Source organism: Wyeomyia smithii, chromosome 1, assembly GCF_029784165.1.
Source record: "Wyeomyia smithii strain HCP4-BCI-WySm-NY-G18 chromosome 1, ASM2978416v1, whole genome shotgun sequence".
NCBI classification, from domain to species: Eukaryota; Metazoa; Arthropoda; class Insecta; order Diptera; family Culicidae; genus Wyeomyia; species Wyeomyia smithii.
Window position 1 is genome coordinate 20706808 of NC_073694.1, and position 124788 is coordinate 20831595.

The 124788-nt window shown below is 38.0% G+C and overlaps 3 protein-coding genes across 10 annotated transcripts; 2 read left to right on the top strand and 1 right to left on the bottom strand.

Moving 5' to 3' along the window:
* The first annotated feature begins 8392 nt into the window (after positions 1–8392).
* Positions 8393–11854, top strand: LOC129722307 (transmembrane channel-like protein 5). Its single transcript, XM_055675655.1, has 6 exons — positions 8393–9026; positions 9091–9193; positions 9298–9851; positions 10010–10563; positions 10629–11626; positions 11690–11854. The coding sequence occupies exons 1-6, from the start codon at positions 8559–8561 to the stop codon at positions 11740–11742; spliced, it is 2730 nt and encodes a 909-aa protein (XP_055531630.1). The 5' UTR covers positions 8393–8558; the 3' UTR covers positions 11743–11854.
* A 14641-nt stretch (positions 11855–26495) lies between these two features.
* Positions 26496–111132, top strand: LOC129719169 (AMP deaminase 2). Of its 8 annotated transcripts, none has more exons than XM_055670635.1 (8): positions 57544–57702; positions 59216–59426; positions 80814–81021; positions 108088–108383; positions 108848–109682; positions 109745–110196; positions 110258–110391; positions 110451–111132. In XM_055670635.1, exons 2-8 carry the CDS (start codon positions 59303–59305, stop codon positions 110733–110735), a joined length of 2334 nt encoding a protein of 777 aa, XP_055526610.1. In that variant the 5' UTR covers positions 57544–57702; positions 59216–59302; the 3' UTR covers positions 110736–111132. The 8 variants fall into 8 exon arrangements, with proteins under 8 accessions (XP_055526613.1, XP_055526610.1, XP_055526609.1 ...); XM_055670634.1 differs by having other exon boundaries at positions 57557–57942; XM_055670636.1 differs by having other exon boundaries at positions 57557–57942; positions 59220–59426.
* Positions 30062–31818, bottom strand: LOC129719171 (uncharacterized). The gene is made up of 7 exons (XM_055670640.1): positions 31695–31818; positions 31420–31565; positions 31260–31350; positions 30947–31135; positions 30720–30881; positions 30419–30664; positions 30062–30355 (listed from the first exon to the last, which is right to left on the bottom strand). The coding sequence occupies exons 2-7, from the start codon at positions 31512–31514 to the stop codon at positions 30083–30085; spliced, it is 1056 nt and encodes a 351-aa protein (XP_055526615.1). The 5' UTR covers positions 31515–31565; positions 31695–31818; the 3' UTR covers positions 30062–30082.
* Positions 111133–124788: the final 13656 nt, after the last annotated feature.

The window sequence follows — 124788 nt, forward strand, 5'->3', positions numbered from 1 at the left end:
CGAAGAGATAGCTGACTGAAGGTAAAAAAAATATTAGGGGCTTAATTATTGCAATTCTTAAGATTTATAGCATTTAGAAACTTTAAACGCATTTTTCTCAAAACCATGTTTTCAAAATCGGCGAGCAGTAGAACTGAAAAAGTTTACTTCCGATTGACTTGAAATTTTAACTGTAGCTTCTTCATTAGATTATTTAGTGAAGTACACACGATTTTAGCGAATGATTAACAACAACAAAAGTTATAAACAATTAAAGTCGTTTTTTTTGTCAAAAAGCATTTTTCTCTAAACCGTTGCCATTTTGCGAAGAAAAATGCCAAAAATATAATCATGTGTACTTCACTAGCGATACTTATGTAGATAATGATTTTTTTTTTTTGTTTTAGGTATAGGTGTAGTTGGGCACGACTTCTACTGCTCGCCACGGAAGAACTTTTAAAAATAGCGGTTTACGGCAATCGCTGCACAGCCGCCATTTTTTTAAATTAGTGGCAATGATTTTTTTTTCTATTCTCCACGAGTTGCCTAATCCAACGATACATAATTTATATACTTTACATCTCAAATGTCCTAAAAAAATACATGAAAAAAAAACTTGTTTTTTGAGAATTTGATGGATATTACCCCTTAAGGCAAAAAACATGAATTCGAAGAGACAACCCAGTAAAGAATTCAAAGGCCAGAAACAATTCCAAGCTGAGCTCAGAACAGCAAAAAACACTTCAAAAACTAGAAAAGAGAAACAAAGAAAGAGACCCCACATTGATTATGAAGTTGCGCAAAACATGCTTCACTAGATTAGAAAAGTTAACGAAACAACCCCAAATTATCATCGAAGAATACCTCAATAGAACAAAAACAGAAACCAAATCTGATGAGGTAAAACCTGTTTATGAAAGTAAAAAAGGCGAAAATAAATTCCATAAAAGATAAGTTGAACTCAAATGGAAATAAAATATTTCCAAAAACCAGACGTGGTGAAAATATGGTGATTTCAGAAAGTTATTAAAAACAAAAAAAATTAAAAAAAAAAAACAAATTGAACAAAAAAAATACTCTTCGAGGCTGAAAAATAAAATCGCTCAAATTGAGAAAACAAAAAAACACCTAACATCTCTGGCTAAAGCCGAAAATATAAAATGATTTCAGATCAACATGTGAACAGTGAAAGACTGTTTTGACAACCCTGAATAGACTACAGAGACAGACGAAAATAATCCAAAATTGAAATTGAAATGGCAAAAACTCGCATTCACAAACCAGAGAAGGCTAAATCCGAAAACGATCGAAAATTGAGTTCAGAATCGATGAAAACTCCCCCTGAGATTAAAACAGTCAAGTTACTATCTCCAATTTAGTCCAGAATAAAGCATTTCTCAAGACCAAAAATAAAACAAAATGATTAAGATTAAGACCCAAACAGTGAACAAAATAGTTTCTAAGCCCCGAAAAGACTGGAGCCATAAATGGTTCTAATTTGAATTCAAAACGGAAACTGAGGAAAAAATATGAAAGAAAATCACGAGTTCAGGAAAAAAATATGAGGAAAATGATCTCAAATTGAAGTTAGGATAGCTGAAAAACGCTTCATATAGAATCAAAAAAGGTTAGAAGAGAAATCAATGAGCAATTCTCGCTGAAACCGTCCCACTGGTGACATGAGGTCTATCAAAAAGGATATTTTTATGTCTAAATGATTGAAAATAGCGAAAAATGAGAAAACCGCTTTGGTTAGTTCATATTGATGGACCCCTCGGGCACAATTCGGTTAAACGGTTTTTACAAAAAAATATTTTTGAGCAATTCTTGACCTTTTTATTGATTTATTTCTCTTGAATTTGTCATTGAACCTCCTGCAACCAACACATCGTTTTCAAGAGGAATGATAGAGCTTTCATTTGAAGTAGAAAAAAAATTGGCCGCCATCTTGGATTTAATCAGAAAAACGTGTTTTTGAGCAAGTTCGCAATCACCGATTATGAACTTGAAATCACCATTGGAAAGCTGCGAAAAAATGCATCAAGATACATTCAATATATTAGGTGAGCATTGAGGTTATCTTGTCATTCTGGTCACTTTTCAAAATCGAGCTCCAAACAGTTCAACACATGACTCGCGTCCAATATCAAATCAACGCAATATACTGAGCCTGTGGTGTGCGTATGCTGTGGACAGTCAGTATTCCTAGTTCACAGGTTAAGTGCACCCACGCACCGTAATTTTTGTATAGCCTTTTCGCTACTTTAAATCATTTAGACATAAAAATATCCTTTTTGAAAGACCTCATGTCACCAGTGGGACGGTTTCAGCGAGAATTGCTCAAATCCAAAATTGGACTTGAAATGGCAGATAAACACCTCTCAAAGCTGACAAAGGTAGAAAAATAAATTCTAATTGAGTTCACATTGTCGAAAACTTACTAATAAACAACAAAAACACCGAACCAATAATGAAATGGAGTAAAACGCTTCTAAGGACGAGAAAAGTCCACTAATATTAATTTCAAATTGAAATCAGAAAGGCGTTAAACCTTTAACGACCGAAACTGAGTTGAGTCTAATGAGGCCAAAAAACGCTTTTACGACGAACACAAATAACGGAACACCAAACATCTAGATTCCAGACCAAACCCAGTCATTTAAAATAGCTGAAAACGGCGAAAATTGCTTCTAAGAGCCAGAAAAAGCAAAAATTATGTTCCCTATAAAGTTCAAACTGGAGAAAGGTCTGGTTGATTTTCGAATTCTAAGTTTCTTTTCAATGATTCAATTCAGGGGTTCTAAGAACGAGCTCTCCAGATCTTTTGCTCGGCGGAGTACTTTGTTGAACCAAAATATTTAGCAAATTACCCAATGAAAAAAACCTTCTAAACTGACTCATCAATTCAAAAATGCAGGCTTGAAAAAATGCTCTCTCGAGCGAAAAATCTAATTGTTTTGAATTATAGTTGAAGGTGCAAAAAAGGCAAGATTCTGACCGAATTCTAACGAAATTGTACAAGAATTGTATTAAATGTAAGAGGTAAAAGCTAAATGGAAACAAATTTTTATTGACTATAAAACCAAGACTAAAAACAAGATTCTTGCAACAAAATTTGGACACATTGAACAAAATTTGAATACTTACATGCACACTCAATTCATCTCAACAAAATATTAAGTCCTTAAATACTCCTTACCAATAGTCTTGAAACTGTTGCTTTGTAGAATATTTCACCTAATTGTCAAAGTTTGCGGAAATCAAATTTAAGCGGTCAAAATTTTATTTCTCAAAATAACGAAAAAAATATTTCACTTTGTCTAAACAAGCAGCTGCTTTAGAACATTCTCCCAAATTTTCATAGAGATTCGAGCAGTGTTAATCAACCTATTTGGCATTCCAATTTCAATCAAATTAAATGTTTGACGGTACCGAAAATGCCAATGCATATTAGGTCCTGCAAGAACTCTCGACAAAGACATTCGCAATGACTAATCAGTACGCAATGAGAAACTAAGTCACCTTCAAACAACAGCTCCGAGGCATATCTAATCTTATCTCCGGGATAGCTTGGATGCATCGTTTATTGTCGTCCATACACAAATTGGGGCTGAGTGAAAGGTCCCGCCAATAATGCGCGCATCAACTTCCACGCTCCAGAAGATAATCGACAGCGGATCGTTTTGACGGTGTTTTGTGTGGTGAAGTGATTAGTGCTTGCTTACGATGGATAATTTTGGTAATTTGTGTTAATAATAAGATAGTGTTTCTATCTAACTACAGGCGAAAAGCAATTGATTTGTTAACGTAGTTCAGGTCGTGGGCCCACTGTTGAGTACAGACACGAACCATTTGAAGGAAATGCAGCTAAAAGTTCGATTCTCGACTAAGCAAATGTTTACACGCTTAATAAAATGTACCTAGAATGAACATTGACACTACACATGTTAGTGATTTTGTGAATGAATTGCTACAGGAAATTATTGTGATTCTCAAGAAATTTCAGCATAGTGATGATTTACTCTTCTGCCATTGAGTTGTGCGCAAGGGTATGAGATGTATAGTTGAACATACATTCAAATATTTTAAGCGCATTTATTTTACTGTTAGACAGGTAGATCTGTTAAAATTTATTTATTATTACACTACACGATTGCTTTTAACATAAAAAAAATTGTTTTACAAACCCAAACATTTTTATCATGAAAGTTAAAAAAAACTAGCATGGGCAATAATACGCTTGTGCAAGAAGCGGAATTTATATTTTGACGTAGGACTACGTCTAACCGCACTATATCGAGATACATTCCCCGAAAACTAAAACCAAGATGTAACACTGGAATGAAAGATTTCAAACGGTTATACTGATGTAACCACATGATGGATCACAATAATCAATATGTCGTTGGATTGATAAAATGATGGACAATTTTGTGATTCTTCAATTCTCATTATCACCTCATTGTTAAACAGTGAAAATTAAATAAAAGTTTCAAGGTCGAATTTTCACCAACAATGTACCAATCATATGCGAGCACGCCTGGCACAGACTTCATGAATAGACACCAACTGCCTGCTGTGATATTCTGTATAGCAGTGGCAAAAAAAAATGACAAATCTTCCCGTCCCAATAGGTCAACTAATATTAGCTTCCATGAGCCTAGACTATTTTGATGTCTTGAAGGTGAAGCTTTTTCGGAAAGTTCGTAACCACCTCCATCCCGCGGTGGCGGTATAGAGGAAAACCAATTACATTTCATCTTGATATTAGAGTTCCGACATTAGTATTCGTATTTTTCAATTGAAAATTTGTTTGAATTAGCATTTGCAAGAAAATATTACTTTCCATAACCTTACTTGTAATTGAACAACGCTATGCAAACATTAATTGCTGAGGCTAATGTTGTGCATCACTCTAGCCCAGTTTTTTTTTCGAAGATAACAGGCATATAACTTTCAAATATGGTTTCTTCGTTGTTCTTTGGTATCTTGAAAGTGATCAAATTTTTTCTGATTGATTCTGTATACTGATAAAATGTTTAAATTGACCTGAATTGAATGTTAACATGTTCATAAAATTCTATGTCAATTTCAAATTTTCTATGAATATTCATTTTCTACTAAAACTATAGCTCTATAGCAATATTTTAGGGTGACCAAAATTTTCGATGCTATCAAGTACAGTCGTCGTTCGATAACTGCAACATGTTTACATTGCAGTTATCGAGTGCCGTTCGATAACAGCAACACTTGACACATGCCAAAATTTAAAGGGGGGTCCATCACTACCATTTCTGTTTTCAATTATGTCGATATGTATTTTTTTATTGAAATAGTGGCAAAAAGGGCAGAAAACATAAATAGACAAGCTATTCGATTAATCAATTTGATATTCAATTTCCGCATCATAATTTATTGCGTTTTAGTAACTTTACGTAACCAATATGTAGGCGAAGATGAAGTTCATCACTACAATAGACCATTTCACGAGATATTTCTGAACTCAATTCATGAATGAAATTTTGACAGAAAGCTCGGAACCGCTGACATAACGCAAGTAAAAGTAACATCAATGTCAGCAGGATCCGTGACACCTGTCAGTTCCTAAAATGGTCTTTATAACGCTGGGTCACAAAGTATTGTTTGTGATCTACTATGCACTGCCTCGCTGAGTAGTGAAAGCTAGCCAAACAATGCACAAAAGATTTTTTTTCTCTTATAATATTTATGAAAAGTGAACTACATAACATGGTGATTTTGCTTCATTGATTAATAGTGGAGATCGATAATCTCCCATCTAGAATGAAGCGACAACAAGTAAACGAAATCGAAAAAAATCCAAAGAAATGATAAAGAGTCCTTTTGAAATGTTTCTAGAGATTCAACAATTTTCATTTTCGAATGCATTTATAATCCCCCCCGCGAGATTTGCCACTTCAATGTCAAATATGGCTTTGACATCAGATTTGACTAATTGCGGTCCGATAACTGCAAAGTTGTTGCAGTTATCGGTCTTGCAGTTAAAAAGCGTTGCAGTTAAAAGTCTTGCAGTTATCGAACGGCGGCTGTATTTAAATTTTTTAGTTTTGTAGATAGAAAACCTTGTTTCTGGACCATTGTGAATGTTAAAGAGAATATTTTTTCTTCTAAGATAGAGTGCTGCAAAGAAATAATCAAAATACAGACCCCGTTTGATTTTGGCAACACGCCAGAATTTTTTCTGTTGCCAAAATCGAACCATGCCAAAAATGAACGGTTCTTTTTTAATGACGTTTTTGACTTTTTATGTGGTCAAAAACGACCCTAAAAGTAGAAATGGCCACCAATGAACTAATTTTAGTTCCATGTAGTTTGAAGTGTCGCTTGATGAATTTGGGCTGACGACCTAGACACTTGATATTACCACAGAGAACAGACGTTCATCTTCTTTTCAAAAGATGTGTAAAAACTTGCAACCGTCATTTACCACTAAGTGGTAATGCTCCCGCTATGTGGCGCTTTTGTCACATGCAAACCAAGCACTGATATCGATAAAATATCGATACAGCAATATTTATGCAGTGCAACTGGGACACCACAAGACAGATGTCGTTAGTGTATTAACGTATTTTGATTCAAATTTTTACACACGATTTTCAAATTTCTTTATATTAACATGAATGTCTGTTCTCTGTGACATTACCACCCGAACCAAAATACTTTCCTTTTGGAAGAAGTTGAGCTTAAATTGGTTAAAATAAATCAAGCAAACTTCGAAAGTAAAACGAGCTCAAATCAAACATAACTTCAAAATAAAAATATAAAATTATTGTAGTCCTACGTCAACTATGCGCTCGTGTCTTGGATATTACCCTCCTACTATTTTGTACGGTGTAAGTTTTAAATCCTTGCGCAGAAGCAGGCGGATTGATTCTCGGTTCATTTTAAGGTTCCTGGCCAGCTTCCGTGCAGATTGGGCGGGATTCCAGCGAATCCGGTCTCGTATATAATCTTTTTCAGCCTCGGAGTTCTCACAGACCTTGGTCGTCCAGATCGTGCCTTGTCCTCGGTGCCTCCGGTCTCTAGGTACCGATTCGAATTTCCGGTTGATTCCGAGCGGGTTTAGGTGTTTAAATATGTGTCCGGGTTTGTACCCTTTCACATATTCAGCGATAACAGCTGCTCTTAACTCTGCCATGGCTCACAACTCAATGTAAACAAACTGCACAGAAACGAAACCCTGCCACTTTGGGCAGCAAAGTTAACCCTTTCATTTGACATATAGATGGCACCAGAGAGATGCAACGTGTAGGCAAAAAATGTTTTAGTCAAAAAATGTTTCTTGGGTCGTAACAAACTGACATATAGTTTCGTTAGATCAGCATATTTTGGAGGATTTCTGCATTAAGTCACGAATATTTCTGTGAAATCTTACCGAGAAGTTATTGAAGTTTGACAGGTATTCAACTTCTGATTTCACACAACCACGTTTTTTTCGATATATTACCGAGGTTTTTACCAGGATCTCAGCTTATAAAATCTCGGTAATTCAATTTACCATACACGAGGATGGTATCTAAGTTTTATGTAATTCAGCTTGATGTTCAGCATTCTTTATTGTTGAAATAAGACTAAACAAAAGTCTAATGATGTGAACAAAATATTTTGAGCCAAGAAAGAGAAGCCGGTTCTCATAAACCTGCAAATATGGTTGATACCTCTGATTACCCTGGCAGAACCTTCCTTCTAATAGCTATAACCGCACCAGCAGCGTGTATCATAGTTCATGAATTTGTGGAAGAAAATGATGCAGTTTGCAAATAGGTCAAATTATTTTTTACAAGAAAAAAAATTGATTTTTTCTCATAGGCTTACAATCTACATAAAAAAACTAAATATTTGAAATTCTCCAATTATTTATTTATTATTTCGCATGAAAATCCGCGGAAAAGCGCATGAATTCTGAAATACTTTACTTGTAACAGGTATTTAAAAGTATTTTCCACATACTTAAAAAATATAAAACGTGCCTAACATCTGCTCCGGAATATGATCTCGACTGTAATCATATGGACTATCATCCGTTCATAGTTATTGGTTATGCGTCCCGCTTATTACTTTCGAAAAAAAAACCAATAGAGTTGACATTATCTTCGAATCAAGCGAAATAAAAATCGAGAGAAAATAAAAATAGATCAGGTATTTGTAAATTTTTAAATTTGACACTAATAAATTTATTGGAAACCAGCAAGAACCCGCTGAAATTTTCGAATCCGCATGAAAGAAAGAGTATTCGAGAACCTCTTGTCCGTATTCTAATTGAAAATCGTAAGATAAAAAATATCTCACTGCCCTATTCGGAAAATTGCTGTGAACATAGAAGCATCAACTTTCCTTCTGGCAACGCTGCCATGTTGTGATCTGATTAGAAATGTCAAAATATTTTCACCATCAACTCGACACGGAAGTTTTTTTTTGTCAATGTAAACTAGTTTAAAGTTAGTTTTCTCCTCATTTTTTTTTGTTGAAAAATGATCAAAAAAGTGAAATTCTGAAAGTCGAGGGACAAATTTTACCCAACAGACAATCGCCACCGCAGGATGGCCCGCAACCACCGTCGCACGATGAGCGACGTATTCAACATCGAAGTAGCATCCACGGAGGGCGGATTACGACCGAAGGATGCAACAACAGCGGATCCGCAGCAGCGGCAGAATGTAAACTTTGCGGATATAGCCAAATGTTCACCGTCGTCTTCGTCGAGTGACTTTCAGAGCACGAGTGACAGTAACTTTCTGCTCCGAGCGGATGGCGCCTATCGGAGACAGTACTCCTACGACGACGGCAGTGTTGACAACAAACAGCTGGTGAACGGTGGGGTGGAACTGGATGAGGAGCTTCAACAGGTGCAAAAGCAGCAGCAGCAACAACGCCACAACAAGAAGGAAGAGGAGGATGATGACAATGATAAAGACGAGGAGGATGGAATACAGGAGTACGCAAGCAGACAGGGCAGTCAGTTTGAGTCGAGTGCCGACTGTGGCAGAGCAAGTCGAGTGGCTGTCGATGTAAGTATTTACTTCCTTATATAGGCCTGAAGTGGACGCAGTGATTTCTGCTCTATTTTTTCAGAGCTTTCGAAGATGGTCAGCTAATTTCGGTAAAAGTATCAAGAACAATAAACGGAACATGTACAACAAAACGATCCGCTTCATGCCGTCGCGGCTGCAGAAAAGTGAGTTGTTCTCCCAAGGGTTAGATTCACATGATGATAAACGACCGGAGTTAGACATTTGTTTGCAGTGAGGCGTGGAACTGTAAATTGATTTTTATTTTTAGCTCTCTCCATCGATGGGGATCTCATCACGTCGACGGCGACGGATGTGGAGCATATCACGATGGAGTTGGAACAACGGGAGCAGCTCATGGAGGACAATCCGCTGTCGGAGCAGTTGCGTATTGAAGCGATCAAATCGATGGCCCAGACTTTGTCGATCAAGCGACAGATTCGAGCCAATCTTACGCACACCGTGAACCGCCGATCCGTTAGCCGTTCCAAATCGGTTGGCTTCCTGCGGAAGTGCAAGTACAGGGGCAAAATGTACCTCAGCCGATCGATAAAGTTCGCTAAACAGGCGATCACGAATTTTGAGCTGTTTTACGGTAGCATGAAGGAAATTGAGGGACACTTTGGCAGTCGGATTAGCGCGTATTTTAAGTTTCTGCGTTGGCTGATGGTGTTGAACTTGCTGGTTGTTGTGTTTGTCTTCTGGTTCTTCACCTTTCCCCAGATTCTCTATGCTGGACTGCAGGAAGGGTCACACAGTACTGAGGGAAAGGTACTGCAAAATGCGCGGCCAGAATTTCAGTTTACGGATGTATTTACTGGAGAGGTAAGTTTTCATTCGAAAATGTATTAAAGTAACATTGGACAATTAAATTAGAATTTTATTACGTTTACCGCAAGCTAACAAGGCTTAAAAATAGTGGTTTGTATAGACCTTCTACCAATAGGAAAATAATCTAATTAAAAAAACTTTTCTCTTTTTAGGGTTATTTTACAGAATCTATCATGTTCTACGGCTCCTACAGCAATTCCTCCTTCACACTGCTGCCGGGCACCTCGGAGTACAGTCTTCCTCACGCATACTTCCTAACGGTCATCATAATGTACCTGGCCACATTTGCTTTCGTATCGATCAGCATGGCCCGTTCGTACCGGGTTAGCTTCATCGAGTCCAGCGGAGCAGTTCACAACATTCTGACGCATAAGATTTTCTGCTCGTGGGATTTCGGCATAGCGAATGAAAAAGCCGCCCAGTTAAAGCATGCCAGCATCTTCCAGGAGCTTCGGGAACATTTAACCGTGCTGAACCGCCCCGAGGTACCTTCCGGCAAGTGGTACAAACTGCGAAGCACAACCTTCCACTTGACGGCTCATCTAACGGTGCTACTGATGATCACCGCCGTCGGCTATGGAACTTGGATGCTACTACTGAACTTTGGCGAAACAGAGCACTTCAGCACCTGGTCGGCGTTGTACGTGTCCATCGCTACCAACATCACGATGCTCGGCTTTCAATACGTCTTTCGATTCATTTCCGAGTAAATATTATCTACCCTTACAATCCCCTTACATAAGTTAAACAATTTTTCTCCTTCCACAACAGAAAGGAAGACTACCGCCGCGCATCAACCGCTCTCAACATCAACCTTTTGCGCAACTTTCTGCTCCAGCTGTGCATCGTAGGTGTACTGCTGTTCTACTGGTTGACCCGCACCTACGACACCTGCTGGGAGACGCGCATTGGCCAGGAAATCTACCGCTTGGTGGTAGTCGACTTCATCATCTCCGTATTGTTTCTAGCCTTCCTACAAGCCACCCGATACGCGCTAAACCGCTTCTACTGCCGAACGATTTCCCTACCGGAGTTCTGCCTCACCAACAACAGCCTGGGACTGGTCTACAACCAAACGCTGCTTTGGTTTGGATTACTATTCGCCCCCTTACTGTGCCTAATCGTTGTCGCCAAACTGCTGCTCATTTTTTACGTCAAAAAATTCAGTCTGATTTACTTTTGCAAAACACCGGACAAATTGTGGCGCTCCAGTCAAACCCACACCCTCTTTCTGGTGTTGGTTTTTGTTTCGCTGTTTGGCGTTATCGTAACGCACGGATACATTATGACGCAGGTCGCGGTCAGCAGCGAGTGTGGACCCTTCCGAGGGAACAGCTACATGTATCAGCTGTTCATGCAGGGAATCCTGAAACTTCGCGAGGAGCATATCTTCTGGAAGGTGTTCATCTACATCACCAAACCGGCGATGATTGGCGGACTGCTGCTGGCCATGGCTGTGGTTGCTTATTATTTGCGAGCCAAATCGAAGGCGCAAATCGCTAAGGTTCGACTGCTGAAGGAGATGCTCTGTATGGAGGCTAAAGACAAGGAATTTTTGTTGGCTAATATAAGTAAGATTACGCGCGGTAAGGAGTGGGATTTCGATAAAGAACTGCTTAGTGGACGAAAGAACGGTGCGGACAAGTATTACAGCGATCCGAGTGGGACCTGGCGGTATGCGGAGAGTCCTCGTAAGATTAGTGGGAATCCGATTATTATTGGAGAGGATAACGACGAGGGTCCAAACAGCGGTGTTTCCGGATACCAACGTGAGTAGCAGGTTTTGTTTTCATTTGGGTCAGGTGTAAACCTTGAACGTTCGATTTTTTTAGGAATTGATGAGTTAGGCGAAGAACGGGTTCGAATTTTTACATACAGCCACTAAGTGGAGCTTAGTGTGATATATTTATTTATTATTCTATGTAATAAACGTTTTTTGATTACAAAAGTTTCGGATGCGTTTTATAGAAAAAACATGCAGTTTTTTTTCTTTCGTCAATTGAATTAAAATAAAATTTGTACCAATTAGGAATTAAAGAATTTACGTTTGTTCATGGAGCCTGAATTTGAGATATAACTATAACATACCTTAACCGAATTCCAAGCATGTTCAAGGTAACATAGAAAATAGTTTAAAAACATGACGAACGCGTCCCGAAAAAGCATGAAAATCCCGAATCCCTCAACAACAACGGTACCACATAAAAAAAGAAGAATTTAAATTTGCTTAATGGTAGTAACGATGATAGTGCTCTGAGAGACAGGATCGGAGGAGGTACGGCAATTATGATCAATGAATCGATTTACTCGGAGAACTGCTTCAGAAAAAGCCTACATCATTCTCCTACATCTGCACGGTCCTCGAAAACCACATGCTGATAATCTCTACATATGTGAGGAGCGCAGAAGTCCGCATAAATAATGAGTACACTACACCAACGAATTATGTTGTGCGCCTGTCCAAAAGCCTAAAAAACTACTGGACAACTATATGGAACTGAAGAAAAAAGTTTTCAACAAGTCTCCAACCCCAAGATAAGTAACCCAAATGGAGTAGAGGATTATAGGAGAATCTTCTATGTAATGTTGCCCATAAAATATCATACCAAATGGTTTTCCAGGAAGGCCGGAGTGCAGCCGACCAAATATTCGTTCTTAGAAAATATCCTAGATGAACGCTGGAGAAAAGTTCGCCTGACAATACCTTTCTCTGTAGACCTCAAACAGGCGTTCGACACCACGAATATCTAAATATTAGGCCCAATACTATTCAACATAGTGGTTCATTAACAGAATTATTGAAGCCTGTCCGGAGGAAAGGACATTTTTGCAATGGTTTGAGATATTCATCCTGATCCTGGTTTTTTTCCGGCACAATTTTCTTCATGGTCGTTAGTACATGAATAACGACCATGAAGTAAATTGTGTCGGAAAAAAACTCAACGCACTGGGGAAACCATGTATTAGCCACATAACATCCACTACCCTAATCCAGAGAACACTGGAAAATTCGGAAAGCATGAGCTTATAATCACGCAAAAGCTTCGATACCTTCGATAGCCTATTTGACTAGCAATTAAACGCGAAAAGACATTACAGCCGAACGAATAAAAAAAGCTAAAAGAGCATTCTATGTTTTATGCTCTATCCTGAAAAAATATAAACTGAATTGGGAGTTGGTCAAGCGTCTATACCATACACTGATTACACCACACGAAGCGATTCGCCTTGCCGTGGGTTAATGTACAGCCCTAAGCAGAGCTGTACATTTAACCACAGCAATTGCGAATACTTCATCTATTTGTTTATTTCCAGGTAGCGTACGATTCTGTGAAGAAAAATAAAAGACTCAAGCTAATAGGGCTTTTTATAGGGACATCAATCATGGACGCTAGAAGAAGCAGACCGACGCTAAGCTATAATGGATTGTATAAAAATGCTGACATTGGGATGTTGATCAGACGCGTACGGCTGCATACGAAGCGGGAATGTCAGAGGAAAAATCTGAGTAAATAATGGTACTTATTACGGGAGTCACTTCACGGTGAAATATAGTTTAACTTACACGCTCACAATATATTTCACTTACACGCTCACAAATCAATCGATTTTTAAACTTTCCTTTCTTCGTGAAATCATTTCACCGTTGAAAATGGTCGTGAAATAATTCCACGCGAAACGTCAATGTGCAGACTACTTACTCGTCAATAGAGTGATTTATGAGAAAGATACAACGCAAAGATGCTCCAAGTTCAGTGGCCACACTCCCGAGAAGGACGGTATACTGATTGAACTCCTAAAGTGGGGAGTTTAATCGGTATCGAGCACTTTTTATTAGCACTCCACCTAGTCGAGCAGGAACTCGCACACTCTTACAGTCGCTGAGTAGCAAAACAAAAGAGTTTTTGCGTGCCGGTGCAGCAGACGTAGCTACTCCGGCGGGTACATGAAGAATAAAGAGTATCTCAAAAGCGTATGTGCATAAGACTTGAGAAGCGTAGCATATACCTATCTCGTTCTCAAGCAGAAAAGAGGAGAAAGGTTTTGCTTCTCGCTCACTTCGCAACGCTGTACACCGGATTCTTTTAGGAATCAGGGACGACTCGTCCATTGGCCCATGGGAACGCCAGACAAAATATAAATTTGAAATCCAAACTTATATTTATTCATACTTTATTTCTTTACTAGCTGACCCGGCAAACTTCGTACCGCCACCTTGAGTTTTATTGACTGCTGTATTGCAAAAACTGAAACATCTAACTGCTGCTAAAAAAAAACCTACGATATGTTTTGGCTCTGATTTGTTTTTAGTTTTTTTTTTTCAATCCTGCGCTCGTAAAATTCTACGTTTTTATTTCATTGAACATCATGAAGCCCCTTCCAACCATAATCAAATCATTTCAATACATTTCTGAAAATAAACAGTCATTCTTTTAAATATTCTGAAGGAAATTATTACATTATTTTTTCAATTATTCAAAACTTGGCTTAATGCAAATATAGTAATACCTTTCTGCCTGGCCAATCTCACTGGAACAGATTTTATAAAAAAAAACTTCAGAATCCTAAATAATTCAAGCTTAAAATTCCAAATTAAAAGCTCCAAATTCTATATATTCCACAATGTCGGGGTCAGGGTCACGTGAACATGCGACATAGAGCTGTCCATGTGAGAAGCATGAATACTCGGAGTTTATGCCACAAATTTTCAGTGACTGTCCTTGGGTTTTATCAATAGTCATCGCGAATGCGCGACGCACGGGAAATTGCAGGCGTTTCAAATTTAACGGCAAATCGGTAGGAGTAATCGAGATACGCGGGCTTGTTACGACTTCTCCTTTGTAGTTTCCCGTCAGAATTGTCGCTTCAAGGACATTTGCCATCGGGTAGTGGCAGCAGTGCATCTGTTAGGTGGTAAATTTGACCTTGAATCTATAAAGTAATGGTATTTGAAAATATTTGATTAACATTTTTCTCTCAATTGAGTGTTTAAGTTATTATACTTTATTTTTCTTTTGTTCAAGACTCGTTTAAAGACTATGGAAACTAAGTGTGTAACTGTTGGTAAATTTCCAGTATCGGTGCGCTGATGAACTTTTCGCCCATCTATAACCACATACTCTTTACTAGTGAACAAAGAAGGTCCCGTGTCGACCTGTCATATTTTTTCTCTTTCTTTTGTGCAACAATACGAATAAAACACGTTTTCACAGCAAAGTATATTTTTAAGGTTTTCTAACGCGGATTACAATTCCCTGCGATTATATTTCTCTGCATTGGCCAGGGATCGGCCGACAGGTTTTGGTCCCAGTATCAGACCGTGAGAATTGTAGCGTTTTTGTCGCGAAATTCGGAAAAGTTTTTTCGGTCGACGGCGTTAGGTGTTTTGTTCGGTTCGTGCGTGTTGTGTGGTGGCAAAATGGCGGACCTAGGAAAGTTTTCGTTAGTTAAACTTAACAACACGAACTACGCTACATGGAAATTTCAAATGGAAATGTTTCTTGTGCGAGAGAACCTTTGGCATGTCGTTGCACAACCAAAACCGGAACCGGAGACATCGGTATGGCAAAAAGCTGATAGAAAAGCTCGCGCTACGATCGGCTTGTGTCTTGAGCAGACTCAGTACACCATAATAAAAGATTGTGCTAGTGCTGTTGCGGTATGGAATGCTTTGAAAGCATACCATGAGAAGTCGTCGACAACTTCACAGTTGTCACTATTGAACCGGCTGTGTGACACCAAGCTTCCGGAGGGCGTTGACGTCGAAAAACACTTGCTTGAGATGGACTCAGTGTTTGAGCGGCTTCAGAATTGCGGACTGAATCTGGATGAAAAAATAAAAATTGCGATGATGTTGCGCAGTATGCCCGATTCGTACCATAGTTTTGCATCGGCGTTAGAGGCACGACCCGATGAAGAAATAAAGTTGGAATTTGTCCGGTCAAAGCTGGTGGATCAGTATCAGAAGCGATTGCAAAGAGAAGGGAAACAAGTTGTTGGCGAACAGGTACTGAAAACGCAAAAGGTAAACAGAGACATTGTTTGCTTCTTTTGCAAAAAGCCCGGTCATTTCAAGAAGAATTGTCGGAAGTGGCAAGCGGCAAAAGATAAGCAACCGGTACCAGGGCCTTCTGGAAACAACGCAGGCAACTCGGGTCGGAGCAATAATCAGCCAGTGAAAGCGAAACAGGCTAACTCGAACACGGAAGCCGTGAGTTTTTTCGTGCAGGAGGAGACTCATGTTATTCGTTCGGCAGTGAAGCAAAATCATTTCTGGACGGTGGATAGTGGTGCTTCGTGCCACATGACTAGCTGCGACAGTTTTTTCGAAACCCTGGACGATTCGTCGACTGTGCAGGTTATGTTGGCGAACGGGAAGTGTACTAAATCCGGTGGGCATGGCGCTGGTACCGTGTCAGGTTTCAATGGTTCGGGAAAGCAGGTGAATATCCGTCTCGATAATGTCCTGTACGTACCGGAACTTGATAGTGGACTCCTGTCGGTGAGTAAAATTGCCGATAAAGGCTTTAATGTTATATTTAAGCAAAATTGCGTTGAGATCCATGATGAGTCCGACAAGATCGTCGCTGTGGGTGAACGTAATGGTGGATTATATGTGTTGAAAAATTCGGAGCATGTTGCAGTAGCTGCAGGTGGTAGTCACACTATGCACTGCCAGCATACGTGGCATAGACGATTCGGTCATCAGGATCCAACGATTATAGACCGAATACAGAAGGAAAACTCAGCTACAGGTATGAAATTAGTGAGCTGCGATATGAAAGTCGTGTGTGAACATTACTTGGAAGGGAAGATGGCGCGCTTGCCGTTCCCACAGCAAGCAGAACATAGAGCGAGTCAACCACTAGAGCTCATTCATACAGACCTCTGCGGGCCAATAAGTAACGTTACACCTGGGGGGAACAAGTATTTTATGGTGCTCATAGCTGATTTCAGTCGCTATCTTGTTTTGTATTTGTTGAAAGATAAGGCGGAAGCAAAGGAGTGTATTAAAAGCTTTGTCAGGTTTGTTGAAAATAAATTCCAGCAGAAACCATGAATAATTCGTTCTGATCGTGGTGCAGAATTTGTTAACAAGGAGCTACAACAATTTTATCGCGAAGAGGGTATTCAAATGTAGCTGACTGCTGGCTATTCCCCGCAGCAGAATGGCGTCGCTGAACGTCGGAATATATACTTGCAGGAAATGGCAGTATGTATGCTGCTGGATGCAGAACTGGGAAAGCAGTACTGGGGTGAAGCAATTGCGGCGGCAGCTTACATTCAAAATCGCTTGCCTTCGCGGGTTGTACAGAAAACGCCAATGGAGTTATGGTGTGGAGAGAAGCCTAACTTGAGTGAGCTAAAGGTTTTCGGGTGTGAGGCGTACGTTTATGTGCCTGATGTTAAACGTAGCAAGTTGCAGAGCAGAGCCGAAAAGTTGACCTTCGTAGGGTATGCTTGTGGATCGAAAGCGTACAGATTTCTCAACAAGCGTACGGGAAAAATTACCATAAGTCGTGATGCGAGGTTTCTCGAGCTCGGCGTGAAGGTGCAGGAGGAGCCAAGCAATAGCTCAAGGCAGAGAGCTGAAGTGAGTGATGGAGGTTCAATGAAGAATCGGGAAAGTGGTGATGTGCAATGTGGAGAAAATGGCGATAATCATGATTTAGTGAGTGACTCTTCCTCGGACATGAATTCGTCAGATGAAGAATACCATGATATTGATGACAAATAGAACGAGGCTGGTAGTGCTAGTGATGAATTGCAAGGGAGAAGATCACAACGGGCGAATGCCGGAGCTATACCGAAACGGTTTGATGATTACGTGGTAGGTGTTGCGAAGATTCAGGAGTGTGAACCAAAGAATTTTAAGGATGCAATGAAAAGCGTGAATAAAGAAGAGTGGGTAAAGGCAATGAACGAAGAATACCAGTCGTTAATATCGAATGGCACGTGGACTCTCGTTCCATTACCACCCGGTCGTCACGCGATTGGATCGAAGTGGGTATATAAAGAAAAGAAGGATCCAACGTGGCAAACAATTCGTTTTAAGGCACGCATGGTTGCTCAAGGTTATGCGCAACGATTTGGTGAAGACTTCAGTGAAGTGCATGCACCGGTAGCACTGCAACAGACATTCAGGGTATTGTTAACTGTTGCAGGACACCAAGGCCTTAAAGTGCGGCATGTTGACGTTAAAAACGCGTACTTAAACGGAGTGTTGCAAGAAGAAATTTTCATGCGTCAACCTCCGGGTTATTCGGTAACGGGCAAAGAAGAACTAGTGTGCAAATTGAACAGAAGCCTCTACGGACTCAAGCAAGCCGCAAGAGTCTGGAACTCAACCGTTAAGGAAGTGTTGGTCGGCCTCGGTTTTCGTCAATCGGAGTCAGACGCTTGTTTGTTTACCAAGCAACTAGCTGATGGCGTGTGGATCTATCTATTAATTTACGTGGACGACATGATTGTTGTTTATAAGGATTAAGACCAAATTAAGCGACTGGAGAGGCAACTACAACAGAGTTTTGACATTTCATCTCTCGGTGAGGTGAGCCATTTTCTTGGCATCGAAGTGACAAAAGATTCGGATGGGTTCTACGCAATCAATCAACAGTGTTTTATACGAGAGATTGCGGATCGGTTTGGGCTTATCGGTGCGAAAACATCTAGATATCCGCTAGACCCCGGATATTTCAGACAGCAAGAAGGAGAAGCACTGGCAGATAACGTTCAGTATCATAGTCTGGTTGGTGCGCTGTTGTACGTAGCGACTAACTCAAGACCAGACATAGCAGCATCCGTGTCAATCCTCAGCAGAAAAACTAAACAACCAATGCAGCGAGACTGGGTGGAACTAAAGCGAGTAGTACGTTATTTAATGGCTACGCAGGATTGCCAGCTGAAATTTAGCAGTGATGCAACGAAGAACTTGGAACTGATCGGGTACAGTGATACGGACTGGGCTGGGGACACAACCGATAGGAAGTCCACCAGCGGCTTTGTGTATCAGATTGGTAAAGCAAGCGTAAGTTGGGCAAGCCGCAAACAGGGATGTGTGACAACATCTACCATGGAAGCTGAGTATGTAGCTCTCTCGGAAGCTGCACAGTAAGCGGTTTGGATGCGAAGACTATTATTGGAGTTGGGACACAAACAACAATCTCCTACAGTGGTCAATGAAGACAATCGTAGCTGTATCGATTTTGTGTCGCTTGAGAGGCAGAATAAAAGAAGTAAGCATATCGATACGAAATACCATCATGCCAAGAGCCTAGTTTCTAGTAAGACGATTCAACTGTGCTATTGCTCGACGGAAAATATGGTGGCTGATATTTTTCCCAAGCCACTAGGATCAGTGAAGATGCAGCATTTCAGGCAAATGCTTGGGCTACGTCAGAAGAGAGAAGAAAAGTAATCAGCGAGGAGCAGTGTTGGTAAATTTCCAGTATCGGTGCGCTAATGAACTTTTCGCCCATCTATAACCACATACTCTTTACTAGTGAACAAAGAAGGTCCCGTGTCGACCTGTCATATTTTTTCTCTTTCTTTTGTGCAACAATACGAATAAAACACGTTTTCACAGCAAAGTATATTTTTCACGTTTTCTAACGCGGATTACAATCCCTGCGATTATATTTCTCTGCATTGGCCAGGGATTGGCCGACAGTAACTGACGATTTTGAGATATATGGGGTGTCGAACGTCGTGCATTTTGAGCTCGTCTTGTTCTTAACCGATTGACTCGTATATTTCCTGACTTTTTAATATTCTATCTTCAGTGTTGCGGAGCCTGACACTTTTATTGACCTGCCACTACTCGTGTCTTAACTCGCAAAACTGAAACAAAAACAACGAATTTAATTTCAATTCAACGGCATGTTAAGTATTTGAACATTCCACTTACAACAACTTCATCTAAACAAAAAACATTTCGACCACAGCAGAAATTTGTCAAAGTCAACTGGAAGATATGCAAGAATCAGTTTGCTCATGTAGATTAGGGAACATTCCTTTTATAAAATACCCTTAGCGGCATCTTCGTTAGGAAGCATTCCCACTACATGTGGAAGAAAATTACTCGAAACCAACTGAAACCAGCATGAATACTCCTCAGAATTCTTGCAAAAACACATTAGGGGCCATCCACATACCACGTGGACAACTTTGAGGGAGGGGGGGGAGGGTTGGCTAATGTCCACGGTCCATACAATTTTTTTTTAAGAATTTATATGGACAGTTGTCCACGGAGAGGGGAGGGGGGGGAGGTCGAAATCGTTAAAAATCTGTCCACGTGGTATGTGGATGGCCCCTTATTATTTTTAATCTATTATGTTTATTACGTACCGACAGTGTTTTCTTCTTTCTTGAAAAACAGTCACAGCACAAATTAACAGAAACCGACGTTGAATTTAAGTGGCATCACCAGAAACCAATACGATTCCGCGTCGAACACTCGACAGAAACGGACGTGCAAAGTGGTCGTTCTATTACAATCCGGTCCATGTGTACGAATAGCCAAACAAAAGAGTGTATTATTCTTTCGAGTTCAAGCCCATCAGTTGACAGTCGAGTCCGTGTCGCTGTGCTGAGTGATCTCACACCCGGCTCACTGTTGGTGGCTGTATTGGTGCTGCTGTACTGGTGCTGCTGGCTGCTTTGGGTGCAGCTTCGAACGATCGGACAACCACTGCTGGAAGGAAGAAGTAAAGAGGTACGTGTTCTTGTCGGCGCTAGTGCGCTACATTTAGCGCGATGGATATAGATCCCTCGCCTCCCGTGCCACCATCCCCGAACCCTCCTGACCCTAAACCTTCTGTTACCCCCTCCCCTGTTCATTCTCCAGTCCCCCCTCGCCCCAGGCTTTACCCGGACGGATCTCAACAGGGCAGCTATACTGTTTATTTTCGTCCAAAGGCAGGAGTGAATTCAAAGCGTTTAAACATACTGCAAATTGCTAAAGACCTGACGAAGGGGTACAAGGCCGTGACCGAAATTTCCAAGGTCCGACCTAACAAGCTCCGTGTCGTGGTCAGTGATCTGGCACAGGCCAATGCTATCGCTTGCTCTGAGCTCTTCACACGCGAGTATCGCGTCTACATACCCGCACGAGACGTGGAGATCGACGGTGTCATAACCGATTCGAGTCTGTCTGTTGAGTGTATCCTAAAAAGCGCAACCGGTTGCTTCAAAAATACCGAAACACAGGCGAAGATTTTGGATTGTAAGCAATTGCGGTCCATGTCTCTCGTCGGCGGTAAAAAAGTTTACACTCCGTCAGACTCGTTTCGCGTTACGTTTGCCGGATCTGCACTCCCTAGCCACGTCTCGATCGACCGGGTTCGTCTGCCTGTGCGATTGTATGTACCCCGTGTTATGAATTGCACCAATTGCAAGCAGTTAGGCCACCCAGCCGCCTACTGCTGCAATAAGGCACGATGTAGCAAGTGTGGGGAGACTCATGCGGAAGATTCTTGCAGTGTTAATGCTGGAAAATGTATTCACTGTGGGGAAAACCAGCATGAGCTCTCCACATGCCCGGTGTACATGCAGCGCAGAGATAAAATCAAGCGGTTACTTAAGGAGCGTTCAAAGCGTTCTTACGCTGAGATGCTGAAGAAGACCGTGACCACTTCTACCATAACATCGAACCCCTTTGATCTGTTGCCCTCTGATGAAACCGATTCTGACGATTCATCAGCGGGAACATCTTATGCCAATCCTGGGGAGTCTAGGAAGAGGAAAAATGTTTCTTCTCCTAAACTTCCCCGTAAAGGTCCTAAGATTTCCCAAAGTGTAATGAAAAGTACGAACAAACCAAACAGTGCTGCGGAAAAACCGAAGCAAACTCCTCCTGGGCTTGCAAATTTAAAGTCCCAGAAGGAGTTCCCAGCACTGCCAGGAACATCTAAAACCCCAGTGGTTCCTTTTGCACATCCAGTTGATGAAACAAACTCTGGATTAGTGAAATTTTCTGACATTGTGGACTGGATTTTTGAAAATTTCAATGTACCCGATCCAATTAAAATTTTTCTTACAGCATTCCTCCCAACAGTTAGATCATTTTTGAAGCAGTTGACTGCCCAATGGCCCCTCCTTGCAGCGATTGTATCTTTCGATGCCCAATTCAACTGCGTATATGAAGGATTCTATCTCTGTCTTACAGTGGAATTGTAGAAGTATTTTACCAAAAATTGATTCGTTTAAAGTTTTGATAAATAAAAACAAATGCGATGCATTTTCCCTTTGTGAAACTTGGCTTACTTCAAATGTTGATCTCAACTTCCATGATTTTAATATTATTCGCCTTGATCGAGACACCCCATATGGAGGAGTACTTTTAGGGATTAAAAAGTGATATTATTTCTATCGTATTAACCTCCCCTCGATTCCAGGCATCGAAGTTGTCGCATGTCAAATGACAATACAAGGTAAAGAGCTTTGTATTGCCTCAATATACATTCCTCCCAGAGCACAGGTTGGGCAACGGCTGCTCTTTGATTTAATAGAACTTCTTCCCTCGCCACGTTTGATTTAGGGAGACTTCAACTCTCATGGTGTGGCTTGGGGTTCCCCTTACAATGATAACCGCGATGACTTCGACATGACTATTTTAAACAACGGTGAAATGACACGTATCCCGAAACCTCCAGCGCGCCCAAGCGCTTTAGATCTATCCTTATGTTCGACGTCGCTACGGTTGGATTGCACATGGAAGGTAATCCTCGATCCTCACGGTAGCGACCATCTGCCTATTCATATTTCAATTACTAATGGTTCAACTCGCATGCGACCAATTGACATTCCGTATGACCTCACACGGAATGCCGATTGGAAGTTATACGAGGAAATGATTTCAAAAGCGGTCGAGTCGATTCAACATCACCCACCACTTGAAGAATACAACCTCCTCGCGGGCTTGATTCTCGACGCCGCGTTGCAAGCCCAAACGAAGAAATATCCCGGCGTAACGATCAAAGAGCGGCCTCCAACTCCGTGGTGGGACAAAGAGTGCTCCGATGTCTACACGCAAAGATCCGACGCGTTTTTGGCCTTCCAGAAGGGAGGTATACCCGACGACTATATACGGTATTCGAAGCTTAATACCAAGCTTAAAAGCCTGGCTAAAGCAAAGAAACGCGGATATTGGCATCGGTTCGTGAACAGGACGTCGAGGGAGACACCGATGAGCACTCTTTGGAACACAGCCCGAAGAATGCGGAATCGCGTAACGGTCAACGAAAGCGAGGAGTCTTCAAGTCGGTGGATCGGATTTGATTTTGCCAGGAAAGTATGTCCGGACTCTGTTCCTGAGCAAAACATTGTTCGCGATGCGTTTCCGGGCCACGACGCGATAGAATCACCTTTTACGATGGCAGAATTTTCAGTTGCCCTCCTGTCCTGTAACAATAACGCGCCTGGGTTAGATAGAATCAAATTCAACTTGTTGAAGAATCTACCCGGCAATGCCAAGAGGCGCTTGTTGAACTTGTTCAATAAGTTCCTGGAGCAAAACATTGTACCGCAGGATTGGAGGCAAGTGAAGGTGATCGCCATCCAAAAACCAGGGAAACCAGCTTATGATCACAACTCTTATAGGCCGATTGCAATGCTATCCTGTATCCGGAAATTGATGGAGAAAATGATACTCCGTCGTTTAGACCATTGGGTCGAATCAAATGGTCTACTATCAGATACTCAATTTGGCTTCCGCCGTGCCAAAGGGACGAATGATTGTCTTGCGTTGCTTTCAACAGATATTCAGCTGGCGTATGCTCGCAAAGAACAAATGGCGTCTGCGTTCTTGGACATTAAGGGGGCTTTTGATTCCGTTTCTATTGACATTCTTTCGGGCAAACTTCACCGACAAGGATTTTCTCCAATTTTGAACAATTTTTTGCACAATTTGTTGTCCGAAAAGCACATGCATTTTACGCACGGCGATCTGGCAACTTTTCGCATTAGCTACATGGGTCTTCCCCAGGGCTCATGTTTAAGCCCCCTTCTTTACAACTTTTATGTAAATGACATCGACGAATGTCTGGCAAATTCATGCACGATAAGACAACTTGCAGACGACAGTGTAATCTCTGTTACAGGAGCCAAAGCTGCCGATTTGCAAGGACCATTGCAAGATACCTTGGACAATTTGTCTGCTTGGGTTTTACAGCTAGGTATCGAATTCTCTCCGGAGAAGACTGAGATAGTAGTTTTTTCTAGGAAGCATGAACCTGCTCAGCTTCAAACACAATTAATGGGTAAAACGATTTCTCAGGTTTTGGTACACAAACATCTTGGTGTCTGGTTCGACTCTAAAGGCACCTGGGGTTGTCACGTGAGGTATCTGATGAAAAAATGTCAACAAAGAGTTAATTTTCTTCGTACAATAACCGGACAATGGTGGGGAGCCCATCCAGGAGACCTTATAAGGCTTTACCAAACAACGATATTGTCTGTTATTGAGTACGGGTGTTTCTGCTTCCGCTCCGCAGCAAACACAGATTTGATCAAACTGGAGCGAATACAATATCGTTGTTTGCGTATCGCCTTAGGTTGCATGCAGTCGACCCATACGATGAGTTTGGAGGTCTTAGCTGGAGTACTACCATTGAAAAACCGCTTCTGGAGCCTGTCTTCTCGTATTCTTATCAAATGTGAGGTCTTGAACCGTCCTGTGATTGAAAATTTTGAAAGGTTAATCAAACTTAATTCTCAAACCCGTTTTATGACATTGTATTTCAATCACATGTCCCAAAATATTAACCCTCCTTCGAATATTCCGAATCGTGTCGACTTATCAAATACTTCTGATTCTACTGTGTTTTTCGATACATCCATGATAGAAGAAACTCGTGTAATCCCGGATCATTTACGCGTGCAGCAGATCCCTAAAAATTTTTCCAATAAATATCGAAACATCAACTGCGACAATATGTACTACACTGACGGATAACTTCTTGATGGGTCCACTGGCTTCGGTATCTTCAATAACAATTTAACCGTCTCCCATAAGCTCGATAATCCTGCTTCTGTTTACGTCGCAGAATTAGCTGCAATTCAGTACACCCTAGGGACTATCGAAAAAATGCCCACGGACCATTATTTCATCTTTACGGACAGTCTCAGTTCCATTGAGGCTCTCCGATCGATGAAAGATGTTAAGCACTCTCCGTATTTCCTTGGGAAAATACGGGAACATCTGAGTGCTTTATCCGAAGCGGACTCTTTGGCTAAGGTGGGCGCAACAAACGGTGATATTTATGAAAGACCAATTGCCTTTAATGATTTTTTCGCATTTGTACGTCAGAATACGATCATCAGTTGGCAAAATTCTTGGACCAAGGGGGAACTGGGAAGGTGGTTACATTCCATAATCCTCAAGGTATCGACGAACCCGTGGTTCACGGGGTTGGATGTAGGTCGGGATTTCATTTGCGTGATGTCCCGGCTTATGTCCAATCACTATAGATTTGACGAGCATCTCCGTCGTGTTGGGCTCGGGGAAAATGGTATCTGTGCCTGTGGTGAGGGTTATCACGACATAGAGCATGTGGTTTGGTCATGCCCTGTACACCGTGACGCCAGGTCTAAATTAATAGCTTCCCTGCAGGCCGATGGTAGGCAGTCGGCTGTTCCTGTTCGTGATGTCTTGGCGAGCCGTGACCTATTCTACATGTCCCTTATATACGTTTTTCTGAAATCCATCCACGCCCCAGTTTAATCCTATTCCCATCCGCCTACATCCAACCAAACGACAAGAACACGTTAAGACCCCGGAACAGCAACTAGACCCGCACGATACTCTCAGGCCCCGAGGGAGACAACCCAATATGCCAGTCCGTAATATCTTGGCCCAGCAGCGGAACATATTCAATATGCTACTTACCTATGGCGATGGAAAACCATCAAACAACAAATCAGTGCTTTTAATGCAAAACATTCTAGCTTTAAGTTAGATTTAGTTTCAGCTCGTAGTCGGCAGCGAGGATAAAAAATTTGCTTTTAGTTATTAAGATACTTTAGAAAGTAAGCTACCAGATATAATTGGCGCCGTTGAACATTGAATTGTATTTGTGCCGTGTCAAATAAATTATAGATGAAGAAAAAAAAAGCTCAAAGAAACGAAAAACGGGTAAAGCTGAAAAACGTTGGAAATTTAAGATAAAAAAAACAAAACAACTAAAATGCACCCGAAATTCTGAAAATATATGAAAAAATCCCCACAGGGTTTAGAATAACAGTAGAACGTTTCCTAAGACTAGAAGACGATAAAAACAGGATCTCGAATATATATTTGACTCGGCAAATAAACAGAAAATGTGATTTTTTTTGTAAGTAGACATGTTTAGCTGCCCATCATCTATAATTTGCTGTTTTAAGCTACAAAACATATTTTGATGATTGGTAAACATACCATAAATTGTTTCCCTTATAATACCCACACTCGACACTCCGCGATGTTGACGACGGCGACGCCGTCTCCGACGCTGCTCACATATACACGCATACAACCAACATTCCTCGCCCCGTGTAGTCGCAGTAGCCGTCGTCGTCGCGTGCTCGCAATGTTGGTGTGAGTTAGCAGTATCATCATTCCTCGCGAATCGCCGCGGCGACGAATCAATTTCGCGTCATTCTCATCATTATGCTGCTGCCTTTGCCTCTCTGCTGTTGCTGTTGCTGTTTGTGTAGTGCGTCTTCAGGCAAGACTGCTTCTGTCTATCCCCGACTCGTTCAGTTCTCAGTCTCGCTGGGTGAAAAGTAGTAGTTAGAATTCACCGCACGGAGAACAGCTGAGCTGTTCTTCTTTTTTTGTTAACTGCGCAAGCAAAACAATAATAGTGAAACCTAAGCAGACAACTTGGTAGCATTAAAAGTAGCACACCGAAAGCTCTCACACGATAGCTGAAGGGAGAAAAGAAGCAAAAACTTTCAAAGGTGTCAGCGAAAAGTGTTGTGGTTGTGACTCTAGTTTTGCGAAACTTATTTTCGAGTCACCATCGCTGTTGCTGCTGTCTAATCCAGTCGATGTTGTCGCACAAAGTGGTTGCTCGCGGGCCCAGACACTCTGGACTGGATTTTATCTAGTGACTGCAGCTATTTGATTTGGAGAGGACGTGTCGCAATTCGCTGATTTAGTGTGAGGAGTGGAAAAATTTGTTGATTTGGTGCTAGTGAAGGAAGAGTTTCATTGAAAACAAGAACAAATTGCGTGTTTTGATGTAATTCATTGAGTGAAGTTTTGTTTATGGTAGCTAGTAAAACCCTTCGGTAATAATCATAACAAATACAAGACACGCAAGTCTGTCGAGTGTGTGAAAGTTTGCCAAGTGAGTCATTTTTTCGAGCCGGAGAAGAAGAAAAGTGCGCCGTCAAGTGAAGAGGCGTCGTGGAAATCGATAATTTTCTCGCCGAAACTTTGTGTCACCAACAGCACCACCCTTCTCCATTGCCACCCGTTTAGGACTTACTACAGGGCAACGGAGCTGGCTGGCGACATGAACGTCTACAATTCCGGCAAAGTGTTTGCCTTCGATGTGGACATGGAGAACGACGTCGATCTGCTGCCCGAGATGAAGGCTGGTAAGTGTACCTACCTAACTAGCAAGATTGTTGCTGGAAATTTTGCACGTTTCCGTTTAGCTCATCGAAATGTGCGTCATAAATAGCTGAAGATTACTAAATGCGTTCGAGCGTGAGTGCGAACGAGTGAAAGAGTGAAACGATTCGGTTTTGGGGCTGATTTATTTTTAAGCTGGAATGCTGGAAAAATTATTGCACCTCGCAATTTGCTGCGTCGAATTGGATTTGTTTCAAACTAGCAAAATTTTACGAGCAATTTATTAGAACTCAGTGGCACCGATCTACTTCTACTTGTTGATATTATTAGATGGTTGTTGTTTTTTGTGTATTGCCGGAGCAGGGGACCGCTTATCAATAGGTCACTTTCAATGTGATCTAGAAGAATTCTGGAAGAACTTTCAATCTGGAAGAATTCAATTTATTTGCGATGCATCTATCAAATTTTCCAATCCTTCAAATATACTCGAAATCGAATCGAAAAAAAAAATACTGCAAGGCGTACAGTCCTAGAGGTTGTATAAAATTGTGACGTAGGACTAACCAGTGTAATTATAGGTCCATTTGTCCAATAACATGTAAATGTTTATTCTTAGGATTTTCTTAAATCTCTCCTTCATGACACATTATCCAACAACTGACTTCTGCAACTTGGACTAATCAAGTCGAATACTTAGGAATGAGTCTTGCTCTGAAAACTATTTTGAACCCTCCACATGGGCACATGGGCTCCACATGGGCCGCTCTCCAAACATCTTCCACTGCGCACATCCACCGAGTGCGAGGCCTACCACAATGTCGATGGCCTCTTCCTGGTTCTCTGCTGAATATAGTCTGGCAGCTCTCTCATCGAGCATTCATGTCCAGCCCACTGAAGTCTGTCCTGTTGTATTACATTCAATATATTAGCATGTTTATATGTACAGCATGTTGCTCAAGTAAACTGAGCAGTCGTCAATCAGCTTCCTTGAGTGTCCATGCTTCATGTCCGTAAAGGACAACCGGGAGGATCAGCATTCTATACAGTGCTAGTTTTGTGCGAGTTTGCAAACTCAGAACCTCCGTACAAAGCTCTGTTCGCAGCTGCAACTCGTTGTTTCACATCACGGCTCATATCGTTGTCACATGTCACAAGCGTACCAAGATAAACGAGTTCTTTAGACTCTTTAAATCGTTCCCTATCAATCTGGGGCATAACGCCCCAGTCCATTTTTTCGGAAACACACAAAAAATAAGACATGAGACTATTGGGAATCCGTAGCGGGTCATAGGACCAACCTTCTGTGCAAGTCTGATAATTGTCACTAGCAGCAAAAAATAAACAAAAATCAATTTTGATTTGAGCTGCTTCAGATCTAATTTCTAGTAGCGTTTCCGTAACGTTTTTTCACTAATGTATAAAGTTTATTACCTGGTTTTTGTACTTATAGAGTAACGAGGGTATTTTGGCCAGCTTTAGGATGTGGTTGTGCAATTTACTGGAAAAACCTTTCTTTTTTCACAACGAATAACGGTTTAATCATACCACTGTATATTACTGAATGTCTGTTTTGAAATAAATCGTTCAACACTGCAATTTATTGAAAAATAACCTGAAATTATCAAAATTTCTACGGAGTGTTAAAAACATATTTCGGGCCACCAAGTCTTTATTTGGCCAGCCAACAAAACTGATTTTGGCCCACCTCTTTGTTTTGAACCGTGGGAGGAAAAGTATTTTATATTATATTAATTTTCATTCTAGATCATGAAACAATCATAATTTAAATTTAACAAATTATAGCAAAGCAAAAGCAAAGCCTTGGGTGCTACGTTCCGATTCGGAACTTGACCTTCTGTTTATTATACACAGACTTCGCTGCCAACTGTTTGATGTACACGACAATTGCGGGGCTAGCGCTACGATCCTACTGACACTAACAGTCTCTCCCGAGCCGAGACTCGAACCTACGACGTCTGGCTTGTTAGGCCAACATCGTACCTCGAGACCAACTGGAAGGTATTTAACAAATTATAACAGTATTTAAATTCAGTTTCTTATTTCCTCGTTGCTGTTTTTGCTTATCTGTTCTTTTATTCTTAAATTTCCGTGCGCTTTTACATTCGCGTTTTCTCTTTCGTTCATCAGCCTTCCTCTGCTTCTCTTCAGCTGCTTTTTTTTCTCCTCTTGAAGTGCCTTATGATATTGAAGTCGTCGACGAGAGGTCAGAACAACACACACTTAATTTTTGTAGCCGAATCTCGGCAAAATGCATGCCGAGATTTGGACAGCTGGCTGCTCGGCAGCCATCTCGGTTTAATTTATTTTTGCCGAAAATTTCGGTAGACCCAAACTTGACAAACTTCATTTTATGCCGAACATCTCGGCTCAAATTTAACCTACCTCTCGGCAAAAAAAGCTGACCGTCAGTAATACAGTTTAACGATCGCTCGGCAATCCTTACATTAAGCTGAATAATTCGGCATAGTAAGAAGCTGGTTGTTCGGCGAATGCTCGCCGATATCGGCAAACAATTTGCCGAGATTTCAGTTTTTTTTCTTTCGAATTAAAAACTGAATGAAATTTCCTTTTTTATTTAACATTTATTTTTTAACATGAAAATTATATTTTATGCTTATCATTAAAACAATCAACTCAGAGGTATTCATAAAAGGTTGATGAACTTAGCTGCAGTTGTGCTCAAATGCTCAACCTTATAGCATGCAGCAGCAAAAAAACTATAAAAAAGTTTATCCGAAGCCGCACATTTCACGTTGAAGACGGTGAATGCTTTGCACAGAATATCGAAAGCAGTCAAAATGTCTGCTCCTGTCGGAATTACAATATCTTTCCAGACCACCGAGCAATCGCCATCGTGGAATTCTGGCCCAACGATGATAACTTGTGGAATTTCTGGAACAGGCATTGTTTGTCCATCCTGAAAAAGAAAACAGACGAGTAAATCAAATAAATAACTGCACCTCACAAATAAATAGCTTACTTCGATCCATTGAACCACACCATGAAGGGGATTAGTCTTTAGAAAGTCCTCTTCATTCTGATCCCGCAAACGTTTAGATCCACGGGTTGGGTTTTTTACCCGTATTATGGCTACCGCTCTGATGAAGTTGTTTTTAATGTAACGAAACATCTCGTGATGACGCTCCAGTACTCGTAATTGCAAACTGTCCCAAGTTTCTACGAACGCAGACGCTCCAGGTTTCATCAACTGATAATCTTCGGAAATCTGAAATACATATACAATAAACTAATGTTGCTGATCGCAAAAATCATACTCATACCAATAAACCACAAAAAGCTGAAGCTACCGGGAAATCAGTCATGAACATCAAAAGTGTTCCTTCTTTTCGCAAATCCTGTCGAAATTTTGCAGTACGTCTCCATAGGCTTATAATATAACCTTTTGTTTGATCGGTTGGAACAGAAAATTTCAGTTCCTTAACCTACAGATTTAAAGTAATGAAAATGATAAAATGTCCAAATAGTGAAATCATATTATAATTCATACCAGATCATCTATGTTGACTTCAACATCTTCATCGAGATGTTCAATTTCATACAACTCTTGCAGACCATCCTTGTTACGATGACGATGAAAAACTCTTGTGGAAGACAGCTTGGCTAGACGCTCCATTCTGTAATGAATTTTGCCTGCGTGCCGACCGCTGCCACGACCGTGTCTATGAAACCACAACGCCTAAGAAAACAGGAGTAAAAACCGAAACAGAATGTTGGAGTACAACTTGCATGCTTGAAATTTGACGGTAGCTGTTGAACTCAAGAAGTAAGGTGAAACATTAAATAAAAATAACTTCACGTACATAGGGTTGTTCGGAAACAGTCGAGCCTAAGATAGGATACGTTTTGACAAGAGATTTTGCTATCATTTCCTTATGATCCGTTGAGGGTCTCCTACAATGCAAAACAATGTTTGTATGAGTCATGACTCAAAATATATTTTAAAATATTTAGTTGACTTACTCTCCATATACGGCCAATAAACAATCACACAAAACATGAGTTATCTGCGAAAGCATTTTTCCGTCAGGTTTTTTACCTTCTAGTAACAGATCCATTATATTTCTACCAGTTGGGGTTTGAGAGAAAACTGTGTTGATGTCAATTACCTATGAAACAGAAATATTAATAATGTCACAAGGGATGTAAAAAGATAACCGCTGGAGTAAACGCGTGAGCAATAATTTTACATCGAATATTTACTGATTGTCACGAATCAAGAAACCAACTGTACTAACCAGCAATTAAAAGTAACTCGATAATCAGCTGGTGTGGGGAATTTCATTTGTGGAAGCGTTTGTTGTTTTTTTTTTTTCAACAAAATCGATCGTTTTTCTGCCTCGCTCATTTTACAAATTTCACTGGATCATAAAAACATGGGTACACATTAAAACGTTCCTATTCATACACAAAATCCAAAAGTTCTCCTGTTTATTGTAGGACTTTATCACTTTCTAACAGTAGTTACTAAACAACACCAAACAAAAGCATGTATGGTATTTTTACTCTGTTTCTCATGTCAGTAACATCATAGACTTCCAAAAAATCATATACAGGCATGGCTAAAGCAGGTATATATTTGTTTAGTAGTGAAAAATATGTAAGTAACCTGGTATTCGGGGTGGGGGGGAGGGTAACGATGAATGTCTGTTCTATGAAACATATAGCCAAAACTTCGTAATATTTTATTCAGCGATACGTCACATTTGCGCGAAGCCACCATGTAAAATTGCGTTACATGGGGGTGGGGGAGTATTAAGAATAGCCAAATATTACGTAAAATATACGAATGTTCGATAATACCAACAACCGTTATCTTCTTCCACACCTATATAAATTCAGTTCAATGTCACTTTGTTACTCTCTGAGCAAAATCGTTAACGATAACATGGACAATTTCCGAGCTCATATCGATATTGATTATAAATTATCGATTGGATTTAAATTTAAAATCAAACTAATCTGACTCAGGCAAGAGGATAAGCTTTTCTGGAGTCAGTAGAGAAACAGTAGTTGGTCAGTTAAGATAACGTCTATTAATAATCTTCTGCATGTGCAAGAATTAATTCGTATGCTTTGTTCCATCTAGGGTGTATCGATTATTATCGACATAATTATTTTAAGCTATTATCGATATTAACGATAATTATCGACAATTTTCTTATCATTATTTTCTTTGGTAATTGTTAGGGATGGGCGATACCTACAAAAGAATCGATACTTTGGTATCACGATACTTCAATGAGCTTCAATACCTGGTATCGAAGTATCGTATCGATTATCGATGCTTCGATAGCATCGGTATCAGACCTACAATTTTTTTTTTCAAATATCGTTTAGAAAGTATCGATACCGGTACTCATTTCTCGCGGTGAGTATCGATGCCAAAATACTCGATGCCGCGACCCTTAGTATCGATACCGCTGGTATCGATTCTAGTATCGCCCATCCCTAGTAATTGTCAATTTGCAATAGCTAAACGTTCGTGTGTTGATATGACGAAATCAGTTGATAAATATTCCGTGGCCTAGATCCCTATCAATGATATGATTTTATTCTTTAAAATAAAACAGAGTTGTTGAGTTTGTGTATTGTTCTCTAGTTCTTAAATGCACTCAGCCAAATAAGAATCGCTTGCGACGCAAAGTAAGTATTACTTGTTTACTCTGTCCGTACTTTTCAATGGTTTCAACAAAGACCATTTATTTACAGGATTTTGGATGAACAATCAAGTTCCAACCTGGGATTTGAGATCGTGTGATCCAGATTGTTACATGAATGAAACTTAACTCAAGTAATACAGAGTCCAACATCAATTCGGAAACATGTTTTGCCCGATATATGTATCATGTTAACTATTTGAAACCATGTTTCCGGTCCGCGCTACCAATGTGATAAAGAGTGTTTAAAATTTGTTCAAGGATGTAAATATTTTGATAACATAGCATGAGATGGAATTAAATCGCAACTGATAAAAATAAGCCCTAATTTCCGTATATAAGATAAATTACCTTATCAAGGCTGATGGACCGATAGCTGTTCTGTGGTGGTGTGTTTATGTTGTCAGTTATGTTATCGTCTTCACTCATTGGTTCGTTTTCCAGCCTTTCTTCAACGATGAGGTCATCTGAGCATTGTCTTTGAATTTGTTGAATGGTTTTAACCATTTTTGTAGTTAATTGTAATCGTGTGTAATCATTGTTATCCAATTCCATGAACGTATCAATATCGGTAATCTCTTGTTCGTCTGAAAAAGTCAATTTGAAAAGAAAGAAAAAAGTGATTTCGTTGCTGAGTTTTGTATAAGCATATTTTGCAGTACAAAGCTTCAATAATCCCGATGATAACTCCTTCTCGAAATATATTTCTTTCTGCATCCGAAAGGGCTCCAAAAGGCGAAAGTTGTGTGTAGATGAATATTTTCGGACTCAAACAGTTGCTCATTAGTGTCAACTGTTACTTCATATGCTTGAAGGAAATCTTTGTACGACGAAGTGTTGCACAATTTAAGAAGAAAGTTTATCTTGATTTTTACAACGACTATCTCAATGATGACTCCGTAGGATGGGTAATACTCATCGCGAAAGTTTCTGATGCAAACCACAATGTTAGGACGGAATTCGATTCCATTTATGGTTACTCTTTTAGGAATGAATGTATAAATCGTTGTGTCATCTAGAAATTGTTTGCTTCGACAGTTTTGCGAGGACACCATGTTCCCTGGGCCGAAATAGATTTTATCAGTAAACGGATTGTCTAGGATATCCGTCACCATTTTAAATGTTTGCCGTTTTGCCAAGCTTAGGCAAATATTTTTGAAATTTCTGCATGTCGCTGATTGATTCTTCAGGGGCTTATTCTTTTGTTCAAATACCAAGCAGTTGAATTGCATCATATTGCCACTTTGTTTGATACAGTGTACGTAATGATCGAGATGGTGATTTTTATTAATTCGTCGTTTGAACTTCGCATAGAACAGTTCTTCATATAATCGAATATGTTCTTCGAGAGATGCTAGCATGTGATCCGAAACAACTGAGGACATCAATATCCGAGTTATATTGATCAGATGTCCTATTATGCACATGTATTCACAATTTTCTGGCACAATATGACCAAACAAAAATGGTAGAGCTCTCAACAACAAGACGTTTTGAGAAGCTGTTTGCTTTAAACGAAAACTGGCAGGTTTGGAGAGCATTTCATTGGTAAAATTTGCACATGGTCGATTCTTTTTATCAATGTACCCATAAGCAAACAAATGTATATGCTGGTTTATAACGTCTGTGGTCATTCCTAGCTCTTTTTGCTTATAATAATGGCTTAGTACCAGTTGAATTGTAGTCGGAATGAGCCCTTCAGCGATGTCATGCATTGTGTCCAGCGCAAAGTTTTCACATACATGAAAGTTCTCGAGATTATTTAAAATACATCCATCTAGCTTCAAACCACATTCAGAAAAAGTGATTTCTCCACTTCTCACTTTACTTAAGCTCTCTTGATACCATTCCTTAGTTCTCATAGGAAATGTTTGGAATGGATCTTTGTGAAATTCTGGTCTAGAAATTGTACAGATTCTGCAAAAGTGGCTAGCCATAGGGCCAAGCAGCCCAAAAACCTCGTGAATCGCAAGTGTGTCGCCGCAGAAAACCGTCACAACTGCTCTCAACTCGTATTTTTCGGTTCCGTAGTACACAGTTACTCCTTTTTCAAGTTTTTAAGGTCATTTACCAATGGCTCAAGAATTCTGTTATAACCATACTTTTTGGCATCAACACTAGTACAATAAAGAAGGGGGAAAACACTTCGTGGCGAACTATTTTACTCCTCTGGAAAATTTTGAATTTTGAAATCGAATACAGAGACTTTGTTAATACCTGCTCTGGAACTTAAAGCGTTTCCGAGCTCTACATCGTCTTGGTATAAGCTTAACCTTATTGCGTTTGGGTGTTTATCGAAAAACGGGTTGTTTTGGTAAGATTGTCCTGTGCGATATGTGCTATATTCTTTGATAGATGGATTTTCTAGTTTGCGGTCATTTAACAATTTTCTGTTTCCTGGATTTCGAAAGATGAGTTTCAGGGTTTCGATGATGGGTATGTACATGAAGGTCTCATTTATTTTGGCTTTCTTTGGTATTCCATCAATATGTCTGACATCATTACGCGTTTGAAGCATTTTTGCGGTTGGTGCTGGAATATCTACGGCTATTTTTTTAAGAATTTCGATTGTTTTGAAAGAGTTGAAACGGTAGAAAACAAATCTGGTATACAGAAGCAGTTGAGGAAGGCCAAGGTTTCTGCTGAGGTCTGATCAATGTCCTTTTTTGTTAGGAACTGAACAGCTTGAAACTGGTAATATTCTGTAAGCATTTGCACGATCAGTCTACATACATCAATCATTTCTCCTATTTTCACTTGAGGAAGCGACACATCTTTTGACAAACGACAAATGGCAAGAGAAATAGATTCCTTGATTCGGGCTAAACAAGAAGTAAACATCGCGAATTCCTGAACCGAAACGGTAGCTTGAGAAGTACTCTCATTTATTTTATCTGTATCTGTTTTTGAGTTGGGTGCGCTATCAATAACCGAGTAATATGTAGGTAGCGTGTGCTGCTGTTCTGCATCTAAATTGGAGGCGACGGTTTGGTTGACCGGATGCTGTTGAAGAATGTGACGCTTCAAAGACCGGAAGAGATTATATCGCAATCTGCACTTGGGAAAAGACAGTCATAAAAAATACGGTCAGGAGAAAAATGCTTGTTCCGGATATGAGTATTTATATGTCGTTGGAGCTCAACAACGTAACCAAAAACAGTTTCCTTACAAAAAAAAAAACAAACAATCGAAGGACTTTCGTTCTGAAAATAAAAGAGAACTAATACCATACTTACGGAATATATTAAATAATCTCACATCCTCCTGTTCAAGTTTCTGCAGAATCGTGTCCATTGCGTTGCTTTACTATTCTTATTTTTTAACCTTCACTTTCGCACGAGTTTATAATCTTTTCTACGCTTTCTGTGTGTTTGCACAAATTTGAAAAAGAAAATGGCGACAGGCAAGTTAACGTGAGTTACCAGTGTTGCCGAAGCTCGGTTATTGAAACCGATATTCCGGCAATGTTTTAACTGATCTCGGTATAAAATATGTTTGACGATAAATTCAGCTAAAAATTTTGCCGAAAATCGCTAACTTGACTTTTCTTGACGAGATCTCAGTGGAATGGTTTGACGTGTGTCGGTAAACGACTTATTTGTGCTGAAATATCAGTAAAATCGCAGTTTACCGAGTAAACTCGGTATTGGATTTTGCCGAGCTCAAGAACCAGTTTTAAGTGTGCAGGGCTTCTACGTTTGTATTTTATGTTGACTTTTCGATGTGGTGTTTCCGGAGACTCCAAAAACTCGGAGAGCAGGCTACTGTGATGCTGAAAATCATCGTGCGAATGACGAACATAATCAATCGGTACAGAGTTGGTGTCCTTGGCGTAGAATTCGGCTAACTTTTCATCATTTGGTTGATTTGAACCTTCCGCAGCTGTATCGATTTGGTTTTGATGGAATGAGGAACTCAGAGGCTCAAGCAGCTTAAAAACCCGAGAAAGTATCAAGTCATACTGCGAATCAAAATCGACATCATGGGTTCTATACCTCTCTCGACGATTGGGCCCCATCAAATGTAGAACTTCTTCAGCTTTCAAACGGAATACCTGAATTGTTTCTACCAAATTAGAAACAGCTGATGGTTTCACATCGGAATGGTCGTTGGATGTAGATAGCTGACCGTTTCCATCCGTGGTTTCATCTACCGAATTTACAGCTGCATTTCCAACATCAGGCGGAGACTGGTGACAGCTTTCATTAGCTGAATTTAAAACTCTCATGGATTCCACGACCAAGACATTTAGAATAATCGACCCCGTTCTCATCAAATAGAAACAAACCGCAGCATTCGAATCCGTTTTCTATTACCTTTTTGTCGACGTCTCTCAGTGCCTCCTGAAGGATCAGGGAAAAATTTTCGGTCTTCAAACATTTGTTGGGGTTAGACATTTTCCATGAGTCAACAACACGTATCCACGCAGCCTTCAGCGGCTTAAAAACCGCTACGTCGAGAGGCTGGAGAATTCTTGTACTGTTCGCGTACAGACAGACGAGATGGATTCCGAGTATTCGGCATCCGCGTCATCCATCCCGAGTCTGTTTTTCCTATAGCTCAATCTGCGGGTACGCTCCGAATAACATCCAAGGGAAGTTTCTTGTACGGTAAAACTACCATTGGCGGATACATCTTTCCAGCAGCAGAGCAGGTAAACATAACTGTTATGTTTTATTAGCAGGACCTTGATCAACTCTGTACACATTCCTTTACCCTCGCAAGGCGATCACCTTATCTGCAGATGGGTCATCCTAGAAACTAGATTCATCGCCTTCCAGCACACACTTTGCCTTTCGTAGAAGATGATCAATACTATCCTCCACAGCCATTCCATAAACTTCCCGGAACCAATTCCTCAAATCCTGCGCAACAACATTGGCACTTGCGCTGGTGACACTTTCCGCCTTCCGAATTGCAAGATCTTTGTGCCGCTTCATAACACTTCTAAACCACGAATCACCTGGACAGAAATGAAATAAGTAAGAATCATAAAAAATGGAAAAATTGTTGAATTCGGTCAACTTACTTGGCTTACCGGTTTTGAAGTTGCCCTTTTCGGTATTCTGTTCCATATAGTTTAAAACTCTGCTCATTACACGGTACTTTGTAACCGAAAATCCTTTCCGGGCCATTTTTTTGATCCAAACTACCAGCTCCTGCTCTGCATCCGCTTTTTAAGTAGTAGGTGGTCCTGTTTTTCCTCTGTTTTTATATTTTTGTCTCATGCGAAACCTAATCGTCGATCGAGGGACTCGGTTCCGATAGCAAGCGCTACCGACGAAGGCTCCTTGATCAATTTCGTGTAAACACCTGTTCACGTCGACCTCAGAATACCTCTTCTGCTGTGAAGGTTTTACAACTTTAGGCATCTGAAATTAAAAGGATCAGGCTTAAAGCAGTTTTGTAGACATTTGTAGCAAGTTTCATAGCGTTCATAAGCAATAAAATTAAAAATAATTACCTGTAAATGATTACCAGCTGCTGCTTTGTCCAACACGAACCGACCGTATGGTAAACAAAAAGCTGTCAATGCTGGCATCAATGGAAAATATACTGGTACGGAAAAAACGGTTGAGTTGTGCTAGTGTAGTGCGAAATTCTGTCGGATTGATTTCGGAGGGTTTTTATGCCTTTATGAAAGGTTCAAGTAACCCGCATGTAAAAAAAATTGTTATCACTCGCTTGTTTATGGACATCTACTGCACAACCCAAAACCATGTGTTGTTTGCATATATTTCACTGCTTAACAGCTATATATATATTTTTTTGCCGTGCCTGTATATATTTAAATAATTTTTTTCGCTTGTAAGAGTGTACAAACTATTTCTGTAGTATCTTATTGATGTTATTACAACATTCAATTGTTTGAAAAGTATACATAAAGATTACATTAGCTTGAATTTTACCGCTTTCTCTTGACTTTGGATCGAATCAGGTATGAATGTTTATATGTGTGATTTAATTTAGAAATTAATACTATCTGGAGACAATGTTTTCTGAAAAGAATGATAAAAAAATGCTTCTAAGGTAACTTATTTCAATGTTGCACACAAAGATTCCCAATTTTCATCGAATTTATCATAAAAAAATGGGAAAATTGTTTCCAGGTGGGCCAAAATACCCCCGTTACCCTATATCTCAAATGAACCTATAAGCAGCTGTATCTAGTGAAGAAACGATAAAAATTGTATATTTTGCTTAAGTATTCAATGCTTTATGCTACACTACAGCTCCCGGGCAATATGCCCCACCGCTAGCCCGACTGATTTGTTCATTGCCTTTGCGTTTGCTTCTGAGACTTCAAGCGCTGAGCTGGCATATGAAGCTACTGCATGGGGCATATTATACTGCATCTGGGGCGTTTTGCCCTGGTAGATTGGAAAACATGCAATTTTGTCATATTTTTTAATAAAATTATGGCGTTTTTGTGTAACAGTAATTACAAAACAAAATAATAGCAGTGCATTACCACCTAATTAGTGTATCCAACTGCATGAAAGGTTTGTTGTTTGTGATAAACATAGCTACAATATTGACGATGTTCCTTAGGGGGGGGCGTATTATACCTGTTTACCCTAAGTCCCTCCAGCGTCATACGACTCAGCCTAATTAGTTTTGTCGAGAAACCGTTTTCCAGCATTATCTGCCACGGCTCGTTTGCTATCGAGGAACTGTCGCAGGGTGAGATCTGAGCCAGTTTATCGGAAGAACCAGTTTTTTCGAGAGTGAAAGATTTCGTTTTTTTAAAGAACTGATTCTGATCAGCTCGCGAGCGGTTTGCTTGCATCTATGGATTCAAAAGATCAGTGAACCAGTTCTATCGCTCTTTTCGTTCCACTTTTGGCTGTCATCTATTCGTGTGCGCACTCGGCTTTAACCAGCCCATGTGCCTGCCTGTGTGCAAATTGTGGTAAACTATTTTTTTTTGCTATCGGGGCTGGTGAATGGTTATGCATAGGAGAGCAGACAGCCGTTGGTAGTTGGTTGCTGGGAGTTCTATTGCAGCTTTGCGGATTGGTATCAGGGATGTAAAGCTTTCACATGGCTTTCACTTGCGGTGTTAGATAATGAGCTTTACTGGTAATTATGTAGAATGGAAAGAGCGAGTGAGCAGTTACAAAGAACTAGTCCACCTTCACTCTGATCCACTCACTGTAAAAAAAACCATTTTTCCTCTAGGGCAGGCTTCTCGATGTGTCTTCCCAAATATTCAAACAAGGAAAATAGGAGCTATATCTGACCATTCCTCTGGCAGCGCCAAAGTTTATCAGGCTCAGGCTTTTTCAACGAAAAAACGATAATAGGCTATGCCTTTCAATGACTGGGTGGAAGAATTCCTCCTTCCCAACCTGTGCGTTTGCATCTCCGATGATGACTTTTACGTCGTGTTTTGGGCATCGAATCTATCGTTTGTCGATGCATAAGTTGAGTAAACTGTAGTTGAAAAATTTGTCCTTAATCCTCAATACGCATTTGTGGTCATCAACGGGCCTCCGCCGAATGACTCTTGTTTTCTGAATTTCCAACTCTACGAAAGCGATGCCACGTTCCGCTGCTTTGCCGCCTTTGGCGTTGTAGTAAATGTGGCACTCGAAAGAAGGTCTACCTCACGGAGTTCCCTTTCTCCGGAATTTGGCCATCGAACCTCCTGAATCGCTGAGATTTTGACTCCTTGCCTCTGAAGCAAATACCCAATCTCCAATCGTTTACTGTTTTCTGTTTCCGTGTTCGTAGCCTAGATTTTTGCCGATTGTTCCTACCTCGTGATACCTACATCCTGCACGCTGCCCCTAGCAAAAGTAGTTCGGGTTGGTTACCCGCTCTTCGCTAAGGTTACTCGTATCCCGGTCGGCACCTCGTGCAGGCCTAGATTAGGCATTGAGGTCTTAAGGTACACCATTTAGCAACCAGGTTGTTATCATCCAGCTTATTTTTATAAAATTTATGAAAAGACATAGAAGGACTCTTTCTGTTACTTTGGTTCCTACGTGTATTTATTTTAAGCCAAAAAAAAATGCAAATTCATTAAATGAAAATTCACTTTGTTTGGCAAAGTTGTAGCACATTCTGTAAAAAACAACTTTGTCAAAGACTACTCCTATTCAAATGGACTTTTGTGGGGTTTTCTACAGATTGCTACTAAAAATCTTTTTTTTTTTTTCAATATAACATTTAGTAGTGATTCTCTACAATTTTTGAATGTTCTACAATATTGTTTGCTATAATAAAACGAACAATTTCTTCACAGAAAGTTTATTTTTATCTCTTATATTTCTTTGGTTATAGACGATATTTATTTGAACAATGCACTACTTTACCAACAGATATCTTCATAATCTGCAAATATCTGCAGACAAAACCCTTTTCGTAATAAAATAAAAGTAGAACATCATTCAATCCAGTTATGGGCATTTGTCTCTCGTTGTCTCCTGTGTAGATATCTGAAGGTAAATTAGAGCAACAATTAAATAAAAATCGTCAATATCTAAATAAATATTAGAGATAAAAATAGACTTTTTGCGGTTGTTAACTTATGTGTTTCATTATAGTAAACAATATTGTAGAATATTGGAAAATTTTAGAGAATCACAACAAAAAGTTACATACAAAAAAAAAAATTTTTAGGGGCGTTCTCAAGACATCATCACAAGAGTTCATTCAAATGGGTTAATAGAAGGCATCGTACTTAGACAAAGTTGTTTCTTACAAAATGTATAACAACTTTACTCAGCAAAGTGGACTTTTATACGCTCCAAAATCACTTTTTTAGTAAAACGTAATTAGTGTGAAGAAATATGTGAGATGAAAATAAACTGCAAACAATATTATAGAACATTGAAAAATTGTAGAAAACCACTAAAAAAAGTTAGGGGCTCGACACTATTGATATATTGCGAAATATTTCCAATATTCAATATTAAAAAGTATTTATCGTTGCATTTTTGGGCACCCCTCCATCTATATCATAGCTCATTGACGTTACATCAAGCGTTACATTATCGTTAGAGGATGTCAATTGACAGATAAACGATAAATATCAAAATATATCAACCAATATCATGTAATATTATCAGAATATTTTGCATGAAAATGAAGGTGTCTAGCCCCTAGAAAAAAAAGTTAAATTGAAAACATTTGATTTTAGGAGTGATATGAAGAAAACTACACAAAATTCCATTTGAATAGGTAGATAGAATTGTGATGTCTTCAACAAAGTTGTTTCTTTTAAAATGAGCTACAACTTGGCTGACAAAGTGGATTTTTTATTCCAAAATGAGAAAAATAAAATTCGTTTCTCACTGTTAAGTGGACTAATCACAAAATTGCAACTTCTGTAACATGGAAAATAATTGATGGAACAACTTTGCTGAAGACACTGTGGCTCTGAAATCAATTGTTTTTCGATCAAAATAATTTTGATCACGTTTTTGCAGTTTTGGAAACAGTGTGCACAGGCCAGTTTCTCATAACACTGGACAACACAGATGCACTCCAAAAGCTGAAACCGAAAAAAAATTAAAGACAGTAGCTATTCAACCATTCTTGTGAATTTTGGTGTCCCTAGCGACTAACTTTTTTAGAGATTTAAATTAGTTTTCTCGTAAACATAACGTTGAAGCGATGAACCGGGTGAGCAATTACAAGCGAACTCTCACGTAAATTGACGCGTTTTGGTAATGGTTAGAGACACCAAAATTTATAGGAATGCTTGAATAGCTATAATCTCATTTTGTCCGGTTCGAGCTTTTGGAATGCATATCTTTTATTTTGTCGGCCAGTGATATACTCAAAAAGTTTATTCGATAAAGACTTTTTCGAGATTTCATCCATTCACTTGGTTCTCGCTCACATTTCCTCCTCTACCTGTCAAACGCCAAGGAGAAATAGATTTTCTCCCACACAGAGTGAGTAACTAACCACATTTAGTCGTAGAATATTTCAGTCGCAAATTTTAGTGGGTGACAACTAACAATGTGGAATTTTCTTGATACTCTCTCGCTTTACAAGAAACACACACAGAGAGAAATGAGAGTATGTATATGTGAGGTCTCTCTCTCTCTCGCTCTCTCTCTCTCTCTCTCTCTCTCTCTCTCTCTCTCTCTCTCTCTCCTTTTTATGCCAGTATTTTTTGTTCTGTTTATGCATCCGTTCAAATTGGAGTCGAAATAAGGAGTATTCCCTAAGTGTTACAGTGTTACTCATAAACAGCATGCAACACCTCAAGTGAGGTTCTCGTTACTACCGATACCACGCGCTGGAGTATTCTCCATTCAAGCTATTTTTCGTTCTTTCTCGCTGTTTTCCTTGCTTGCCTCCGAGATCATATGCACAATTGTACACACACGCGCCTACTCTCATACTCGCGTATACCCCCTACTCGTAAGCACAACCAGCCAAAGACAATGTTTCAAAATCAGAGGCGTCTCGTCCACCTGTTCAACCTGTTCATAGGACAGGTAGACAATCTCAGAAAAAAGGGATTTTTTCACATCTGTAGAGTGGATGAAAAATCATCGAAGGTAATTTATTTGTAATTTCAATGTTATCCCGAACATCCTTATTTTATTTTCTACATAGTGGAAATTCATGCACCGTGAAGAATGTAACCTGATGGGCTACACTTCAGACTACGCCATACAACTCACACGCAACGCAACCCACACGGCCACACGCAATAATGACTACCGTTTGTTCAGACCATTCCCATGAACTAACCGTCGTTCAACACTTCTCTGCACCTTCAAGTGCGGCAGGGTAGACGCAGTCATTTATGCTCACCACTACTAATGCGACGCCTCGCGTAAAAATGACATTTTTGGTTCAAACTTTCTGCTGAACAAAACCGATGTCAGCGAGAGAAAACATTCATTACACACCACCTCTCTTTAGTGTCTGGTAATCTGTTTCGTTGTGCCTTTCTGTTTCTTCTCTCGACGTCATTGAAATTTGAGAGACCACGTGGCCGCGAGAGTTCGCAGATCCATCTTCAGAGCTTTCGTAGTGCAAATGAAAAACGAGCAAATTCATTCATTATTTCTGTCAATGAGGTGAAATTCTTCCGTCGATGTATAGTTTCATTCAAACCTCTACACCCATTTTGTTCATTCGAAAACTTGAACCTCGCATAGGCCGCATAGTATACGTTTGTGTTCTTACGCGCTGCTTTCTTTTTAGTTTAAAATTTTAACATCGTCAAAGGAAACGCTTTAGCATTGAACTAAGATTTGATAAACAAAGATAGAAAAGCTTAGAGGCAAAAAGATCATAAACATAATTTTAATTATCGTTGGACAAAACCTGAACGATACTGACATTGCATATCACAACGCCATCCGTCGAGCGAACTTTTCTAGTTCTTCGACGGATTAAGAGTTATTTACGACTAAAACCGATCATTGAGAAACATGATGTGATAAATGTGGATAAAGATTTCCTCTATGAAATGATGCAGATATCATTATTCTACGAGAAAATTATCGGAAAACTCGCGGTCATAATAGACCGTAGAACTTCTTTGCCATATAGATAAATGTAGAGAGATAAAAGTTTTCGAAACTGTTATCACATACTGTTGTTTCAGTGTTGCAAATGTTGATTGAACAGGTAGCCCACTTGGTCACGCGTCGCCTCTGTTCAAAATGCAGATGGGTGTGGAAGGACAAAAAAAGAATTTCAAATAGGGTATCGAACTGCTTCAGTAGCAATTCGCTTCGGCTGGTTTTGCATTAGACTGTTGTAATAAACTTACCAAAGCAGTCCGATACCCTACACGTTCAAGTATACGATACTTTACGGATTCTTCCCCCACGTTCGGCTGTCGGTGCACAAAGCAAAACCGGGTAAATGAATAAAGCATTTTCGTTTTTGAGCGCATTTTTTCCTAGTCCAGCAGTTTTAGTCGGGTACTCCTACTCGCAAGCAGGAACTCGCGTACTCTTTCACAGTCGCTGAGTAGCAAGACAGAAGAGTTTTTACGTGCCGGTGCGGCAGCAGCAGCAGGTACTCTGGCGGGTGCATGAAGAATAAAGAGTATCTCGAGAGCGTGTGTGCAAAAGTCTTGAGAAACGTAGCATATGTCTCGTTCTCAAGCAGAAAGGAGGAGAAAGGTTTTGCTTCTTGGTCAATTTGAAACGCTGCAGCTTACAGCTTAGCTCACAATGAGCGTAAAAATGCGACCTGTTTGCCGAGCAGTTCTAGCAAGGTTTTCAACGACTTCGTGGCGTCCTCCGAACAAATTCGTGAAGCCCGCAATGTAGTAGTACGGTTCTAAAGCGGAGAAGTCGTTTATAATTCAAACGCGATGCTCTTCGCCTGTCCAGTGGTGTTGATTGGGAGACCAATGGAAGTTTTCATATCTTTTCCTGATCTACAGAAAAGGAGATAATCGCGACCTTTTCAATCACCGTGAGATCACATCCTTGCATGCTTGCTCGAAGTTGTTTGAGATTATCGACGCCTTGTTTGCGAGCTCTAATCATTATATTGGCGGGTTTTTCCCTAAACCTAAGTATGGATTCTTCTTCCCAAACAAAATTTACCTGGATCTGAATCGGGTAGACCTTGAGAAACTAGAACGACTGGGTATCTTTTCGTCATCTAGGATACGGATTCACATCTTATCTGATTGATCGAAATGTGTATGTGAAGATGAACCCCTGACGAATCATTTTTCTAACATGTCAGGAGTTCCTCAAGGTAGCAATCTGGGCCCAATACACTTCACTATTTTTATAAACGACGTTTCACTGTTGCTGCCAACCGAATGTCGACTATTTTATAAAAAAAAACCTACTTTTTTGAAATTATAAATTGCCTGCGCGCTTGTTTGGAGCTGCAGGAGCATCCGAATACATTTGTTAATTGGTGTGCAACAAACGTTTGAAGGTTGAGCGTGCCTTATTGCGATCGATCCTTGAATCTTATTCTGTGATATGGAGTCCATGTTTTCCTGGTTTATCTGGTCATACTTTGTATCGTAAAGCTTCATAAACAAGTTAAAGTTATCCATATTGCTCAGAGTGTCTTTTAATATCACTCAATGATATTTCCGTGCAACAAATGTCCAGAGCGTATAGAAAATTAAGTTCGATTTTATCGTTTGAATTGTAGTGACAAAGGCGTTTTATTGTATTTAATGAATCGTTTTTACAGTCTAAGAATTTCTAAGAAAACTCATTTTTTTGAATCTTTTTTTTTATAAAAACTACAAAAAAAAAACCTAAACAATGCAACCGGTCCGATCGAATCATGATTTAAAAAAAAAAAAAATATTTTTCTATAACTTTGCCGAAGACACTATGCCAATCAAACAAACCGTTTTGACTGTAGAAATATTTCGAATTTCCCATGAGCAATTCCACAAAAAACAGGTAACCAATTTAATCGACCATTTTTTATTTGGCTGAAATTTTGCATAGACGTTTCTACAAGCAAAAGATGCCATTTTGTGCTGTAGGTTGAATTTTTTGGAACACAACTCAGTTTTGAGGAGCTATGGAAAAATCCTATTTTGGGAAGGTATTGATGATTACAAATATTTTTACGTCCAAAACGGTTTGTTTGATCGGTGTGACTTCTTCGGCAAAGTTGTAGATAATAATTTTATCTTTCCGAGAAAGACATACACTCTCAAAAAAAAATATTTATTTTTTGGAAAAAATATTAAAAGAAAAGGTAAAAAATAATTATCTAAAAAAGCACTTTTTTTAATCTAATTTTTTTATGAATAGTTCAAAAGATTAACTAAACAATGCAACCGGTCCGGTCATGGAGAAATAAAACAAAAAAATTTTATGAATTTGAATCTCTTCAAACGTAAAACTGCAACCGACAGTGGCATTATCGTCGTGTCAAGCGAAGCCCATGGCATGATCATAAAGCCAAAAATCTGAATGTTTAATCTAAAAACTCAAATCAATCGAGAATCGCGAATCATAAATCAAATACAAAAAGTTAAATATCTGAAAATGAAAACTGGAAATATGAAATCTTTACTTGTTAAATATTAGAGATCGAAACACGAAAAGGTGAAAATCAGAATAAACATCGAATGTTGAACCTTTCAAAATTACCGAAGCACCATAATCCAAAATCCACAACTACCAATTGAGAAATCGAAACTCAATATTTTAAAATCCAATATTTGTATGTTTTGAACAGCTAAATCCTGAATTCCAAGTTTTGAATCCTTTATCCCTAATCTTCAAATCCTAAATCCAAAATTGTAAAGCCTAGAACCAATCCGAAATACAAAATTGAAGATCTAGAAACAAAATATTAACCATTGAGAATCATACATCAGAAGCTAACGATCGCAAACCAAAAATCGAAAGTTGAAAATGTCAAGTCGGTTGTCAATATACTAAAAATATTCAAGAAAAGCATGTATGAAACGAAAAATTTATTCTTATGTCGAAATTGAAAGAAAAATTTAACTGTCGACGTCAGCATTCTTCTGGAACACAAATCGCATTCCAAGATATTTATATTGTCAGGTTTATTTCGCCCTCAACCGCACCGAAAGAGGTTCCAAAAATAATAACCACTTGTAATAATTCATAATATCTCTAATAAAACTAGTAATCGCTAATCGCTGTTTGATGTGACAAGCCTGTGAGTGTCGGTCGACTCGTCGCCGACACTCGACTAATCAAAATTTTTTCGCCTCGCTTGCCAAACCAAACCCATTTTATTTTGGTTGTTTTTAAGCCAACAAGTCATGTTTGAATTCCAAAATCTGCTGTGCTGTAAAACTCATGTAGGAAATGTAATCGTAGCTCGAAGGGTTAATTTTCCCGGCCCGACCGACTGACACTTTATTTAATTGGAAATTATTTAATTGCTCGTTTCATTTAAACGATGCAGTGTGGGTGCCAAAATTGCCGATTCCACGTGTTGTTGTTACCGAGCACGAATTGATCTTATCACTGGCCAACATTTTAAGCTTATCGGCACCGTTCAAGAATTACGGGATTTTCAGAGTGTGAAGAAGCTATTAACAGCTTTGGTTTTTTTCCTCTTTCAAAATAGACTCCTAGTATGAACTCATTAGCGTGAGTAATTAACGGTTTGCAGCGTTTCTCTAAATCTTAGTCTCATTACGAAACCGACATTTACGTCCGTCCCAAAATACCTGCGGATCTCGGGTGATGTACAAAATCGACCTTCTCATCCGCTTAATTAGAATAAGAAAGAATTTGAAAATTAAAACCATTGCCACTATTTATTATCTGCCACAAATCATCGCTGGTTGGCTTAGACACCGTTTGAGAAAGGTCTCTGGTGTTTTTGTTTTGGCCGATTTTGTCGGTCGGAAATATTTCAACGTTTCTTTTTTTGTTTTTCGGAAATGCCATTTACTTCGGGGTAAATTTGTTCGTACCTTGCCGCGTGTGGTACAATCTCCGCGAACAGCTGTTGTTTATCGGTCATTGATTTGTCCGTTCCGTTGACCCCCGCGTCTCGCGTCACGGAACCTGCGTCAGCTAGGAATTGGACAAAATGCTTCCTGTCACCGAGAGCAGACGAGCACACCGGGGTAAGTGAAATGTTGCGTCGCAACGCTCACTCACTGTGAACAGCCGGCTAAATTGTAAACAACAAAGTTGTATTTTTTCTGCTTCTGGATAACAACGACGACGACGGCGGCGGCGTCAGTGGGAAACCCTAAACAACAACATTGTTTTATTATAAGCAACTATAAACAGTGTCTTTGGCGTTCTCGTGACCGAGTTTCTGGTGGAAACCCTTTCGTGTATCGTCGAAATCAGGTCAAAAATTTAGTCAACCGACGGCAGGCGTCGGCATCGGTGGTGTCCCAGCAGATCGTTTCAAGGTTACCTCGCCAGATTTTGATGTTTTCCAAGATTGTTTGAATTTAGAAGTGTCCGACTTAACGAAACAGTCGATAAAGGCGAATTGAATATAGAATAACTCACTTTCCGCATGTTTGGTGCTCTATATTTGCACCAAAACAGTTTCACAAATCGCGAATGAATCTGTCACGATGTCGCGCAACGAGTGAAATTACTGTCTAAGTGCAGATAAACAGTTGTGTAAATTTTTGCTTATAATAATAGGCCTCGGTAAAGGCGAACCTGTTGTGAATCTCATACCCTGCATCCAAACTATCCGGGTCGGCCTGTTCCTTCTCGAGTGACGCCCGGTCGTTTAGACTAACTGCGATAAGTGTTCGAATCATCAGCCGGTGGCAGCAGAATGGAAATTTGTTTTATCAATAACTCACCATTATCATGCTTGCCGCTGAACCCCCGCGCATTTACCATTGAAAATCACAAGTCATATTGCGGAATTATCTGCTCGAATCGTTGGCGCATCACGAGTTGTTCGTGTGTTTAGGGATGCTCAAGGCACGAATATTGTTTCGGTGCAACATTATTAACTCACAAAAAAAATTCCCGACACGTCCAACCCATTGCTGTCTGCAGTATTTGACATGCTTTATCCGTAGCTTCATACTAAAAAGTAGGAAAATTTTGCCCGAAAAAAATATTATTTTCTCAAAATTTCCCTGATTTAAAAGTTTGTGTAAGATGTGAGTACTTGGTTTCAAATCGCCAAAAAATATTTTGGAGGTCAGAATAGCTAAGAATAATTACAATCAGGCTGACATATTAAGTTGAAATAGACAAAGACTAAACTACGAAAAAAAGGTCTAACAGTTAAAACTGTAGCAAAACAGTCGGCCTAGTGTAGTTGGTTACGCCTCCGCCAGCCACGCTGGACCTGGTTTCGAATCCCAACGCCAATATTATAGGTGTCGATGGTTTTGGGGTAGCGTGATCTCGAAAATAACGCCCTTTATCGCATGAGCAAGTAAAGCCTGTGGCGCCAATCTGTTAGGGTTTTGAGTGGAGTCGCCTCCCCGGGCGTCGGTGATTGATACAACTAAAATCAGACCGACGGAAAATACTTAAGCTCGGAATCGCTTCTTGAGGCCAGAAATGTTAGAGAATGATTTTGAAGAATTGGCGTTGCTCAAGTTCTTAAGTAGCTGAAACGATTCTGAATTGAATTCAAAATTTGAGAAAATACTACAAGGTATACAGCCCTGAGGTTGTATGAAATGGTGACGTGGGACTATACACTGTAATTAGGGGATTTTTGTTACAAAATATAGAGTCTGCAGACAGAATCAATGTTGCTCAGCGACTTATTTTCAGTCTTCCCTGGAAATCAATTTTTGAAATATATTCAACAACACTCGAAAGAATATCGTTTATATTTGACGATATTATGCCTGTAGTATTTTTTTGTGCAAACAACATGTATTTGACATGGCACAAGCATATCGTGCTTGTTGAAGAAACACCAAGAATTTCTCGTAATGCGTCAAAGTCAGAATTAACTCTATATTCTCAAAAACCAAATCCAATAATACTTACGTTATCATAATGAATGGTTTTGTCTTATTGAACTCTGATTAAATCAAATCTTCAATATGGATCTTACTTTGAAAATAATATGGAAGCCCTTACAAAAGTTCATTATTTGGCAAACATAAGAAGATATGTTAAACAAAATTATTAACAAGTTCCAGCAAAAACTCGTTGCAATCCACAATAACATTTTTGTTTTTTGCTTGACAATTTTTTTCATTTGCATACAATTACATTCACTGTATTACGAAGACAGCTAATATACGTTTATTATGGTAAAGCTTTGAATGATAATATATCATCTAACAATTTTGAAATATGAAAAGAGATTCTGAATAAATCTTAGTAAATAAGCAAAAAATTCACAAGCATTCTGCCCTATTTGGGTGTGCATAGCCATACCTCTAGCTGCTACAAAATTGATAAGCCTCAAACCCATTATCGTTTGTAGCAGAGTGGAAGCTTTCTCTACAAATTATGGGGCGAAAAAAGTCCCTCTGCACGACCTGCGCATTCAAATCTTCGATAACAATCTTGGTGGCATGTTCTGGGCACTCACCGTAAATCTTCTCAAGGAAATCATAGAACTTCTCCCTCTCGTCATTGAGTTTATTATTGGTCTGTGCTTACACATCAATTAGGTTGTAATTGAAGAATTTGCTCTAAATTTTCAACACACATATTAGAATACTGATCGCGCTTCATCTGTTTCTCTATCTGCAGACTCCTTTTTCTGCTTTCACGCCGTCATTACACTAGAATAAATCGTACTTCAATAAAGTGTCTGCAATAAGATCTATTGCCGAGATTCACGTCCTGCTGTTTTCGGTCATCGCGCCTCCTGGACAATGGTGAGCTTCACAGGTTTCTTCCGTAGATCTCTAGCCTGGATACCTCAGACGTTGTTTTACGCCTCCCCTAACATGAGGAGACAGCCGTCCAAAGTTTCCACCGAAGGTTGGCCACCTGATCTCCGCTAAGATTACTCGTATCCCGATCGGCACCTGGTGGAGGTTGGGATAGGAATTGCTGAACAAAGACGGATGATCACAGTAGTGTTTCAAGTGACACGTGTTCAGCTATTTACCCACCGAGTAGACATGAATATGAGGCTCGAAATTCTGCTGTGACGTCAAACTATGACTGTCTATTTTTAAGACTTTACATCCTTTTTAATGAAGTGTTGTAAATTTTCTAAAACGATTTCTGTATTAACCCCTTTCAAATACATGTAATAGTCTTGAAGAAAGCCGAAATTTATTTAACGCATACATGCGCAATGGTCAGATTGCGTGCGATATCCGGACTGACATAATAAAATAGGCTCCACCTTTTTTACAAATTCTCTCATTTCCTTACTTGTGCAAAAGGCGCAAAGATTCTATTCCGTCTGTTGGAATGCGAATGTACGAAAAAGGAATCTCATTTCATGTTGGCATCCAGCGGAACCGGACTGCCAGAGCTTTTACAAACGCAACAATATAATACGTATTGTGTCGTGCTGCGACTTGGAAGAAAGATAATCAAATTGTTCTCGTGTCGAAGGGAGGAGAAAGCAACTAACAACGAGTCGCTATCCTTCTTCTTTTGTTGTACGAAACCGGTAATCATGGGGACACGAGCAGCCTTTGCAGTTTTCTATGTTGAACCGCGACAGGGTCTTCATCATATACGACTTCTGATCCAACGCGAACCGGTCGGCCTGCTAGCGAGCATGTATTCCCAGGAAAAACTTCAATTCGCTCAGCTCCGTGATCTTGAAACTCTTGCTCAATGCACCGATCAATCAGCGATACTCTTACTTCGTGCTGCTCATAATAACGATGTCGTCAACGAACTTCAGTACCTATGGGTACACACCGTCCGTAATCTGCAAGTAAATCTGCATCTGTTTTTAAACCAATCCGCTGGTTCCATGCCCGCGCGGCCTGCTTCAGCCCGTACAGGCTACAGGGGTACAGAACAGGTGGTTTTGACGTGTACATATTTGTTTTCGTTCTTGGATTCACTTGGTAGGTCATCCCGGAAGCCAATCCGAACCGCTCCACTTCGCCAACCACATCCGGATCTCGGTACCACAATCGTCGATGTCTCTGTCACGTTTAGTCGTCGACTATAAGCCAGCCACGCGATCTCTCCTCGCAATTACCGACTCGTCGTGAACCACCCTACACTGGTTTGCATTGAGTTCCTCACGGACACCTTTTTGTAACCGTTGTTACAAATTGTCCTTAGTATTTTTTTAAATGTGCTGTATGTATATTATAACTATTGTGTTTCTAATTTATTTTCATGTAGTTTGTTAGTAGGATTAGTAAATTAAAATAAAAAATAATGTTATTAGTTAGGTTAGTAAGATACACAAACACAAAAAAATGTTATACTGAAACGGGCCAAGCTAAACGCGGTTAAGAACTGTTATACAATATCAGCGAAATACAACCCTGAGGGGGTGGGCATAATCAAATGCAGGAAAAGGGAAGAAAATGGTGGGTGGTAAAAGGAGGGGAAATCAAGAGTTAAAAAAACCGCCAAACGGTCAGAAGTACCGCAGCGTTCGTGTGAGAAGCAAGTGAGTAGAGATTTAGAAAAAAAAAATATAAAGTAGCTAAGTGAGTGCCGAATATCAGCCAAAAAAAGAGTGCATTCAGGTTAAGAATACCACCTCACTTTAGCTACGACGTGCTAATAGTTTATGTCCGAGTAGGACCTTTTTCTGGTTTTTTCACTAAACGAAACGTCGTTCTCTCACTTCACACGAGTCGGCCTAAGTGGTGAAACCCACCTACGTCTAACCGTAAAGAAGTTTCGGGCAGCGACGAGCCCGCAGAATCCTCGGGCAACTGGGAAAGACGTCTACACTTGCTTGAGGTTGAACTAATAATGATAAAATATTTTATTTTTCATTTGGTTGCTATACAAAATACACAAACCATTGCTTAGAGGTGCCATCACGTTGCACTCCAACAGAGAGCAACTGTTGCGTGTTGCATATTGCAGCTGTGCGACTGAGGGAAATCTCTGTTGCTGACATGAGGTTGAAGTTTGAAATTCTGCTGTGACGAAATTTCGGTTTTCGAAAAATTTTTTTTGATGCCAAATGACTTAAAAACGTATGAAACGTCGAGAACTGGTGTCATCTAAAAATTTTTTTTTTGATGCCAAAAGACTTAAAAACGCATGAAACGTCGAGAACTGGTGTCATCTAAAAAATGTTTTTTGCAAAAATTTGCTCTCTGGGACTTAGTTGTTTTTTCAATTGTGGAAGGCGGGGTTCAAAATGTTTAGAATTTATCTTCTGAAATTGATCACTAGTCTCTCGAAATAGCTTGTACAATGATATACACTATAACTAGCATCGATATACATTATGTTTTATCAGGGTGGTTCATTTATTCGACATAGGGTGGTTCATAATATGGTGTAGAAATGAGTATAAAATAAAAAAAATCACTTTTCACTGAATACCAATAGAAAAATTCCTTAAAATATAATATTTGTTATATCATTGTCGTTAGGGTGGCAATGTTGAATTGGAAAACTTATAAGTAAAATGGCAAAATATTACAAAACAAATATACAAAATGTATCAAACTACTCTGTGCAAATAAAATTATCCCAACCAAAATTAAGATTGTGTCTCGTGGAAAATGTTGAATGCTTTCATGTCATTTGCACACACCTGAGGTACATGGAATTTTAATATTTGAGAAATGTTTTCGATTCCTACTGTCTTAAACTTTTAAATGAAACGGTGGAAACTGATGGAATATATTAGATTACTTTGTTTGAAAAATCTACTCTCTAAGACACTTGCACTCGTCTTTCGCATGTTGTATCAGAAAATTTATTCGTTTTATTTACCACAATAATGTCCTTTGCCAACACTTGATTAAACACACGGTGCTCTGGCTTATATAATCGGACAAAAGACTGTATCGATGTTATTCAGTGATAATGAGAGTATAGGGATCTCAATCAGATACGCAACACAATTGACTCGTTGTTTCTGGGTTTGTGTCGTTTTGACAGTTAGACCATACATTTTCTGTCAAGTTTACATCATGAGAACGTGAACGTGCCCATTGGCTAAACTTTGCATAGACGTTTTTATAGGCAAAAGATGCCATTTTGTACTATTGGTTTAATTTATTGAAACACAACTCATTTTTGAAAAGCTATTGGAAAATGCTATTTCGGATAGGTATTGATGATTACAAAAATTTTTAGAGGCTACACGGTTCGTTTGAGCGGTGGGACATCTTCGGCAAAGTTGTAGATAATAGTTTTGTTTTAAAAAAAAAATATACACTCTAAAAACAAATTACTAATTTAAAAAATAATAAAAGAAAGTTATAAATTAATTTTCGAAAACAGCCCATTTAAAAAAACTGATTTTTTTTTTTAAAACTACGAAAGTTTACCTGAACAACGAAACCGGCCATGGAGAAATAAAAAAAAAGTAATATTTTTTAAATTTATTTTTTTCTTCACAAGGTACATTTTTTTTGGAGGAGCGAAGTTATTATTTACAACTTTGCCAGATACACTCTGCCAATCAAATAAACCGTTTTGACTGTAGAAATATTCTTGATTCCTCATAGAGTGCTCCATTGGAAATTAAAAATATGTCTACAGTCGAAACGGCATAGTGTCTTCGGCAAAGTTGTAGATAATATTTTGTCCTTCCAAAAAAAAAATAATTTTTTTTTAAATATTTTTTTTTTCAAAAAATGATAACTTATTTTTCTTGATTTCTATATGATCGGACTGGTTTCATTGTTTCAGTAGTCTTTCGTTGGTATTAGTTGAAAAATCAAGTTTTAAAAAAATGAGCCCTTTTGAATAATTAATTTTTAATCTTTCTTCTAACTTTTGAATGAATAATTTTTTAAGTGTAATTTTATTAGAAGACAAAATTATTATCTACAACTTTGTCGAAGACGTCACACCAATCAAACGAACCGAAGTGCTTTTTTTATTTTATACTCATTATTCACAATATTATGAACCACCCTATGCCGAATAAATGAACCACCCTAATGAAACATAATGTATTCGATGCTTGTTATAGTTTATATCATTATACAAGCTATTTCGAGAGACTAGTGATCAATTTCAAAAGATAATTTTTAAAAATTTTGAACTCCGCCTTCCACAATTGAAAAAACGACAAAGTCCAGAGAGCAAATTTTTGCAAAAAAATTTTTTTTAGGTGACACCAGTTCTCGACGTTTCATGCGTTTTTAAGTCATTTGGCATCAAAAAAAAAATTTCGAAAACCGAAATTTTTTTCCTTGGGTGATTTTTCGGTTTTCAAAAAAGCCAAACTTCAATCGCTTTGCGCCACCCCATTTTAAGTCCGATTGAGCTGAAATTTTGCACAGGGTGTTTTTTCGAGCAGGTGAACATTTTGTATAGGGGTTTTTTTTTTTGAAATTCGAGATGACCATTTTGGCTGGCACCCTAATGTTTGTGGACTCAATAATCAAAAATGTGGTCTATCATATACATCAGTTATATCGCATTCTGTATACAAATAGATTATTTTACCAATTTTCGATTAATTTCTTATTAACTATTTTGTTATATTTTACGGTTTGATACATTGTTTACATCGTTCTTCTACAATTATTTTGTTAGTGATAATGTTACTTGTTTATAGTTTGAGATTCTTGTTTATTCTTTGTATATAAATTTGAATGCATTTTTGCTATTGTTACTGCTCCACATATATTTTTTGCAAACTTTTCTGATTTATGCATATTTTTCTTATTTCTTTTGATTCTTTTTTCCAGTCTCTTTCCATTGGTTTGTTTTCTTTCACATGCGATCCTTTTTTTGTAGTTCGTATCCAAATATTTTTGCTAACAATATCATGGTTAGAACTTTGCGGGTCTTGAGAAGATATTTATTACCCTAAGCTCAATTTGGCAAAATTTTACTATTTCACTTTTAGAAGCGTTTTTGGCGATTCTAAGATCAATTCATGATCCTCTTTGACCTTCGAAGCTGTATTCTCAATTTGGATTTCTTTTTACTTTTTCTAAAGTGTTTTTCACCATTCTGAGTTCAAATTTGGAGCAGTTTTTTATTTAATGCAAAGATGTTTTCTGGCGATTCTGAACTTAATTGGTAAATATTCCTCTTCGGATCATTTGGCTGTTTTCGTGTTTAGCTGTACCAAATACTTTTTTTTTGCGATTCAGAACGAAAAATGCAAACCTTTTCTGCTTTGGCCTTTGAAAGTCTATTCTTTGGAATTTTGAAATTTTTGATTAACATTCACGCTTTCAGAAACATTTTTCTTGATTCTAAGTTTTGTTTTGATTTTTGGTCTTGCTATCGTTTTCCGAAGCATCCTCTCTTTTTTTGCCTTTTTTGTAATTTTGAACTCAACTTACAAAATCTTTCACACTTCAAGGCTTTGAGAAATATTTGTAACTCGTGGCTCGGGTTCAATTAGGATATACTTTTCTGCAATTCCGGCACTTTAATCTAACTTTTAAGCTACAGTAACTTCGTTTGATATTTTGTATTCTCTTGCACATTATTTATTCCGCGTTCGTCATCATTTCATTTTGATTTCTACGTGACCAATGAACAACACCACACAGTTTCTACACTGATATCTATGTTATCCAGATTCCTATCCGTCTGATGAAACAAAAACTATGCTATTGAATTCGCGGTTTCAAAGCAATACAAATCTGATGAAGTACTCCAGAACACGGAAAGAATGGTGCCAACAACCTATTTAGTTTTCATTTGGTTATGTTCAAGCATAGCTCAACTTAATCTAACGCTGTTTCGAAGACAGAAAGATACTTTATGTCATTGTCCATAAACGTAAATTCATAAATAAAAATCATGCTTTTAAAATAGAATTTCACAAGAACCTTGCAATATGAACATCCCTTCTAACGCGCGCACACACACATTCGTACCAACATTCAAGTAGAACCCCCCTCTCCTGTGTCGCCACCTACAAAAACACTGACCGTCGGAAGCGGCGCGCACCGTTTGACAATCGGTGTGTGCCGAGTAGTAGGCTAACAAAGATACCAAAACATCGCAGTCAGCCAGTGAATATCCGTCCCCCGTGTAGTGAAAACAGAACCGAGATTTGTGCAGTGCTTGATCACCCTCGAAAAGAGACAACGCAGCGCGTTCTGGGGAAAATTGTGAGTGAAGAAAAAAAAACGAGGAAAAGATTTAGATTCACTTCAGTGCGGTACCGTGTGCATTGCCGATCTACTTTGGGGAAATTTCCCGCCTGGGTGATTACGTAAACATTCTCGATAGCGCCAAACAGAGTGGAAGCCGCGTTTTCTCATCTTCGCTCTTCGTTACTTATTTTTGTCGCGTGCGTGGAAAAGCTAGCCAAATGCGCAGCATCCTAAATCAAAATCTACTCTAAAACGGTGTGTGAGTGTGTGTGTGTATTAGTGACAATTCCCATACATTCGAACAAAGTAGGCCGACAGACAATTTTCCGTCTAGTTGCGGCATGTGACAATCGGAGTAGGCAGAGAGGCGGAAAACTGCTTGGCGGCAAAACAAATGACGCAGCCACCCACTTTAATTCCACCCCAAATGGGGCAAATGATCACGGTGCATTACTTTGTCTTTGGGAGCGGGCGGGCGGTTGACATTTGAAAAAGAAGAAAACACTGCGCTATCACTACAAGTTTGCGGTCATTGTCCCGTCAAATTTGTTGGCCTTTTCGTGCCAGGGTGCCAGAATGACGTTCGGAAAAACGGGGCCAAGTTCAATGTCAAATGGCAATAAATCACCGACCAGCGTCGTCGAAGGGAAAGAATGAAAACAAAAGTGACAAAGGCGCGCAAATGGCATGGTTGCTTTGGTGATTAGAGCGAATGTCGAGGCCAATGCGATGTGTTTGGGTGCTCGGCTAAAAATAGGGATAATTTTGCATCATGCTAGCAAAAATTGAGTGGCTCGGATTAAAAATAAATTTCAAGCCTGAACGCGTTTGATTCATTGCATTACTGGCTTTACTTACTTCATTTCTACCTGGCATTACCAGGTGGAATGTATAGAGGTGATAAGCAGAGGTGCTAAAAGCTAAAATTAACGTATGAAGTCTCTTATCTGAGACTTTTTACTGCCCTGATTAACATGTGCATACTTGAATGCTTTAGTTTCATGATAAGTATTGTGAACTGTTTTCTTATCTTTTTCCCTTTAAAACGTGCATAATATACACAAAATACAACACTTTAATGTCAATTCGAGAAAAATAGTGCAGTTCGCCTTTCAAAGCAAATCACAATTAATTGCAATTTCTAATCTTCACACATGATATTTTCCACCGAGTGAAAACAGGCGCGTCATGACTCGGTCTCAGTTTTATGGCTTTGATCCAACAGGGGGAAAGAAATCCTCTCAGATGTTGGTTGTCATTGATCGGTTTTCTCGACTTTAGAACTGTCATTTTCTATATTAATTGATTGAACACGAAACGGAGCACTCATGCATGCACGTGGCATGAAGCTATGCAATTTAATGGGTCGAATAACGATGAAAAAAAATTGGGGATGCGCCTATGAAAATAGCGTCAAAACGAGTCACAGCTTTGCTTGGTTTATGTTCCGACATTTTGTGATATTTTAACAAGTGCCAAAGTGTGAAATTGGACTGTCGTTTATAAATTATTGTTTTGTTCCTAAAAGACAGGTAGTGAGTTATTATTACCAAGACACAACCAAGGAGGATATTCCTAGTGAACGAAGAGTTGAAAACATCAACAACAAAAAACAATGAGTGCTCGTGGAATGCTGCTGAAGGTGGACGCTCGGCGGGATTCATCTCTTGATCTGCCGACTTTGGCACACTCACCCCGAACGCCACAGATACTGATTCACGACTGTTTTCCTCTGGCAGGTAATTGGTGTTATTAATGAGTGCAATTAATTCCACACGGTTTTTGTTCTTGAATAATTTCAATTGTTCTAATTTATGTTCAGTCTGAAACAATTGAGATTCTGCGAAGAGAACTCGTTTGGCAGTCGTTGCTCAAATTTCAAACTAAATTTTACTATGAGTTTTAATTTATTTCTCGAGTTGAAAGTTAGGTTATGGTTGCTTTTGAATTCTGAGGATTTTGGGTCAATTAAAATAATTATTAGCAGAACCCTCTCGGAGCTTAGTGAATCATCAAAAGTATGGTGGTAGCTCTGGCAAAATTGCTTGAAAAGAAACTTGTATGCTCATCAAACGTTTTGACTTGTTATTGAATGCTTTTGAAAGTTTTTTTCTTATTTTTTATATTTGTTGTGTAATTATAACACTGGTAAACATAGCTTTTGCCTTAGAGTTTAAACAAGAAAACAATAAAAAAAAATCTGTTTAACCGTTTTAGCAGGTTTGAGAAAAACTTGACGGGCAAATTCGGGTTGAAAAAAAAAACGAAATCAATAAGAAAAAAACCTGCTAGAAAGAATTCCAAAATCCACAATCCCTTAGCTCCTTCTCAAAATCTTTAAATTTTAATTTAAAATTTTGAATTCTAAAGTGCTAAACTTCCAAAACTTCGGAACCGTTAAATCCTAAATTTCCTGGATATTATTATCCCAACATCTTATATTCCCAAATTTCCATAATCCGGAGAGCTTTGAAATGCCCAATACCATAAAATATCTTTAATTATATTCTCAAAAGCTAGCAATCCAAAAATCTCATGATTGAAGGTCGGCATATGAAAAACCTTTTAATCCCTAAATTGAAGAATTTATTAATTAGAAAATGTAAAATTCATAAAATCATAAAATTGTAGAATTTCGACATCTTAAAATCCTAAAACCAATAAATCCCAAAATGAAAATACACTAAAGTCGCTTTTTACGCAGGGGATACGTGCCGCGTAAAAAGAAACCGTGTAAAAAAATCCGAATTCTGCGTAAATTCCGAAATCCGTGTAAAACAAGGCCGCGTAAAAAGCGACCTTTGTGTATAGTAAAAAGCCATACTAAACACCAAAATCCAGACACCATTACCAGAAAACGCTTCAGAGGCCAGAAAAACCCAAAAACCTTCCTAAGGTTAGTTTAGAAATACGAAAAAAAGGTTTTGAAGGCCAAAAACAAAAATTATTGAATCCTTAAATACTGAAATCTCAATCACTTCGTCCCGAGATTGCAAAATTCTTGGATCCCAACGTGGTGAAACCCAGAATTCGAAGCAAGAAAATCGGAAACCCACAACAGATAAACTCTAAGGTCTTGGACTTCTCTATCCCTAAAATTCCAAAATCCCTTAGTCTTAAAATAGTGAAATAAAAATAAATCTGAATCCAATCATAATACAATTCTGTAAGCTTAAAGTCGATAAATAAAAAATGATCTCATATTTAGTTCAGAACCGTTGAGGAATAATTTTGAAGGCCACAAAGGATTACAATTGAAAATGATTTTATGTTAGCATATTACTTCGAAGCTATTATAATAAACGCTTACCGGAAAATCGCTTCTCTGGGCCAGAAAAGCCACATAGAAAATAACGGAAACCCGCTTCTAACTTTTTCCGGGATTTTCAAGTTTTACTTAATTCGGTGTTCTCGCTCTTCATTATCTTTTAAAATAATTGCGTTTTCTTGGGTCTGTGGATTTTTGTTTAAGGTCTCAATCTTTAAGTTTATTTGCATCTATAATTATTATTCTAATAGAACGTACTCCAGATTGATAGTAAGTGGATGAAAAAATCTTGATTTGAATGTTGCTCTCGGTGAGACAGTGTTTTCATATGCTGACAGCGGTGGGATACTGACCACTTTACTCCAACTATTCATCTCATACTTAACTATTAACTCCAGAAACCATAGAATCCTGAGGTATTGAATACAAATTTTTTGATAATGCAAATATACAAAAATTATAATATCTCAAGTATAACAATCTTGCAATTCTAAAAAATTTTCAGTTTCAGAATGTTAAACTTTTAAAATAAGAAAACTTCAAATCCAAGGTACTCTAAAATTATGATTCTCAAATAAAAAATAGGCTCCTAAACCTGACGAAATTGAATTTAAGATCTTAAAATCCTGTAAGTATCATGTAGGTATGATTCATAATCAATGAATCATGAAATCTCGAAAAATAAATTAAAATTCTGAAATTCCAGAATCCTCAGCGTCTTGAGTTCTGGAACCACGAAAGCCTCAAATCCCAAAATCCCAGCAAATACAAATATCACAAAACTTCTAATGCCAGAATTCTGAGAGCATGATATCAACACAAGTAAATGGTTCTAAGAAATCCGATACGGATTAGATTTAGATTGGATTTGGTTGGGTTTCAAATAATTTTGGATTGCATTTGTCTCTCTCGAAATCCCTATATGAATTTCATGACCTTCAAGTCTTAAAATACAAAAGCTCCCAGCCCTTAAATTAAAAACAATCTTATTATAAATTAACGCTAACTGATCTGTGAGTCAGAAAAAGTGAAAATAGAAAATGATCTTTAAAAATTATACTCAAATCAGCTGAAAAACCTTTCTACAGGCAAAAAAATGAAATAATCCCATATATGGATTCTCTAAATCCATAACTTTTGAAAACATAAATTGGTAAGATTCTAAAATCCTTGAATTCCTGTACCTAAAAACCCATTCACGGCGGGTGATTCCATATGGCATCACCTGAAATTCAAACTTTGATTTAAGTTTCGCCATTACCTATACTTAAAAATTTGCACGATGAAACTATTCAATATGGTTAGAGAACAAATTGTCATTTAATATACAAAACAGTTAGTGTCAATCGTGCATATAGTTGATGATTAATCACAGTTTGAAGCTTATTTTTTGAGGTAAAAAGTGATTTTTCTGCGCCGGGAAGGGGTAAATTATTTAATTATAATTTTTTGAAATCCCAACACCCTGAAGAGCTAAAACACCTGCTTTCAATAGAACAAATATGCTGGACTACTAATTCCGAAAATGCAGGAACGAAAATCCTTGATTTTGATAACGCATATTCTAAAAATTTGAACTCAGACTACTTTATTATTATTATCCTTAATTTTTTTTTTATTTTAGCAATCTCAGAATCTAAAAATTGTAATATAGCGAAATTCGATGCTCCTAAAAACTAACGTAATTTTAGATCCTAAAATCCTCACAATTACTGAGTCTCCAAATCCGAAAAAAGTAAAATCCTTAAATTCTACAATACTTAGCTTGCTTAACGCTGGCCCCACGAAATGCTTTCAATATCGGAATTCCTGCCTCCCACAACTCTAAAACTCTATGAAATCCAAAAATACAGATAACCTACAGTGACAAAAAACAATAGGACCACTTCAATACCTCTTTGCCTTTCTCCTAGAAAGGTATAGCAATCACTGGAAAAACCAAAGGTATAAAAGTGATCCCAATGGCCGAATGTCATATACCATTCGACCCCTTTCGACGAACTGAGCATTTTCTGTATGTATGTATGTATGTGTGTATGTGTGTGTGTATGTGCAACTTTTTTTTCTCACTCACTTTTCTCAGAGATGGCTGGACCGATTTTCATAAAACTTATTGCAAATAAAAGGTTTAGTTGCGTCATAAGTTGCTATTGGATTTCATTGTAATCGGATTTTTAGTTTAGAGGTTATGTATCAAAATGTAAAAATCACGAAACATCAATATCTCAGAAACCACATAACCGATTTCAATAAAACTAGTTTCAAATGATCGGGCTGTCTCCAAAACCCTTAACTTTTAAATTTCCTTATGATTGAACATATGGTTCAAAAGTTATGTAAAGAAAAGTTATTTTGAGGTTGTTTAAACTCACTCATTTTTCTCAGAGATGGCTGGACCGATTTTCACAAAATTAGTGTCAAATGAAAGGTCTAGTTGCCCCATGAGTTGCTATTGAATTTCATTGTAATCGGATTGTAACAATCACTGGCTAATTAAAAGGTAGAAAGGTGATCAAAATGGCCGAATGTCATCTACTATTCGACTTAGTTCGACGAGTCGAGCATTTTCTGCAGGAATGCATGTATAGGTGTATATGTTTGTGTGAGTGTGGGTGTGTCCGTGTGTGTGTGCACTTTTTTTTCGCACTCACTTTTCTCAGAGATGGTCTGACCGATTCTTTCTATCTTGGTGTCAAATGAAGGGTCTATTTGCCGCTTAGGTTGCTATTGAATTTCATTGTAATCAAACTTTTATTTTTGGCGCTGCGTCAGAATGTGAAAATCGCTCTGAGATATACTCAGAAGCTATGAACATAGTTGAATTCAAATTAATGGGCTTTCAAACCCTTAAACAATGAATTTCATAATGTTTAAACATGTGGTGTGAAAGTTATAGAAAGAAACGTAACCCGTAGACTGTTTAAAACTATAGCTACGATCAAAATATGTGGCCTCAACATCATTTAAATTTGATATTATACTATTTCAATGTTTGCGGCCTTGCGGTATAAGAGCGGTAAAAGAGCTCAAAAGGGCCGAATGTCGTATATCACTCGACTCAGTTCGACGAGTGTGTGTGTATGTATGTGTGTGTGTATGTATGTGTGTGTATGTATGTGTGTGTGTATGTGTGTGTCTGTGTGTGTGTATGTGTGTGTGTGTGTAACGCCTTCCCAATCTCACTCGATTTTCTCAGAGATAGCTGAACCGATTTCAATGTAATTAATTGCAAATGAAAGGTCTAGTTGCCCTATAAGACCCTATTGAATTTTATTGTAATATGATATCTAGTTTAGATGTTATGTATCAAATGTAAAAATCACGAAACATCAATATCTCAGAAACTACACAACCGATTTGAACAAAATTCAAATGAACGGGCTACCTAAAAAAACCTTAAATTTGAATTTTATGAAGATTGAACATGTGGTCCAGAAGTTATGGAAAGAAACGTGTTCTGGAGACTATTTAATCTCACTCATGTTTCTCAGAGATGGCTGGACCGATTTTCATAAAATCAGTGTCATATGGAAGGTCTTGTTGCCTCATAAGACCCTAATGATTTTTTTTGGCAAACGGATTATTACACCCCTGTTATGTTTAAAAATGTGAAATCCAGCTATGAAAAGAAACATATTCCGAAGACAAGTAGTCTCACTCACTTTTCTCAGAGATGGTTGAACCGATTTCCACAAAATTAGTGTCAAATGAAAGGTCTAGCTGCCTCATAACATCTTATTGAACTTTGCTGTAATCGGACTGTAACTTAGTCTGTAATGTATCGAAATGTGAAAATCACGAAACTTCATTATCTTAGAAACTACGCAACCGATTTGAACAATATTGATATCAGATGAACGGGCTAGTTAAGGGTTGACTGGTGAATTATGATTGAACACGTGGTTTTATAGTTTGGCTGCCCTATACGTTCTCTTTTCATTTGATTGTAATCAAACTTAAGCAACCGTTATGTATTAAATTGTTAAAACAACGAAAGTCTATTATCTCAAGTATTACACGACTTATTTGAACATAACTAGTATCATACAAACGAGTCATCTCTCAAACTTACAAATAACAAACTTCATAACAATTTGAAATGCTCTTCAAAAGTTTTGGAAAGAAAAGGAATTCAAAGACTATTCAACACTATACCTGCTTTGATCAATACATATGGCCTCAACATGATTTAAATGTGGTATCGTACTATTTGAACGTTCCCGATATCGCTCATTTCTTTTATTTCGCTATTTCTTAAGTACTAACATTACGTCAAATTTCATATTTTTTACTTCAATTACAACATCAATATTTTAGAACCCAAAGAGTGAATATACCTTTATTGGATTTAAGCATTCATGTAAATTTATTTTTACAAATAATAAGTTTGAATGAGAAAGGCTGAGTCTGACCGCTAGGTGGATTAATTTAGGTTTTTTTCGCATCATTCAATGAATTCAGTTGAATAATTCTGTAATCAGTACAGTATGTGATATTTATTTATCGATAATAGCTCTAAAAATATGCCCTATAAAATAAATAAAAGTGTTGCTATTTCAGTCTAAGAAAAAAAAATCATCCAAAAAGCAATTCAAGTCAAAGTTCTAGTTTAAATGTTGTTTTTTATGTACCAACGAGTATGGCATACCTAGCCTTCTGAAATTTCGACCACAATTCTTCTCTGTTTTGAGATCTTGACGGACCAATCAACTTCTTGAAGACCTTCCACAAATTCACGATCGGATTTAAAATCGGTGATTGAATGGGTCATTCAAACACGTTGATATCCAAATCACGCACCACTTTTTCACTGAGCGTGCAGTGTGTTTTGTTCCTCTTAGCATGAGGGAGCATAATAGTTCCCAGTACAAACGATTTGTTGTTGTTGTTGTTCTGCTCGCTCACATGTACAACGACCAGCAACGTGTACGGCCAAGGCAAGTCGCAGTGCAACCGGCGGCGATTTCAGATGAAAAATGTTGGTATAGTTTTTGCTGCAACACCCGCTCATTTGGTCGCAGCTCTCCATAGCACAGTGTTCCCAAATCTGCAAAAACGTGATCGAAATTATTTTGTCCCAAAATAATAGATTTTAGAGCCAGAGGGACTTCACGAAAGTTGATTAATTATTTATTCTCCATTTTATAGAAGTTACAATTTTGTGATTAATCCACTCAACAGTGAGAAGCGAATTTTCCTTTTTTTCATTTTTGCATATGATATTTTTGCTCTTTTCGGCAAAGTTGTTGCACCTTTTATAAGAAACAACTTTGTCCAAGTCATCATGCTTCTATCTGCCTTTTTGAATGAACTCTTGTAAAGTTTCCTACAGATTGCCACTAAAAAACTATTATTGCAATATAACATTTAGTAGTGATTTTCTACAATTTTTCAGTGTTCTACATTGTTGTTTGCTATTACAAAGCAAACAATTTCTTCGAAAAAAGTTTATTTTTATCTCTCAATTTTTTTTATCATTGACGATTTTTATTAAAACAATGCACAAATTTACTGACAGATATCTTCAACTTCTGCAAATACCTGCAGACCAAACCATTTCTATATTTAAGTATGAGTAAAACATCATTTAATCCAGGCACTTGTTTCTCGCTGTCTCCTGTGCAGATATTTATAAATAAATAATGCATTATTTAAATAGAAATCTTTAATAACTAAATAAACTTAAGAAATAAAAATTTACTTTTTTCGGTGAACTTGTGTGTTCAATTATAGTTAACATCATTGTAGAATATTGAAAACATTTAGAAAATCACTATAAAAAGTTATATTAAAAAAATGATTGCAGGGGCATTCTAAAGAAAACTTCACAATTAGTCATTTAAATTAACAGATAGAGGTATAGTGTCTCCGATAAAGTTTTTTCTTATAAAATGTGCTAAACCTCTACTCAGCAAAATGGATTTTTATATGCTAAAATGAGAAAAATTAAAACTCATTTCTCACTTTTAGGTAGATTAATCCCCAAATTCTAACTTCTACAAAATGAAGAATAATTAATGAAACAACTTCACTGCTGACACTACGACTCCAAAATCATTATTTTTTGAGTTGAGAGTAATTAGTGTTAATTAGCGCATTATTCTAGTAAAAATCCTCAAAAACCAAAAATATATATGTGAGCTAAGAATAAACTTTCCTAGAAGATATTGTTTGTTTCTTTGTAGCAAATAATTCTGTAGAACATTCAAAAATTGTAGAAAATCAAGCTCCTTTCAAGATGGCTTGACAAAGTATTTTTTTTAAATTCTTTTAGCACCAATATTTAGTGGTTAATTTGTGGTTTCGAAATTCAATTTGTGGTAATTTGTGGTTGAGTAATTTCTGAGAAATTTTTAAAAAAATCTCTGAAAATGATTTCGCTTCAAATGAATCGGACAACGATGATATATACATCAATCGAAAGCTCTTAATTTGTGGTTCACGAAAATGTAGTTTTTGTAGGCATACTTCATAATAAAATAACTAAAAAACTATTATTCAATTTTTGAACATTATTTACCTCTTGTTGTCAACACCGACCGTACGCAGCGCTGATAGACCATCAAGAGCTAAGAGATCTAGAGCATATCGAAAACCGGTAAAGCTTTGTGTTCCCATAGTGGCAAGAGTGACAAAATCGAACTGTCCCATATCGGGCTTATCCTTTGCTTACTGATCTGACAGTACCAACATCCTGTTAAAGATGAAGACGACCACAAGTAACACGACGAATTAAAACTAAGCAGCGAGCAGCGCGTGGATTAATTGAGTCTTTAATAATTTCTAAAATTACTTGAGCATTTATAAAATTATTTACATATTCGGATCTATTACAAAACTAAAGTGGACTAAAATTGTAAGTCATATGCAATCATACCTTTTTCCTCCTTTAAAATCAGTAAATTATAAATTTATAGTTTCGAGCAAACTCCAACCTAAAAATAAAAGAGTTTCGACTACGAAGACGTCCGAAATACAATTAGCTATTGTAATCAAATAAATTTCTTTTTGAGCGTCTTAGTAGAATGGAATTGAATATTGAGAATAGGTTATGTTTCCATTTAATTCTACTACAAAAAATCGAATACCCTCTAATCGAATACCGTCCGCACATAACCGAAACATAACCTATTCTCAATAAGCTATTGTAATACTTTGTTTGAATTCTATCATCTACCTGCGCCACCTGCGCGTAACGTTTTCCAATTCGTCATTTTCGTGTAGTGCGTATTATTGGAGTAACGTAAAACAGATGATTTTTTCTCAGAAAGCTTTCGTGAAGCGTTGAGTGTGGTGAAACTAGAGATACTCAGAGGGAGAGATATGCGGTGAGCCAAACGAACCGTCAAAATTGGAGCCAAACGACAAGAAAGGTAACACCACATTGAGAGTTATTGCAATCAGGTACAAAAAAGAACGTGTTTATTTCTATACGATTTTTTTTTGTTCTATTGCCAATGAATGAATTAAGAATGCTGTGAGTGATTTTTACCCGAAGTTCAACAAACCTTGTGTAAAGGTAACAAAATAAGTGAAGGTGTATAATATTAAACATAAACATAAAATATATCACCTTAACAGTTCACCATCACCACCGATTATACAAGTCGAATGTTAGTCAACATTGCGCTTTGAGAAGAGAACTGGCACCTCTGACATATGAAACCCAGTTGCCGAATTGGCGATTTTTTTCACCGCGAATCTCTTCCTCTGAGTATTTCTAGGTGAAACAGTATGTAAACAGCAGGGATACCATATGTGCAGATTTGCTGCGAAATGCAAATGTTGATCAATTAGCAGATATTTGTAGTTGACAAGCCTTCGTGTGTTTTACGTAAATTTACTCAAAATAAGTGAAGTTTTACGTAGACATGCGAGCGTAATTTTCTCGATCTTCAGTCGAATCATTTCCGGAAATGTAGTTTTGCCGTTTACCGATTGTCTGAAAAAAAACCTAAATTATTACACCTAGGGGTGTGATCTGGTCTTTCTCATACAAAATCTATTATATGTTAAAATCTATCAGCACATACGTTTCAACTCTTGGAATAAATTACAGCCTGATAATGATAAAGAACAATTCTTTGTTTCGATAAATATAATAATATTTTGGTAACCAACTACGCAACTGTATTCGACTGTTGGGTATTTTAGAAACCGAAATGATGCCTGAAGGTCGGGAATGGGCCTTAAAACTGTAGGGAACGGTTGAAATGCATGGTAAATGCCCAAAGGTGTGAGTCCTGACTAGAATTAAAATTCGATATTTTCTCGTCTCAGGAATATGCTACTACAACTACCCCCTGAATAATAAAACGAAAAAGCTTTCAACGGCAGCGACAACTGTATGTCGTATATATGAACGACTGTCGATATGTTCTAGATAACCCACTAGCATTAACATCGGCAGGTGCCAGTACTATGCTCATCCAACGCCGCGTACGGTCGGTGTTGACAACAAGAGGTAAACAATGTTCAAAAATAAAAATAATAGTTTTTTAATTATTTTAACCTTCATTGAATCCTAAAAAAACTTACGTTGTTTACCCTGGTGTGTGGTTTTCCACACATATAATTTTTCAATTTATTTTGGACAAGAAACAACTTAATTTTTCCCCAAAGATATTTTTTTCAATTAGTGCTCACATATCTGAAGCTATAGGTACCAAACAATCCTATTTAGAAAATCGGATAGGGTGTGTATGTGTGCGGAAGTATGTGTATGTGTGTTTATTTTCATTCTTACGACCAATATATCTCGATTTTCTCAGCATCGGCTGAACCGATTCGACTGTTCTTAGTCGCGTTTGAAAGAGCTTAAAGTCTAGTTATTTAATGGTAAATATCGTTTTGATCCGAAGGTTCATTCAGAAATGACGTAACAAAATGTGGTCAGCTTATATAGGAACTGATAAACGAACCTGCATCGAAGAACTAAGATCTAAGTCAGCGAGTGTTGCCACTCCCCCAATAGCTTCACCTGTTTCACTTCCAAGTTTGGCAACAGAACTTAATTTGGATAATGCCAATAATTCAGGTTGGCGGTTTCTAGGTTCAAAAAAAGTTTGGAAAGCGGATTGGACAGATTATGATGAACGTAAAAGGCGTCGTTTGGTACAGTTGAAGAATGCAGATGCAGCCAGAAGAAGGAGGAATCGACGACAACAGGCTTACAACAACAATACTAACAACAACAACCGCAATGGTAACAATTACAACAACCGCAACAAACAACCACCTGAACAACAATGACAATTACAATCGCAACAATAACATCTACAATCACCGCAGCAATAACAACCACCAGAACCGCAACAATAACAACTACAATCACAACAATAACATCTACAACAACCGCAGCAACAACAACCACCAGAACCGCAACAATAATAACTTCAATCGCAATAATAACATCTACAACAACCGCAACATTAACAACTCCAACAACAACAATAACAGCATCAATAATAACAACAATCAAATCCCGAATCGTTACCTCAATCTTAACAGGAATCTTAACAACAGCTACTACAACCAACTACCACCAGACCGTGTGCTTCTTGCTGCAGCGAAGGATAAATTTTCTCGACCCCCACCTAATCTCCAGCATATCTCTTTTCAACGAGGCGAAATACTTAATCCGTACCCAGCGAATAATGAGTCACAATCATCTTTCATGCCTACCGTTTCAACGAGCCCGCTCAACTTAACGACTCCCGCGACCTCTTCAGCTGTATCGTGTCCTTACCATTTGGCTGGCAGCCACAACTATAACAATAACAATAATTTCAGATCAGCAAGTTTCCCGTGTGATGGATGTTATTGTAAGCATTCGTGTTCTCAAAATCAGTGACGCTCAGAGAAAGAAAAAACAACGCCAGTAGTCAATGAAGTTTTGATTTATGCTCAGAATTTCAACAGGATGCGCAGTGCACTAAAAATTAATCACATTAATAACAGAATAAGTGGATGTTCATACTCAATCATCTTAGCAACGGAAACGAACTGGACCGAAGATATTAAAAGTGAAGAAGTTTTCAACAGTTCCTTTAATGTGTTCAGGAGCGATCGTGATTTATCACTATCTGATAAGAAATCAGGTGGAGGAGTGCTTGTGGCTGTTGGGGTTCAGCATGATTCTGAGCAAATCATAACCCAGACACATGCCGAATTTGAAGATGTCTGGGTTAAAGTTCTGTTGAAGGGTGAAATCCATATTTTCGTATCTGTTTACTTTCCACCCCACTTTGCCAAAAAGCAATCATATGAAAAATTTTTAAGGACGGTAGAATTAGTGAATGATGAGTCCCACACTAACTCAAAAATTCATATATATGGAGATTTCAATCAAAATGATGCTGATTTTATTGTAAACGATGATAATGAATCGCTTTTACTTCCTCTAGTAGGAGAAAACGAAACTCTGCAATTTATTTTTGACGGTTTTAGTCAACTTGGATTAAATCAGGTAAACTCAATCCGGAATGAGCAAAACTGTTTTTTAGACTTTTTATTCACCAATTGCACGGAAGATTTTAGTGTTGACAAAGCAGAATATCCCCTATGGAAAAATGAAAAATTTCATACTGCAATTGAGTACTCGCTAATGATTGATACCGAGAGATCACGACCCTCTGATCATGAGCCTGAATATAAATATGACTTCACTAAAGCAAACTTTGAACTAATCAATCGTAAATTAACTGACATCGACTGGCAATCACTTCTAAAAAATGAAATAGATATGAACGAAGCGGTTGATAATTTTTCATCATCACTGTATAGTGTTCTAGACTCAACTGTACCAAAATCAAAAAAGAAAACGGTTAGCTCAAAAGATCCCATTTGGTTCACCAGAGAAATCAAAAATTTAAAGAATAGGAAACAAAAAGCTCATAAAACTCACAAAAAACTTAAAGACCAAAGAAATTTGGACAAATATTTGAACATTTGTGATGAACTGAATACTAAAATATCTATTGCGTATGAGAACTACAACACAAGGGTGGAAAATAACATTAAATCAGACCCAAAACAGTTTTTTAAATTTGCAAACTATAAAATGAAGTCTAATAACTTCCCATCTCGCATGCAATATGAAGACTTTGCCAGTACTGACTCAAAGCAAATCTGCAACAAGTTTGCGAGTTTTTTTCAAACCGTTTATAAAAATAGCGACGAAGTCAGGGACTTTGAGTATTTCTCGCACTTGCATGAACAAATAAATAACGTATCTATTAAGCAAATAACTGTTCAAGAAATCCTCGCAACACTAAAAGAACTGGACGCTTCAAAAGGACCAGGCCCAGATGGAATTCCACCCTCACTCATGAAAAATCTTGCTCCTGCCTTCGTAAAACCCTTGTTTTGGCTTTTCAACTTATCCCTTACGTCCGGACAGTTTCCATCAGTCTGGAAAAAATCTTTTCTTATACCGATTTTCAAGTCAGGTAAGAGATCTGACATCAAAAATTATCGTGGCATTGCAATAATATCATGTATTCCTAAACTTTTTGAAGCTATCGTAAACCAAAAAATATTTAATCAGGTAAAGAATCGCATAACGTGTAACCAACATGGTTTTTACAAAGGGAGGTCTACGGCTACCAACTTACTTGAATTTGTTGATTTCTCTCTTGCGTCTATGGACAGAGGCAACTTCGTGGAAACTCTATACACGGATTTTAGTAAAGCTTTTGACAGAGTAGATATTTCCATGCTTATGTTCAAATTAAAAAAACTGGGATTTGAGTCAGGCCTACTTAAATGGATTGAATCTTATTTGACGAACAGGACACAAACGGTTAGGTTTAAGGGACATCTTTCTGTACCAGTAAAAGTGACATCTGGAGTTCCACAAGGCTCCCATTTAGGCCCTTTGCTCTTCATTTTATTTGTTAATGACGTTACCCTTGTGTTGAATCGTCTCAAAGTATTGATATATGCCGATGACATGAAACTGTACATGGAAATAAAACACAAATCAGACATCCAACAATTCCAACAAGAGGTTGACATTTTCTACATTTGGTGTAAAAAAAGTCTTCTTGATCTCAACGTAAAAAAATGTAATATTATATCCTACACGAGAAAAAGAAATCCTGAACATGCCAGTTGCACTCTTGCACATCAAGTTGTAGAAAGGTGTTATCAAATTAGAGATTTAGGAGTAATTATGGATTCTAAGTTAACATTCATTGATCACTACAATACGATCATCAATAGAGCCAACAGTATGCTAAGTTTTATAAAAAGGTTCAGTTATCATTTCGTAGACCCGTACACTATAAAAACTCTCTTTGTTACATATGTTAGATCTATTTTAGAATACTGTAGTGTTGTTTGGTCGCCTTATCAAGACGTCCATTCCAATAGAATCGAATCCGTACAAAAACAGTTTTTGTTATATGCACTAAGAAAACTAGGTTGGAATTCATTTCCTCTCCCTTGTTATGAATCGCGTTGCATGCTTATTAATATAGAAACGCTTGAAAAAAGAAGAGAAATTGCTTCGGTAACTCTTGTCAACGATTTAGTTTCACAACGCATAAGTTCGGAAAATTTGCTTGGAAAACTCAACTTTTATGCTCCTACACGCTCATTAAGAACGCGAAAAATTTTCGTATTAAATTCTTATAGAACAGAATATGCCATGGCCGGGCCAGTTAATAGTATGATGAGTCTTTACAATAAATATTGTGAAGTTATTGATTTAACGATGTCACGAAATGCTCTTAGAAAAATATTGAACACTAGAATTACATAACTATATTTGTGATGTTAGCAATAGTTTTTAAGATGTAGTCTACTATGATTGACGAAATAAATAAAATAAAAAAAAAAAAATAAAATAAAAATGATAAACCAACCGGTTTTTTTTCCAGAGGTTTGACTGATTTGAGTCCTTTTGTTGCTAGATGCGTTCGTTGGTATTTGGAAGGTAAATTTTCATTCAAAAATATACTTAAAATAAAATGATAATTTCGAAAGATATGTTGAAATAAAAAAAAACTTGTGGAAACGCCTAGTACATTGCAGTATCTTGGAGGTAACAAATTGAATGATATTATGCGTAGTGTACAAAAACAATCTTGAAAAATACATTATCTAATCTGTTTGATCCGATGGTTCATGCAAAAGTTACGAAACAAAACGTTTTTACATGATATGACCAATTAAACATGCTATGATAGCAATTGAACGAAAAAAATCCTAACATCGGTTTGACCAAATGAAGCAATTCGGTGCTAGGAATGTTCGTGAGAATATTCTGAAATCCATGCTAAGCAAAGTAAGCAAAGCCTTGGTGCTACATTCCGAATCGGAACTCGACGTTTTGTTTATTATACACAGACTTTGCAGTCAACTGTTTAGTGTGAAGCACAATTGCGGAGCTAGCGCTACGATCCTACTAACACTAACAGTTTATCCCGAGCCGAGGGCCGAGCCGAACCCACGACGACTGGCTTGTTAGACCATCTCGGAAGATCCATTCTAAATTTATTTCAATATACCTAAAAGTGCGAGTACACTTGTCTTGCAGTAGACATAAAACTGTGTAAATGTTGAACACTGCTCAACCAAGCTGTGCAAACACTGAATAGGTACTTTTTGCATTAGCGTATTCGTAACCCATATGTGTGAAAATTCTCACACTGGGATGAAACAAATACACATACTTTTACACATGTCCCACGTAGCCATTTGATTTATATATTCATGTTGCGAATTACAAGAATGCACCTTTATACATTCCTAAATTCAGTCAAATCGTTGAAAAAAAAATCAATTAGTTTATCAGTTCCCATATAAACTGATCACATTTTGTTACGTCATTTCTGAATGAACCTTCGGATCAAAACGATATTTACCATCAGCTAACTAGACTTTAAGCTCTTTCAAACGCGACTAAGAACAATCGAATCGGTTCAGCCGGTGCTGAGAAAATCGAGATATATTGGTCGTAAGAATGAAAATAAACACACATACACATACTTCCGCACACATACACACCTTATTAGATTTTAGAAACAGGATTAATTGGTACCTATAGCTTCAGGTATGAAAGCACTTAATGAAAAAAATATGTTTGGGGCAAAATTAAGTTATTTCTTGTCCAAAATAAATTCGAATGTTGTATGTGTGGAAATCCACACACCAGGGTAAACAACGTAAGTTTTTAAATATCTCATCAACCAAAAATATTTTTCCCTTGGAAAATATATATAGTTTGTGTAAGATTGATGGTTTAGGAATTGTCAAGAAATTTCGTCAAAATCGATCGAGAAGTTTTCGAAAAAAAATCGAAACAATATTCATTTGTGTGGTTTTCCACACAAGTGTACAATGAAGGTTAACATGAAGTATGCCTACAAAAACTACATTTTCGTGAACCACAAATTAAGAGCTTTCGATTGATGTATATATCATCGTTGTCCGATTCATTTGAAGCGAAATCATTTTCAAAGATGGCTTGACTCAGTTTTCTGAAAATTTCTCAGAAATAACTCAACCACAAATTACCACAAATTGGATTTCGAAACCACAAACTAACCACTAAATGTTGGTGCTAAATGAATTAAAAAAAAATACTTTGTCAAGCCATCTTGAAATGAGCGAAAATCAATAGAAAAAGTAAAATAGACAAAATAATTTTAAGTATCAATCTATGGAAAACTCCGCAAAAGTCCATTTAAATTGATAGATAGAAGTATGGTGTCTTCAACAAAGTTGGGTATTCAAAAATTTGCTACAACTTTGCTGAACAAAGTGGATTTTCACATTCCATAATACGAGAAGGAAAATTCGTTTCTCACTGTTGAGTGGATTAATTATGGAATTGCAACTTCTATAACATGAAGAATAATTAATGAAACAATTTTGCTAAAGAAGTTACGGCTCTAAAATCAATGTTTTTAGGTCAAAATAATTTCGATCACGTTTTTGCTGCTTTGGAAACAGTGTGCATAATGGGCAGACCAGAAGAGGAAACCGATGGACCGCAATGGTGTTTGGAGTTCTCCTTTCACAGCAATAAATTTTGGATTTCCCGTCTGTGTTGAAAGCCCCGTCATACAGGCATGTCTGTAGCACTACTGTACATGTTCCGACATTTTAGTGGTTTTGTCTCGGTTAGGCGAATTCGCTTTCAGGTGTTTGAGTGCCGCTATTGGCTAGTTGTACGTATGCTTGTAGCGTGTGTTAACTTGTAATACGTGTTGTTTGCAGTGTGTGAAAAAGTAGTAAGAGAACTCAAAGTCAGCTGCAACCCCGCTGTTTTTCAACTTCGAATGATAGCTTTCGAGGCGCTAAACAGTACCACTAGCGCTGTTACAATAGAGGCAGCGGGCAAGTCTGTTAGTTTACTGGTCATTGTAACCTACCTTTTGCATATGACGCAGGTTGATACTCGTTTTCTTGTTACTTCTGTCAGACATTTTTTCAATTTACCAATCGATTTTCCTGATTTTTACTAATGGGCCAATCACAGATTTATAATTTACAAAATTCGAACTAGTTCGATAGCACTGATCGACAAAAGCTACAAACAGTTGCCCTGAACAGATGATAGCTTTTTAACCATTACTGTGAATTTTGGTGTCACTATTGTATGCGAAAGTGTTTCCAAAAATCGCAGAGTAGTTGAATGTATGGGAATGCGGGACAAAAATAAACAGTCCTTCTTATTTTTTTTTCATATGACACTGCCTTCGTACTGCCACAAATTATATCGGACGTAAATGACACTCTTTAACAAAATCATCTTGCATCCTAAAAACGTATGCACCCATTTTATTGGTCGTTTTCTGGATTCATACTCACTTCGGATTGAAAATGTTCACAGTATTCCTTAATCTCATGTTCTGGTTGAAAATAAAGCAACGATATATTTTTCCAAGATGGAAAATAGCCTGAATATAATCCATACTGAACAAATAGTTCTTCGGCAAAGTCCAAAGACAAAACAATTATTTAACATAGATATTACAAATAAAAAGACTTGAATCATCTCACATTATCCTAAAATGACTGAACAACAGCAACAACGATTTATTCTTGAAAGACTAATAAAATTATAATAACGTATGACTTAAAACAACTTAAAATATTTGAGCAACGCAATCATTATGTGGAAGTGCCAAAAAGCCGGTTTTTTAAAACGATCATTGATATATAATTCATCAAATGCACATAAATGCGTTCTGGTTTGCAACAGATGGTTGTAAATGAGCTCTTGAAAATTTTCAGTTTTGGTTTAAATAGAGATGATGCTAAAATAATCCCCCACATCAATTTTTCCGGAGCAGATATTACACTTTAATGTTCAATTCGTAACCTCCGGTTTCTGGAAAGCTGTGTAAAACTAAGAAATGAACTAGTACCGGGGATGTACTCTGAAACTGAAAATCCGAGAGCATTTTGAAATCCAAGAAACTGTTCCAGAACCGTTATGACGCCTTGAATACGACGCCTTTTTGAAGCCAGAAATGACGACTTCCAGTTTACGGAGAAGAGAGAGAGAGAAAAAGATAGGAGAAAGAGAGAAAGAAAGAGAGAGAAGAGGAAGTGAAGAAAGAGAGAGAGAGAGAGAGAGAGAGAGAAGAAAGAGAGAGAGAAGAGAGAGAGAAAAGAGAGAGAAAGAGAGAGAAGAGAGAAAAAGAGAAGAGGAGAAAGAGAGAAAGAGCTAGAGATGAATAGTTTTATTTTGCTCAGCGTAAAATATATGAGTGTTAACATCATTCATTATCATATCGGATTTCTTTTTACAATCTTCGAGCTAGATTATAAATTCAAAATTGACATAAAACATTATTTTTCGAATTCAACCAATCAGACCTCGATAAATTCTAAGCCTCTCTAATCTAACATTTTAACAGATTGATGCGAAGATTATACAAATTAATGCTTTAGGAGGATATGCCTGAGATGGTTTGTTGTTTGGCGTTTGAACTGAAAAAAATTTAAACGAAGTTATTGCTTTTCGTTGCACGTTGAAGCAAGTGAAATAAATACTACAAGGTATACAGCTCTAGGGTTGTTTGAAATGGTGACGTGGGACTAAACACTGTAATTAGGGGATTATTTGTTACAAAATATACAGAGTCTGCAGACAGAATCAATGTGTTTATTTTCAGCCTCCCCTGGAAATCAATTTTTGGAATATATTCAACAACACTCGAAGAAAGATCATTTATATTTGGCGATATTATGCCATTGGTTTTTTTTGTGCAAAAAAATATGTATTTAACATGTTGAAGAAGCATCAAGAATTTCTCATAATGCGTCGAAGTCAGAATTATCTCTATATCCTCAAAAACCAAATCCAATAATGCTTACGTTATCATAATGAATGATTTTGTCTTATTTAACTCTAACTAAATCAAATCTATAGTATGGATCTTACTTTCAAAATAATATGGAAGCCCTTACAAAGGTTCATCAATTGGAAAACATAAGAAAATATTTTGAACAAAATTCCTAACAAGTTCCAGCAAAAAATCGTAGAAATCCACAATTACATTTTTATTTTTTGCTTGACAATTGTTTCATTTGCCTGCAACTACATTCGCTGTATTACGAAGACAGGAAATATACGTTTATTATGGTTAAGCTTAGAATAATAATATATCATCTAACAATTTTGAAATGTAAAAAGAGATTCTGTACGAATCTTACTAAATCAACTAAAAAATCACAAGCATTCGCAGGTTCTTACTCTTCTATAAATGTATATATATAGGAATTTACTCTTTCGATACTATCCGGTCACGATTATTTAGTTAATATCGAAGATAAAATTAAATAAATATCCGTTGCAAAAATTTACAATTCTTGTTGAGTAATTTATGGCAATCATATTTATGAAATAAACTTTCAATCACCATCAACAGCAGCATTGTAGTTTTTCCTCAATTGCATACGAATAGAAATGTACGAACAAAAGTGTACCACTGCAATACGAATAGTACTGCTGCAGTACGAATAGAAGAGTACCAATGCAATCATAGACGACGAGAGACCTGCGGATCTATACTCCACTGGTACTGTTGCTTTTACTGGCATGTTTTCTTTCAAGACATCAGTTTTTATTAGGTTCTACAGTACCTAACACGCAGGTTTAGAGATTGTTCAAGGATGGGTATTGTTTCAAACTTTTAGGAAAACTTTTACCTTCGAGACATCATATGAGTCTAAGCTCATGGAAGCAAAAATAAATTGACCTATTGGGACGGGGAGACTCTGTCAATTTTTATTTCGAAATTGATACAGGGAATATCACAGGGAACGGATGGTGTCCATTCACGTCGTCTGTGCTAGGAATGCTCGCATGTAATTGGTTCATTATTCGCGTAAATTTGTTATTGAAATTATTATCAATTTTACCGCTTAGCAATGAAATTAGAGTGATAATTAGCACATTACAAAATTGTTATACATTTTATCTATCCAACAACATATTGGTTATTGTTATCCATCATGTGGTTATGCTGTTATTAGCGTTTGAAATCTGACGCAACATTTGCCCGTTTCATTTCCAATTTTACAGAATGCATCCCAGTATAGTAAACAAAGACGTGTCCCACGTCAAAAACAAAACACTTTGCTTGGAGTTGGTCAATTCTTTACTCCGCTTGTCCATTCATAGTGCTCTGGAGACTTTGAATAGCTTTTCGATACTTAAAAGTTTCACCAACCACATCACAAGGCTATTTTCCGTTCGAAATAAAAAAAAACAGTTTTTAGAGAAATCACAACAGCAAGTAGTTCATCATGTTTCTCTTTCAAAAACAATACCCATGTCACCAAACTCAAAAAGTTCCACTGAAATCTATGAGATACTGCTGCCAACTCCATGCACAAGTTGACATAGAATAGATTTATGACTTCCTTATTGTTAGAATTCAAGCCAGCAAGTCAAAAATGTTGTTTAGACATTTCAGTTAGTTATGCATTTCCGTTCAAGATATTCTTCTGCTGAAACCTTCAAAACCCGGCAGTATTTTTCCACAACAAACTATTTGTGGACTGCCTCTGCAAGTTCTTCTTCTTAGGCGACTATCAGCAGTAAATAAAACGGTACCGATAGAGCCATTCGGCTCGTGTTTGCATTCACAGTTTCTACTATCAAGCGACCATTATTCTAAATGATGGCATCGCCATTCGGCCCAAGGCAGAAAATATATACAAATGTAGGCTTCGCACCCCACCGAGCGACAATCGGAAACTTGTTTCCGAGTCACTATCAGAAACGCGACCTTCCCTCTGTGTCTGTGTGTTTGTCGATTGTTGTAATTTGTTTGATTCCAATCCTTCTATCGATTCGTTCACAAAGAAGCCGTAGCGTGGAGAAATGCAGACTCGAACAGCTGATTACAGTGCAAGTGGACGCGACGCGTCCCACCCTAGATCAGCTTTCAATATTCGACGACGATTTATGATTATGGAGGTCTCTGGTCGAGAATTCTATTAATTTCTGAAGAATTGTTCCCATCGCATCAACGTCGTCGCCGTCACCGTAGTTAAACAAACGAAGAGGAATAAGAAAACTAGACTAACGTCGTCGTCATCGCCGGTCCAGTCCAGTCGCCAGTATCAAACCAGCGTCCGGTGGTTGTAGAGATTCTGTTGACGATCGACTATGGCGAGAGCACTGAAAACGCGTGAGATGAACTTCAACAAGCAGGACTCGCGATCGATCCTGCAGGTGCTGAGCGATCAGCAGCTGATGGAGAAGTTGAAACGCATCGATGACGACGTGGCTGGCGAGGACGACGACGGTGATGACGTGTTGCTGTCTTCTCTCATCAACCTGTTTGAAATGATTAATAAGTAAAAACTTTTCTTTTCATAATTTCAGCTCAAGGCAACGAGTCGCCTGGAATCCACAATGCCACCGGAGGCGGCGGAGGAGGAGGTGGTGGAGGCGTTGCAGCCGCACTCAGTCTGTCCCAGGAGAATCTGGCCGGAGGGCTTCCGAATGAAATCTCCGCTCCCTATGAGGTTCCCCAGTTTCCGATTGAGCAGATTGAGAACAAGCTGCAGTTGCAGCGGCAGTTGAATGCTAAGTAAGTACGCAATCTATTGAATCTGCTATTGATTGATTTATATCATTTTGAAAACTGATGTATTAGCGTAATTTTTCTATTGCCAAAAAATATGTTGGGAATCAATTTATTAGTTTCTGCCATCCTAAGAGTGAAAGTGAAACATGAAGACTAGTTTTCACTTTTAATTTTTATTTTAAAACTACTGATAACAATCGTGTAACAAATCAAAACAAACAAATCAAAAATCCAGCTGATCACTATTGTGGTTTTTTTTCTGATTCGCCATTTTTTACAAAGTTCAATCTCAAGCATCGTAGTGCAGTTTAGAAGCATTAAAGTCGGTTCACCTGGTACCGTTTTTTCGTCACAAGTTTTCCAACTCAACAAAAAATTACAATATTAAGGGTACGAACATTTTATCCAAAGTATATTTTTTATTGTTTTACATCCCGAACAATTATTGAAAAAAAAAATTATTCCATACTACCATCCAATAAAAAAATGTCCAAAGGCCGTCGGACAACGTAAGATCTAAAAAAATGCACGGGTAGGACTCAGAACAAAGAACAAAATTTGAGATTGCAAGAATATGCTCTCACCATGTCGAGAATAGAATATTTTCATCTTTCTAAGCAATAATCCATTCTCGATATGCTTTTTTGAATAGCTTAAATTATGCCCTAAAATCTAGGAAAGTTGACTTATCGAGAAATTTTTATTTACGAGAAAGCTGCTTTAAACGAAAATAAAGATAGGCTCCATACATCATTTCCAATCAATTTCCTTCTATAAACCTCTCTCTAGGTCTAACCCTTCAAAGGTTAAACTAAAACAATTTAATTAAAAAAATGTTGATTCCCTAATGCAAGTCGTAGATGCAGTTTTGCAAATAATGAACAATTCATTCTTAAAAGAAAAAGAAAAGCTCATAATAAATAATTTCTGTTCTTCATAGTAACCTAAAAATAATTAAACTTATGAAAGCAAAGAAATTACACAAGAAAATTTGGCAAGAATGACGCGTGTAAACAGACTTCTAGTTTTTCACCAATTTCTATGCCTCTTTTAGTTTTCTTGAAAACGATTGAACATATTGTACATGCTCTAAATCTTGCTCAGAATTTTGCTGAATATTTTTCCGCAACAGAATAGCAGCTTGCATGATTTTCTCATTGAACAAATTCCTGTTGATCTCAGTTTTTGTACATGAGTAAACTCGTAGTGCAATACAGAACCATTCAGGCGAAATTGGTCCATTTCTTTTCCGAGCTTTTTCGGCCTCCGAAAGCATGTTTTGATTATTCCAAACTCAATTAAATAACAATTTTCTGTTTGCGGCCTTTTTTTTGTTCTATTTTTTAATTTGTATGTTGAGCGCAATTTTTGAATATATGTTTTTGGCTTTAAAAAGTACAAATTTGGCTCTCCTGAACACAATTCAAAATCTTTTTTTTTTAGCTCTAGAATTTTTCTTCCGTTGTTTTGGGGGCAACCTAGAAAATTTATTTCAATTTAGGGTATTTTTCCAGTCTTTGCTGGTTTTGAACGACTTTTTTGCCAATTCCGATTTTAATTTGAGGCCAATTTCAATTTTAGTCTTCTTAAGCGATGTCTTGAGCTCAGTTTTCGGTTTTCTGGCTTTTTTATTTTTTTTTTCTATTTTCAACTCAACTAATTTCTGCATCTTTTATTTTTCTGCCATTATCTAGAAGTGATTTTTTTTATTCTGAGCTCAGTTTAGATAATATTTTCTCAAAAGTTTCCTGGCCTTTATTGTTTTTTTTTTTCATTGTTCTAAGCTTTTAGGGGTTTTTGTTTCTAGCCTTTCGTGATGTAAAGGCGTCTTTTTCTTTGCCAAGCACAATTTGAAAGCATTTTTTTGGTCTTAAGGAGGGCTTCAGAAGCGTCTTTTCGCTATGCTACTCCAAGTTCAATTCGGAATCGTTTATTTACTATTCTGAGCCTAAATTTGTTTTAAATAATATTCACTGTTTTGCCTCAGTTTCAAATGATAATTGTAGTAAATCATGACTTATAAAATGTTTTATAAAAGAAAACTAAATAACATTAAATTACAATATTAATTGAATTCGGTAAAAATTAACAAAATGTTACGTGCCGCGATAAAAACAATCGAATAATAAAATCTTTCAAATACTTTCGGAAAAACTAAGAAGAGTTAATCCCACCTACGTATTAATATGAAAATTAAGAAAAAAAAAACCAAAAAAATTGGCAAAATCTGTGAATATTTGCATAAATGTGCATAAATTGCAATCCGAGTGAAAACAAGAGAAAATGAAGGTAAAAAAGAATAAAGGGCCAATTTGGAAACTTATTTGATGCTCTGAATTATTTTTCAAATAAGAAAAAACCACACCGCGTACAAAACTGATTTTTAAGACATAAGCTCAAAAAGTCACGTAAATCGGAATACACGTCGTGTACTACGGGTACTTAAAAGTGTGAATTTTAGATATTCTCGGAAAATAAGTGAAAATCTCTATCAGTTTTGTAAAAAATGTGGGACACTTTAGCGATTTTAATGAGAATAAATTGAACTATTTTTGAAACATTTTGAAAACAGTTTTGAGACATTTTTAACCCAGTTTCGGGACAATTTGAGATATTCCAAAGACACTTTTTGAGACCTTTCTAAGACATTTTTGAAAGAAAAGAAACAATTGAAGCAATATATCTTTAATTCGATACAATTTTTAAATCACTTTTATAGGTGTTATTGACATTAAAAGAGCTCGTAGCCTCAAGGTTACAGAGCTCGATTTGGCAAACGGTAAGTTCGAATCTCAGTAGAATCAGACCGTTCGGTGTCAGAGGAACTTTTACGCATTTATCATCGCGGTTTATTCTCAGGCTCCATCCCATCCCCCTACTTGACGCTAAATTCTAGAAAAAAAATCAAACAGTTGAAAGCATATTTCTCCAGGCATTGTCGATAATTGCCTAAATAAACGTGCTCGGTAAAAAAGAGCAGTAGAGTCTGTTAAAGAATGTGTGCAAAGGAAAAGATAAAAGTATAAAAATCCGTCACTGACCACGGTGATAAAAATGTTCCTTTCTTTTCCGTTGTATTCGTTAGAGATGCAGAGGTAAAATCGGTATCTGGCAACAACGGCTGTAACACATTTTTCTTTCCTTCCTTAACTCCAGTCTATGTTATGGCAGTCTATATCTCTACGGTCAGACAGAGGCAAGGTAGACGTAAGCGATCCGTCCATGGTAGTTAACGAAGTGCAAATCTCAAAAGGCGTCGTTGAACTGACTCTATTCTTTCCACACTATTTTTGTACTGAGGCGTGCAATACTCCAATATAGAGCAAGATAATACACAATATAACGATTTAGGGCAGTAAATATCCATACCTCTCAGTAAATATCCATACCTCTCTCTTTGATGGCGAACAGAGTAGTTCGTGTTATTTTGTGGTGATATTTAATCGTTATTTTACGTGTGAAATAGTAAAGTGATTCACGGTAGATATATTCTAACGTGTTTCGGTAGTGAATCTACACAAAGCTAAGTACAAGAACAGTTGCTTCAGCAGCTTGTTCGCATTAAAGTTTGTTTGAAATAAAATCCCCCCAGCGCATTAGCTGCGGTGGTGTTAATTTTTTTTTTGCCTATCTCTTGTTTCCCTGCATGTCTGTTGGTATAGCGTCCCGTGTTAACGTGTGTTGTGTGCGATGATTTGTTCTGGCTGTGGAACGGCAATTGTCCTATCGGATTTGCCGTTGAAATGTGTGGGCTTCAACTGTGCACGTTTGTTTCACTACAAGTGCACTGGACTCACCAAGGCAGACAAGGCACCAACAGATAACGATAATCTTTGCTTCAAGTGTGATGAATGTTTATCAAACCAGTGTTGTGGTGGGCAGCATTTGGTTTCGGACGTCAAGCGTATCGAAGAAGAGATGAAGAAATTATCTTCTCTCACTGATTCGGTCATTGCAATGCGAGACCAAATATCGGCCCAGATAAACAGCGCGTTGAGTGTCGGTGTTGAACAGTTGAGATTAAATGTTAATGAGTCTCTTGAAAAATTATTTTGTGAGCAATTTGAAAAATTGAATAACTCGGTTTTGGAATTAAATACGGGTCAGAATATAGCTGCAATGAACGATGCTCGCGCGCGGAATGGGCCGGTTCCTTCTGAATCGGACCAAATCGGCAAAAAGCGTAAAATTGAATATGATAACAACGATCAAAATGATGTTTTTGATGACGACGCAACATTTGCGGAAGTCGTTAAAAGACACAGTAAAAGTAAAAAAAAAACGAGTACAAGTCAAATTGATAGTAATAGTAATAATAATAATGGTTTTAAACCGGCCAAACCTAAGACTCGTCCGGTTATTGTGATTAAACCTAAAAAGTCCAAACAAGCTTGCGAGGAAACTCGGAAGTTTTTGAAAACTAACTTAGATCCAAAAACACACAAAGTTAGTAATTTTAGGAACGGTAAAGATGGTTCCATTATTGTTGAATGCGCTGTTGGCGAAAATGTTGAAAATGTGAAAAATGGCATTGAAAGTAACCTGGGTGAAAATTACAGCGCTGTTGTACCCACATCGGTGCCAAGATTGAAAATAGTGGGCATGAGCGAGAATCTTTCTCCTGATGTTTTCATTGACTATCTAAAGAGTCAAAATGAAGGCATCACAATAAATAATATAAAAGTAGTGAATGTTTTTGAAAATCCACGCTTCACTTATAACAAGTATAGCGCGGTAATAGAAGTTGATTTAGAAGCGTATTTTAGCTTATTAGCTGCTAAGCAAGTAAATGTAGAGCTTGATCGATGCTTAGTACTTCCCGCGAAAAACGTGTTGAGATGCTTCAAATGTGGAGAATTTGGACACAAGAGTATGGATTGCAAAAATTGTGATATATGCTCTAGGTGTAGCCAAAAGCACAAGACATCTGAGTGCACGTCTACTGTATTGAAATGCGTTGATTGTTTAAAAATGAATAGAGAGCGTAAAATGAACTTGGACGTCAACCATGCCGCATTCAGTTCAGAGTGCGTGATTTATAAAAGACTTTTTAATCAAAAGAAAAGCAGCTTGCGTTTCAATGAATAGCAAACAAGTTCCAAGAAGAGTGTGAATCACATTGATTTCCTGTATTTTAATATTGCAGGGTTGACAACAAACTACGTTGCATTACGTCAGGTTGTTGAAGATAAACGTCCACTTTTAGTGTTCTTATCAGAGACACATATTGTCGATATTGAAGCATTTGATCAATATAGTATTCCGGGATATAACGTTGCTGCTTGCTTATCACACTCTAGACAAACTGGCGGTGTTGCTATTTATATCAGAGAATCGGTTCAGTTCGAGCTTTGCAGAAACGAAGCTAAGGATGGTAACTGGTTCTTGGGCATTACAGTAATTCGTGGCATGAAGTTGGGTAATTTTGGTGTTTTATATCATTCTCCTAATACCAGTGACCAGCGTTTCCTTGAAATATTGGAAAACTGGCTTGAGGAATTTCTTGATTTTAGTAAATTGAACATATTGGCTGGTGATTTCAATATTAACTGGCGAGATGATGCAAATTCGAATCATTTGAAGCGCTTAGTTGAATCTTTCAATTTAAAACAAAGTGTTGACGAATATACGCGCATTTCCCAGCGAAGTAGAACTTTGATTGATCATGTTTATTCCAATTTTGATTCTATTCGTTCAGTTACGAATTCCGATATGAAAATAACCGATCATGAGACATTAATGATTAATGTATTAGATATAATGAATGATAACAATGATTTAATAAAATTGAAATGCTGGAGAAAATATTCGAAACAGACTGTTTCGAATCTTGTTGAAAGAAGCTTGGATTTTCCAATCGCGGGCCGTAATTTAGATGATTCGGCAGCTGTTCTTACAGACTTCTTGAAAACGTGTACGAATCAGTTAGTTGAACACAAATTAGTTTCTCTGAAAAACTCGAACAGCTGGTACAATTTTGATCTTTTGCGCCTTAAACGCAAAAGGGATAAATTGTACAAAAAGTTTTGTAGGTCTAACAGGCAGGATCATTGGAAGGAGTACACGATCGCGCGTAATAAGTATTCACAAACGTTAAAAAAGACGCGTTGTGAATATATACAGAGGAAGATCATTCAGCATCAATACAACAGCAAAGAGTTATGGAAAATTTTGAAATCTTTATTTAAACCTAGTTATAATAAACCGCGGTCCATAACTTTTGATGGCACATTAGAACAAACAGAACAAGTAATTGCTCGTATGTTCAATGATTATTACATCAATAGTGTTTCATTGATCAATCAATCAATTGAACTGGTCGATGAACCGGATGAAATAAAACAGCCGACTAACGTCAATAGTAGATTTGATGGTTTTCACCCAATTACAATGGATGACCTTAAAAATATTTGTTTTTCATTAGGTAAAACGGCTGGAGTAGACAATGTAAATGCTAGGGTCATTCAAGATTGCTTCAATGTTATTGGTCACACTCTGCTGAACCTTATTATTGAATCATTGCTAACTGGGCACGTGCCTAAAGTGTGGAAAGAATCGTTGGTTGTTCCGATTCAAAAGGTTGCTGGAACGATTAAAGCCGAAGAGTTTCGTCCCATCAACATGTTACACACGTTAGAAAAGATATTAGAACTTGTTGTTAACGGTCAGCTGTTAGAATATTTGAATAGCAACTCGTTATTAATTCCGGAACAATCTGGCTACCGGGAAGGCCATTCGTGTGAAACCGCGTTGAACTTAGTACTAGCAAAATGGAAAGACAACTTAGAGAATAGAGACACAATATTTGCTGTTTATTTGGATCTAAAACGCGCTTTTGAGACAATTTCTAGGCCCTTATTGTTGAACACAATCAAGCGCTTTGGAATTTCGAGTACTGCATTCAGATGGTTTGAGAGCTATTTGTCTGACAGAACTCAACGGACTGTTTATAATGATTCGGTATCTAGTCCCGTGGAGAATGATCTTGGAGTTCCACAGGGAAGTGTATTAGGGCCCCTTTTATTCATTATGTATATAAATGACATGCGACGAGTTTTACGTTTTTGTGATATCAATCTTTTTGCCAACGACGAGCCGTCATTGCAGCTAAGAATGTAGAAGAAGCCGTTTCACACTTGAACGAAGATTTACGTTCTCTAAACAGATGGTTGAAGTATAAGCAATTGAAATTAAATATAGATAAAACTAAATATATGATTTTCTCGCGCACCGTTGTAAATGACGATTTCTCTGTTTTGATTGATGATGAGGCAATTGGTCGCGTTCGGGAGATTAAATATCTTGGCATGATTATTGATGACAACCTAAGTTTCAACGCTCACATTGACAATGTCATCAAGAAAATTGCCAAAAAGTATGGAATTCTATGCCGTTTGAAAAACGAATTAACGATTATTAGTAAAATACAGCTATACAAGTCAATCATCTCTCCACATTTGGATTTTTGCCCTACCTTTTTGTTTTTGGCCAATAACACACAATTATTGAGGTTACAACGTTTGCAGAATAGAATAATGCGTTTGATTTTAAATTGTGATAGAATAACTTCCTCTGCCTTTATGTTGGACGCTTTGCAATGGTTATCCGTGAAGCAACGAATTGTTTATTTGTCTATGGTGTTCATTTTTTAACATAATTAATGGTTTGCTACCTCAATATTTGTGTGATCGAATTGAAAGAGGAAGAGATTTTCATAGATATAACACTAGAAACGCGGATGAAATAAGAACACCTTTCTTTCTAACAAGAGCTTCACAAAATTCATTGTTTTATAAAGGTATAATTTTTTTCAATTCGATGCCAAGACATGTTAAACGTGCACCAACGCTTGCGGAGTTCAAGAGACAATGTATTTCACACGTGAAAGTTTCTGTTGTACAGAACGAAAATTAAAACTTTCATAAAATGACGAGAGTTTATCTGACGAAGTTTAAACAACGGATTTAATTTGGATAAACTATTTATTTTTGGAACCTATCTATTTATTTATTGTTTTATTGAAGCATGTAACTGACGAAGTTTTTACGAACGGATCTGATTGTGTTGTAAAATTTTATTCATATTTATATTAGATCTTTTTTAATATGCAATGAATTAACAAAAACTACTGTGTTCGTCACGGTGGTGATGATGGATTTTTTCCTTTATATTGTTGTAGCTTTAAAAAATAATAGAAAGTGACTACATAAGTTTGAGCCTCGCGCGCGGAATTCAGATATAAATGGATTCTTTAACAATGCTTAGAAAAAAATCATGAAGTAGTTGTGGTTAGTCTGGCTGAAGGTCATGAAAACCCTGTGCTAGTTTTGTGTAGCTCTATAGCTTTTCACATTTTTACCGATGTGAATCAAGTTAACAGTTTTTGAAGAAGTTTACATCTGGGAGTAAAATCAGTTCGTTTTTTTTTGTATAACTGATTTAAATGTGACTACATTAATTATCTATAGATAAATCGTCCAGCTCAAACCTCTGTAGGGGTATGTGGCGGGACCATCATCACAAATTCTTTAGCGGTGCTGAAAATAAATTCCAGAACTTTAGAGACTTTATCGACAGCAAACGAAACTAAAGTGAGCTGGGAATCCAATATTACTCAACTTGGTTTACGTGCTTGATTTCTGTTCCTAGCGAAGCGTATTCAAAATATACCGGTTGTTTTTCCGCAAACATGAATTAATCGGGCATTTATATGGATTCACATCCACACGGTTCCGATGGTACCAATCGGCGAAAATATCGAGCTGACGTTGAAGAAAGTTTCTGTCTTTAATTGTGTGAACTTGAAGATAGAGTTTGAAGTCATCCGCGTAAGACAACCGTGGTCCTTCAATAATTTAATTAAAATAGAGCAGGATAGGCGCCCCTAAGCGACTTCCCTGCGGTATCCTAATTCATGTGGGTTAGTGCCAATAAAGACCTTACAGGGGGCGAGCAAAGGCTCCATGATGGCAAGCTCCAACAGTTTCTGGAGGGTGGGGACTATTTCCACCAAAGGAGCAGGGGCCTCACACAAAGATGGGGCCGTGTCCGGGGCGCTCACAATCCAAAAGTAATGCAGCGTTAGGATGGATGCTCGAATGATTCAAGTCCGGAAAGAAAAACCCGCCTCGATATTCTCTCTATGAAATTCGGGGAAGATTGAAATTGCCGAGCACCATAACTTCGTCTGTTCAGAGTTCTACAAAAAAAACTTTGCATGGACGTTACTATAGGCAAAAGATGCCATTTTGTGCTGTTGGTTTAATATTTTGGATCATGACTCATTTTTGAGGAGCTATTAAAAATGCTATTTTGGGAAAGTGTTTTTAGGGCCAAAACGGTTTGTTTGATCGGTATGACGCCTTCGGCAAAGTTAATCTAAAAAAAATTTTTTTGTGAAAAAAAAGTTAAAATAAAAACTGAATATCAATTGTCTAAAAAAACTCATTTTTTTTTAATCTAAAAGCGGCCCTAAGCCACAAGAACGTTTCTTACAACAGATTTGCGACTATTGTGGGCGCTCCTTTTTCATCGAAAAACCTTATAGTTATTTCCGAACACTTGACGAGAAACCGTGCGTGAATCCAGCTAAGTCTCCGTAAAAACTATGTTGTCATAGCCATAGCAACGATCCGAGACGGTTACGCGGAAATCATCGACAACGCTGTTCATACCGCCAATACTCTGGTAGTACACGTGGGCCGAATCGTAATTATACTTTCTTCACATCTGCCCTCAGGACCGAGACGACTGTGATGAGCGCTAGCTGCAATAGGCAGCAATCATTTCAATATTGGAGGGCTCGTTAGCGACATTACCTGAGATAACAGGCTGGAAGACCTCCTTTGTTTGTCTGAACTCAGTACCGGGACGGCTCTGTTGACGAACGGAGAGATGATCGATTTTTGAAGATGGTAGAATCGAGACAGAGTCAGAGTGGACTACCATTGAACCTTGTTGCGTTGCATCCCGGTATAGTCAAATAAGTCGCTAACTGGACGTCGAATGTGATGGATCGTTCCTTTTGGCATCTACAAGCTGGATATGTAGATTCAGCGGTTCCTGTTAATGTCTCTATCGGTTGTGCGGGTGCTTCGACGCAGTAATCAATGCGGGCAGATTCCATCGGAAGGATTGGGGATAAGCTAATTGTTGATTTGACGGAAAGATGGCGCTGTTGGGAAAAAAATCGAGCAAGACAACAGTGCAGGAAAGCAAGCTAGTTATAATCACAAAAACAATGCACTTAGCACGTAAAAAAGTTCAATAAATAATGCAATTTGGGGTCACTTTTTACACGATACTTACCTTGCCCGGTACAAAAAGGAGAACAAAGAAAAGGTCGATAAGAATGCAGTAGATAATAAGCATTACGAAAAAAGGTAAAAATGGATCGACGTAAACAAGCCTAACTGAACAAACTAGTGGTGTCAGAATCACTGGACTGAATAGAATCTATGGTTGAATACGACATTTCCTACAAAAAGCGTGGATCATAACATTTTGACTGGGAGTGCGTAGTTGACATGGTTCGTCAGGGGTTACCGGTATTCTTTACCGAAGGCTCAGAATTTGGTTCGAAAACAGGTGCGGAAATCTTTGGTCCTGGAGTACTGATATCAGTGGTAATAGATAATTTACCCACAGTATTCCATGGTTGATGCCAGTCAAAAACGGTAGTAACAAGAGGGCCTTTGTACCTAAACATGACTAGTAAGTGGGCACTGTCCGAGTCAATATCATTAGTGTTATCCTGAAGCACTTGTCGCTTTTGTAGCATGCAAAGCGAAACCTCGGAACATCTGCTATACAGCTGGGGTTCATTGTACATGAACAGAATCAAATTTCTCAGCAAGGGTTGCTTATAACAGAGTGAAATTTGGTCTGCTAATCCTGAAAAGGTAATTGGTGTCATAAAGGAAATTCTACCTGACTGGGAGAGTGCCGAGGTAATCGGCCATTAACTCAATCAATAGTGGGTGACTGGTTATCCTAGCAACGGAATATAGGGGAGACTGGGGAGACTTGATCCCGGGGGAGACTTGATCCCCTCATGGTATCTCACTGGTGAAATGACATATGTTGTTCAAATATACTAGAGAAATGTGTTATTTTACATGAAACAGTATTCCTGTTATAAAAAATTGGTATAGAAAATTCAGGATCTAAAATATACTAGATTAAAACAAAAATCGAGTCCAAGCACCTCCATAGATTTTTTTTTTCAAATTTAAGATTTCAAATGAATCATCTATGATCACCCCTTGAATATGAAATTCATAAACATAAGATTGATAGATATGTAAACTAAAAGAATTTGTAATGTTTAAACCGATTTCCCATAGAAAACTATTTAAAAAATAAGTTTGCCAAACTAGTTCTTTTGGGTAGACTTGATCCTTCAAATTCGTGGAGACATGATCCCTTTGTGCCGAAGTCAACAGTGACCCTTTATCGAGTGTCGAAGCAGCAGTTTATGATGCAGGTGTCGAGCATCCATCAACCATAAACGTTTCACTTGATCAACAAGCAGGGAATAATTCCGCAGAACAATCATCTGCTGATTCCACTGGCGCTAAGCAGTCCAGAACGCGACGTGTACCAAAAATCGAAACACCCAAGCTTCCGAAAAAAAAAAATGCCGGCTTTAACATGTTCCAGTAGGTTTTGCTCTCGCTCAAATATCAATTCCGATCATCGAACAAGAACCCTCAGATTACCTCTAACCTTTTCCGAGTGGAATCAAAACACCAGAAGAAATTAAACCATTTCCCAAAGCTTCACCCCGCAAAAATACCAGGAAAGGCAGAAGGCGTGGGGAGACTCAGATTCTGACGGACACTCCGGTTCGAGTAAAAATCGAACAAGAATTCAAGGCAAAGCAGAGCATGAAACCTAAGGAGAAACAGCAGAATAAGAAAACGGCATGTCGCAAACTTTAATTTTTTTGACAACTCCGAAAATTTTTTTAAAATAGCTTTTTTAACCATTTGACAACATATTTTAGAAACATTTTTAACCAACAGCATTTCAGTAGCAATCAATTGTCTGTGAAATAAAATGACCCTTGAGTGTTTACATAATAAACGAACGATTCCTTAAATTTTACATCAATATTAGGCGAAAAACAACATGTTTTTCGAAAGGGGGATCAAGTGTACCCAAATGAGGGATCAAGTCTCCCCTAGTCTGAGATTTTTTTCATTTATGCATGTTTTACAAAAATCCCTGATACTGCTTTTTAAAGCACTATAACTAAGAGTTTTTTTTTATGGTAATCAGACACTAGTATGGTTCATCCAAATCCGCAACAGAAACATATTTTGAATGTGTTTTCTTACAAATATAATGAAATTAAGGAAACGGGATCAAGTCTCCCCAGTCTCCCCTACAGCAAAAGTTTTAATTAATGGACACAGTAGACTTATTCCACAAGAGAAAAAGACGGTTTTGAGACGTTTTGTGATATTTTGGAGGCATTTCTCTCATAGTTTCAAACCTTTGAAGATATTTTAAGCAATTTTGATATATTCTCAAGATATTTTGGGTACTGTTTTAAGTTATTTTTGACACATCATTTTCCATACACTTTAAATATATTTCTGAGATATAGAGATAGAGATATGAGACATATAAAAAAAAATTTAACACATTTTTAAATTTTTGAATACATTGTTCTGTATACTTCTGAGATATTTTGTAGACACTTTAAGACATATTTTAAACTAAATTTCTATTTTTAACAACGGCTTTTACCCGTTATATTTTTTCAAATCTGTATCATATTTTCAGTTCGCTTATTTTCCGCTTTCCCTACTGCACACATTGTCTGCTTAATGAACTTTAAGACATGTTTCAAATTTTTATATAAGAACTTATTCGACATTTTTTATTTTACTTCTTTGACGGTCGATCGAAGCAAGCTGTGATCAAAAACGGACGTGAAAATGTTTCTCGTCGGAATTTTTCGTCGTTTTTTCAAGTTTTTTATAAGTTATATATTTTCTATCTGGAAAAGGGATGTGTCTACATTTATTGAAGGCCGCTGTTGTTTCGGTGTGAATTCCGAGTGTTTGATTCGAATCGCGATGAAGTGTTCCGAGGGTTGTCGTGTACGGTTGAGGATAGTGCAATAATGTCGACGTATTTTATTTAGCCTTCCCGTCGCGTAATCGTTATATTTTAAGTGCAAAGGGTGGAGTAAAAGGTAATACGAAATGTGGCGGTTTCGTATTATCGGTGAGAGTGACGTCAATGTTGAAATCCGTTAAAGATTCGTGTAATTTGTGGCTAATTTGTGAGAGCTGCATTTCTTTTTCGGTGGCGGAGCACGTTTCCCGCTAGCCCTTGCCTTGCCATAAGTGTGTGTGTGAGTAAGTGCAGGGTGCAAGGTGCAAGGTGAACAAGGAAAAGCGCGAGAAGTGCAAGTGCAGGATGACCGTTGCTCTTGCGTGCGGCACGTTCTCGCACTAGCATGATGATTCACAGAGGACGCGGGAATTAAAGGATAAGTATTAGTGTTGGTAACGTTTTGCCTGTGTTTTTTGTTTGATTTGCATGGCAAAAGGGAACCACTGTTTTTTTTCTGCTTTTCACGACGCTGTTAGCTTCGTATCCTCTCCGGTATGGCATCGGCCTTGCAGTGCGTGCTGAGACTTGAGGGGTGCAGACTGTAGGATTGTCGTGAGTTTGTGATTTCCTTTGTTTTTGTGCAGTTTATATGAGGATGATATATATGTGTAAGGTATAGTTTTTTTTTTCGCGTTCATCGAGCTGTCTCGTTATTTGTGTGCGCAGTGGACTGACGTCGGTAGGGATACTGTACATACCCTGCTTGCGTTGTCTGCCGTTTCTGAATCAATTGGGTTATTTATTTATTTATTTTTATTTTGGAAGATACATATCTGGTTGCATTGCTCTCAGTATATGGAGATTTGTTAAAGCGTGATTCATGGAGTCGCTTTGTTTGCCAAAGTTTATACTCAATAGACAGAATTGCTCCAATAGGAGGGATGTTTTAAACCTTTGAACACGCTGCTTTTTACATGACGGAAGTAGTAGCAGTACAACATAATTTAGAAATTTATCTTTCGCGCTCCGACTGGACGGTTACGAATATTTTGAGCAGTTTTATGCCCTTGTTTTATGATTTTTCTAGCTTTTGAGTAAATACTGAAACACATAGACAACTTTTAATTTAATTAAGTAGAAATCTTGTCGGTGAGCATGGCAAATAAATTTTGACTGCAATTGTTTTGGCATTTTGTTAAATCTAATTAGTACTCGGTCTTGTTAGATATGCATATTTGCATTTTGAAAAATTTTCTAGCTATGAATGCATGAAACTTTGCCAGTTTTTCATACTCAGTAGGTATCTTCGCTTCATTATTCAAGAAGTAAGTGGTAATCAACGCTAAATACCGCGCGTATGCGTCGGTAAGAGAGAATAGAGCGGTCGCGCATAACTTTCCGAAGTAAACGTGTTTTCGGCCCAGGTGAGCTTTGCTCAACTATGGATTTTCGGTGTGTTGTGACTTCCGAGGTGTACCAAACCATTTATTCGCAGACTGTCCACCCGTAGGTTCTTTTCCAGCACGCAGTGATTCGGAATAGGTTCCGTTCGTTCGATAAATATCGTAAATAATTAATCGCGACAAAACATCGTAATTAACCGCCACCAAATATCGCAATTATTTGCAATTAATATCAGGATTCTACGCGACTCGTCTGTCGAACGGCGATGGCCAAGCAAATAGGCCGTTTTTGAAGTTCTCTTGCTGACCGCTTGCAGTATGTGTTGAGGGCCTATATATTTACTTTTTTCTTATTTTTGGGTAATGCATATCTGGTTGCTTCGTAACATTGTGTAGTCAGCTGAGATAAATCAATGAGAGATACGTTTCGGTAGTTGCATGATGACTTCATAAACAGATTTTCGAATATTTGAGTGTGTCTTGATTAGGTTGTAGGTCCGGTATCCTCGCGTGCGCTTTATTTTTGCGGTGTTACATCATCAACCGGAATGAGTTCGGATCGCGTTATGATTTCCGTAGAAGATATAATAAACTCGTACGCGCGCTATTTGTTATTATGAACCAGGTATTAGAACTCAGCGCATCGTTAACCAAAACGAAACCTCCTGCAAACCTTACCCTTTTCTCCAACATCCCAGTGATTTCTCGTGGAAGTGCAGAGGTGTTCTCGGCTTCCAATAAAGCGAGTATCACGTCAACATATTCCCATACACACTCCTTCTTTGACCTGCATTCGGATGCGGCCGGCGCTGGTATTGCCTAATATAAAGATTAAGGTCACCAGTTTTTACACATTGAGGATGAATGTTAATCCCAAGCATCATCCATTGGTTCTCTGTGTAATTACAGCTGATCTGGCAATAACGGAGCAGCAACCGCGGGCGGTCAATCATGCTCATGCTCATGCTCATGCTCATTTTTTATTTTACTCCTTTGACAGTTTTGAGACATTTTTAAGTTATTTTTGAGAGTTTAGGCACATTTTCTATATATCATTTAAATATTCCATTTATCTATTCGACATTTAGTTAAGTTTTGAATTTCAGTACACTAGAGTCGCTTTTTTACGCGGGGAATACGTGCTACGTAAATTCCGGAATCCGCTTAAAAAAACCGCGTAAATTCCGGAACCCGCGTAGAAAAGCCGCGTAAAAAAAGCCGCGTAAAAAAAGCCGCGTAAAAAGCGACCGTAGTGTATATTCAGTATATTCAGACGACTCTACTGCCCCTGTTTACATAGTTGACGTAAGAGCTAATATGACCAAAATGCACTTTTTCGTTGATTCAGTTTCCTTTCCCTAAGATACATACACTACAAACGAAAAGAAAACTATTTTGTTCTAAAACTTTTGAGAAATATTGGAAAAAAGTTTTGGCGTAACTGTCAATTGGTTGCAAAACTGGTGTCACTCCATACAACGTGCAAATGTCTAAATTTAAATCGTTTCTTTCGACTCACAATCCATGGGAAGGGGAAAGGGGAATTGAATTCTTGTATTGTATATTGATATTTTTACAAACACTCCCCCTAGTAGTGGATATTTGCATTAGATGAAACAATTAAAACGTGTGTGTATACCACGGGGGTAAAATTAATCGTTTTGCTAAAACGTTTTTATGGTCCTACAGGGGCCCGAAACAATCCTGAATCTACCGGAAGTGGATTGATCGATAGCTCTTTAGGCAGGAACATGCGAAAAAGGAGGTTTTCTTATACTGATTTTCGGAAAAATTTGATATGTAATGCACCAATCAGAGACGCGAGCATTTCATATCCGGCAGATTTAGCATTGTCTGGGGGCCCAAATTGAACAAAAAATAAACTCTGTCCTGACTCTGTACTGTCAAGTTTTTATTTTTCCATGTAGCGATTACCCACCTTGGTGTAAATGTGAGTCTTTATGCCTGTGTTTGTATGTTTATGTGTGTGTGTTCGTATGTGTGTTTGTGTGTGTGTCTATCTCATTGAAATTGCCGGTGGACAATAACTGACGTTTGACCGATACACAATTGTTAAAACTGAAATAACTGCGTGGCAGAGTAGGAAGTAGTCGCGTTTTCATGCCAGGCTATGCGAACAATCTGCGAAAAAGATGCTTGTTTATTCGCATAAACTGGCGTAGTGTTTTTTCTGGATCAATTACCACGGGTAGACCCGTAAATCCCATGCGGCCGCGTTTTTCTCGCAATGATGGTGTTGGATGTTACGTCAGTTATGTAAACAGGGGCAGTCTATTTGTTCATGTTATTCAATATAATTGTAATATATTAGACGAAAAATGAAAGGACTCTTTCCGAGTAACTTTGGAGTAAATTTTAGACCAGAGTTGTAGTCAGGCCCGGATTTGAGGGGGGAGCAAAGGGGGCAAATGTCCCGGGCCTCCCGATTAAAGGGGTCCCCTTTTTTTTTGCTCGTCACCTTCCAGAAGGTTACTTCTAAATGTTTTAAGAAAATAGGGTCTCACAAACAAATTTGCCCCGGGCCCCCCAGCTTCTAAATCCGGCCCTGGTTGTAGTTTTGTTTCTTTTAAGGTGGCATATCGAAGAATATATGTTTGAAATAGTTAGTTTGTGTAATTTTTACATATTTTACTGACTTTCTGCTGAAATTTTTCTGAAATACTACTAGGTATACAGCCCTAGGGTTGTATGAAATGGTGATGTGGGACTAACTGTAGTTAGAAAGATTTTTAGTTACAAATGAATCTGCAGACAGCTACAGTTCGTTTGTTCTGTGATTTAGTATTTTTTATATGCAGACTCCCCATAAATTTTCTTTTTAGAAATATATAGAACAATACTCGAAAGAACTTCGATTACACTTAACGATGTTGTGTAGTGTTTCTTTGTGCGAACAACAAGGCACAAGCGTGTCGTTGTTATTGAAGAAGCACCAAGAATTTCTCGCAATGCGTCTGAATCAGAATTAACTCTATTTCCTCATAAACCAAATCCAACAATATTTACGTTATCATAATACATGATTTTGTCTTTTTAAACTCTGATCAAATTAAATTTATTATATGAATCTTTTTATAAAAATGATTTGTAAGCCGTTACATAGGTTCACTCATAGGGAAACTTAAGGAGATAAGTTGAACAAAATTATCAACAAGTTCCAAGAAAAATCATAACAATCAATAATTACAAGGGAGTTAAAGTTCGAAATGATTAATTTCTGTTTTTTGTTTGACAAGTTTTTATCATCTGCGAACAATTACATTCACTGTATTACGTAAACAGCTAATATACGTAAGAATATTATTTGTTAAGTTGAAAACAAAAATAGATCATCTAACAATGTTGAAATGTGAAAAAAGATTCTGAATTGATTCTAGTGAATCGACAAAATATTTAGAAGCATTCGCTGGCTCATAAGCTTATATAAATTTGTATTATCAGAAATCTACTCTTTCGATCACGATCATTTGGTGAATATCGAAGATAAAATGCAAAAAAAAATCTTATGACCGTTGCAAAAATGCTCAATTCTGGTTAAGTAGTTTATGTTTTTTTGGGGTAACCATATTTATGAGATAAACTTTTAATCACTATCAATGCAGCAGCATTGCAGTTTTTCCTTGATTTTACGGAAATAGAATTCGTGTACCACTGCAATCATAGACGACGAGAGACCAGCGGCGTCCTGCTCCACATAATATGTATTTCATACTGTACGGTATTGTTGCTTTTACCAGCATGTTTTCTTTCAAGACATCAGTTTTTATTGCGCTCTGACAGCAGGTTTTGAAATTGTTCAAGTAAAAGGCTTGTTTCAAAACTTTTCGAGAAATCTTTACCTTCGAGACTTCAAATTAGTCTTAGTTCATGGAAGCAAACTTAAATTGACCTGTTGGGACGGGGAAACTCTGACCATTTTTTTTTTACTTGATACAGAGAATATCACAGGGAATGGTTGGTGTCCATTCTCATCGTCTGTGCTAGGAATGCTTGCGTGTGATTGGTCAATTGTTCGCGTAAATTTTCTTGTAACTTTTTATCAATTTTCACAGTTGAGCAGTGAAGTAATAATCCACGGGGTTATTTTTATTCGCTACCTGCCTACATTACTGCCTATGCTGTAATCCGCGCTACCGAACAGCAGGTTGTCACCGCCGTGGGAACAATGCGCAACATTCCGATTGCTGTTGCGTTTTCCGTTACACGTGACTCCCGTTCCTGGCCGTGCGTGCGTGCGCGACCCATTAGGATATTACTAGGTGTTCCTCCTGTGTCTGCCGCTGTGGCCACCACCAAAGCAGAAGGGCGGTAATTTAATTTGACACCATTCGAAGGGCGCTTTCTCGGTCGGATGTCGTCGAATGTCGCGGCGCAAAACCTCCTCCAGTCGCTGGCTGCCGGTGGCTTTGAACTGATGTTTGGTGGCTCTAAAATGGCTCAATTAGTCAGGTTTGAATGAAGAAACGAGCCCATTGGTGACAGAAGTGAAATAGCATCTTCAGTGTATTCTTTGTGCTATCCAGAAGCAGACGAGGATGTTGGGAAGTGATGTTGATACGAATAGGTGGCTTTCCGAGCGGGTGATGGTTAGGTTAGTGACGCTTTACACGTTTTCGAGGTTTTTGCCTGATAAGAGATCGAAACCCAAACAACTCTGACTAGTGTGTAAGTTATTGTCAACAAGCACTGGGTTGTGATTGCAGTGAATTAGGACATAAATTGAAAAATTCCTACAGATTAATGACCAACTATTAACCTCTGAGTAGTAACGAGTTCAAATTCAAACCGATCAATCAAGCATAATTGGACTGAAAAACCCGAGAAGGTGACTTTATAGAAGTCCTTTCGTGTCACTGCCCAATGAAAGAAGCTCATCTTCAAGGAATGTTAGTGGAATAGCTAGCATTTCCCATTGGATCGATCAATTAAACCTTGGTTGTGGCGGGCAGGCAGAAAGCAAACAAACAAACAAACAGCCAGACACCCACCGCCGGGCGCAAATAGGAGGTGTCGTGTTGTACGACATAAAAAAGTGTTCGCCTGATTCCAGTTTCGATGCTTAATTATCTGTCCACTATCTTCCATCACCATCACCATCGCTCGAATGTGGGAAGCCAGTTGAAATAACAGCAGCACCTCGCAAAGGGGGAGATTACTGTTCCCATCAGAAGCAGGTGGCGTTAGTGTTACTTCAAATTGACGATTTGGTTTCTTTTGTGTCTACGATTGGACACGATCTATTCACTTGCTAAGTTGGTGAATAACTTTCTCTTGCTGTGACAAAAATAAATGAATTAATCTAAAGTGTAAATCAAGAGCAGTGTAAAGTTCTTGGTTATAGCTCAGCTTATCCTATTTTATTCCAACGCAATCCATCATAGTTGATCTCCCACCGGTATAATCAATTTAATTTCACTTTTTTGTTAGATACTTCGTCAGTTTTCAAAGAATAGCTTGGGACAGTTTAAACATTGATTAATCGTTTAGGTTGTCAAGATTCACAATTTTAGTCTTACGAATTTTTAGTCTGGTGTTCCTGCCTAATACGCAGGCAACTCGCTGGAGTAGAGTAGTGACTGTAAAAAAGTGCGAACAGTAATGATCCTATATTGCTTCCTTGCGGGACATTTTAATTCTAGATAAACAAAATTTAAAAAAAATAATCAAAAATACTCATTACTTTTGAAACGAAACCGTATCAAAATGAAGGCATTATTTGGAAAATAATTAAACTACTGTATACCATACAACAATGGAATACAAAGGAAATTCAGTGCGAGAAGCATCTAGCACATGTTTGCTTTATGTACAACACGGCGGGTTAAGTTTAACAATTATACTTGAATATTTGCACGTTAAAATTTTCAGTATGGTTAGAGAACAGATTGATCTTTAATATGCAATATAGTTTGTGCTAATCGTGCATATAGTTAATGAGTAATAAGAGTTTCAAGTTCATTTTTTGAGGTATAAATTGATTTCTCCGGGATTGGTTCAATATCGTATTGTGTGCTACGAAAACGGTGAAATATATTTTATCATTAATCGCACGCTAGCCTGGGAGGCTAATGCGGTCTCGATCAACTAGATTAGTTGAGAGAATTCGTTATCGATATTGTTTTTGGCACATTTTGCATGTTGTAGGATAAGTACACCGATACACTATGTTCCAGTGCTTAGTCGAGAAAATTTCCAGCTCGAAAAGATCCTCGACCTGATCGGGAATCGAACCCGGTATCACAACCGTGTGGAAGAGCCAGCCGACCGACATCGCCAACCACAGGAACCACTATCATTAATGTCACTAAATATATCAGAAATCATCCATGAACCACCGTGCGTCTCCATTGAAGAAAGTACCTGCAATGCTTGATGGAAGTACATGGTGATTCTTGAAAAAAAGGCGATTTTGAGCATAATCGAAGCAAAAAAAAATCGGAAAGGGTTTTTTACATGCATCATAACAATCCCTAAAATACCCATATTGGGTGGTATTTGGTCACTTTCCGCTGTTTTTCAGAAACCGCAAGTCGCCATTTTGGATTTCATAATGGCATTTGGAGACAATTTCTGGATTTTGAACGTCATACTGGTTAAAGAAACACTCATATTGGGTGGTGTTTGGTCATTTTCAGCTGTTTTTCAGAAACCGAAAGTCGCCATCTTAGAATTCAAAATGGTATCTGAGGTCGATTTTAGCTCCTGAGTATCATTCTAGATCCGGATATTATTATATTGGGTGGAAATCGGCCATTTTTGGCTGTTTTCCATAAACCGGAAGTTTATCTTGCAATCTACAGTGTTGCCTGAGGTCGATTATGAAACATATTTGTTACCACTAAAAACATTCACCTGCCAAATATGGTTCCATTAAAGTGATTAGATCGCGAGATGTGCAGAAATTTGTGTTTCTTTTGTATGGAACCCCTCCCTTTCAGAAGAGGGAGGGGTGTCGAACCATTATGGACATATTTGTTACCCCTAATAGAGTCACATGCTAAATTTGGTTCCATTAACTCGGTTAGTTCTTGAGATGTGCAGAAAATTGTGTTTCATTTGTATGGCACTCCTCTTTTGAAAGAGAAGGAGGGGTGTCAAACCATTATGGACATATTTTTTATCACTAAAAGTATTTACCTGCCAAATTTGGTTCCATTAGTTGATTAGTTCTCGAGATGTGCAGAAATTTGTGTTTCATTTGTATGGAACCCTTCCAGGAAAGGGAAGGGCGTCCAACTATTATGGATATATTTGTTACCCCTTAAAACATCCACATGCCACATTCGGTTTCATTTGCTTGGTTTGTTCTTGAGTTGTGCAGAAATGTATGTTTCATTTGTATAGGACCCCTCCCTTCCAGAAGAGGAAGGGGTCTCAAACCTTCATAGGAACCTTTATCGGCACCAAAAACCACTACATACAAATTTTCACGTCGATCGTTTCGGTAGTTTTCGAGACTATATGTATCAGACAGACAGACAGACAGACAGACAGACCGGACTGCATTTTTATATGTATAGATTACTACATCAATATTTTAGAACCTAAAGAGTGTATATACATTTATTGGATTGAAGCGTTCATGTAAATCTACTTTTATAAATAAAAGTTTGAAAGAGAAAGGCTGGGTCTGACCGCTAGGTGGATTAATTTAGGTTTTTGTATATGGCTTTGCTACACGCCTTTTTCAAAATTCAGTCATGTTTCAAGAAAAAATTAATAATGACTCCTCTTGCCCATCTGCGAATAGTTTCAGCCAGATCAAAAATCACCGATTAAAAGGTTACCCATTTTGTCTTGAAGTTGCTCTAATTTTCAAAATTACATAACACTTTTGTTTCATTGATTTAGTTCATTCTAGTTTATTTCAATATAAATAAATAAATAAATTTTTAGTGTTGACCGATACTCCTGAAAGGGCAAGTACCCACAAAAATATTTTCCATACTACCCACATCAGCCGCCGGTCTCGATTGGTAGATATCTGATCCACGAAAAATGTCAGCAACATGTCAATTTTGTCCCAATTTCCCTACAATACTGAAATAGGGCTCTCCCAGCTGGTCTCGAGGTACGATGCTGGCTTAACAAGCCAGTCGTCGTATGTTCGAGTCTCGGCTCGGGAGAGACTGTTAGTGTCAGTAGGATCGTAGCGCTAGCCCCGCAATTGTCCTGTACACTCAACTGGCTGCGAAGTCTGTGTATAATAAACAGAGGGTCGAGTTCCGATACGGAATGTAGCACCAAGGCTTTGCTATGCTTTGCTTACTGAAATAGGGCAAGTATGTATAAATCTGTTTTTTTTTTTTTTTTGTAAAGATGAGTGAGAGAATGGAACTATGTGGACGAACTCTTAAGATTTCGATATGGCGACATCCATAAATTACGTAACGCAAAAAACCCGATTTTTAGACCCCCACCCCCCATATGTAACGAAACGTAACGCCAACACCTACCCCCCCATAAAAATTACGTAACGCTGCAGAAGGATTTCCTTGATTGAAATGCTCGTTTTTGGAGAATCTCTCCAGAGATTTTTCGTTACGTAACGTTTAACTCACCCCCCCTCCCCTATGTAACAAATCGTAACGCTCAAGGATACCCCCCCTCCCCCTATGAGCGTTACGTAATTTATGGATGCCGCCTATTTGGCTTTTAAAAAATGATTTCAAAAAAACATTGGAGATTCCTTAAAAATTAAAAATGGCACCATTATTGCCCCTTATGGTGAAACAGGTCCAAACACGGAGAAATTTGTTTTCGCAGCAAATTACATTAAAAAGTGATATGTAGAAGCCAAAGCAAAAAAAGTAAAATTTGTTGCGCTGTGTGAGCAGTTCCACAAAAAATTTCCAAGTTTCAATATGTTTTTTCAATTTTTATTTTTGAGAAGTTTCTTATTTTTGAGAAGTTATACCACTGATGATAACAAATATTTTTAAAGCCGAAACGGTTTGTTTGATAGGTGTGACGTCTTCGGCAAAGTTAAAGAAAATAATTTTGTCTTTCCGATTCAAATATACATCCTAGAATATTTTTTTCAAAAAAAAAAAATAAGAAAAATTAAAAAATAATTTTATAAGGTATCGAACGTCTTCGTCAGTGGTTTTTTTCGGCCCCCTTTTGCATAAGATTGCTGCAGAAAAACTGCCGAGGAAAACCACTGACGAAGACGTTCGATACCCACTTTTTGAAAAAATCTCATTTATTATGAAAATCGCAAAAGAATACCTAAACATTAATGGCTGTCCGATCATGAAGAATTAAAAAAGAAGTCATAAGCTTCCGATGTTTTTTTTATGTCTTTTACAATGTATATTTTTTTTGGAAGGACAAAATTATTATTTACAAATTTTCCAAAGGTACTATGCCAATCAAACAAACCGTTTTGGCTGTGAAAATATTTTTAATCTCTAATAGAGCACTCTATTGGTCATCAATACTTTCTCGACGTAGTATTTTCTTAATAGTTTCTCGAAAATGAGCCGTGCTTCGGAAAATAAAACCAATAGTACAAAATGGCGACTTTTGCCCATAAAAACTTCTAAACAAAGTTTCAGTCAAATCGAAAATGATCGATTGAATTGGTTGCCCGTTTTTTAACTTCAACACTCAAAAAGAAAAATTTTTGCTTGAAGACTTGGGCATATCACAGAGCCTATCGGAGTAGGATGAGCATGGCTATGCAAATTGATAGAGACCCTTTCATTCATAACATTAGTACGTCCTTACAAACCGTCATTCAAATTGTTTCAAATGTTCAGTTAAAATGTTTCACCTTTTGGCATGACAGTTTACACAAGATGTACAATATGGATTAATCTATTTGTTATCCGTTCCACATAGTTATGATTCAACTTTGCTTTATGATCACTATACTAATTTCGACGGTAAAATTGATTGGAAAATTACTTCTGGTTAAATCCAAGCAAATTATTTAAAGCGTTGCTGCATACAGATAACAAATGATCACCCGTTTTACCATGCTAATGAGCGGATGCTTTATGCTCATCAATCATTCAGAAAATTTGCCTTCATGAATGGTGGTTTGTTTTTAACGCAATATCCGACACTCTATTTATAGATTTTATATACAATCCTCGCATGAAACGGTTCGCAATCTAGCTAGTGTGTTAGATTGCACATTTCATTCATTGCAGAAGCGGCAGAGGATATTCGTAATATGATGTTAGAAAGAGTCTCGTTATTGAGTGATTAATTGATTACATTCCAGATGAAGCGTGAATAACACCTTCACTTTCATGTATTATAATTCTTGTCGATTCTAAATAATGCATTACATGCATGTTTTTTTTTTACACTGCGGCTATAAATAGAATGCCAATACTTGTTTCAATTTCAATTCCCAAACTCTCGATAACTTTGGTTTCAAGATGGGGTAAAACACGATGTTTTATTCGACGGTGGATAACTATTGCAACTCCACCACCGGCAACATCAATTCTATCAAACCTATGAACTATAAAATTTGGGTTCTTTTTTAGTTTAATATTTGGCTTTAAAAGCGTTTCAGTCACAACTGCATTATGCACATCGTGGACTGTTAAAAATTGAAAAATTCATCCTTTTTCGCTTTTAAAGAGCGAGCATTCCAATTTAGAAAATTTACAGCATTATTTAAAATCATTGCTGAATTTCAATTTCATATCAATATTAGTTGTAAATTTTATACCTTCTTGAACAGCCTCGTACATCGAGTTACAGTTCAACAAAACGGACATTAGCTGCAGCATGGATTGTTGTAGGTAATCAATCTTTTCGGGTGTTGGAATACCTAAATTAATACTGGCTGACTTTTCAGCACCAAACACGAATGGTTTGTTACTGTTTGAATTTGAAATATTACCTGTAAGGACACTGGCATATGAACAGCCTGGTGTTGCCTGAAATTCGTTATCTGAATTTAAATTATTACCTACAGACACACCTGCTAAGGAAAGTGCTGGTGATGCCTGAACAGTACTGAAAGTCTTTTGATTACCCACATTGACTACAGGTTGTTTAGAATTCCTACGTTGTCTAGAAGCAATAATTTTTGACCTTACAGGACAATTGAAGAAATCAGATTTGTGATTTCCCCCACAATTTACACATTTGAAACTATTAGTGATCTCTTTCACGGGGCAGATATCTTTCGTGTGACTAGTGTCACCACAAATCATACATTTTGCAGCCATATGGCAGTTTCGAGTTCCATGACCATAGGCTTGACAATTCCGACATTGCGTAAGATTATGGATTCCTCCATGACTTTTGAAATTTTCCCACTTTATTCGCACGTTGAATAAAACACGTGCTTTTTCTAAACATTTTAATTAATGTATTTTGGTACGATCAAAATGTACTAAGTAATTTTCCTGGTGTATTCCATTTTGAAAAATTTTGGCATTTGCCTTTCGTTTCATCAAAATTACTTGGTTGGGGGCAAAACCAAGTGATTCTGACAAACAATCTTTGATTTCATCAATACTTTGATCATTTGAGAGACCTTTCAACACAGCCTTAAACGGTCTCTCGTTTTTGGCATCAAAAGAGTAAAATTTATACATCTTTTCAGTCAAATACTGTAAAAGATGTTTAGGGCCATCAAAAGATTCGGCCAAAATACGAATTTCGCCTTGGCGACCAATTTGAAAATTAACTTTCACATTCGATAGAATTGATAAAAGTTCTGATCGAAATGCTTTAAAGTTTGCTACAAATACCACAATAGGTGGAACTTTAACCTTCTTCATAACGGCTTTATGCCCAGTATGAGAAGTGTGGAATTCTAGATCCCCAACAGAAGAAATAATATCATACCTGTAAGTCGAAATTTCAGTGTCACTTGGAGGAGATGCCTCACGTTTCCTTGATGCCGCATCAAAGCGAGCTTTTTATTTTTTCCAGGCATAACTGGACAACTTCACTACACTTTCACTTCACTATAGAATTTGAGTAGAAATATCTCAAACCAAATTAATTCACTAAACACTCGTTAACTTTAAAAACAAATATTTAATATCTCTCGGTAGTCTATGACTTAGCCTCGAGCTGTTGGTAAAATGCGACCGTACTGTAGGACAGTTCAAGTCGATCTGAATATTCTTTGAAGTTGAAAATTATGATTTGCCTTTGGTCTGTTTTTTATCATAATGGAAGATTAACATAAAAAAAAGCTTCCTTTGAAACTTGAAATCTACAACAAACAAAATTAAAATTCACAAGCTGAATATTTCCTGCTGTAATTTCCGTACTTTTCCCCTTGGAAAAGTAACAATTCCAAACAGAGCACTACCGGCCCACTCGCGGCCAAAACAAACAGATGAACGGAGACAAAAGATACTGCAATTAATAATCGATTTCCGATCGGACGCCCGTGGGTGGGGTGCTAATTGTTGCACGATTGTTTACGGCTTTCGTGACACTGCCTGCCGGCTGTCAGCTCTGCGGAAAAAAAAGGTCATCCGAACCCCGATCTCCTGTCGTCGGCAAGCAGTCTGATGCCAGCTTCGGACGGACTTTGATACACTTCTAATCACGAATTTCATTTACTGTTTTTTCACTCCAACAGGGTCATGGAACAGGACCGACATTCGATCGCCGCCGAGATTAACCCGGACGAATTGATTCCGTTTGATGATCATGATTTTGTGTCGCATTTTCAGCGAGTTTCCATTTCCGGTGAGGACACCAGCGGTGTTCCGCTCGATGATCTCGAGCGCGCTTCGACGCTGCTCATTAAGGCACTGGAACTACGTAACAAGTACATGTGGAACTCGCATCAGTCTTTTCCTCAAACGACGGCACGCTTCCTGAAGACCTCCCATCCGGAAAAGCATGCCCACCAGGGCAAGAAATCCATCGCCGGTGAGTTGAACGTTGGTGCACTTTCCCCTGCTTCTTGTTTTTCTTTTAGGGAAATCGTTTTTCCTCTAACTTTTTTTATTTTACTTTTTCGTATGAACATATAAACAAAAAACTCGTCCGTCGAACCACTTTTTTACTTTGGTTTTTGTCGTCGATTCGACGGTGGCTTTCGTGCTTCGCTAATCGATGGGATTTTTATAAATTGCTTTTACTACGGTTAGTCTACTAGTGTGAAAATGTGTGTTGTGTTTTAACTTTCAGTACTTTTTTCTGCGACTGTGATTAATCACTGTTCAACTTAAAGACAATTTTTATCGAAATCTTACAGCATTTTTCTTGTCATTATCTCAACCATTATTAGAAACAAGTTTTGCAAATAGGTCAGGCCCCAAAGACGGCTGTCGTTCCATGTTCTTGAACACCTTTTGACCGGCTAATTTCTCACCACACACTTCGTCTTACAGATCATCCAGTGAATCCGCCGCAGAGCACCCAATCACCGTGGTTGATAGAGTTCCCAAAGGACTGCAACTACACAATCCGATCGAACAATGGCGTCTTCGAGGTGTTTCGGGATGCTGAGGAGGACACGGAACCGTTTCCGTTCGAGTACACCAAGCTGCCGGATTTCGTGCAGGATATGCAGATGATGTGCTCGATGATTGCGGACGGTCCGTTGAAGTCGTTCTGCTACCGACGGCTCAGTTACCTGTACTCCAAGTTTCAGCTGCACGTACTGCTGAATGAACTACGCGAGCTGGCCTCCCAGAAGGCCATACCGCATCGGGACTTCTACAACATCCGAAAGGTCGATACGCACATTCACGCTGCCAGTTGCATGAATCAGAAGCATCTGTTGCGTTTTATTAAGAAAACGTTGAAGAACAGTGCTGACGAGGTGGTGACCGTGACCAAGGGCGAACAAATGACCCTGGCGCAGGTCTTTCAATCGATGAATCTAACCACGTACGATCTGACGGTGGATATGCTGGATGTGCATGCCGACCGGAACACGTTCCATCGGTTCGATAAGTTCAACGCCAAGTACAATCCCATTGGAGAGTCTCGACTGCGGGAGGTCTTCCTGAAGACGGACAACTATTTGAACGGGAAGTATTTCGCTAACATAATCAAGGAAGTCGCAAGTGACTTCGAGGAGAGTAAATATCAGAACGCAGAGCTGAGGCTGTCGATTTACGGTAAATCGCCGGACGAGTGGCACAAGCTAGCCAAGTGGGCCATCCAAGGGGACGTTTATTCCGATAACATTCGCTGGTTGATTCAGATTCCTAGACTTTAGTGAGTGCTTTAACTGTTTTCTTGACCGTAACAAAATATTAATTTTATCGTGTTTATTCCAGTGATATCTTCAAGACCAACAAGCTAATGTCATCGTTTCAGCAGATCCTGGACAACGTGTTCAAGCCACTGTTCGACGCGACCAACAATCCTAACCAACATCCGGAGCTGCACAAGTTCCTGCAGTACGTGATCGGGTTCGACTCGGTTGATGACGAATCCAAGCCGGAGAATCCACTATTTGATGGTGATGTCACGACTCCTGACCAGTGGACGGAGGACGAGAATCCGCCCTATGCGTACTATATTTACTACATGTACGCTAATATGACCGTGCTTAATCACTTCCGCACGGAGCGGGGCATGAACACTTTCGTACTGAGACCTCATTGCGGCGAAGCCGGTCCTGTGCAGCATTTAGTGTGCGGCTATCTGATGGCGGAGAACATCTCCCACGGATTGCTACTGCGAAAAGTTCCAGTCCTTCAGTATCTTTACTATCTCGCACAAATCGGTGAGTTTTTCTTACTTTAGCCTCTCATTATAAGATATAAATTTAACTCAAACCCCCACAGGCATTGCCATGTCGCCGCTATCCAACAACTCCCTCTTTTTAAACTATGACCGAAATCCATTCCCGGAGTACCTAGCGAGAGGATTAGTAGTTTCTTTATCTACAGATGACCCCCTCCAGTTCCACTACACCAAAGTAAGTCTCACACCTACAGATTGCAATGCAATCTAACTCTTCAACCCACTTCCCCCTAGGAACCCCTGATGGAGGAGTACAGCATTGCGGCCCAGGTGTGGAAGCTAAGCTCGTGCGACATGAGCGAACTGGCCCGCAACAGTGTACTGATGAGTGGCTTCTCGCACAAGATGAAACAGCATTGGCTGGGACCAAATTACACCCGCGAGGGTGTCGCCGGGAACGACATCAGCCGTACCAATGTGCCGGACATTCGGGTTGCCTTCCGCCACGAGTCACTGCTGGACGAGTTGGCGAACATTTTCAAGGTGCACAGCGAGCGCGCGCTCGGGCTGCTGGAATGAGTTCACCCCTGACAGGGTGGGGATAAACCACCACCGGGGTTCTCCCCTGGTGGGCTGAGAATCTATTAACACAGAAAACAGAGCGAAGTGGGGACAATGAATTTGGTAATTTCATGAAATTATTTATTACCTTAGGATGAATTTATATCATTTGTTATAAGCTATTAAGTGTACGCAAAAAAATGTCGTATCGAAGTAAGTCTCTCAGTATAACCGACCAATGTTTCGATTGAAATTGTGTAATCGTTAACAATACAAAAATTTAAAACAAGTTTTGCAATTCTTTGCGAGCTCGCTAAAGCGAATTATATCCAGTTTCATGTTGTAGCCGTTTCAGTAGCGGATCATACTGTGTTACGTCATTCATTGGAATCAATATATCTGAATTGAAAACGTTTGATGCGTTTACTTGCTGAAGTGATTGCCCTTGTCCGGAAGTTTGTTCAGTTATTCTCCCTCCTGTTCCGATTAACGGTTATTCACTGCGATGATCTCTGTACTATGGTGCACTAACTACAGTTTCCTGGAGTGCATCTAACTCTCAACTACGTGTATCGATAGCGTTGATTGATTTCTAGAATTAAATCGTCTGCCCGTTGTGCCTAGCGGACAGATTGGTCTATATGCCGATGGGTTACCTGATGGTTTCCCGGCCTTTGACAGTGGTACTTATTACGAGAGTCGCTTCCGGGTGAAATATATTTCACTTTACCCTCACTTCATTTTTTGAGACCTATTCCCGATTTCACCTAAAGTGATAAAGTGATGAAAATTAGCTCCGTGAAGTGAGATTGATAGTGAAGTGAAAATAAGAATAGGACAAGTGAAATGAGGGAGTTACTCAGCTTAAGTTCCGGAAAGTCGATTGAGCTGAAATTTTGTATGAAGACATTTTTCGACAAGAGGAAACTTTTGAGCCCTACCACTAAACGAAATTCGAAGGTCAACTTTTCCCTTACGTTCCGTTGACCGCTACTCAAAAATTTGTAAGTCCCAAATAGTCGATTTTTTTTTCAAGAAAAAAAAAGATTCGCGTTGTTACCGGAAAATAAATTCTATATAGATTATTACTAAATCACAAATCAATCGATTTTTAAGCTTCCCTACCTTCGTGAAATCATTTCACCGTTCAAAATGGTCGTGAAATTATTAAGAAGTAATTCTTACGTCGCTTTTTCCGTTTCCACTTCACTCATATGACATTCATGATAACCCACATTCCACGGCAGATGTCACTTTGCGACTTTTTTCGTCACATAGGTGAGTCCCGTAATAGGGCTTTATTCACTTCACTCTGATTTCACCGTGAAGTGATTCCCGTAATAAGTAAGCACCAGCATTTCCAGTCTCTGTCGCTTCCACTTGTCCGGAAACTGGCAGTTGTCTAAGCATTTTTGCATGACCGCCCTGAACAACCCAGGGGCTACCTTCATGGTCGTTTTAGTAGCCAGGCTCGGAATTCCCTCTGGTCCGGGTACATTGTTCACCTTCAGGGAGTTTACAATCTCAATGAGTCCATCGTCCATTACCCTTACCGTCTAGTCCCTTACCGGGCCAGTTCAAGTGATGACGGTGAGCATGGTAGCTTGTGTACCACTAGTGTGCTGATTTAAAAGCTATTTTTTGTGTGAAATCAAGTGCTTTTGGTGATCTAGTGCTAGTGATCCGACGGCATAATTGGATATCTCAACGGATAAGTAGAAGTGTCTTTGAATGCTTTTAATTTATTCTGTTTTTTATCGATTTATTTTATACCAGCGCCGACCAACGCATCTATGTTATATAGACGCTACGGCTGCTGATTGAAATTTCATTGTTGTGTTTTTTCGTTGTTCATTTGCCTTTACCCTCCGTTGCTGCTGGACGAGTCCAGCGTATTGGTCTGCAGCAGCTTCGGCTTGTTTGCAGCGGGAAGATGGATTGTGGCAAATGTGGTAATATCATTCGCATTTGCGACGATCCGGTTGTTTGCGTTGGTAAATGCAAATCTCAGTTCCACAGAGTTTGCACGCCCCTTACGGAAATAGCAGCGAAAGTCGTTAATGATAATGATAATATTGTGTTTAAATGTGTTTCGTGTTTATCAGCCTGTGATGACGGTGGGAAAGATGATGTTTTGAGTGAGTTGACAAAGATGAGAGATGCCTTATCATCTGTCTCTCAGTCGCTCACAAATAATCAAAACAAAATTGAAACTAGTGATGGGAAACTTATCGATACTTATCGATAAATGCTGGTCATCGATATTATCCTTAATTTTTTGACGTTAACGATAATTATCGATATTATAAGGGTGAGCACATGTCAGTGCGGCTGGTTACTGGAGGAGACCCAAAAGAAGGAGACCTCACCTACCCTACCCCAGGAGTTGGTATTTGTTGGGTGCTGCTATTCGACAAGATTTAGTATTGTTGGGGGTGGTGCGGGCGAACCTTTAGCCCCGGGTGTCACTGAGTTTCTGAGAAATAATGGTAACTAAAAAGGTATTTATAGTTTTTAGTTTCCTAAGAACAGATGAATTCGACAACTTAGTACTGGAGAACTTTAAAAAAATATCCAAACTTTTGCACCATCTCATAAAAAGCAATGATACGAAATTGTAATAAAATGCATTTTCTTTGGCTTGCCAACTCTTATAATATGATGGACATGCTCAGCGGCAGTCTATTGGTAATTCTCTGGTAATTGTTTAGTTTAACTTGGAACTGTTTAAGTTTAAAGTATCTGTCACCCAACTAACAATTTTTAGTTCCACTAAAAACCCAAATCAACGAAATTGTTGCGCCAAAAAAGTATCCTGGTTTATACAGGGGATAGACAAAATAATTGAGATAAATAAAATTCTTTCGAATTTTGAATGGCCAGAACTTTACGAAAAATGAATCAATTTTGATGACCGGTTTCATCTCACTGGAAAACAGTATTATTTTAGTATTACTTGGGAACTTGGTGTGACCAACCTACACCGAAAATGTTTCGGACTCAAGAGTGTGTGTCAAGGTGTACATTTTTGCAACGCATAGAACGTTTTGAGCAACTAAATTGTCTATCTAAAATACTTCATTTGAAAAAATCTGAGATCACCGATCTTTTCTAAAAGCATTTTTTGTTTTTAAAATTATATTTTTTTCAGAGTAGAGATCTTTAACTCATTTTTTATATTTTGAAGGAAAGGTCAGATAATTTCTACTAAGATATATTGTTTCATAAGAAAAAAGCTCAAATACAGTTAGGTTTTCTTACGCGGGGGATTTTTTTTATTGTTAGAGAATTAGGGGGATTAGGGGGGATACATGCCTCGTGAGAAAACCATGTTAATACAGAAATCCGCTTGATATACCGCTTTAATTCAAAAATTCGCGTAAAAAACCACGTTAATTTGAAAATCTGCATAAATAACCTTTTAGAGAAAATCCGCGTGAAAATAATCTGACCTTTTTAAATGTTAATCCAGATAACTTTTCAAACGCAAGATTGCAAAGTTGCTTGGTTTAATAAGACCTACACACCCACAATGTTCGATTGAATTCTGCTAGAGTGCTGCAAGCTCAAAGAAAATAAGTACCCAACAGGGAAAAAACCGCCAAAATCAACACCCATACTTAAAAAATTCATACCTCGATGATTCCTTGGCAAATTTTCAATCTTTGGCTACCAATGAACCCGAAATAAATTCTGATTTATTGACAACATATAAACCTAAGTGAAACAGAATTTCAGAAAAAGTTCTACGCGTTGCAAAAATGTACCCTTTGGCACACACTCCGGAAATCCGAAACATTTCCAGTGACCCTTGGTCACGTCCAGTTCTCAAGTAATACTAGGAAACTAGGACAGTTTTCCAGTATAATGGAACCTGTTTTGTCAGAATTGATTCAGTTTTCGTGAAGTTTTGGCCATTTAAAAATTGACAGAATTTGACAGTTAACCCATACATTTACTGTCACATTGACGTCAACGCAACGCAAACGTATCCATTCTGTTTGGGTCATCTCTGTCTCTGTTTTTAACAAATTTATATAGTAAAATTGCATTTGTCGAATAACGTTTGCGGTAAAAAAATGGACAAAAATTGCCGATTTTTTACGGGTTTACCTTCAATCGCACTAACGAAACTACTCATGCATCATCAATCATAGTAACCCATGAGTTAGCAAAAAAAAAAATTGACAGCTCTATCAGTCAAACTCTAACTGTGATGACGCTACTCCGTTCAGAAGTGTGCGCGTTCAAAAAACGGTACCCCACCGCGTCAAAAACGAACATCGTGCGGCACTTTGTGGACACCGGGTATGCCGGTTCTGGCATCTACAACATCAGAGCATCGAAAGAAAGCCCGGTTCCGGACGGCCAACGACCAAGAGCGACAAGAAGCTTCAAAGGATGCTGAAGAGGAAGACCGAGGGAAAAGTGGCTAAATCGCTGCGTGCACTTGGCCGAATGGTTGGTGCATGCTCTAAAACAGTGAAAAAGCATCTGGAGAACATGGACATACATGCAGGAAGCGGCAGTTCTGTCCACTGGTCTCGGAGCTGCAAGCAATGACGCAGCGACAGCGGTTGAATAAGATGGTCAAGTCGATTTTCCCGGCGAATCGCGACGCGACAGTGGTATTGGACGACTAGACCTATCTCACCCTGGATGGCAACGACTAGCAGGGCTCTTCGTATTTTACCTCCCCCACGAAGGTAGTGAGCACCGAGGTAAAGTTTATTTCACAGACCAAGTTCCCTAAGAAGGTGCGGCTGTGGCTGGCAATCAGTGAGAAAGGGATGTCAGAGTTGCTCTTCTTTCGCTCCGGGCTGGCCGTGAACGGGAAAATTTATAGCACGAAGTGCCTGACAGAAGTTGCGTCGTTCATCAAGAAATACCATAAGCGCGAAGACACGGTGTTCTGGCCAGATTTGACGTCGGCCAACTACTCGAAGCGATCGTTGGAGGAGATGGAGCGGCTAAATATCGATGTGGTACCGAAGTCGGCGAATCCGCACAATGTTCCCCACCTGCTTCCCATCGAGAATATCTGGACAAACTTGAAGCACAAGATCTATTCCAACCATTTTGTCGCGAAAACGGAGGAGAAATTTATAGAAAAACGAAGAAAGAGCTTAAAAACATGGCTACACGCATGGTTTCGTCCGCCATGGCGAATGTTCCGGTTAACTGCCGGAAGGCTGGACGCAATGTCGTAATATTTTTTTGTGAGGAAGCTAACATGATAACCTTCCATGTGAAATAAATTTATCCAACTCAATTATCTGTCATAGTTTTTTTTTCATTACCATCTGAAATAGTTTTTTTCATCACCATCTGAAAAAAATTTTTTTTACCGCAAACGTTAACTGTCAAACTATCGATACTTATCGATAATATCGATAAAAGCCCCCGCAATTATCGATTGTTATCGATGTCCGTTTTGGGCGATATTTCCCATCACTAATTGGAACCCAGATAAATGTTGCTGTTTCTAACGCGATCGAGACTATTTTGAAATCTGTCAGCGATTCTCTTCGTGAGAGTCTGGTAAACATTGAGACCAGTGTTGCCAGAAAGCTGGATGATTTCAAAAACCAAATAGTCTTAAATACCGATTGCGATAGAAATAATGGTCCAATGAACAGAAAAAGGAGTCGAAATGAGAGAACGGTTCACTCTGAATCGGACTCTAACCCCAGTAAAAAGATGTTACTAGTACGTGATCACGAGGTTTTTTCGGAAAGTTTACCAACATACGCGAATGTTTTAGCGAGTTCGACTGGGAGTATATCAAATAAATTACAGAAAAAGGAAAACCGTAAGGCTCGGCCGGTCATTGTGATCAAACCGGTCGAGACTTCTCAATCTAGTGAAGATACTAGATGTTTTTTGAAAAAAACTTTAGATCCAAAAATCCACAAAATCAGGAACTTTAGAAACGGTAAGAATGGCTCGATAATTGCAGAGTGTGCAGTAGGGGATAATGTTGAGGTTGTTAAAAAAGACATTGAAAGCAACCTGGGTGAACGATATAATGCTGTTATTCCCACAATCGCGAGGCCTAAGTTGAAGATTGTGGGAATGAGTGATCGATATTCCTCCGATGAATTCATAGACTTGTTGAAAAGTCAGAATGATAGCATCGGCTTTAAAGAAGTAAAGGTTATTGCCGAGTATGAAAATTAACGCTTCAAATATAACAAGTTTAACGTGATAATCGAAGTTGATCTAGACACTTATAACTGCCTAATGAATAATGCTGGAAAAGTAAGCATTGGGTGGGACAAGTGTTTTGTACGAGAGGCCATAAATGTATTGCGTTGCTTTGAATGTGGCGAATTTGGTCATAAAAGCACAGAGTGTATTAATCCTGAGACATGCTCTAAATGCAGTGAAAAGCACAAAACATCGGAATGCGCTTCTACTGATTATAAATGCGTAAATTGTTTAAAACATAATATTGAGTTAAAAATGAATTTGGACGCGAAACATCCAGCATCAAGTTCGCAGTGTCCAGTTTTTCGGAGACTGTTTGAAAAAAGAAAAAGCAACATGTTGTCAAGTAAATATCAGCTGAAGAAAATGCAATGTGAGAGGAAATTAGAAATAGTTTATCTTAATATTGCTGGTTTATCCACGAATTATGTTGCTTTGCGGCATCTTGTGGAAAAAAAACGACCAATGTTAGTATTGCTGGCTGAAACTCACATAGTGGAAGCTGATGCAATTGATCAGTATAGTATTCCGGGTTATAAAGTTGCTTTTTGCCTTTCACATTCCAGACATACTGGTGGGGTTGCTATTTACGCCAAGGAATCAGTCAAGTTCAACATTCTATCAAACGAATCTGTCGAAAACAATTGGTTCCTGGGAATATCAGTTCAGAGAGGCATGACGATGGGAAATTTTGGAATAGTCTACCATTCCCCCAGTTCGAGTGACCAGCGTTTTTTGGAAATTTTAGATAACTGGAGGGAAAATTTTGTTGATTTGAATAAATTAAACGTAATTGCTGGTGATTTCAATATTGATTGGCTTGGTGGATCGAACTCGAATCAATTAAAGCAATTAGTCGGTTATTTCAATCTAAGACAAACAGTTTTTTCAATTTACAAGAATTTCCAGACACTCTCGTACCTTGATTGATCATGTGTTCTCCAATTTTGATAATGTTAATTCCTTCACAGAGGCCGATTATAAAATAACAGACCATGAGACAATTTGTATTTCAATTGAAAACGATCAAAACCGAGAGGATAAAATAAAAATAAAGTGCTGGAATAGTTATTCGAAACAAGCAATGTCTCAGCTTGTTTCAAGAAGTTTGAATTTTCATCCAATAACTGGAGATTTGGACAATAAAGCAGCTGTTCTAACCAAAACGTTGGAAGACTGTACCAAGAATCTAGTTTCTGAAAAATTTGTTGAGTTACAAAATTCGAACAGCTGGTACTCTTTAGATCTTGTGCGTTTAAAACGTAGAAGAGATAAATGTTATAAAAAATTTTGTAGAAGTAATGATAACGATGATTGGAACAGGTACACCACGGCGCGAAACATATATTCACGCACCTTGAAAAAGGTTAGATGTGCATATATACAACGGAAGATCGATCAACATCAAAATAACAGCAAAGAGTTATGGAAAACTTTAAAAAAATTAATGAAAAGTAATAATACATTATCACAGTGCATAACTTTTAATGGTATTGAGGAAAACTCCGCGCGAGTTATTGCAAATAAATTTAACAGTTGAATTTCGTTGAAAGTGTTCAATCGATCAATCAAAGTATTGATGTGGTCAATGAACCTGACGAGATAATACAGCCGATCCATAATAACTGTAGATTTGATGGTTTTCATCCTATTACTTTTGCAGAGTTGAAAGATATTTGTTTCTCTTTGAAGAGATCGGCTGGTATCGACAATGTCAACGCAAAAGTAATACAAGATTGCTTTCATGTAATTGGACACGACCTGCTGGACCTTGTTAACGAATCATTACAAACAGGGCACGTGCCTGAAGTTTGGAAGGATTCTCTTGTGGTTCCTATCCCTAAAATTACTGGGACGGATAAAGCCGAAGAGTTCCGTCCCATTAATATGGGAGCTAATTGTTAAAGGCCAGCTAATGCATTATTTAAACAGTAATGATTTGGTGATCCCAGAACAATCAGGTTATCGAGAGGGACACTCTTGTGAGTCTGCATTGAATTTGGTGTTAGCAAAATGGAAAGAGAAAATCGAGGCTGAAGAAACTATTTTTGCGGTGTTTCTGGATCTTAAACGCGCTTTTGAAACAATTTCTAGGCCCTTATTGTTGCAAACATTAAAGCGCTTTGGTATCGTAGGGACAGCATATAAATGGTTTGGAAGCTATTTGTGTGCTAGAACTCAGAAGACTCGTTTTTATGATTCTGAATCAGCTTCCATTGCTAATACACTGGGTGTACCGCAAGGAAGTGTTTTAGGGCCCATTTTGTTGTTTGATGTAAATTTATTTGCCGACGACACTGTTCTGTTCATTGCGGCTAAAAGTCCAAATGATGTTGAAACACTTTTAAACCAAGACTTACATTATCTGGCGAATTGATTAAATTTTAAACAACTTAAGCTAAACATTAGCAAAACTAAATATTTGATTATTTCTTCGGCCAACTCCAGACCAGACGTAAATATTGCAATTAATGGTGAGACGATTGATCGCGTGAATGAGTTAAAATATCTTGGAGTAATCATTGATGACAAGTTAACTTTCAAGTCTCACATTGACAACGTCATCAGAAAAATGGCTTAAAAATACGGTGTTCTGTGCCGTTTAAAAAATGAATTGACTGTTAGTAGTAAAATTTTGTTGTATAAGTCAATCATTTCACCACATATAGACTTTTGCTCATCCATCTTATTCCTTGCAAATAATACACAAATATTGAGATTACAGCGGTTACAAAATAAAGTAATGCGATTGATATTAAGATGTAATAGATACACTTCCTCGAGTTTCATGCTGGACGCGTTGCAATGGTCTTCTGTGAAGCAACGAGTATATTTTTTGACAATGGTGTTCCTTTATAAAATTTTTAATAATATGCTGCCTCGATATTTGTGTGATCGAATTGATAGGGGAAGTGATTTTCATAGGTACAACACTAGAAACGCGGAAGACGCTAGAACACCACACTTTTTATTTAGTAGATCACAGAACTCTCTGTTGTATAAAGGAATTAACTTTTTCAATTCGATGCCCAGACAAGTGAAACGTGCAGCAACAATGGCAGAGTTTAAACGGCTTTGTATTTCACACATGAAATCTGTTTTGTAGACAAATTTCAACGATTTTTTTGTTAATTAATAAAGAAGATTGTGATATTTAAGTATATTTTTTTTTCAAATTTATCTGGTACACTAAGTTATGTTCATTGATGATGATGGATTTTTGTTTGAATATAGCTAATAATATTGAATAGTAGAGTTAAAAAAAAAAGAGTTGACTACACATGTTTTAGCCACGCGCGCGTAGACTGACATAGACAATCTGGATACTGAGTACATCAGGGTTAAACCCTTGAAATTGAAACAAAAGGCATATCGGGTTGATAAGTTGCTTTTTTGGTTTGTAATATTATATATATATTTTCATTAAGATTTTTAATATTTATCTGTTTTCACGATTTAGAACAAAGGGTTGGGAGAAAAAACTGAAAAGGCTTGGGTTTGCCTGTGGACTGTATAGATCGTTATCGATAACTATAGTATCATAGGATCTCTCTCGTAGTTTTGGATCGTTATCCAGAACCAATTCTGATTAGTTAAAGCTCCTAAATGTTAGGTTCGATTCCTAACCAAATCCAGATAATTTTCGGGTTGGAAACGTTTTGGATGAGCCTTGGATCAATGATGTTATTGGAAAATCGTTTTTTTTTTAATTTTCAAATTATTGGTATTCTTTTGAAGGGTTACTATGTCTGCATTAATAACCAGTCCGTTATTTGTTTGCCTACTGGTTACATTGTATGTCTTTAAATAATATCTTTCTTAGATAAATCGACCAGCTCAAACCGATGTAGGGGTATGAGGTGAGACCATCATCATCATCGTCTCCTCAATTTCTGCACGGCTACCGTCACTCCTTGTTTGTGGTGACCTATCAGCCGGAGACTAGGTATTTGGCTCTTGGTGTAGGAAAATCTCCTCGATGATCTGCTCCCACATCGCTAGGAATTTGTCTGCCGGGTCTGACGCACCTCTGGTTTTAACCCTTACAATGTTGTAGGCGTCACCCCATGGGTTTGTATTTTTAGGCTGACAAGACCTAGACATGGCGGCGTCACACGTTCAAGTTAGTGTAGCAATAAGTTGATTAGCACGGCGGGAGGACCCTCTCCCCGGCGAGATTTCAATTTTTTACTTCCGCAAATTCATCGTTATAGCTGACTGACAAGTAGTCGCTATTGGTGTGGCTGTCGTCTACTCTCGTTCCAGTTTGAGACCAATCCCGGGCTGCTGAACGTCATGTCGATGATCGACTCTGCACCGTTTATGCTGAACGTTCTTTTAGCGCCGACATTGGACAGGTCTCAGTTGAGCTTCGTAGCCCTTCCGGAGGCGAAATGACCCAGCAGCCACCACCACTGCACACTTCGAAGGCTTGTGCAATGTTGCAACCTTCGTTGATTTCATTAAAGTTTTAAGCTGGAGAATCAACTCTAGGGTAAGGGCCCGAACTTGCACGTTTTTAACACTTTATGAGGAACCTTTTTGTAGGTAGCTCCCTTCTTCTGCGCATCTCTGGGACGTTCTAGAATCATTTTGCCGATACGAGATCAATGAACGGTCTGAAGCTGGGTGTCGCCTCTCATGGCCCTCAAGACCTCGAAGTTTCAGACCCGTCCGTCTTGAGTATGAGTACGATTTTCGCGTTTTCCACGCGTTTCTCGTTACCGCTTTTTGCTCACCACTGTAATAAAACTCGTGTTTTATTGGGTTCGATGACAAAACAACAATGACGTGTTTATTTTATTCGCTGACGTTCTCAAGTACACGCTAAATTATGGTTATTCATAAAGGACTTAAAATGCACGTCTAACTTTACTCTAAATAAAGAACGTAATTTTTACTCTTTATAACATCCTCCCTTCTTTTAACATACCTCTCCCATTTCGTAATCGTCAAACCTGATAAATAAATAAATGATGAATGATGGTCCCACCTAATAACCCTACATCGGTTTGAGCTGGACGATTTATCTATATGAGATATTTTTAAAAACATGCAATGTAACCAGTTGGCAAGCAAATAACGGACTGGTTATTAATTTCAGACATAGTAACCCTTCGTAAAATAATTTAGAAAATATTACAAGCCAAAAAGCAATTTGTCAACCCGATATGCTTTTTGTTTCCATTTTAGGGGTTTTAACCTGATGTACTCATATCAAGATTGTCTATGTCAGTCTCCGCGCGCGTGACTCAAACATGTGTAGCCGACTCTTTTTTTTTTTACTCTACTATTTAATATTATATAACTATATTCAAACAAAAAATCCATCATCATCAATGAACATAATAACTTAATGTACCAAATAAATTAAAAAAAAAATATTTCAATTTTACAATCTTCTTTATAAATTTACAAAAAATCTATGCTGTCTACAAAACAGACTTTATGTGTGAAATACAAAGCCGTTTAAACTCTGCCATTGTTGCTGCACGTTTTACTTGCCTGGGCATCGAATTGAAAAAGTTAATTCCTTTATACAACAGAGAGTTCTGTGATCTACCAAATAAAAAGTGTGGTGTTCTAGCGTCTTCCGCGTTTCTAGTGTTGTACCTATGAAAATCACTTCCCCTATCAATTCGATCACACAAATATCGAGGCAGCATATTATTAAAAATTTTATATAGAAACACCATTGTCAAAAAATATACTCTTTGCTTCACAGAAAGCCATCGCAATGCGTCCAGCATAAAACTCGAGAAAGTGTATCTATTACATTTTAATATTAATAGCATAATTCTATTTTGTAAACGTTGCAATCTCAATATTTGCGTATTGTTTGCCAGGAATAGAATGGATGAACAGAAATCTATATGTGGTGAAATAATTGACTTGTACAACTGAATTTTACTTCTAATAGTCAATTCATCCTTTAACCGGCACAAGACACCGTATTTTCTGGCCATTTTTTTGATGACATTATCAATGTGAGACTTAAAAGTTAATCTGTCATCAATAATTACTCCAAGATACTTTATTTCATTTACGCGATCAATCGTCTCACCATCAATTTCAATATTTACGTCTAGTCTGGAGTTGGCTGAAGAAATTATCAAGTACTTTGTCTTACAAATGTTTAAGTTTAGTTGCTTAAATTTTAACCAATTCGCTAGATAATGTAAATCTTGGTTTAGAAGTGCTACAACATCAAGCGGATGCTTCGCTGCAATGAACAGAACAGTGTCATCAGCGAATAAATTAATATCACAGAACCGTGAAACTCGCTTCATGTCATTAATGTAAATAATGAATAAAATGGGCCCTAGAACACTTCCTTGCGGTACACCAAGTATCAAAATCGTTTAAACGAGTCTTCTGAGTTCTAGCACACAAATAGCTTTCAAACCATTTGTATGCTGTCCCTACGATACCAAAGCGCTCCAATGTTTGTAACAATTGAAATTGTTTCAAAAGCGCGTTTTAGATCCAAAAACACCGCAAAAATAGTTTCTTTAGCCTCGATTTTTTCTTTCCATTTTGCTAACATCAGATTCAAAGCAGACTCACAAGAGTGACCCTCTCGATAACCTGATTGCTCTGGGATTAGCAAGTTATTACTATTTAAATAATTCATCAGCTGGCCTTTTACAACAAGTTCTAATATTTTCTCTAATGTGTGCAACATGTTAATGGGACGGAACTCTTCGGCTTTATTCGTCCCAGTAATCTTGGGGATAGGAACCACAAGAGATTCTTTCCAAACTTCAGGCACTACCCCGTTTGTAATGATTCATTAACAAGGTCCAGCAGGTCGTGTCCAATAACATAAAAGCGATCTTGTATTACTTTTGCGTTGACATTGTCGATACCAGCCGATCTTTCCAATGAAAAACAAATATCTTTCAACTCTGCAAAAGTAATAGGATGAAAACCATCAAAGCTACAGTTATTATTGATCGGCTGTATTATCTCGTCCGGTTCATTGACCAAATCAATGCTTTGATTGATCGATTGAACACTATCAACGAAATAATTGTTGAATTTCTCTGCTATTACTCGCGCTGATTGTTCTCTCAAACCGTCAAATGTTATGGATTGCGGAAAATCTTTATCTTTATTTTTCATTGATGTTTTTAATATTTTCCATAACTCTTTGCTGTTATTTTGATGTTGATTGATCTTCCTCTGTATATATTCACAACGGGCCTTTTTCAAGGCGCGTGAATATAAATTAAGCGCGACAGTGTACCTATTCCAATCATTGTTATCGTTACTTCGGCAAAATTGTTTGTACTTTTTATCTCTTTTACGTTTTAAACGTAAAAGATCCAAAGAGTACCAGCTGTTCGATTTATCCGATTCAATGTATTTTTCAAAAACTAGACTACTGGTACACTCTTTCAGCGTATTGGTGAGAACAGCTGCTTTATTATTCAAATCACCAGTTATTGGGAGAAAATCCAAGCTTCTCAAAACAAGCTGAGACAATGCCTGCTTTGAATATCTATTCCAGCACTTAATTTTTACCTTTTCATCGCGGTTTCGATCATTCTTTATCAAAATACAAATTGTCTCATGGTCTGAAATTTTACAATCGGCCTCTGTAACAGAATGAACGTTGTCAAAATTGGCAACACGTGATCAATTAATGTACGTGAATGTCTGGAAATTCTCGTAAATTCTGAAACCGTTTGTGTTAAATTGTAAAAGTTAGCTAACTGCTTCAATTGATTCGAATTTGGATCATTTAACTAACCAATATTGAAATCACCAGCAATGACATTTAATTTGTTTAAATCAACGAAGTTATCCCACCAGTTATCTAATATTTCTAAAAAAAGGCTGGTTACTTGAACTAGGG

Bases quoted from the DNA above. Each gene is read 5' to 3' on its own strand.
- LOC129719171 (XM_055670640.1), bottom strand. From the start codon at position 31,514: ATGGATCTGTTACTAGAAGGTAAAAAACCTGACGGAAAAATGCTTTCG. The intron at 31,136-31,259 runs GTACGTGAAGTT...CTGTTTTCTTAG, and splicing joins CTGTTTCCGAACAACCCTAT to GCGTTGTGGTTTCATAGACA. The intron at 30,665-30,719 runs GTATGAGTATGA...TATGTATTTCAG, and splicing joins CAGCTTTTTGTGGTTTATTG to ATTTCCGAAGATTATCAGTT.
- LOC129722307 (XM_055675655.1), top strand. From the start codon at position 8,559: ATGGCCCGCAACCACCGTCGCACGATGAGCGACGTATTCAACATCGAA. The intron at 9,027-9,090 runs GTAAGTATTTAC...CTATTTTTTCAG, and splicing joins CAAGTCGAGTGGCTGTCGAT to AGCTTTCGAAGATGGTCAGC. The intron at 9,852-10,009 runs GTAAGTTTTCAT...TTCTCTTTTTAG, and splicing joins CGGATGTATTTACTGGAGAG to GGTTATTTTACAGAATCTAT.
- LOC129719169 (XM_055670632.1), top strand. From the start codon at position 80,595: ATGGCGAGAGCACTGAAAACGCGTGAGATGAACTTCAACAAGCAGGAC. The intron at 81,022-108,087 runs GTAAGTACGCAA...TCACTCCAACAG, and splicing joins CAGCGGCAGTTGAATGCTAA to GGTCATGGAACAGGACCGAC. The intron at 110,392-110,450 runs GTAAGTCTCACA...ACTTCCCCCTAG, and splicing joins TCCAGTTCCACTACACCAAA to GAACCCCTGATGGAGGAGTA.